This window comes from Erinaceus europaeus, chromosome 14 (genome assembly GCF_950295315.1).
Source record: "Erinaceus europaeus chromosome 14, mEriEur2.1, whole genome shotgun sequence".
NCBI classification, from domain to species: domain Eukaryota; kingdom Metazoa; phylum Chordata; class Mammalia; order Eulipotyphla; family Erinaceidae; genus Erinaceus; species Erinaceus europaeus.
In genome coordinates, this window is record NC_080175.1 from 41,294,665 (window position 1) to 41,438,843 (window position 144,179).

Consider the following 144,179-nt stretch of genomic DNA (forward strand, 5'->3'; position numbering starts at 1 on the left):
AGAAAAGTTTTTAAAATGACAACAAAAGTCTCCTCTAAATCATAGAGGCTTAATGATTCATACAAAACATTCCTTTAGGCTAAAATGGCTCTTTAAGAGTAACTATCCTTTTCTTTTTTAATTTTGCCACCAAGTTAAAAGGTTTATGATGGGGGGGTCAGGCAGTGACACACCCCTTTGAATGCACATGTTATCATGCACCAGGACCTGGGTTGAAGCCCCCAGCCTTCACCTGCAAGGGAAAAGCAACATGAGTTGGTGAGACAGGGCTGCAGGTATCTTTCTCCCTCCCAATTTCCCCATTCCCTCTCTCCAATAAATAATAAACATAAAATTAGAAAAGTTATTTTTAAAAAGGTTTAGAGGCTGGGGTGGTGGTGCCCCTCGTTGAGCACACATATCACCATGCTCAAGGACCCAAGTTTGAGCACCTGGTCCTCACCTGTAGTGGGAAAGCTTCACAAGTGAAATAGTGAAATAGTGAAACAGTGCTGTGGGTGTCTAGTTCCCTCTTAATCTCCCCCCACCCTCCCCTCTCAATTTCTCTGTCTCTACCCATTTTTTTTTTAAGTTTCATGATGGGAAAATATCTTTATCTTTACTCAGTGTTTTGCCTTCTGAAGGGCTGATTCCTATTTTCAGCTGCAGTAGCTGTGGAACAGGAAAAGGATCTATGCTTTCTACTTGTGTTACAGAAACCACATAAAAGCATGTTGTTGACAGATAGGGAATGGTCCCTGTGAATGATATATAAGAACTGAACATATTTGGACACACTTGGGGCATTTGGAATAGTTAAAAATGTGAAATATGGATTCACAGTAGCATCTGCAATTTGGTGTCTAAAAAAGCTTTAAGATATAAAGAAGAATAAATTGTTTAATAATCAAGAACCTAAAGGTGAGAATATAGAGGATGAAATTTGAGGATTCAATTTTGGAAAAAAAAAACTAGTAGGCTTATTTTGGGGCATGTTCTGTTGTACCTGGAGCACTATTTTAGGTATAGTCCAAGGGGCCCATGACTTTACTGATTTTTAACTGAGCCCGACAGCTAACAAACATGCAGGTGGACCAAAGGTATTGTCTAGGGAGATGGTGTCAGAGTTGGATGGGATACAGAACTCTTGTAGTGGGAACTGTGTGGAATTGTACTCCTCTTATCCCAGGGCCTTGTTGATCTTTTTAATTTTTATTTTATAAATAAGTTTTAAAAAAGAAATTTAAAAAATGTGAAATATGTAGGGTTCCACTGAATGGCAAAGGTCAAAGGCAACACAGCTACAATGCAAATGTCACAGCCTTCCCACCTGGACCTTTCGTGATGCTGCTAGTTCTTTAATGAAGCCTGATTTACTGAGGAGGTCAGAAAGGAAATAGAAGGTGACAGTCAAAAATACAGTTTTTATCTATTTATAAAGAGACAGAGAAGTGGGGGGCAGGCTACTGCACAAACCTTCCATCAATGCAGTGAGGCCAGAGTTGAACCTAGATCATGCACATAGCAAATCAGTACTCTAAGCAAGTTACTTTGCCAGCCACCTCCAAAATATGATATTGAAAATCTTTATCCATATAATTTTTCCAAAGGTTTTTTTCCCTCCTTTCTTTTTCCTATAATTCTTAAGATGGAACTAAAGGTATCTTTTTTTTGCCTCCAGGGTTATTGCCAGGGCTTGGTGCCTGCACCACAAATCCACTCCTCCTGGAGACCATTTTTTCCCCTTTTGTTGCCCTTGTTGTTTTATCATTATTGTGGTTATTATTATTGTTGTTGTCGCTGTCGTTGGACAGGACAGAGAGAAATGGAGAGAGGAGAGGAAGACAGAGAAGGGGAGAGAAAGATAGACACCTGCAGATATGCTTCACCGCCTGTGAAGTGACTCCCCTGCAGGTGGGAAGCCGGGGGCTCGAACCAGCATCCTTAGGCCAGTCCTTGCGCTTAACCCTCTGCACTACCGCCCGACTCCCTGATTGTTTTTTTTAATTAAGGTGCAGGTGACATATTAGTTTTGGGCAAACGGCATAACAATTTGAAAATTGTCTATATTATTAAATGATTATATCAAGGATTCTTTGACAAAATGATTAACTTGAGGGCTAGCCAGTGACAGTCAGTGGGGATGGGGGCTCAACCCCAGGTCCTTGTGTTTGGTTATATTAGTATACTCATGTATACTGACTGACTGACCCTGAGTAAATCATTTTAAAAAGAATCTCCAGCGTAGCCATTTAATAATGCACACAAACAGCTAACTGAGCTCCCTTTCCCATGTCCTTCTTGTGCTGCTCTCCTCCTCCTGGGGCTAGACTTCCAGTCAGCTGCCAGAGGAGCAGTGAGCCTGGCTGGAACCTTCTGGAACTGAGAAAGAGGAGGCCAGTGGATCCTTGTGGGGGTGAAGACTGTCCCAAGATCCTGACCCCCCCACCTTGCTCCCCAGAGACAGAGCCACCTCCCAGGCCTATTACACCCCTTGACCCTCCCCTCAGCTCTGGGGCAGATGTGTGAATCCTCAGCACCACATTGTAGGTTTGCCTCCACTGTTACACCTTCAGGAGCTCCAGAGCCCCCACAGAACATTCCACAATGATTGATAGCCTTTGTCAGACAGCAATCTGGGTGCTGTGTTGAGTCTTTGTTGCACACCCATACCTGATACCTGCATGAGGACTGCACTTCAACTCTACAGTTCTTTCATTTTTGACATGCAAAGGCTTCACACAATCAATTACATTTGCCATGTTTTTTCAGCTTTTGGATTTCTAGAATGTACAGATGAACTTGCCATGACTTGGCTACACATGTTGATAATAAGCCTGGCAGTCATTCCTGTGTCCAGTGGAGATACAATTATAGAATCCAGAACTGCCACTTTCTGCACACCATAAAGAATTGGTCTATACTCCTAGAGGAGGAGAAATGGTAGGGGAAGATGACCACAAGGCTCTGAACCCCAATTCCATCAGGACCTGGAGGGGAAAAAAAGAAGGACATTTGGAAGTAGTAACTGGTGTATGTATGACTTAGAAAGGAAGAGAAGGCAGGACCAAAGAAAAACAATGGAGATATGTATGTACAGAAATTTTCTATAACTAATATTTCTAGTTATAGAAATAATAGTCAGCCCATACCTGTGACCTTGGGAGAACTACTGCAGTTTCCAGTGGAGAGGGGATGGGGACACAGAACGCTGGTGGTAGGAACTGTGTGAAATTATACCCTTTATGGAAGTGCCCCCAGCCCCTGGACCTCAGGGTCCCAGAGGTACCCAGCCAGCCTGGCCCCTGCCCCTATGAGTCATACCCAGCTCCCTGGGGCCTGCCCACCCCATCCCCCAACCCCCACATTACAGACTATCCTCCCCATGGGAAGACATTGCCTAAGGGATGGGGGGCGCTGCTCTGTCTGGGGTTCAAGTGCCAGCTCTAGTGGGCCAGGCCTGGGTGGTGCAGGGGTGCCCATGGGTACCTTGGCTGGAGCCCTGGTAGGTGCAGGCTTTGCCTCCCCTCAGTGGTGCCTTTCTGCCAGCAGGCTGAGCGAGTGAGGCAATGGGAGTACTGGCTGTTGCAGAACATTGAGGAGGCCACCCAGCATGAGCTCACCATCGAGGAATCCCAGTGAGCACCAGGCCCTGTCTGTCCATCCCATCCATTCATCTGTCTGTAAACCCTACACCCCCTTCCCAGGTTTGTCCTACTTCTGGCACTGACCAAGTCCCCTTCCAGGATCAATGAGGATCTTGTCACTCAGATCCAGTCTGCCCCCAGGTGACCCTCGGGGATGCAGGCTGATTGGATGAGGAGTGAGTGAGGTCTGTAAGTCTCTGAGCACATTACCTGCCCTCGCCTCCCCTGCACTGCACAGGGATCTATAGCTGCTGTAACCAGCGCTCTGGGTGCTGCATTTCCCTGTGTATGCACCCAGGCTTTCTGTACCTCTGTGTGGACTGCTTCAACTCTGTTTTTTGTTTGTTTGTTTGTTTGTTTTTTGACACATAAAGGTTTTCATCTTAACACAATCCCATTTGCCACACGTTTTCCCATTTCAGCTTTCTGGAATGTATAGAGGACCTGCCATAACTAGGTCACACACGGATGACCTAGTTATGGCAGGATGTGTTGAGAATAAACATAGCCTGAGTCCAGTTTGCACGTCTTTTGCATCTGCTGAGTCACTTGCTCCACATGCAAAGAGGATCCTCCTCCCTGGCCTGACCGGCAGTGTCTGCTTTCTCCATGAACCTGGCTGCTGCATCCAGGTTCGCTGCTGGGCGCCCCGTGGGATTATGCAGGCAGAGGACCACAGTTTCACAAGATGCCTTAAAACCTGAGGCCGGGCAGTGGTGCACTTGGTTGAATGCACATATTACAGTGTGCAAGGACCCAGGTTCAAGCCCCCAGTCCCTACATGCAGGCAGGACGTTTCACAAATGGTGAAGCATAACTGCAGGTACCTTTCTGTCTCCTTTAATCTCTCTCTCTCTCTCTCTCTCTCTCTCCCTTTCCCCTTCTCCCCCTCTCCTCCAGGTTATTGGATCCATGCTGCACTATAAACCCATTGCTCCTGGTGGCCATTTCCCATCCTTTTTATTGGATAGGAAAGAGAAAAATTGAGAGGAGAGAGGGGGAGAAAGACATCTGCAGACCTGCTTCACTGCTTGTGAAGTGACCCCACCCCCACCCCCACCTCCCGTAGGTGGGGAGCCGCGGCTCCAACAGGGATCCTTGCTCTGGTCCTTGCTCTTCTAACTATGTCCACCACCACCAAGCCCCCTCCCTCCTCTATCTTCCCCTGCCCTCTCAACTTCTCTCTGTCTCTCTCCAAAGTTAATGTAAAAAAGATGCCTTAAGACTCAAGAGAACAAAATCTATTTCTGAATGTGGGTTCTCTCTGGCACCTTCACGTCCAGATTTGAGCTTCCACATCCAGGGCGTTAAAGTGAATCCTGACTCTGCTGTGTGAGTCTGATTCCTTCTTTCTGCTGATGCTGAGACATGAAGGCCCTTTGGAGAGGCTCATCTCTCCAGAGCCATCTGCTCTGTGCTTTCTGTGGTCGGGGATAAAAGGACTTGAGGAGTAGCTGGGGGAAGGGGCTGTTGGTGAGCACCCTGCTCACAGGATCCTGTGACATCAAGAGGGAAGTCTCTGCGGAAAGGGGAGAATAGAACACCAACTTTCAGAGGTCACAGTTTTAATCCCCGGCACTACCACAAGCCAGAATTGATCAGTGCTCTGTATTCTGGTATCTCATAAGAAATAAACTGGGGGGGGCAGGCAGTGGCATACCCAGTAGATGATACACATTACCATGCACAGGGACCTGAGTTCAAGGCCCCAGTCTCCACCTGCAGGAGCAAAGTTTTACGAGTGGTGAAGCAGAGCTGCAGATGTCTTTCTCCCTAGCTCTCCATCCCCTTTCAATTTCTGTCTCAACAGAAGCAAAACAAAAATCTTAAACAGAAGATTGGAGCTAGGCAGTGGCACACACATAATAATGCACAAGAACCCAGGTTCAAGCCCCCAGGTCTCACATGCAGGGGGGATGCTTCTTGAGTGGTGAAGCAGTGCTACAAGTCTCTCCCTTCCCCTTCCCTTTCAGTTCTTCTCCATCTCTAAAACTAAAATATTAACAGGAAGATAGGGCCAAGCAGTGGCACACTCAGCTAAGTGCACAAATTACCATGCACAAGGACCTGGGTTTATGCCCCTGCACCCCACCTGCAGGAGAGACACTTCAAAAATGGTAAAGCAGGTCTTCAGGCATCTCTATCTCTCCCTCTCCTCTGAATTTCTCTCTGCCCTGTCCTATAAAGCAGAAAAGAAAAAAGAAAAACAAAAATGGCCTCTGGAAGTGGTGGATTCATAGTGCTGGCACAAAACCCTAGCCCTGGTGGCCATAAAGAAAAAAATGAGGAGGAGGAAGAGGAGGAGGAGAAAGAGAAGAAAAATAATACTGTGGCGACTATAGCCATTTAGATAGGCTGAAAGTTGTCATGGTTGAAGGAAATACCAGGGAAAGAATATCAGGATGCTCCCTACTGAGTGGTCGAGGATAGGTAAGTTGAGGTATGTGGGTAGTATCAAGCCCACTAGGGAGGTTGACTTGGCTTTTCCAAGGCTATTCATGTCCCCACTCCCAGGCCTTGCTGTTAACAGCCCAGCTCTGTTAAGCTGCCCCAGTGCAGCTGAAGGCGGGATTGGCTGGACTACTACTGTCGGAAGGCACAGGATGCTGAGGGGACATAGCTGAGGAGTGGGGTGGGCAGGACATTGCCTGAGGTCCTGTTAAAGGTGGAATCTGCCATAGCTGGGGTTGGCACCCAGCTCAGGGCTAGGAAAACTCTCCCTAGATCACAGGGGCACACATCACTGGGTCGTATGGAATGCGCTCTCCAGACATAAGGTGAAACTTGGACTGGGTATAGCATATTGCATCACAACAAAGGACACTGGGGAAGGAGGGAGAGGGATAGGATGAAGGAACACTGAGGTCATGGTATGTCTCCTAGATACCAATCAAGGGGAGATGAAAATCTGTGCCTATGTTAAAGACTAGATTATAGGAGCCCATATAGTGGGGAACCAGGTTAAGTACATGCATTTCCATGCACAAGGATACGGGTTTTACTCCCCATTCCCTACCTTTAGTCTTGCAGTATCCACTCAAGATAGTGTTTTAGAGTCAATGCAGTTGATTCTTTTCTCTCCCATCTACTTCATGTGGTTAGGTTACTCCTTACCTACAGTTACAGTTAATCTGTATCTGGATTTCATTTAGTGGCTGTATGTCTATTCTGGTTAGTCTTGATTGTTTATGTTGGGAATAAGTCAAAGGCTTATGAAATACTGTGTGGAAAAAATAGAGCATGACAGACTATTATAATACAATAACAAATGAATAAAATTTATTTAGAAAGAAAAGAAAAATGCTCTCCCCGTGCACCTGAGGCCATGCCCTGCTCTTCTGTGGCCTCTACCCAGAGATGCCTATCTCTGTCTGCCCCACTGGGCCAGAACCCCAGGCCCCTTCACCTGCAAGATCGGTAGGGGTGTACAGCAGATGAGCAGACTGAGCCTCAATGTTCATTTTGGATGTTTTTCTGATTCTTCTATGAAAGATGGAAACAGCAGGTCAATGCCCAATGACAGATGAGTAACTAAGAACGTGGTGCTATTTATCAGTATACACAGTGAAATACTCAGCTGTGAAGGTGAAGAAGTCATCTCCTTTGCCTTATCGTGGATGGAACTTGAAGACAATGTAGAGATAATCAGGAGAGGCAAATATACTGTAGGATCTCACTCACAGGTGGAACAAGGAAGGGGTGAGGGGTGGTGGGTGGCTGGGTGAGTGGTGGTGCACCTGATTGAGTGCACAAGTTACCATGTGTAAAGACCTGGGTTCAGGCCCCTGGCCCCCACCTGCAGGCGGGAAGCTTCACAATCAGTGAATCAGTGCAGCAGGTGCCTATCTTTCTCTCCCCCCTCTCTGTCTTCTCCTCCTTTCTCAATTTCTCTCTGTCCTATCTGACAACCATAATACTAACAACAATAACAATAACAGAAAGGATAAACAAAAGGGAAAAAAATAGCCTCCAGAAGCAGTGGATTCGTAGTGCAGGCACCTTACCCCAGCAATAACCCTGGAGGCAAAAATAAATAAATAAACGAATAAATAAATACAAAACATTTTAAAAAGCAAAACTTGGACTGGGTGTGGTGTATTGCACCAAAGCAGAGGACTCTGGGGAAAAAGGAGACGACAGTGGGGTCCTAGTGCAAGATGGTGAGAGTGTTTTGCAGACACCTATTGTGGGGAGATGAGAAATTGTGCCCATATGTCAACAATGACTATAACCCATTAACTCCCCAACAAAGTGATTTGGGGAAAAACAAACAAACAAAAAACAGGACAGCAGACTTGTTTTCCAGGGAGAAACTAGTTGTGGGATTTGGCAACAAATACATGTCACCCCTCAAGAATCTCTCATTTGGAGCAAAACTCGACTCACAGTTTGTACATTTACTGACCCTAGTCACTGAGGTGATGTGCTTTTTCTTAAACCCGTGCCAGGGTCTGAGAAAAGATAGGACAACATTAGGCAAGGAAACAGGAAAGAATGTCTTTAAAACCTCCTTGAGGGAGTCCGGCAGTAGCGCAGCGGGTTAAACGCACATGGCACAAAGTTCATGGACCAGCATAAGGATCCTGGTTCGAGCCCCCAGCTCCCCACCTGCAGGGGAGTCACTTCACAGGTGGTGAAGCAGGTCTGCAGGTGTCTATCTTTCTCTCCACCTCTCTGTCTTCCCTTCCTCTCTCCATTTCTCTTTGATCTATCCAACAATGACAACATCAATAACTACAACAATAAAAAACAAGGGCAACAAAAGGGAATAAATAAATATTTAAAAAATATTTTTAAAAAACCTCCCTGAAACACCCCTTTATTCTTCCTCCAATTAAAATAGATGCCAAGTTTAGTCAAGCAATTTTTCTCTTTTATTTTTGTCAAGATTCCAGAAAGTATAGTGCAAACACTCAGTAGAAAAGTTGCAATTAAGAAACATACATTCACATTGAACAGCTCAGTCCATTCGCTTATAATTTTTTTCTTTAAAAAATAAAAATTGCACACATTATGCAACGATGCCTCTCCATCTGGACAATCTGAGAAGACTGGAAGAAGGTACGCCACAGTGTTCAGATGACGTAGAAATAGACCCGTATCAAGTGTACAAATCTATTGGGAGAAGTGACCCTGCTGACATAGAAGCCGTTGTCCTTCGGACACTGTCATCCCCGTGCTCATCTCTTTGAGAAATATCCTTAGAGAAGAATTGTGTGTGGGCGTGGGTGGGTGTGTAGGTGTGTAGGGGGCTTCCTGCTCCCCACTTCTGCACACCAACCAAGGAGGGACAGAGTTAGATGGAGCTGCACACAGTAGGGCTTAGGAATTTGCCTTCAGTGAGAACTAACTTGACCCTCAGGGGCTGTCATAACCAGAGTGCCATCTCTGCTTGTGCAATCAGTGTGAATGAGAGCGAGATGGGGGAGGGTGGTACACGGGGCTCAGACTCTAGGCTGCCCCAGTCTTGGGGTTACTCTGCAGCCATCCAGAAGGTGACCCAGGGCAGGCCTGGGTCTGTCCCCATGCACCTGCTGTGTGCTTTTGAACCCCCCAATGAAGAGTTACACAACAGGGATTTCATAGTGTGAGACCCCAGGTGCAGATGGGTTGAGCATCAGCTTCCTGTGGGCAAGTGGAGGGGCGTGTCTGGGGGCCTCCTGGAACAGGGCCAGCCCCCCCCCCAAGGTTTGTGCTTCATGCCCAGGGCCCAGGGTTTGGGGTATAGGGGTGGTTTTCTGGTGGGAGGCAAGAAACAAGCTGTAGTTGTGACAGTTGGCTGGTCAGCTGCCCACTCAAAGCCCCAGAGGCAGCTCTCTGAACAGCCACTCTCACAGGCCTTCTGCTCATATCCATTACACCCTCAGCTGTGAGTCACAACCTCTTCTGTCTCCACACCAGTTCTCAACTAAGTGGCTACAAGTTATTTCAGAAACCAATGCATTTGCAAGCCAGCCGCCCAGTCCTGCAAGACCGCACGCCTACCAGCTGCTCACTGGCCAGTCAGAATTCCTCTTCTGGTACCTAAATACTTCTGCTGAAATCTCCTGGCAATGTCCTCTCCTCCACAGGAAGGAAAACCCCCCTCCACCCCCACAGCCCAGTAACCTCACCGGGAATGGTAGATTCATAGTGGCATTAAAGGGAAAAAGTCGATGGGTGCCAGCCAGCCAGAGAGCAGTGGCTGGCCTCACCTTGGAGGACACACTGAAAGTAGACAGGCACAAAAGGGACCTCTGAAAACTGTGTCTGGAATGACTATCCTCACTGGATGTTGGGGCAGACAGCGGCCTCTCTGCAAGTGTTCTGAGCCCCAAGAAGGCTCCCCAGCCCATTGAGAGTCTCTGCTCTCCAAGGCCATGCTCTCCCCTCCCACAGCATGGCCCAGACACTGAAGCTAAGGTATGTGCAGGGGAAGGCCCAGCTTACAAATACCCACTCTCTTCTAGGCAGCTAGACAGAGCCCCTCCCTCCCAGATTCCCCCACTGACTTCATGCAGACTCAGACCTGAACAAAACCCCAAAAGCCAGCCTGCAAACAATGGAAACCGGTTTCATGCTTTAATGCTGCTGGACTGCTCTGACATTCATTCTAGACAGACCTTCTCACTGGTGGTGATAATGCTCAGTGACTGAAGGGAGGAGGAGGCAACTCCTGGATAGTTTCACTCATGGAGTTGGTGTAAGTAGCCAAACTCTCAAACTCTAACTTTGTGAGAGCTATGGAAGTTATGGGTGGAGGGGTACACAACTGTGGTGGTGGGTGTGGAAGCATGTCCCTGTGATCTTACAAGCTTGTAAACCATTACTAAATCACTAATACATGTTTTCAAAAAAAATTAAAAAGCTGACTTTCGAAGGCCGGGCAATGACATAACCAGTTCAGAGTACATATTACCAAGTGCAAGAACCAGAGTTCAAGCCCCCACCTGCAGGGGGGACACCTCTTGAGTGGTGAAGCAAATCTGCAGGTGTCTATCTTTCTCTGTCCCTCTCTGTCTTACCCTCCCCTCTCAATTTCTCTCTGTCCTATCCAATAAAAAATAGAAAGGAAAAAAAATGGCCACTGGGAGCGGTGGATTCATAGTGCTGGTACAATAATCCTAGTGGCAGTAAAATAATAAAAAGGCTGACTTTCTAGTTCTGTGGCATTTGGAGATGGAGACCCAGGGACCACATGGACCACCACCCCAACCCCCCAGGGGTGAAGGCAGCTGTGTCTGCCCTGCCCTTTGCTCTCAAGGTCAGGACTTGCGAGGGGAATGGAGCCTGGGCACTCAGCGAGGGTTCCCCAGATCCCCCAGGGGACAGCCACCTAACTATATCCCAGGTCCACTGTTGTGCTTCTATGAACCCATCTCCACCCCCCAAAACAAACAAGCAGCTATTATTTTGCCAATAACGCACAGGCATCTAGTCCCAAACAGAAATGCAGCCTCTGCAGGGCGAATGGCTGCTTTGATTTTAAAAAACTTAGAGCTATTTGATCAGTAAACATAAAAACCATGGATGTCTAGATGGTGTCACCCCCACAGTCTTGGGCTCAAGAGCCCCTGAACTCAAGGGGGCTGGAAAGGTGGTGACTTTCAGAGAGCGGGGAGCTGAAAACTCCCTCAGTCTCCTCCCCTTGATTTCCTGAAAGTGGGGTCTCAGGGCCTCCCCAAAGTCTATGGCTGAGGCCCACATCAGGCAAATGACCCATAAAGAAGTTGGGATCGGTGATAGCACATCTGATTGAGCCCACACATTACAACATGAAGGACTGGGGTTCAAGTCTCCAGTCCCTACCTGCAGGGGAAGCTTCATGACCAGTGAAGTAGGAATGCAGGTATCTCTATCTTCCCTTTCCTTCTCAAGTTCCTGTCTCTATCCAAATAAGATATTAAAAAAGAGAGGAGAACCCAAATTGCAGGCCTTCCCATGCACTCTGGTGCCACCCTCTGCACCCCCTTATGCTGTACCATGTGGCCTTCTGCCTCTCAAGACAGTTCAGAATGGGTCAGAGAGGCCTGCAGGCACACCCACACCACCCACAAAGCAGGCTGAGGCCCTCACCTGGACATGTACTGCTCAGAGGGAGGCTTGCTGTATAAAGCAGAGCCCATTGGAAACCTCTGGAAGGTACATCCTGTATTTTTGACCTCTTGCAGGGGGATCCTCATGAGCTGGTTTCTGGGGAGCGACCCAACATTCTGGAGGATTATGGGGGGGCTCAGGCTTGGCCCAGCTGCAGCCTATGGGCTTGACTGGGGTGGGACGAAGTCTCAGCCAACCTGACCCAGGTGGGGACTCTAATGATTATAATGGGAGCCAGGCGAGGGGGTGTGGCCTTTGCTCCAGGCACAAATGGTGCACCAGTCTTGGTAATGCCTATCCATCTTCTCTTCACTCCTTTGCAATTCAATCTGGAGGCCTGAGTCCACACCAGCCCCAGCTGACCCTCCAGATAAACCTGGTCCTGGCTGCCCTGGGCCCTCTTTCACGGCCCCGAGTTGGCTCCTGCCTCCGATTTAAGCCCAACTCTGGTCTAAGGACCCAGGAAGGCATATAAGCAAAGCCACTAAAAACTGTCTACCAAGAATGTCACTTAAAAAAAAGCTATAAGGGGCCAGGCATGGTGCACCTGGTTGAATAAACACATTACCATGCACCTGGGTTCAAGCCCTTGCTCCCCAACTGCAGGGGAAGCTTCACAAGCTGTGAAGCAGGTCTGCAGGTGTCTCTCTTTCTCCCTCTCTACCTTCCTGACCCTCTCGATTTCTTTCTGTCCTATCAAATAAAATAAAAAGGAAAAAATAGGTGTAATGGCTGGCAGGGGCAGTGGATTCAACACGTAGGCACTGAGCCCTAGTGATAATAACCCTGGTGGGGAAAAAAAAATCTAGTTTACTTGCTGCAGAACCTAGAGCCTTAACTGAAACGAGCACAAGGCTGTCGACACCAAGCTTTAACATTTAAAGTGAACTGTGTGTGGGTGGGTGGGTGGGGTGGGGGGTTGTGCCTGGACACTGGGACACTACTGTCCTATCAAGTCCCACATTGGTCTCTCACCAAAACCAAACACTTTGAAACCACTAACTCTAAGGAGATGGACCTTGCTTTCTTTTTAAATTAAAAGTGACTGCCTAGTCTGGCTGCTCAGATTCCAGGCTCAATATGTATGTAGCCCACAGTTTAATACATTTGAGTATTAGCAGGTGTGTAACCCACCTGGAGACAGTTGCCATCAGGTGCACATGTGAGTGTAGGCACCTCCTGACCTGTGCTGGGAGAGGCACACAGGTGTGCTCTCATGCTGGGTGGCCAGTCCACATGGACCAGCAGAATCCCCTGACTCAGCACCCCAGGGGGGGTGCCAAATAGCTGAGGCGTCAAGAAAACAGAGGTCTGGCAGGCCAACTCACCCTGCATTCCCAGAGAAGACACCTGTGCTAGCTCGGCATGGTTCTAGGGACACCCATGTGGCTTCTGGAGGCATGGAGGCAGGGGCAAGTCACAATGTCTTTGATGGCTGGCTGGACACTGTCCACACTCCCCACATCAGCCAGTCGAATACCCGCACATACAGGAGCTTCCTGATGGGACGGAGACGGTTCACCTCAAGCCAGTACAACACCCCACACAGCATCCTCCATGTGGCTAAGATGGAGTCACAAGAGTCACAGTTGGGCACAGACTGTGTCCTTCCATCCTCCCTCAGGGGTTGCTGAATGCTTTCCATGCCCAGGTGTGGGTAGCAAGCCCCCACAAAGTGAAAAGCCCTGAACTGGGTCTGTAGAGAGGCCCTAAGAATCTCAGCTGCCTGCCTCTGTCCCCCCAAAAGTGTCAGTCACGTTGGGCAAACTGTATACATGGCTTGTGTTGGAACTCCCAGCATGCTTTGGGCCAGAGGTCTCTGGAGTCTGGAGGCAGAGTTATTGCTTCTAGTGACAGAAGGTCTCTGGAGGCTCTGGTGGCTTTGGAGAAGCTTGGGACAAGCCCCAAGTTGCCAGGTCAGTGCTGTAGAGGGGGTGGTGACCATAGTGCAGGACAAGGAAGAGGCAGGGTGGACTGGCCCAGGGTCAGAGTTCATGAGAACAAACATTTGGAAATTGAGGGGCTGCATCCTATCTACTGAGGTCGAGTGTACTACAAGGCATGCGAGGATGGGTCCCAGAGGGAGACAAGGGGTCATTCCAAAGAATCATAGCTTTGTCAAGCAGGGGCTGGGAGGCCTTAGGAAAATCACATAGGTGGGTAAAGTGTGCCATTGACAAGGGGAAGCATGGAGAGGGATTCCTTTTTTGTTTTTTGGTAGGACTGGACAGGTAGTACCTGTAACCAGTGCACTATTTACACAGCATCTTAAATTTAAAAATTTCAGAGAGAATCATACCCAGAAGAAGGCCCTAACATTTGTACATGTGGGGCACTGTACAAGATTTCAAAATAAATAAGGCAATAACAGACAGTCCGATCATAAAGAAAAAGGAAGTCATTTGCCAGACCCCCACGGAGCGGACATTATGGCTGAGTGGCTCCGGGACCGCAGGGGTGGGGGGCAGTGGGGGTCAGGACTGCTGATGATGGAGGAGATGCGGTGGCTCATAGAAGCTTCTAGAAGCCTCACTGCTGCTTCTGTAAAACAGTCAAGTGCCCAATGGCTTCCCTGCTGCCCATACTAGGCCTCGGGGGTGAGGCTCTGCTCAGAGTGAGCAGGGGCAGCAGCCCGTGGCCCTGAGGTACCATTCCTGCTGGCTTCCACCCAGAGGCGTAAGCCTGGCCTGCCTGGAACCCTGGGTCAGTGCTGAACCTGGTGCCACATAGGCCTGGCTCTTGCTGGGGTGCCTCCTGACACCCTGGCATCAGCTTGGCCACCTCTACAGGGTTCCTGATCACTTGGCAGACACCCAGCGCATCCAGGGATGGCCTCCTGGTTGTGCCTATGCTTCTGTCTCCCAACAGGGTGTCCCCCTCCTCAAGGTGTGGCCACACAGTATGGGGCAGTGCACTATCCTGTCCATCCTACCTGCCCCGCCCTATGTGGACACTTGAAGCAGAGACCAATTGCAGGTACACCCAGGGGACAGAACCAAGAACGAGCAGGGGCCACACAGGCGCGAGGCCCTTGAAATGACTAGGTGTTCCCCCAGAGGCTGAGCCCTTCCCCAGAGAGCAAGGTTGTGATGGGGCTCAGCATAGTGGATGTGTCTGGAACAGCAGGGGGCTGCCTCTCTGTTGTCTGTGTCCTAAGACCTGTGTTGCCCACAAGTGACCAGAGGGCTGACCACTGACCATGCTGGTGCTGCCCTACATTGAGATCCAAAATGCGTGCAGAGGTGTCACTCAGAGCGGTGGCCAGCTGGCCATCACCCTTCGGCTGTGAGGTCTCCTCTGGACAATCCCATTCCATGCCTCCCATTCCTCCCACCCCTCAACCCCTGCTTTCAAACTGCCCTTGGCCTACAGTGGAGAACTAGTCTCTGTTTGCCTCCTCTAATGACTTCTGGGGCTTCCTTCAGTCACACCCTTCCTTGAGGCCCTGCCCCCCCAGTGCCTCCAGCACACCCTTGGTCTCTGCCCTGACCAGAGAGATACATGTGAGAGATGCCCAGCTCAGAGAGCTGTGGACAGTCCCTCCCCACAAATTGGAGCAGGGACACTGGGACTCATGACTGTACAGGAGCTCCACAATGTCACACAACTCCTCCTAAGAGTGACTCCTACCAGAGTGACACCTTCCACTAATAAGCTCTCCCTTGGCCAGAAGAGTCAGTGGTCCTCAGACTCAGCCAATATGGGCACCCAGGACAGAAGGCAGGAGGAGATGGGCTGACCCCTTTTTCCCCCTTGGGCAGCCTGGCCAGGGGGGCAGAGAAAAGATTGGGTGGAAGCCAGGACACCCAGGGGGTCAGGTGAGTGCTCAGGCTGCACTTAATACTTGGAGATGTGGCTTCAAGGTCATTCCCTAGTCCCCAGCCCCAGGAATTCCAGAAGATGGACTTCTGGCTCAGATCAACTCCTCTTTTGCTGGAGAGACAGTAGTCACCTTCAGCCACACCATGGTGACAGGGACAGCTTATCATGCCTATCCAACACCGTCCACAGCAAGGCCAGCTCTGAGTTCCTGGGGGCTGCTGTCCCAGGCCTCTGGTGTGACTTCCAGGCACTTCCTCACTGGAAGCTAAGGAGGTGCTGACACCCCGAGCTGAATTGGCTCATCAGGCAGCTTGGCGTGCCCTGGGCTCCGGCAAAAGCCTTGTGGACACAAGGGTGCAAATGGGTGTTCTCCTCCCCCAAATCACCCCCAACCATGTCTGGACAGAGCCCTCACCCAGCCCAGCTGCCAGCCCCCTCCCCTGCTCTGTCGGTCTAGCTGTCCCTGCAGGAGCCCCCAGAGCTCCCCCAAGCATGCATGTCCTCTGCCCCCAGCAAGGCCTCCACTAAGCCTCCTTCCCAGCTGTTCCAGGAGGTGGGTGCTGGGTGGGGGGCCCAGAGGTGACCCCGGAGCCCTGCAGAGACCCCAGGTCAGCTCTGATGGGGAGACCAGCCACAGGAGACCCAGGGGGATGACCTGTGGGCAGTCTGTTGTGGAAGCCAGCTCTGCCATAAGGGTAGAGTTTGCGCCCTGAGTTCAGGGACCTGGTCTGGGAGCCACTGCCATCAGTCCTGCCCTCCAGGAAGTAGGTGAGCATCTCGCCTTTGCCCTTGACGCTGACTCTGCCGCGGCACACGAAGCTGTAGGTGCCCCGGTGCAGCAGTCGGTGGACCTCCTCTGTCACCTGCAGGCAGAGGAAAGGAGGGAGGGGGCGGTTGTCACCATACAAGAAAGGAGGAAAAGCCACTGTGGAGACATTCTAGTCAGAACCTGCTATCATTGAAATGGAACTCCAAGGCCAGTTGGTGGTACATCTGGTTGAGTACACATGCTACAATGTGCAAGGACCCAGGTTCAAGCCCCCGGCCCCCACCTGCAGGGGGAAAGCTTTGCAAGTGGTGAAGCAGTGCTATAGGTCCCCCCCCCCCTTTCTGTCTCTCTCCCCCGCTTCCCTCTCAATTTCGGGCTGTCTCTATCCAATAAATAAAAATAAAAATATAATAAAATTTAAAAATAAATAAATAAATAAAATGGAACTCCAGACTGCATCAGTTATGATCTATTATTGGTGAGAAAAGAACTTCAGTTTAAGGCTGGGGGTACAGATTGGCCTGCCAATGCCCATGTCCTGTGGAGAAGCAATTACAGAAGCCAGAACTCCCACCTTCTGCACACCATAAGGAATTCTGGTCCATATTCCCATAGGGAAAGAAATGTTAGGGGAAGATGACCAGAGGACTCTGAAGTCCAACTCCATCAGGACTCAGAGAGGAGAATAAAAAGGGTGGGTGGGGGGAGGACACTCAGAAGTAGTAGGTATGACTTAGAAAGGATGAAAAGGCAGGACCATAGGAAAAATGGGACATGTATGTGTGTGTGTGTGTGTGTGTGTGTGTGTACACACACACACATAGACACACCTTGGGAGAACTACTGCAGTTTCCAGTGGAAGGAATGGAGACACAAAACTTTGATCGTGGGAACAGTGTGGAATTTTACCCGTTATCTTATAATTTTGTAAGTCAGTATTAAATCGCTAATAGAAAAATTTTAAAAAGAACTTTAATTTGGGGGTCGGGCGGTGGCGCAGTGGGTTAAGCGCACGTGGTGCAAAGCGCAGGGACCGGCGTAAGGATCCCGGTTCGAGCCTCCGGCTCCCCACTTGCAGGGGAGTCGCTTCACAGGCGGTGAAGCAGGTCTGCAGGTGTCTATCTTCCCCCCCCTCTGTCTTCCCCTCCTCTCTCCATTTCTCTCTGTTCTATCCAACAATAAAGCAATGTCAACAATGGCAATAATAAGCGCAAGGAGGCTGCAACAACTAGGGCAACAAAAAGGGGGAAAAATGGCCTCCAGGAGCGGTGGATTCATGGTGCAGGCACCGAGCCCAGCAATAACCCTGGAGGAAAAAAAAAAAAGAACTTTAGTTTATATCTAATAGAGGCAAAAAAGAAAAGAGGAGTTCTAATTTGAATTTTAATTGTTTTATATTATTTATTAGGTCGGACAGAGAAAAACTGAGAGGGGAGAGGAGTTAGGAAGGGAGATAGAAAGAGACGCCTGCAGCACTGTGAAGCTTTCCCCCTGCAGGTGTAGAGCAGGGGCTCAAACCTGTGTCTTTGCACATTGTAACGTGTGCTCAAAGGATGCATCACCACCTGGCCACCTTAACTACTTTATTGGATTTGTTGGATATGGAAGTATAGCCCTGTCATCTTATAATTTTGTAAATCTTTATAAAGTCACTAATGAAATTTTAAAAAATAATAAGGCTTTTGACAAGCTGACAAGATGGCAAGAGACAGTGAACACCCTTACATTTAAGGCAAAACTTACCAGTCAGTTTCTAACCATTCTGCACATCAAAAGATAAGGCACCACACCTGGCCACTGACTAGAGATCTGCCCCCTGTCAGCAGGGGTGCTACTGACACTTCCCTCTACCCAGCTTTCCACAGACCCAGTTTTCTCTGAAATAGACAGCCAGAACATCCTGCCTAGCAGAAGGCAGCTGGATCTCTCCCTGCTGACAGGCCTCCCAGTCTCACCTGGGAGGCATATGGCTCCTTTTTGCTGTCCACCCTACCCTTTTTTGGTGACTATTTCTTAACTTGTTTGTTTCAATAAATTTTATAAAACTTTTGCAATTATCTCAGACTCTCTCCCTGGTCCCCTTTGCATCAGTGACCAGAAAAAGGCGAAATATGTCTTCAGGTGGAACTGGACTCCAGGCCCAAGCTCTCTGCACTCCAGTAACCCAGGAGTTTACTAGGACTAACAAGTACTAGTTCAGCGTGGGGCAGGGGGAAGTGGCAGCAAGCATGTTAGCTTTCCTCCGGCTTTTTCCCTGTCTCCAGGATGTGGCTCTGAGACTCCCTCCACAAACCCCGGTGATTTTAGATATAAAGACTCTTCCCATCTGAAGTGCAGGCTCAAGATCCTTAAGGTGTTTCTAGCAGCCCTCCTCAATACCACGCCAGCAGGCTTGATGTGACTCATGTCAGCCTGGCTGGAACTCAGTCCCTGCCTCCCCCACAGTAAGTGCCCTCAAGCCTGGTCCTGGTCTGGCATTATGTCTCATTGTTGCTCCTGAAACACCTGGCAGGGCAGGAAAGACAGCATAATGGTTACGCAAACAGTCTCTCATGCTCGAGGCTCTAAAGCCTCAGGTTCAATCCGCTGCACCACCATAAGCCAGAGCTAAAGAAAAAAAAAAAAAAAAAGCCGCAAGCTCTGTTAGCAAGCTCTCTCTCTCCATATATATGTATTAAATAGAGACAGGGGCTGGCTGCTGGTGCATCCAGTAGAGTTCACAAACACACTCAATGCTCAAGAACCCAGGTTTAAGCCCCTGGTCCTCAGCTGCAGACAGGAAGCTTCATAAGTAATGAAGCAGGTCTGCAGGTGTCTATTTCTCTCTCCACTTCCATCTCCCTCTTGCCTCTCAATTTCTATCTCTATTGAAAATAATAAATAAATAAATAAATAAATAAAGTCAGAGAAAGTGAAAGGTGAAAGAGGCCACAGCACCAAAGCTTCCTTCAATGCCGTGGGGGCCAGGTTTGAACCTGGATCTTGTACCTGGCAAAGCAGCAGAGCTATTTTGCAGCCCAGCAAGTGCCCCTTGGGGACATAAAGGGGGAAGATGGTGAGAGGTGAGTCCTGATGTCTGGGGCTGGGAACCTGTGCTGAGCAGCACACACTGAGGGCTAGGTGGGGCCTTTGCCCGCCCCTCCTCTGCCTCCCCACCTGCACCTGAGTCTCGGGGCCCCTGAGGTGCACTGACCTGGATTCTACCCTGGACCCCTGTGCTGTCCATGCGGCTGGCCACATTGACCGTGTTGCCCCAGATGTCGTACTGCGGTCTGCGAGCACCAATCACTCCGGCCACCACGGGGCCCACGTTGATTCCTGGAAGGCAGTAGGATATGGGCGTGTAGCTTGGGCGTGGCTCCGTAGGCAAAGGCTGTTCCAGTGAGATCCAGCACCCTTGGACCCACTGAGTACCATGCCCCTCACCAAAGCAGGGGTCCCACAGTAGGGGTGGCGGTGTCCAGCTTCTGCCTGCACCCTGCCTGCTGAACTGTGGCAACTAGGAAGGCAATCCTGACCCTTAATATGACCCCAGGATAAATCCACCCAGGAAACAGGTGGGGCAGTGGAGCTCCCAGCAGAGTGCATGCCTTAACATGTGCAAGGACCTGGGTTCAAACCCCTGGTTTCCATCTGCAGTGGGGGAGCTTCACAAATTGGTGAAGCAGGTCTCTAGTCCCCCCCACACACCTTTCCTCCTTTCCTCTTAATTTCTGTCTGTACAAAAACAAATACAGGTTACCTATATACACACACACACACACACACACACACACACACACACACGTCCCTGGTTCTCACCTGCAAGGTGGTGGTGGTGGGGAATTTCTACAAGCAGCAAGTGTTTCACTTTCTCCCTATCATTCACTCTCTGTCAATAAGGAGAGAGAGAGAGAGAGAGAGAGAGAGAGAGAGAGAGAGAGAAGAGGGAAGAGAAAGAAAAGACTGGCCACTGAGAATGGTAGAGCAGTACAGATATAGAGCTCCAGAGATAACTCTAGCTGCAAAAACAAACAAACAAAACAGAAGTCTAACAAGGACTGGCAAGATAGCTCCCCTGAGTAGTGTGCCTGCTTTGCCCTATCCACTACCCAGATATAAACTGGGCCCCCACTACATGAGGAAACTTTGCTACTGTGCTGTCTGTATCTGACTGTCTCTATAAACTGAAGAAGTCAGCTCAGAATAGTAAAAGTCTGATGATGATGGTGGTGGTAATGATGAAATAAGTGGAAGGCTGGGTGTTCAGTCTGCAGAGCCTCTGCTGCATGTTCCAGAAGGAACAGGAGTGGCTCCTGATTCCCTAAGACAACCACATGCCTTTCAAGGTGTGGAGCCCAGGCAGACTGGGCTGATTCAGAAAGTTCTCAAAGGAGCAAGAAGTTCCTTCTCCCTATGTGGGCTGAGGCTCACACAGGCCTAGAACCACCCACAGGGCCTGGTGCCCCCAAACCCCTCCTGAATCTGCAGGAGCTTTCTGGCTCGGGTTGCCCTCCCTGTAACTTGCCATTCAGTACCCATGCTTGGATCTTCTACACTCAGTCAAGGGGGGTCAGATGTGTCTGCCATGGACCCAGTCAGCCCCCCAGGGCCTGGGTAGTGGGGTGTGGGCATGGTGTGGGGGAAGAGAGCAAAGAGGCAGGACTGAGTGGTGTGAGGGGCCAGAGATATGGCTCAGTGGGTAAAGCACTTGTTGCCATGTGTGCAACCCAAGTTCAAATCCTGATACCCCATGGGAGTATCTGAGGACTGAAGGGTAGGGGGTGGCAGGAGCTCCAGTGCGATGCTATCTCTCCTTTTCTCTATCTCCAGGTAAAAGAGGCCTAAGAGTGGTGAAATCACTCATGCTCAAAACCCTGGCTCTACAAACTGACTGGTTGATTGACTGATTGGGTAGTGTGAGCTTAGAAGAGCTCTAGCCCAAGCAAGGTGGACATGGAAGAAAAGTATCAAAGTGGGAACTTTCCAGATGGCTGTTGAAACAGAGAGAGACCACACCACCACCAACAACAACAACCTGGACACCCCAACCCACTTAGAGGATACTGACCCAGCCTGCCAGGTGGGAGGACCTAGGCATGAGTATCCAGGCCTCACAGAGCTGGTCATCCAGACAGGGAGTCCGGCACTGGCAGCATGAGGAACGGCCTTTCTCACCAGCAAGCCTGCAGACCTGTCTCCTGTCATGTCCACACCTCTGCTATCCCAAGCCTGGGGTGCTATGCCAGGGACTCACCCACACGGAGTACGAAGTCATTGTAAGACTGGTAGTTGATCTCGTCCAGGACGTCAAACATGTCGATGGCGAAGTCGGCCAGCGTACTGAGGTGGGTGGAGATGCACTTCTTAGCCTGTGTGAGGACAGGGGGCGGTCACTCTGTGCAGAGGGTGCAAGGGTGGGGAGGTTAAGGACCCCCACAGGAGACCAGCCTGGAAACCCTAGGGGAGCCTGAGCCCACACCCACAATATGGACACCTCCCTCCCCACTTCCTAGTGTATGTGCATTGCCGTATTCTACACTATGGGACTGATGGGGGGGTGTACTCCCCAAAGTTCCTGGTTCCTGAGGGCAGAGAATGAACCCACCCAGAGGCCAGTCTGTCTGAGCCCAGACCACTTCCTCCTACAGACAAGAAGCCTGCAGGCCACCTGGGAGAGGACTCATATCCAAAACATCCAAAGATATATTTTTCCTTTTATCAAAGAAGGGGTTTGCAAAGTTCTTATCCCATTCTAGGGAGTTATTTTTACTATGATTTCTATCTCTGAGCAGAATTTTTAAAAAATTATGAATTGTGTCATTAGTGTTCTATCTAAAAAATTTAGCAAAAAGTCCAATGTCACCTAGATTTGTTTTATAATTCCCATCTTATCCTTTAGAAGTTTTGTGAAGTTGCATTTCAAAGTTAGTTCTATAATTTGAGTTGATTTTTGTGAAGCATACAATCAGAACTGTGCATGAAACCAGAACCATTTATTGAAACAGTTGTTTTTGTGTCCCACTGCACTGCCTTTGTTCCTTTGTCAGACAGAGATCATCTGACCATACTGATGTGGCTCAATTTCTGGACTTTCCAGTCTGTTCCATTGATAGAATCAACCGTTGCCTCTGCCACACTGACCTGATTCTGGTAGCTTTCTACTAAGTCTTGAAGTCAGGTAGAGTTCTCCACCTTTATCCTATTGAAGTTGCATTGTGTTAACTTTACTCTGTGACTTTTCCCTCTTTGTGTCAACTTGGGATCGGTTAGTCATTATCACAAAACAACCTTCTGGAATCTAGACTGGGATTGCATTGCATCTCCAGATCAAATTAGGAATAACTAATATTTTAACAATATTTAATCTTCCTGTAGAGGAACATTGCATTTCTTCCCATTTATTTAGATCATCTTTTAAAAAAAGTTTATTTATTCCCTTTTGTTGCCCTTTTTGTTTTACTGTTATAGTTTTGTTGTCATTGTTGGATAGAACAGAGAAATGGAGAGAGGAGGGGAAGACAGAGAGGGGGAGAGAAAGATAGACACCTGCAGACCTGCTTCATTGCTTGTGAAGCAACTCCCCTACAGGTGGGGAGCCGGGGGCTTGAACCGGGATCCTTACGTGGGTCCTTCCGCTTTGCACCACGTATGCTTAACCTTTTGCACTACCGCCCGACTCCCTATTTAGATCATCTTTAATTTCTTTTATCAGAATTTTATGGCTTCCTCATAGAGATATTATATATTTTGTTAAGCCAATGCCTAGTATTTATTTTAGATAGGGACAGAGAGAGAGGCAGACACCATAGCATTGATGTTTCATTGACTGTGTGTGTGGTAGGGGGCTGGCTTGAATCTTGGTCCTGCACATGGCAAAGCTTGCACTTGCCTAATGAGCTATGTCAGCAGTCCAGTAATTATGATATTCTCAGAATCCACTTGCTGAGAGCTGACTCCTATTTGTTTATCTTATCTCCTACAATCTTTCTGTAGGACATTTGTAGTTCTAGGAGTCTTTTAAAAAATGGATTCTTTTAAGTATTCTACAAAGACCATCATGTCATCTGTAATGAAAGATAGAGTTGTTTTTTTTTTTTAAATCTTCCTTATCAGTCTGTATGCCTTTTATTTCTTTTTCTCATCTTAGTGATTGAGGACTTCCAGTATGAATGGTGACGGGACCTTGCTGTCTTGTTCTTAACACAATCCTTGATTTAAGGGGGGAGGCAGATATTTCTCTTTTATGCCAGTCCACAGGGATTTTGTAGATGTTCTGTTATTACTATTGGGGGGATTAATGGTTTATAGTCAACAGTAAATACAGTTGTTGGTACATGTGTAAAATTTCTCAGTTTTCTTTAAAGCACGCTCACGCCCAGCTTAGGTCCTCCTCCACCATCCTGCACCAGGACCTGAAAGCCCCCAGCCTCACCCCCACAACCTCACCACCCAACCACCACAAACCCACCCCAGTCCCCCCATCCCATTCCTACAGTCTGCTGAGGTTTGTTGTTGTTGTCTTTTAATTAGAAATGGGTACTGGCAGGTGCAAAATTATCTTTCTAAATCAATTGAGATAATCATTATTTCTCCTCTTTCCTCTGCTAATATGGTGTCTTTTGTTTAATTGGTTTTGAAATCCTGAACCAGCCTTGCAGATATGGAATAAATATGACTGTTTTGTGGTATATAATTATTTTCATGCGCTGCTGTACTTATTCAACTGGCTCATATTTGTTGTACGCTAATGCATTTACATTCATGAAAACACTGACTTAATTCTTTGATGTTCATTGGTTTAATAGAAATGGCTGTGCTTTTATTTACATTATTAATAATTAATGTTTCCCCCCTCTCTCTTTTTTCTTCACTCACATAGCTAGATGCCACAAATTTCATCGATCTTTTCAGAGTGCCAGTTTTTGGTTTCATTTTATCGTTTTCAGTTTCACTGCTTTGCGCTCTAGTTTTTTTGTTTGTTTGTTTGGCTTTGCTTTCTGTTTATGTTGCTCTTCTTTCTCTAGCTTTACAGGTTGGAAATTTAGGTCATTGGTTTTGAATCATTCTTTCCTAGTTTGTGAAAACTATGATACAAAGATTTTAAAATTTTTATTATCTTTATTTATTTGATAGAGACAGCCATATATGGAGAGGGAAGGGAGAGACAGAGAGGAAGAGAGAAAGGAAGACACCTGCAGCACTGCTTCACCACTTGCAAAGCTTTCCCCCTGCAGGTGGGAAACGGGGGCTTGAACCCAGGTCCTTGTGCATTGTATCATGTGTGCTCAACCAGGTGCATCATCACCTGCCACCTACCCCATACAAAGATCTTAAAGTGTGGATTTGTTCCACCCCACACATCTTGATGAGTCAGTGATTTAATATTGATTTACAAAATTATAAGATAACAGGGGTACCACTTCATACCATTGGAGTTCTGTGTCCCCATCCCCCTCCAATGGAAACTGCAATAGATCTTCCCAGGTAATAGATATGGGTAGGCTATCTATATTGTCCATTTTTCATTACTTCTATGGTCCTGCCTTCACTTCCTTTCTAAGTTTCCCCTACACCTACTACTATTTTAGAGTGTCTTTCCTTTTCCCTCTTCTCTCTCTGATAAGAGAAACAGTGCCTGGCTTCCTCTGGTGTTTTCCAGATTCTCTTCCCTTCTGTTTTGGTATAAAAAAGGGGGATTCTAGGATGCATTGGATTGACCTTCCCGTGGTGCATCCCGTGAGTACCCATTCATTGGGGAAACTGACGATCCTTCCTAGCCGACTGAATCCACATGGATCCCAGTCACTTTCAAAGCCAGCAACAAGCAGCTCCTGACAGCTTTCAATCTGACGCTGTTGACTGGCTATGGAAGAAGGGCAAACGCTAGAAGAAGAAGGGGGATTCTCAACAAGGGCAACAAAAGGGAATAAATAAATAAAATAAATATTAAAAAAATATTAAAATAAAATAAATATTTAAAAAAAGGGGGATTCTGGAGGGCCAAGAGGTGGTGCACCTGGTTAGGTGCACAAACTACAATGCACAAGGATCAGAGTTCAAGTCCCTGGTCCTCACCTGCAGGGAGGGAAGCTTCACAAGTGGTGAAGTAGAGCTGCAGGTGTCTCCCTTTCTATCTCCACTCCCCTCTCAATTTCTCTGTCTCTATCCAATAATAAATAAATTAAATAATTAATTAATTAAAATAAAATAAAATAAAATAAGATAAAATAAAATGGATTCCTGGTGACAAACATTCTGGGTCCCGGTGGAATTGAGGTTCAGAGCTACCTGGTAAGAACATGTGTTACATCGTTTCTGTTCCTCTATTCTTGTTTAGACGTGTTCATGCCCCCATTGTTACGTCTTGGCAAATGCGCTATGTGAGTTTCAGCAGAAATGTTCTCTGCTGGTGATGATGGTTTTGTGTATCGATGCCAATTACACTCACTTGATTTATGATGGTTCGATCGATGATGGTTCAGTTTGATTACCTTTACTGCCTTTAGGCTCACTGAGCCTACAGATTCCTGTTAGAGGGGTACTAAAGACATCTCATAAGAGTAGGTTGACTGGCTGGGGAGATAGTACAGTAAACAGCAATGATCTTTCATACCTGAGGCTCTAAGGTCTAAGGTTCAATCCCCAGCACAACCATAAGCCAGAGCTGAACAAGGGCTCTGGTGGAAAATGACATTAAGTTGGGAGCAAAAACATTTTGCAAACACCTATCACCAGAAATTGGGAAATTGTACCCATGGGTCAACAACTGTATTGTAACCCATTAACCCTCCACCCCTAGTAAATGATCAAAGAAAGAAAAAGTGCATTCTCTTGTTTCTCTGTGAAACTCAGGTATTTTAACACTCTGTTAAATGAAGAAATCTTAAAGCTTGCAGTTCTTTTTTTATTATTATCTTTATTTATTTATTGGATAAAGTCAGCCAGAAATTGAGAGAAGTAGGAGAGATAGAAAGGGAGAGAGAAGAGGGAGAGACAGAGAGACACCTGCAGATGTGCCTAACCACTTGCAAAGCTTTCCCTCTGCAGGTGGGGACTGGGGGCTCAGACCCGGGTCCTTGTGCATTGTAACATGTATGCTCAACAAGGTGTGCCACCACCCAGCCCCCAAAAGCTTGCAGTTCTTGGAGAGCTACCTTTTTAAAATAATTTGCTCATTGCTTCTGATCATTTTCCTTGTTCTGAACTTTGCTTTATCTGAAGTTCATCTTTGCTAATGCTAACACTGGGTCTATTTAAACTCTCTTCAAGACAGTGAGTCATTATCTACTGTATTTATCATAGTTTTCTACTCACTGCATTATTTCCCCCCTTTTTTTAGTAGAGAAAATCTGAGGACTTCATTCCCAGTTCTGCACTGAGAGGGAGGAATTCTCACTGGAGCTGGGCCTGCAGATCTAGGTGGTCCCATGGGGATGTGGGGCTGGAAGGGGGGGAGGCAAGGACAGGGGCTAGGGCTGGTGGAAGCCCCTAGGAGATATCCTCTGTGGTGACTTTCCATGAGCCATTGTGTCCCAGAGATCCCATTAACAACACAAAGGACAAACAGAGACTAAAGCTGAGACCCTGCCAGGGTCCCAGAACAGTTGGGACTAAGCCAATCCAGTCCCCAAGCAGGCAGTAACTCACCTTGATCCCGGCCATGGGCGCCAGGCCCACAGCAGCCATGTAGGTGCTGCCGATGGTCTTGATCTTCTCCAGGTCCTTGTAAAAATCTTTGTCCATCAGCTTTGTTTAAAACACAAAACTGTTAAAGGTTACATAACATTTCAGACAAGTCACCGGGGCACTAAGACTCCTGGAGAGTTGCCACTGAGCACTTTCTAGAAAGCAAGGCCTTCCATGGGTGCTTGACTAGGTCTGCAGTCAGACAGAGCAGCGCAGATCTGGGGACAGGGTAGGGGGATAGGGGGTTCCAGGGGAAGTGCGTATTTCAAAGAAGAGGACAGACCTGGGGTGTTGACATGGCCCACCTGGTTGAGTGCACATGTTACTACCATGCACAAGGACCTATGTTCCAGTCCCCTCTCCCCACCAGCAAGGGGGAAGCTTCAGGAGCAGTGAAGCAGGTCTTCAGCTATCTCTCTCCCTCTCTATCTCTCTTCCTCCCCTCTCAATTTCTCTGCCCTATCAAATAAAAACAGGGGTGGGGGGAGTCTAAAGCAGTGGATTCACTGTGCAGGCACCAAGCACCAGCAATAACCCTGGTGACAATTAAACAAAAAGGAGGAGGAGGAGGAAAAAGAAGAGACAGAGGGGCAGAAGGAGGAATAGAATGAAGAACAGGAAGAAGAGAAAGAGGAGGAATAGCACAGAACAGATTGTGCCCAGACCTTGCAGGTTGAGAGTCACCAGAGAAGAGAACAGGGTCCTCCCAGGTTCATTCCCCAGTATGACCATCAGCCAGAACTGAGCATGGCACTGGGAGAATAAATAGGTAAATAAATAGATACAAAACACACAGGTTCATGGCGGGGGACCCCCAAGCTTCATGTGACAGCTCCCAGGATGCCTTTTTCTCACATTACCCTGATCCCATTCCAGGGCAGACTGGAATCTCCTTGCCTGCCCTTTAGGTGAGTCTGAGCAGCCCTGGTGCCTCCAAAGACAAGGACAGGGCCAGCACCCGGCTTGCAGCACTCAGTGCCCACCCAGGCTCCCTCTCCCCTGACCTGAGAGGGCAAGGGCTCCTCTAGGCACGGCTTAGCCCTCAGGGCTTAGCAGGGACACACATGCTATGCTTTCTCCCCTACTGCTCAGGAGAAGTGTTGGCCCGCTGGGCCCCTGGGAACATAGAAGGGTGGCCCCTGGCTCCAAGCCGGACAGGTCTGCCCCTAGGTGGGGTCCAGGCGGCCCTTACCTCATCGAAGTCCGCGATAATCTCATTGAGCAACCGCAGGCATTCCACACCCATGTTGTTGCCATCCAGCTCGATGTAGAAGTCGTTGAAGTTGGGGATGGAGGCGAACATGACACCCACCTGCGAGTATGACTGGTAGTAGAGGTCCTGAGGGGTCAAAGGTCAAGGGATCAGCACCCTATACACGTGGCCAGAGTACCCAGTCATTGCAGGGAGGTCCCAGGACCCCCCAACCCCAGGTTAGGGGCAAGGTGGGTCTGAGCTCAGGTGCAGAGTGAGGGCAAGAGAGGCAGCAGGGAAGGATGAATGGGATGAGGGTAACATGAGAAAAAGGCATCCTGCCAGCTGTCACATGAAGCTTGGGTTCCCCCCGAATGAACCTGTGTGTTTTGTATCTATTTATTTACCTATTTATTCTCCCAGTTCCCTGATCAGTTCTGGCTGATGGTCAGACTTGGGTTTGAACCTGGGGCTTCAGAGCCTTAGACACCAATTTCTTATTTATTTATTTATTTATTTATTTATTTATTATTGGATGGTACAGAGAGAAGCTGAGAGGGAAGGTGGAAGTAGAGGAGAGAAAGAGAGACACAGCACTGCTTCACCACTTGTAAAGCTTTCCCCCTGCAGGTGGGGATGAGGACTTGAATCTGGGTCATTGAGCTTGGTAACACAGAGCTCAACTGGGTGTCACCTCTTGGCCCCAACAAAAGAATCTTTTAACCATTACATAACCATTACACTATTTCCCCAGCCTGAGCCACCACTACTACTACCACTACCAGTGCTTCTACTACTACTACTACCACTACTATTTTAATGTGGGGATTTTAGTAATCTGGGGAGGAGAAAGAGGAGAGGGAGTGGGCTGGGGGGAGGCCTTGGGGTGCTGGTGCATGATGGTTTGTTAACTAACTTGTTTATTTATTTATCTTTTCCACCAGGACTATCTCTGGGGCTCAGTGCCCACACTACAAATTCACTGCTTCCAGTGGCCATTTTTCCTTTGTTTTTATTTTATTAGGTAAGACAGAGAAATTGAGATGAAAGGAAAGACAGAGAGGGAGAGAAACCTTCAGCCCTGCTTTACCTCATGTGAAGCTTCCCCCCCTGCAGGTGAGGAACAGGGGCTCAACCCCAGGTCTTGGTGCATGGTAACATGTGCACTCAACCAGGTGTACCAAGCCCAGGCCTCTGGGATAGTTTATTTTTGAAGTGGCATTTGACCATCCTGCTCTGTGCTGATGGTGGTGCCATGACTTTACCCAACAGGCAGGTCCTGCAGCCAGGAAGCTCCAAGAAGCCACTGGACACTGAATCCATTCTCCTTTCTCACCCAGGTGGGGGTGCCAGGCTCTCTCAAGGAATCCAAGGAGGAGCCCAGTAATCTCAAGGGTCCAGCCCCTGGCCACACCCACTGAGGGCTGAGGGTGCCTCTCACCTGCAGAACCCACCCCTCCTCCCCCAGCTTAGCCCCTGGCAGTGCCCAGGGGGTTGGGGGGGGGTCGTACTCACCATGTTGCGGGGGTTAGACATGAGGAAGTGCTGGGCCACATGGGCGGGCAGCAGGTTGAAGAGGATGCGCTTGTTGTCCAGCTTCACGCGCTCCATGTCGTCCCTCTCCTCCTCTGCCTGGGGAGGAGGCCCATCAGTGGCTTCCCAGTCCAGCCACTCTGTCTCCCCCCATGATAGATGAACCCCCTGTGCACTGTCCCCCCACATGTAGGCCCCTATCTATGGTCATCCAGTTTCAGCAAAAACACAGATCAGTCAGCTTAGCCAGAAGACACCCCCATTCTTTAATCTGCTCACCACCATAGGAGACTTGAATCCTCCTCATTCTCCTCCCTCTCGCCCTCCCTCAGGCAAGAAACAGCACCCAGAACTGCCCTCCACCAGCATCCTGTCAGTTCAATCCTGTTAGCCACAAAGCTAGCTCCTCCTCCACTACAAATCTCCATCCACTGTCCCTTCCCTTCCTGGGTCATAAGCTCCGGCTTTGCTGTTGTTTATCTGGAGATCCCCATACCTATCCTGGGGGGATCTGAATAACACCTGTCTTACTGTGCTTTAATGAGTCCGGGCTTATTCTTCTTCCACACACACACATTTTTTTAAGGTAAATATATTCCTCATATTCTTTTTTATCTTTATTTATTTGATAGAGACAGCCAGAAATCGAGGGAAAGGGAAGATAGAGACAGAGAGACACCTGTGGATCTGCTTCACCACTTGCATAGCTTTCCTTCTGCAAGTGGGGACTGACTGGGGGCTTGAACCTGGGTCCTTGTGCAGTGTAATGTGTGTGCTCAACCAGGTACACCACCACCCAGCCCCCACACAGGTCTTTGTAATCACGCCAACTAATCCCCTGATGTACCACTGATCTGCCTGTCTTCTCTCCCTCATCATCTAGGGGCCAGGGTAGCAATCCAGGGTCAAGAGAACCCACACATTTCCCAGCAAGAGGGGAAGAGTGGTGGTACACATGGATAAATGTCCATGTTACCATGCACAAGGACCTGGGTTCAAACCCCTGGTCCCCAACTGCAGGGGGCAGGCTTCATGAGCAGTGAAGCAGTGCTGCAGGTGTCTGTCTCTCACTTTCTCCCTCTTTATCTCCCTCTCTCAAGTCCTATTGAATGGAATAAACTTTCTAAAAATAATAATGGGCAATGGGAAGGGGGAGTCATCCTCATTTCTAGGGTCTTATCTTGGCCACTTCTTAGAGACCAGACGCTGCCAGTAGCTCTTTCTGAGGTTTGCAACTCCCCCTGCCCCACTCCACACAAACACACATGAGGTCACTGGCCTGAGAGCAGTCTCTCCTGTGCCCAATGCACTCATGGGCACTGCACCTGCTAACCCGACCCCCATGCCCTCAGACCTAAAAGGTGCCAGGCACTTGGTTAGTTACTCATTCTGGGACAAAGTCCACCTCCTACAAGGTACAAAGCTAGCAGAATGTTTCTATATGTGAAGCAGCATGATGAGTCATCAAACCTGAATGTGGTAATAACCCGTGGGGGGTCTCTGGCCTGCCCACTGAGAGTCACTTCTGCAAGGTAGCCAGCCTGAGGCGTGTGTCACTTGGTGGCCAGGTGACATGCTCTATAAAATAGGTAGGTATACATGGGACCAGGTGGTGGCACACCTGATTGAGCACACACATTAACTCCCTGATCCCCAACTGCAGGGAGGAAGCTTCATGAGCAGTGAATCAGGGCTGCAGATGTCTCTCTTTTTGTTCCCCTATTTCCCCTTCTCTCTCAATTTCTCTGTTTCTATCCAATAATAAATCAATATATAACATATTTTTAAAAAATATATAGACAACCAATTTCAGAGTCATTATTCCTATGTATAAAATAATCCATTAAAAATTTGGGTGAGAACATAATTGAATGGCTACCTGTGTATAAGAGTTGGGAAACTGAGAACATAGGAACTAAATGAATTCTTTGCTGAAGTGATTGACAGTTTGGGAGAAAAATTCAAACAAAATCACAGGTTGTGATGAAATTTGTGTTCACTGAGAAAGATTTAACAGATTTGAACATCAGAGGAAAGGATGTCAGGACTGCAGGGTGAATGCCATGGTCTCTAAAATGGAAGAGGAGGGTGGAGCAAGGCTTAAGAAAAAAAAGAAGGAAGAAGAAGGAGGAGGAGGAGGAGAAGAAACTTTGTGAAAAATGTCAGACTCCGTTACAAAAGTGACTACAGAAGTAATGGGAATATGAGAAGAGAGAAAGAAAGGAACTAATGTCTGAAAAAAAAAAAGCCAAATCCGAGAAACAGAGTACACATACTTAAAAAGTAGAAAGAACACCCAACTTCTTGAACCCCAAAATGATCTGCACTGAAATACATCATCATAAAATTACCAAAGGAAAACATTGATGCTACAAAAGAAAAAAAATAATAAAGATAGCACTATCTAGTCCTCATCACACTGCTCAGAATAAATGCTACAGGCTAGAAGAGCATGGGATGACATATTCCAAGTGCTAAAAGCCAAGAAATGCCAGCCACAAATATTGTATCCTGCAATACAATGGGGACATAGGCTTTCTCATACATAAAAAAACCAGTGAAGTTTGACACCTGCCTTACAAGAATTAGAGAAAGGAGTTCCACAAGACAAGAAGAAATGAAAGAAAACAACACCCTGCATAAAATGAGACATAGTAAAACAGAAACAACAGGAATGTGACAACAATGAAAGGGGAGGAAGAAATTACTATAATCAGTACGATCAAGACAGTTACCCAAGTATATGCAGTAAGTTGAATATAAACCTCATGGTAAATACAGGACAAAATATGGAGCAGAGTCATAAAATAAAAGCATGTAAAAATAGAAAGTCACCAAGGAAAATCATTCAGATGAAAAGATAAATAGAAGTGGGAGAGGGGGAATAAGAGAAATAGAAAATAACAAAACAACAGAAAACAGAATGGCAAAAGTAAGGTATATTTAGCAATGATCACCCTAAATATGAATGGTCTGAACTTATGACAAAAGACATAGAATGACTCAATGAATTAAAACAAAACAAAATAAAAGTGGGGGTGGCACACCTAATGGAGTACACATGCAACTATGCACACAGACCTGGATTCAAGTCCCCAGCCCCCACCTGCAGAGGGGAAAGCTCCACAAATGGTGAAGCAGTGCTGCAGGCATCTCTCTGTCTCTCCCCCTTGCTATCTTCCCCTCCCCTCCCAATTTCTGTCTCTACCCAAATAAATAAATTCAATAAAATAGGAAAATAAAAACAGGATTCATCTATACTATCTATATGAGAAACTCACATCCAATACAAACATAAGCATGGGTTCAAAATGAATGAATGGAGCAAGGTCTTCCAGGCCAGTAATACAGAGAAAAGAGCAGAAACTGCTATTCTCATCTCAGAGAAAACAGACTTCAGTAAAAAATAATAATAATAATAATAATAATAATAATAATGACAGAAGCACCTAAACACGCAAAACAAGTACCAACTGGCTTCAAGAAATACATCTATTATTATAATAGTAGGGAATCTTAACACATCGCTTACAGCAAGAGACAGATCATCTGGATCAAAAAAGAAAATCAACAAAAAGCAGTAGACTTAGATAAAGAGATGAAAGCAATGGATATACACAGAAAACTTCCATTCCCAAGGAAACAAACAAACACACGTTCTTCTCAAATGTACACAGAACATTCTTTGACCCAGGAACCGAGGCTGTGTTCACTATGAATGACCTGGGGGGAAGTGCTGACCTCATTTTATCTAGAAGTGACTTTTCCTCCTCTGTCCTGCAGTGACATTTGGGAGAGTCAGATTGCCACTGTCAGCTCTTTCTTTAAACATTGGGAAAGTGTGTTTGTCAATTTCCAGAACACTCACTACAAGTAGACCACATCATGTTTCATAGTTAAGGTTGTCCAGAGAAACTCACAGGACACAAGCAGAGATACGGGAAAATAGCTATGATGAGAGGATCATCTATTATTTATTAGCAGGTGATTATGGAGGTGAAAGAGTCTGTTATTTACTGTTTTCAAGCTGGAAGCCCTAGAGTTGCAGTGGCCAACTCAGCTAGAACCCAAACGCAGAGAAGTGGGAGCACTGAGGACAGAGAATGGAAGTCCCAGAGCTCAGCAGCTGGGCAGAAAAAAGTATTGAATTTCTCCTCCCCCTTTTTGTTTTATTAAGCCCTCAACAGACTAGCAGAGGTCTCCCCACATTGGGGAGTGCAAACTGTTTTACTGAGTCCATCTGTTGAAATGGTAATTTCCTCCAGAATATTTGGCCAACTATCTGAGCACTATGTGGTCTAGCTAAACTGACACATAAAACAAACCATCACAGATGCCAGCTTTCAAAACTCCACTGAACTTTCCTGTGTGTCTTCCTGGGTGTGTGCACCCTTTGTTGGAGGATATCAGATTTTGAGACCTGCCCATTTCTGGTAAAGCCCAGAATAATAGAAGTTTTTGCACAGCACAGAACTCTGAGGATGAAGGCTTAGGTTAGAAGGATGTGTCCAGGGGGAGTCGGGCTGTAGCGCAGCGGGTTAAGCGCAGGTGGCGCAAAGCACAAGGACCGGCATAAGGATCCCGGTTTGAACCCCGGCTCCCCACCTGCAGGGGAGTAGCTTCACAGGCGGTGAAGCAGGTCTGCAGGTGTCTATCTTTCTCTCCTCCTCTCTGTCTTCCCCTCCTCTCTCCATTTCTCTCTGTCCTATCCAACAACGACGACAACAATAATAACTACAACAATAAAACAACAAGGGCAACAAAAGGGAATAAATAAATAAAATAAAATATTAAAAAAAAAGTTTAAAAAAAAAAAAGGATGTGTCCTAATCTTGGGGCTAAGTTTTGCACATTGCATTTCTTTGATATTTCAGCCTCACTGATAGTAAGGTACTCTGGGAGATATGTTGCAGGGACATGACATAGTTAGATCACACAGCTGCTTCCCTGCAAAGGCAACAAGGCTGGAGGTGTAGGTAGGACCAGACACCCATGCAGAGAAGACCCTGCTCATGATACTAAAACCCCAACAATCTTCACTGACTAGCTTCCTGCATCCCAGGGACCAAGTGGGCCATACAAGTCCATCTATTAGAAGAATAACACCACTGCTCACTCACCACCACATAAAAAGAACTGACATGTATCACTTCTGACTAGGACCCTCTTCCCCAGCTCGGGCCACAGTGGTTGAGGACACATGTGTCCACCAGCCATGCCCAAGACAGCCTCACCATGTGTCTCTCACTGACCCACAGCGGGGAGGACATTTCAAATCTCTTTTCCAGATCTCTGAGTCCTGATGACTGATATTCCAGGGTGCCTGTTACAGTGGCACAACCTCATGTATCCTTATAGTGCTGGGCTTGTAGAGCAGTCCTGAACAGCTAAGCTGGGGCTTTCCCACCATCTTTCTCCCTTTCCCTCCTTGCATGATGTCCCACATGAGCGTCGTGCAGGAAGGAGACACAGCCTACTACAAGCCTCCCCTTAGCCCTGAAACTCTCAGGAGGTGTGCAGCCACTGCGCACGCTTCACCATTGTCTGCACTGAGGCTATACAACATGGAAGTGTTCACAGACTAGTCTGGAAGCTTTCCCTCAGATATCACTATCTCAAGAGCATTTGACAAGCTAGTCTGACCTCTGTAGTGATGAATGGATTCATCTATGTCAGCAGCTAGGGCAGTGGATACCTCACGGAGACGGAGCATTTGCCCCTTCCCGTCAGCCTAATCCAGCTTCACATCCTTGAATGAGGATGTCCACAATGACCCCAGCAAGCTTGGCCATGGCTCTGGAGTGGGAAACTCTCCCAGAACAGGGTGTTCACCAAGGGCACAGGCCTCCCGTCCACACATGCCCAGGCTCTCTCCCATGAGCTGTTGCCAAGCTGGCTGCCCCCTGCCCTGTGCTTGCAAAGGCTTGTGTTTAAAACAGAATTCCTGAGGCCAGGTGGTGTTGCAGCTAGTAAAAACACATGTTACTATACACAAGAGTCCAGGTGCAAGTTCTAGGTCCCTACCTGCAGGGATGAGGAGGAGATTCACAAGCAGTGGAACAGTGCTGCAGGGGTCTTCTCTCTCTCTCCCTCTCTCTCTCTCTCTCTCTCTCTCTCTCTCTCCCAAAGAAAGGGGGGCAACTGGGAGCAGTAGAGCTATGTAGGCACTAAGTCCAAGTGACAACCCTGATAACAAAATAATAATAATAATAGAGAGGGCTGGGTGGTGGCACATCTGGCACTGCACACAAGATAGCATGCACAAGAACCTGGGTTCAAGCCCCCACACCCCACTTGCAGGGGAGAAACTTCATGAGCAGTGAAGCAGCACAGCAAATGTCTCACTTTCTCCCTCTCCCCTCTCAAGTTGTTTCTGTCTCTATCAAAAATAAATAAATAAAAATGAATTATTTTTTTAAAATAATAAAAATACAGGATTCCTTTCCAGTTTACCTTGTTCAGTTTAGTCTATCTCCCCAGCCTGCCAGGTCCCTGCCACCTGCCCTTGCAAACCACAGGGCCATGGTCACAGCAGCAAATGATGATGTGGAGAGAAGAGGAGGCATCATGCAGGAGAGGGCCTGGGTCCCCAGGGTGGGGCACCTGAGGATATTACTCCACCCTACCTGCTCCTCCAGCCTCGGCACAGGATGATATGCTGTGATGAATGTGATGGACAGACTGTGTCCGGGGTCATTCCGGATCAGGCCTGCACTCCTCTCTGACCCCTCAGCCCTTCTGTCTGTCCTGCCAATCCCACCACTAACAATTCTCCACACCCCCATCCTGTCCATTCCAGCCTGATCCATGTGCATTCCTGACTGTTCAGAGTTACAGGCAGAGTGACAACACCTTTCCAAGTCAGCATGTGTTCCAGTGAGTCACATTTCTGGCATGTGCATCTTACATCTGTACACCACGAGGGAAAGTCTGCTCTTGCAGTTCTTGAAGAAGTCAAGGAATTAAAAGGGTTGTCCCTGTCTTTCATTAACTGACAGAGTAAATGCTCATAAGCTTTATTTGTATAGGTGTGTGTATGTGAGAGGGAGAGGGAGAGGGAGAGGGACAGAGACTGTTTGCATGTGTCAGGGGTTCTCTATGGAGTCAGCACCTAGTTGCTTCCCAATCTCCAGGGAGCAAGGCATACAGATCCAGGCATACTTCCTCCTGGCTCACAGCACCTGGGACACATGAGGACAGCACCTGTCACAGGGCCTGGAGCCAATGTGCCAGGGAGTATGTAGGATGCCCCAAGACTGCCCACAGTCATTCTAGTCTAGAATAAATACTCAGGCTGGGGAGACAGCATAATGGGTCTGCAAAAGACTCATTCCTGAGACTCTGAGGTCCCAGATCAATCCCCAGCACCACCATAAGCCAAAGCTGAGCAGGACTCTCACCTCCCTAATATATATATATATATGTTTAAAAATAGAATAAATACTCCTCTGTTCCTCTCTGGGTGTGGCTAAAGGCTATATTACATAGGAATAAAGTGTTGCCAATTAACTCACAGGAATATTTTTTTTAAAAAAGGCATACACTAGAATTCAAGAATATTAAGGACCCAGAAATTAAGGTTCAAGACATCTAAGTCACCAGATTCAAAGAAGCAGAAAACTCCAACACACACTAAAAAGAGTGATCAGTGTGGACATTCAAGGATATAGAGGATGAGATTGCTGAGACAAGACTAAAACAATTACTACAAAAGTATTCCAGATATGCCAGGGGCTGGAGGCAACGTTAGGGACTGGATGTCAGGTTCTGGAAGGGTAGGGACAATGGCCGGCTGCCCAGGTCAGATGGGAAAGTTACTGAGGTTGCATAACTCCAGGCTTGGAAAAAAGCAGGCCCACTCATGGAAAAGATACCCTACCTCTAAAGGAACAGAACAACAGAGAGGACGCCCTGACCCACAGCAACGCTTGAGCAAGTCTTAGCTGTGAGCCAGGCTGAGGCCAAGGGGAACTTACATGGCCGGAACTGACCACACATGACAACAGAGCCTAGAGACCATGGCAGTAGCCCCTGGCACAGGACCAGACCAGTCCAAATAGGCAGACTCAGCTAACCCATCAAGTCAGACTTTGGGAGGATAGATACAGGGGTCTGCAGGATGCCCCATAAGGGTTGGCAGAGAAGACTATAGTTCTCTATCTTGAATGTGCCCATTTCCCATTCTCTCAAGAAGTACACTCCACTCCCCAACTCCCTATGCCTCCCTCTCTCTGTAAATTTTGTGAAGCCAGGAAGTTCTGTTTCTGAGACTGCCTACTTTCTGTCCTGGAAGTGTACAGCCTTTCTGAGCCTTTGCTTTCTCAAGCCATTCTCTTCCACCTGAGCATGTGCTTATTCTCTCTCTCTCTCTCTCTCTCTCTCTCTACACACACACACACACACACACACACACACACACACACACACATTTCTGCAAGGAAGTCCTTTTTGCCCACTGGCACTGTGTCACTCCTGAACCCATTCCTGAGGACTGCCCTGTCCACCAAGGAGACCTCCAGCAACAGAAACATTTTAGGTAGAAGATACGAAAAAGAGGGGACATGGTGGTGTATCTGGTTAATTAAGTGCACACACTACAGTGTGCAAGGACCCGGGTTCAAGCCCCTAGTTCCCACCTATAGGGGCAGGGAAGGTTTTATGAGTGGTGAAACAGGGTTGTTTAGTGTCTCTCTGTCTTTCTCCCTCTCTTTCTCTTTTTTTATCTTTATTTATTTATTTATTGGATAGAGACAGCCAGAAATCAAAAGGGAAGGGGGTAATAGTGAGGGAGAGAGGGAGAAAGACACCTGCAACACTGCTTCACCACTCACAAAGCTTTTCCCCTGAAGGTGAGAACCAGGGACTTGTGTATATACACACACTTGAGATCAAGCTGAACAAGAGAAAAGATAAGTATGGTACACCTCTCCCTGTCTATCTCCCCCTCTCCCTTCTCAAGATCTCTCTGTCCTATCTAATAAAAAATAAAGGAAAAAAAGGAAGGAAGGAAGGAAGGAAGGAAGGAAGGAAGGGAGGGAGGGAGGGAGAAAGAAAGATCCACCAGGAGCACTGGGCTCACTATGTAGGCATCAAGCCCCAGCAATAACTCTGGCAGCATTAAAAGAACAAGAAGATGCCAACCGGACTTCCCTGGGCAGACTACCCCACCAATGTGTCCCGGAGCCCTGCTTCCCCAGAGCCCCGCCCCAGTAGAGAAAGGGAGAGACAGGCTGAGAGTATGGATTGATCTGTCAACACCCATCTTCAGCAAGAAAGCAATTACAGAAGCCAGACCTTCTACCTTCTGCACCCCATAATGACCCTGCATCCATACTCTCAGAGGGATAAAGAATAAGAAAGCTATTAGGGGAGGGAATGGGATACAGAGTTCTGGTGGTGGGAATTGTGTGGAGTTGTACCCCTCTTATCCTATGTTTTTTGTCAGTGTTTCCTTTTTATAAATAAAAATTTTAAAAAAACCAAAAAGAATAGTTGATTTTGATTTTGTTCTGTTTTTAAATTTATTATTATTATTATTTTACTAGGGCACAGAGAAATTGAGAGGGAGGGAGAGACAGAGGAAGAAAGAAGAAGATTGAGACCTGCAGCAGATGGGGACCCGGGGCTTGAACACAGGTCCTTGTGCATAGTAATATGTACAGTCAACTGGATGGGCCACCACCTAGACCCAATAAGCAGATTTTGAAGACAGGACTGGAATAAATGTAAAAACTGAATGGCACAATAAAACAACAAAAACAGAGCACTGGCAATGTGTGAAAACTACAAGAGGCCTAGTATGTGTATAAGTGAAAGGCAGAGAGAGTGATAAAAGTACCAAAAGAAACAATGGATACCTTTTCCAAATTTACTAATAACTCTAAACTCCATTGAGGAAGGTCAACACAACTCAGAAAAATAAGTGAGAAAAGCCACATTAGTGTCCATCATTAATAAACCAGTCAGAACCAGTGTTTAAGAGAAAAATCTTTTAAAAGTCACTAGAGGTTCATAAAGTACATATCATTAACAGAAGGACAAAAATAAAGATGACAGGAGACATAATGGTAGGAAATGATGCAAGAGAGAGGGTGGGCCACCTTTGAACTATTAGCATGAAAAATCAACTTAGAATCCTATCTATTCCCAAAATACACTTCCAATCATAAAGGCAAACCAAAAACTTTTGGGATAAAGTTGAAAGACTTGAGCACCACCTGCTGCTGGCTGAGGCCTTAGGGGCCAAGGACCCAAGGCTTGCTTGGCTTGAGAAGCAGCAGACCTCTAAGAAATGCCAAGGCACAGCCTTTCAGAAAGAAAAGAAGAACAGACAGAAACACGAATCTGAACAGAAGAGAAAGCCCCAGGTCTCATCATGATGCAAGTGGATGACAACATTCCTTTTTCTTACAAAACATATTTAAAATGCCATGTAGACATCAAAAGGTGCAGACTGTCGGCTCGACAGAAAGTCCTGGGGTATGACAAACAGCACGGTGTTGACGATTAGTAATAATATTCTATTGCACATTTGAAAGCTACCAGCACAGTAGATCTCAAAACTTCTCAGTACATAAAATGTTTGTTGAAGTTCTGACGGTGATGGACATTAACCAGACTTACTGTGATGGCCCTTCACAGTCTATATACATAGTGAATCATTATATTGTACATCTGAAACTATCTGTACAATGTCACAACGCCTCAATCACAAAGGAAATGGACGAATTTTTACTAGTCAAGGGCTACAGAGAGGGTAAGAGTCTCCTGTAGGAGATGTTCACTGGGAAGCAAGCTGCTTTGTGACAATGGAAATTGAAGTTGCCATGATGGTGATCTCCTCTCCTGAGCTCAGTTGTCCTACAGCACAAGTGTCTTCATAGCAGCAGGTGAGGAGGCTGAGGAAGAGTTCCTGGGAGAGAGCAGCCCATCTGTTGTGTATCCCTTCCAGGCACGAGCCTGGTCTCAGTAAATAAGTAAGACCCAAAGTCTCTGACTTGGCCAGTTAATTTTGCAATAGCTCTCAGCAGGTGCTCTGGATCTCTGTGACCCATTTACACACACACACACAAACACACACACACACACACACACACACACACGGCAGGAACATGGGGCAAAGTGCAGGAGGCGTGTTTTGCCAGGTCTGTGAGCAGGCAGGGTACTGCCTCTTGGTTTCTGTGGAGAAGTTGGCTCATGTGTTCTGTGCTGGCGGCCTCCCCCATGACATACAAAGCTGCTCTCTTGAGTTGGATTTCCTGGAAAGCTCCCTTCAGGGGACTGCAGGAGGCCCCAGGGGAGGGAGTCATATTAAGTAGCATTAAAATGGGCACCAAGGCCCAGAATAGCCCCTGCAGCCCAGCCAGAGGACAATGTTCCCCCAAGGTCCCAGCAGGAAAGGCCCACAGCCAGAGCCTCCCCCAGGCCCTGGCTACTAGGCTTAGCCCAAGCCCATCTGTCTAACTCTGCATAAGTGTCCATAACTAGGAGACCCCAGAAGGGTCAGGTGATTGCTAGGTAACATGTTTAGTTCATGGCCAATCGGATAGGTTCTTGGCCAGCAGCTCAAGTTCAGAGGCTGCTCTCTGCCACCTGAGTGGCTCTGACCACTGCTAGCTACCGGGCCTCCCCTGCAGCTTGCTCCACCACTCACCACCCTGGGGCCAGCAGGAGCTGGGAGAGCCAGCTGCACCCTCCAGCTCAGCTCCTGCACGATGGCCCTGTAACCATGGCCGAGGTGACTAATCCTGTCCTTCCCGGTCCTGTGGAATCCTGGGTACCACACCAACATGGGTTACCCAAAATGCCTGCCCAGAGAGAGTTCAAGTGGCATTGGCAGTCTTTAAGTCACCTTAGCACACAGGCCTGAGACGAATGCCACCTACCCTGCAGTGTCCTGGGCTGATGGCCAACAGTGGCTGAACTCATGGGACCACGTCTAAGACACTCATCTGAAAACAGAGAGGGGACCCTGCCATCATGGCTGTGGACAGGTGGCCAACCCTGTCATGGGGCAGAGGAGACCCTGGGCAGTGAACTCTCTCTTGGTTCTGGGATCCCTCAACAGCAAGCCTGGTTGATACCCTTCACACAGTCACCTTCTGGCCTAGAGGCTCAGCTGCAGTGCCTTCTCCTATGAGCCTGTCCTCTGCTCTCACAGACAGCTCCTGGTCCTCCCACAACCACATCTCCAGCCAAGAAGTACACAGCAGTACTGCTCTGTCTGCATTTGGTCTCTAACACATGATGGCCGTGGCAGCCCAAGGCCCTCCTGGAGTGTAATGGAGCCACATGCTCCACTAGCCTGCAGTGGGCCGGGCATTCCTATGCTGTCCAGACAGCCTGGCCCAGAGAGCCCTGCCTCACTGGCACCTGCCCTGCCCAGGCCCACCTCAGAGACTTGAGTACCACCTGCTGCTGGCTGAGGCCTTAGGGTCTGAGGACCCAAGACTTGTTTGGCTTGAGGAGCAGCAGAAGCAAGCTGCCCAGGCAACAGTAAAAACCTGAATGCCAGGGCCTGGCATCCCATAGGCCTGGGCACAGGTGTGCCCGCCAGGGCCTGGGTCACACAATTGTGCACGAGGCAAACCTTCCATGTCATTGCCCCCCTCCCTCACTCCCAGCCAGACTCCCACCCCCAGTCAGGGCCCAAGAACACAGTCCACTCTATAGTGGGGTCCTCCTATTTCTGTGCTCAAAAGTTTTCAGAATACTTGTTATAAACAAAGACATGAGGTGCTGGGCAGTGGCACACTCAGTCAAGCACACATAGTACTAAGTGCAAAGATCCAGGTTCAAGCCCACGGCTGCCCACCTACAGGGGGGTCACATCACAAGCAGTGAAGCTGGTGTGCCAGTGTCTGTCTTTCTCTCTTCCTCTCTATCTCCTCTTCCTGTCTCAATTTCTGTCTGTCCTATCCAATAAAATGGACAAAATGGCCACCAGGAGCGGTGGATTCATAGTGCTGGCATTAAGACCCAGCGATAACCCTGGAGGCAAAAATAAATAAAATGAAATATAAAAAATAAAATAAAATAAAGTAAACAAAGACCCAGTTGGAGGCTAAGTTCATTCACTGAGCAGGACACACGTGTTGCTATACATCAGGCCTGGATTGTAGTCCCAGCACCCCATAGAAGGTGCCATGCCACTGGAGGAAGTTCTGGTACTGTGGCATATCTCTCTCTCTCTCCCCTCCTTTCCTTTATCTAGAACCCTGCTCCACTCTGGCTAATAGTGGTACAGAGGATTGAACCTGAAACCCTGTAGCCTGAGGCATGAGAATCTTTTTGCATCACCATGAATACTGTCAGCCCTCCCCCCAAAATTTACTTATTTATAAGAACTAGTGAGTTTTGCTCGTTTTCCAGAGCACATCTTAGCTCTGGCTGATGGTGATGCTGGGGACTGAATGTGGGACCTTGGACCCTCAAACATGATAGTCTTTTTGCAAAACCTATGCTGTCTCCCCAGCCCTACCTCACATTCTATGTGAATGCAAAAGCAGCCCAGTGTGGTGGTATAGCACATGTGAGAGGTCCTTACTCAATGCAAATTAAAAGGGCAGAACAAAGACCCCCAGCAGACAACTGCTGACCCACAAAATCTAGGGTTACCCCGTGAGAGAGGCAACAGGTGGCAGACTAGCCACCATGCTCTGAGTGTCAGACAGGGAAGGGGTGTCCCTCCTTGTCCCCAGAGGTGCCCACCAGCCCCTTCCCCGGCTAATGCCGGCTTCCCAGGCCCCCTGTGCCCCACAAACACCCACAAAGAAAGCAGAAAGGCCCCGCCTTGCCTGCACAGCCCAGAGGAAGTCCAGCCGCAGCCTGATGTCCACCTGGCGGGCGTGTAGGGCCAGAGAGCAGGAGAACAGCAGGATGGCCGCGATGGGCTCAAAGCTGCTCCCAGAGCCATGGCTGCCCCTGCGGAGAGATGAGGACCAGCACCCAATGGGTGACTGGGCTAGGTCTCTGGCCCCTCCATAGTCCCCCCAGATGCCTGGAAGTCCCCATGTGATCCACCCTAACAGTGGGCACCTACCCGAGGGCCTGCGTGTAGCCGCTGAGCTCCAGGACCAGGATGTGGGTGATGGTCAGCACGAAGAGCAGGATCATCTTGGGCAGGGAGGAGACCCGCAGGAAGATGGCGAGGGGCAGGGTGCCCACCAGGCCGCACAGCAGGGCATGGGGTGCTGACTCGCAGGGCATGGTGGGCAGCACCGGCTTCCTGACGCCAGATGCCAGCACCACCAAGGACCCGTTGGGACTGGAGCCCCAAGCCCAGGGTAGGCACCCCACCTGGGGGGGGTTGGGGGGAGACAAGGGAAATATGGGGAAAAGACCCAAAGCCCCAACTGCTGGCTTTCTAGCCAGAGCAGGCAGATACACTTCCACCCACCATGCCCCCAAATGCCACCTGCAGGGCCACCTGCAGGGCCACCTGCTCACAATCCCTGCCCCCACTCAGCCTCTACAAGGCTCCTCACTGCCAGCCAGCAGAGCAAGGGCCCAGGGTTGAGCTGGGAGATGAATCCCTCCCTTCCCCCCTTCTTCAGTTCCTCCTTTCTGCCCTCCCTCTTTCCATCCCTTCCTTCCCTCCCTCGATCCTATCTTCTTTCACTCCTCCCTCCCTCTTTCCACTCCTTCCTCCTTCCACTTCTCTCCCTCCCTTCTTCCATTCTCCATTTTTCCACTCCTCTCCTCCTCCTTCCATCCCTCCCTCTCTCCACTCCTTCCTCTTTCCACTTCTCTCCCTCCTTCCATCCCTCCCTCTTTCCACTCCTCCTTTCCATCCTTCCCTCCTTCCATTACTCTCTCCTTCCATCCCTCCCTTCCACTCCTCTCTCCCTCCATGATCTACTTTTCTCTCCCTCCTTCAACTCTTCCCTTCCTCCTTCCACTTCTGCCTGCCCCCCCCCCAACAAAGCTCCTCATTGCCAGCTAGCAGAGCAAGGACTCCAGGACTGAGCTGGGAGATGAATCCCTCCTCCCTCCCTCTCTCCTTTCATCCCTTCCTCCCTCCCACTCTCCCTAGGTTCCCTAGTACAACTCCAATCCCAGCATCCTCCCTGGTCCCATGATGCAAACAAGGGAATTAACTTCTCCAGAGAGAAGCTAAGGGCTAACTTCTCAAGCTGAGGAAGAAGGCAGCTGGAAACAGCCTTCCCTCTCCCCTCAGCATAGACTTCCTGCTAAAAGTAATCAACCTGACCCTGGCCAGTGAACCCTCTAACCCACCTGTTAGAAGGGTCTGTAAGAAAATAAAATGTAGGGAGTCGGGCAGTGGCGCAGCGGGTTAAGCGCAGGTGGCGCAAAACGCAAGGACCGGCGTAAGGATCCTGGTTCGAGCCCCCGGCTCCCCACCTGCAAGGGAGTCGCTTCACAGGTGGTGAAGCAGGTCTGCAGGTGTCTATCTTTCTCTCCCCCTCTCTGTCTTCCCCTCCTCTCTCCATTTCTCTCTGTCCTAGCCAACAACAATGACATCAATAACCACAACAATGTTAAACAATAAGGGCAACAAAAAGGGAAAAATAAATAAATATAAAAAAAATAAAATAAAATGTACTTTCTTTATGTAGAGAATACAAAAAGAACTGTTACTCATGTTGCTGTGAGTTACTATGGGTAAGCTGCTATCTGTACAAAAGGACAAGCCCCACTATAGTCGGGGCTCAGTTCTTTGAGTACAAACCTGCTGAGTCAAAATGCCGGCTTTACACAGATGCTGCTTCCTGGGTTAAAGCCTGAGAACCCCATAATGCCAGTGGACCTCAAATCCCATTACTCCCGCCCCAGCTTCTGTCTCCCTGATCCACCCACTAGGAAAGGGCAGGTCCCTCACTGGAAGATAGGTCCCCTAAGCTGGCTTTCCGGGCACCCCAGCCAGTCTCTGTTACCCTGTGTCCCCCTTTCCTCTTCCTGGGTGACCTGCAGGTTCCTGCTCTTGACACCCAACCAGGGTGCGAGCTACCTACCACACAGCCTTGGGCCACAGAGTAGATCAAGAGCACAATGAAAACGCACAGGACAGTTCGGATCTGAATCGTCAGGCAGCCTGGAAAACACTGGAGGAGAAAGAAAGGGTTGCTTTTAATGCTTTTTCTCTTATTGGCTGTTTTCTGGTTCCAAGTTCTTATGCATGAGCCTTATGCACTGCTCCTGGACTGATTTTTTTCACTTGTTTTTAATGCTCGATAGAACAGGAGAGTGAAAGAGAAGGAGAGACATCACAGCACCACTCCACCTAATGCCATTCACAATGTTCCCAGGAGGTGTGGTGGCTCAAACCCAAGTCCTCGAGCATCGGAAGGTATGTGCTCCACCAGATGAATTTTTATTATGAATAGAAAGAAGATCAAGAAAGAGAACTAGAGGAGCCAGCTGGTGGTGCACACACCATAGCACCTAAGAAGTCAGGTTCAAGACCCCACTCATCACTTGCAGTGGGAGCGCTTCATAAGTGGTGAAGCACTGTTGCTCAATGTCTGGCTATATCCAAATAAATATTTTATATATATCACGAGAGCATCACTCCAAAACATTCGAAGTTGGGGATCAAACTCAGGACATCATGCCTGCAAGTCCAGCATATTAGCCATTGTGTCACCTCCTGGGCTGCTAAGACTTTATCTTTGAAAAGTCTTTTGAGGGAGCCGGGTGGTGGCACACAGGGTTAAGTGCAAGAGCCTGCACAGGATCTGGTTCAAGCCCTCTGCTCCCCACCTGCGGGGGGTGGGGGGGAGGTCACTGCACAAGCAGTGAAGCAGGTTTGCAAGTATCTCTCTATGTCCTTCCCTATATTCCTCTCCCTTCTCAATTTTTCTCTGTCCTATCCAAAAAAAAAAAAAAAAAAAAAAATTAAAATGACCCCAGGAGCAACAGAATCATGGTAAAGGCACAGAGCCCAGCAATAATCCTGGAGGCAAATAAATAAATAAATAAATAAATAAATAAATAAATAAATAAAAGTGTCTTGTTAGAAAGTTAGCTCATGTTCACAGTAAAGACCCAACTACACAAATTGTAAAGGGACTGCAGAACAGCTGGTTTCAACCAGTCTTCTTCCACATACATTCCCTGCTGCTTCAGATATTTAGTCTCTAGGCAGAAACAAACAAACAAAACAAAACAGCAACAACAAAAGTTAAAGAAAAGAAGAAGTGAATGTTTTAAATAGAACAACCAATCCTCCCTGAGATCCCTGCATTGTGACTTTGATTAACATCAAAATCAACCAAGTAAAGAAGACATTTTCCTTCTGTCTCAGTAGCAGTAAAAATTCTTTTATTTGTGTCCTCTCTCATAAGTTTCAGCCAAGTTGTACTGTTTTCTTCTGACATATTTTAACATCACTGAAAATTTGGTTCTATTTGCTGTAATTACACTTTGCAGTCTCCAAAAAATGTTTTGTTTTGTTTTTGCAGACAAATATCAGAAGTTTTTTAAGACTCATGTACCTGGGCTCAGACAGCAGATCATCCAGTAGAATGCTTGTTTCATCATGTACCTCACCAGGGCTGTGACACACACACACACACACACACACACACACACACACACATACACACACACACACACACGACTGTAAGCCCCCCTTGAGAGAACGGTGGAAGGGGGTCCTGGAAGAGAGGATGTGCCTTGACCACGTGGGCATAACCCAGGGCCAGCCCCCTACTTCACTGATGACACTAGAGGATGCTCAAGGGACCCATTCCATGAGAGAAAGGATATACAGACGTCTTCTGTCTACTGCTGCTTCCTGGACTCTGGGTGACTGAATGGTCACCAGGAGGGAGGCCTTTGGGTTGTTTTTGTACTTTTATAGACAGAAAGGAAGAGAGAAAGAGAGAGAGAGAGAGACCCCGAGACCACAGCACCAAACAAACCTTCCTTCAGTGTGGCAGGGCTGGGCTCAAACCTGGGCCACCTGAGGTCCTTTTGACAGAGATGCCAGGACAGCACCCTGCCTGCTCTGGCTGTGTTCAGGACCTGGCTGGGACAGCCCAGAAAAACAGCTCCTGGTGCCATCAGCTAATGCTAGCCCCTGATGGAGGGATTCTGATGGCCGTGACACTAAATTCCTGATCATACAAATGTGTTTGATTAGATGAACAGGAGAGTTTTATGTTTTTCTAGAAGACTAAAGACAGGTGATCCCAAGGGCAGCACAGAGCTGCAGCTTGGCTGATAGGAGAAGCAGGAGCACACACATGAGGGTTGCCTTTAAAAAAAAAATTTGATTTATTTTTTTAACTTTATTTTATTGGATAGCAAAGAGAGAAATTTAGCGTGAAGAGGCAGGTAGAGAGGGAGACACACACCTGCAGACCTGCTCACTACTTGTAAAGCTTCCCCCCTGTTGGTCTGCTTCTAAATTCTGCTGCTAAGACCCCTTCTGTTTCACTGGTTTAATCCCCCCTGCTTAACACTGTATTCTACTTACATAACCACTGATAATTAAGCACCACCCTGCCTCCGGGGCATTGTTTTAATCCTCACTGTTTTGCATGCTTTTTCCTTCTCCCCACCCCTTATCCTATGTACATCCTCTTCAGACCTGACTCTTCTGCCTCAGGATATATAAGGACAGGATTGTGATTAGAGATAGCTTAGATTGTGCTGCATTCCACATGAATAAAGACTGAACTGCATACCACTCAGCTATGAGTCCCTGGTTATCTCTCTCTCCCACCCACAAAGCTAGCCCGGCACCCCCCTGCAAGTGGGGGCCAAGGCCTTAAATCCATGTCATTGTGCACTATGTGCACTTAATCAGGTGCACCACCACCAGGCCCCATCTGGCCGTCTTGTTAAAGTTTACATTATTATTATTGTCGTTATTATTATTATTTGCCATCAGGTACCTGCATGATTCCACTACCCCCAGAAGCAATTTTTTTTCTATCAATCAATAGAGGGGGGACCAGGCAGTGGCGCACCTGGTTGAGTGCACACATTACTACTCACAAGGATCCGGGTTAAGCCCCCAGTCCCCATCTGCAGGGGGGAAGCTTCACAAGTGGTGAAGCAGGTCTGTAGGTCTCTCTCTCTCTCTCTCTATTCCCTTTCCCTCTCAGTTTCTCTCTGTCCTATAATATTAAATGAAGAAAGTTAAAACATAAGAAAACAGATAGGAAGAGAAAAGTAGAAGGAAACAGAGAGAGGAGAGACATCACAGCACTGTTCCACCACTCAGGAAGCTTCCCCCTTACAAGCACTCCCATGTGGTGGCTCTGGGCTCAAACCCAGATCCTCTCACATGGTAATGTGTGTGGTCTGCTGGATGAGCCACCTGCCCAACCCCACCTGCCATCATGTAACTGGTGTAGCACTTATCTGTGATCTTCCAGGAGCAGTGAATCTCTCCACATGTGTCTTCTCTCTCCCTCTCTCTCTCTTCCTCTCTTCCCCTCCCACACACACATAGATGAAAAGCAGCAGCAAAAGGTGTCTCTATGCATCTACAAGCCTGCTGTTTAGACATGAAAGAGGCCAGTACCCCCAGTGAACTTTGAACTATCAGCACACCCTCACAGCATGCTGTCAAGACAACCACAAGTGGTCTCAGGTCACTGACTCAGGAGGGGACCCTGCTGTCCCAGGAGGGAGTGTGGGTGGCTAAGGAGCCAGGCTCAGAAAAGCTGCTCACAGAGTGAGCCTAGCAGGACAATGGACTCCAATGGCATGGCAGGGCAGCAAGTGTACAAGAGGCCTGCACTCTACCTAGCATGAGGACAAGGAGCTACTCTTAACAGGGACACCCACAGGCCAAGGTGCCTGGGTCAACCTGAATGTAGGGTAACCCGCCGCACCTGAACATATGGCTGGGGAGTCCAGGGGGTTGAAACAAACCAAACAATTCCTGGACCACAGCCACCCCACATTCCACTTGCTGCTGCCAGACACCTGGCTAGACAGGTGGGGGCCAGGGACTTGAACCTGGGTCCTTATCCACTGCAAAACGTGTGCACTTAACCAGGCGTGCCACCACCTGGCCACCTTCTTTTCTTTTCCTTTCTTTTTCCTCTTCTCATCTCTTCTTTTCTTTTCTCCTCTCCTCTCCTCTTTTCTTTTCCTTTTCTTTTCTCTTCTTTCCAAGACAAGAGACAGAAAGGCAGAGAGAGAGAGTGAGGAAGAAAGAGAAAGAGAGACCACAGCACCAAAGCTTCCTCCAATTCAGTTGGGTCAGGCTCGAACCTGGGTCATGCACAAGGCAAAGCAGCACACTGCCCAAGTGAGCTAAATTTCTCCAGCCCTCTTTGCTCTCCTTAATGTGCCACTGCTTTTGCTGGCACCTCTGAACAGGTGATTTCACAGGACCCTACACACACCCCAGCCAGTAGCAGTGCAGCCTCTGCTTCTGTGAGAATACTGTCTGCCTGCAGTTTGCAGCCCCCTATATAAGCTATATAGGATACAGAATTCTTTGAGCACAAGCTCTTCCTGAGGCCTGTTAATCAAATTCCTCCTTGCTGACTCCATCAGCTGGCTCTGAGTCTTGATCCACAAGAAAAACACAGATTTAATTTAGGCAAAGTTAGAAAATTCTCCCCAGGAATTCACAGGGGAGTATGGACTGGGCTGGACATTGGCAAGAACTCAAAGGGGGCCCATAGTCGTTAGACCCTGCCCCTGGCACATGAGGGGAAACTGCAGGCTTCCAGCTCTGTGTCTTCTTCAAGGATGCACAGCCTGGAACCCCTGCAGGCAGCTGGGGAGATGGCCCTGAGGTGGGGCCCTGAGGTGGGGCTATGCAGGGAACACTGTTCTCTCCCCTCAGGCCACCCCCTGCCTAGACAGCAGGAGAGAAGGGAAGGAACCTCTGCAGATCCTAAGCCGGGAAGACACATGGGGCACAGCAGATGGGCCTCAGGTCCCAGCAGGAAACTGGAGGGAGGAAGCTCAGTGGAAGGCCCAGGGCCAGGCCAGGGAGTGGAGCTTGAGCAGGGTTTGAGCACAGTGCACACTAGCATGGGGACCAGGGAGTTCTGGCAGGCATGGAGCCCCAGACAGCCAAGTGCATTCCTGACTTGCAGAGGCCCAGAGATCTCACTCCCTAACCTCACAACTCCTCCTCCCAGCCCAGCCAGGGTTGTCCCTTGCCTGCCACACCCCCCACCCCACCCTATGGCCTTGCAGATTTCCCCTCAGCCTGGGGCCTGGCATCCAGCTCTGCCCCTGTCCAGGTCTCCACTCTGACCCCTGAGCCTCTCTCCTCCCTGGCCTGCAAGCTCTGAGTGCTTCTCTCGTTTGCCCTATACCCACTTCCCTCTAGAAGTGGCAGGGCCAGAGGGCTAGACCTCTGTGCCCCCTAAAATCATTTGCTTTTAGGCCAGGTGGTGTTATACCTGGTTGAACACACACATTACCATGTGCAAAGACCCAGGTTCATGTCCCTGGTATAACCTGCAGGGGAGGGAGTTTTATGAGTGGTGGAGCAGGTCTCTATCTCTCTGTCTCTTTCCCTCTTTCTCTCCTTCTTTGTTTTACTCTGTCTCTATCAGAAAATGAAGAAGGCGGGGGGAATGGCCAAGGGGAGTAGTGCAGTCACTGTGTGGGCACCGAGCCCCAGTGATAACCCTGATGGCAAAAAAAAAAAAAAGTCACATATTTAGAAAGAGGCTCAAACGCAGAGGGGAGAATATGCTTCCACAGCAACCCTACCCTGCAAAAGGCTCTGTGCGTGTGGGCCAGGTGCCGGTGCCTCAGGTAACCTGGCTGCTCAGTCTAATGTCACCACAAGAAACCTTGGGCTCTGTGTCCAGCCTCGGGCTGAGGCCTGTCCAGAGAAGGAGACTAGGCCCACTGCCAGCAGCCCACTGGCTCTTCTGGGTCAGACTGAGGGGAGTTCTACAGAGAGAACATCTAAGTGTGGCTCCTGTCCCTGGGACCCCTCCATCTTCTCAGACGCTGTTCAGCCTTTGCAAAGCTCTGCTCTCAAGGCAGACACCACAGGCCCCAGAGATGAGCATCCATTTGTCCTGCCTTTGCCCACCAGGAAATAGGGTAGAGAGAGCAGCTTTGTTTGAGGTGGAAAACTGCTGAGCTGACCAAGCCAGGTGCCTCTCAGCCTGTGAAAGGCTGCTGGTAAATCTGAGAGTCAAGTGCGTGAAGCGGGGTATTTCCAAGAGGGACTGCATGTCAGAGGTGGCCAGGAGGAAAGAAGGTGGGGTTGGGGGAAAGGTGAAGGCTGAGCAGGATGAGGAAAGAGTGCAGGACTGGGGGCCATGGAGGCCTCCCCAGGGCCAGGGCACAGCAGCCTTTAACCTCATTCCACCCCCTCCCTCACTGTATGCTCATTCAGTCAACCCCAGTCACCTGTCCCTAAGCCCATGCGTGCACTCCGAGGTCTTCAAACAGTGCAGGACAAGCACTGTGCTCAGTGCACTCCTGCTAGGAAGACAGTTCTTTCTACTGAGCTTCCTTGGTACTGAGGCTTTACCCACGAGGTGCCAGGACTCGAACCTGGGTTGTGTGCATAACAAGTCTGATGCCCTTCCTAGTGGGTTATCTTTCAGCCCTACAGGAAGGGGACTAGTTGACAAGGAAGATGAAAATTCAGAGAGGACCAGAGCCCTACCCCACTAGGGAAAGACAGAAACAGGCTGGGGGTATGGATCAACCTGCCAACGCCCATGTCCAGCAGAGAAACAATTACAGAAGCCAGACCTCCCATTTTCTACATCCCATAAAGAATTTTAGTCCATACTTCCAGGGGGGAGAAATGTTAGGGAAAGATAACAAGAGGGCTCTGAAGTACAACTCACTCCATCAGGACCCAGAGACAGAAGAGAGAAAAAGGAACCACATTCAGAAGTAGCAATAGGTGTAGGTGTGACTTAGAACAGAAGAAAAGGAAGAACAATAAAAGAAACTGGGCAAATATATAAATATACAAATAATAGTCAACCCACATCTGTGACCTTGGGAGAACTATTGCAATTTCCCATGGAGGGAATGGAGACACAAAACTCTGGTAGTGGGAAAGGTGTGGAGTTATACCCATTACCATAACATTTTGTAAATTAATATTAAATAATAAAAAAGCATTTTAAAAAGGGAATTTATAGAGGAGTTTGATCCTGTGTCCCCCAAATTGGATTGAAAGGAGAAAGTCCACTGAGTCAAGTCAGGAGGTGTGAGAGCATCAGAGACAAAAACTCCTGAGGGGGCAGGGGATGGACTGCCTCCACCCCCACTCCCAACTGTCCTGGAAAGAAGGTGGGCAGAGGCCATGTACACACCTGTGCAGGTGATTGGCAGGCACAGGAAAGAGTGGCCCCATGTCCGCATGCACCTGTCCAGGTGATATATGGGTCTAAGACACACACACACACACACACACACACACACACACACACACACACACACACACACACATACCTGGACGCGGGCGATGTGCAGGTATAAGACGCAGGCCCCCAGGAAGCAGAGGCAGAACACCAGCAGAAGCAGGAGGGGTATACTCCTGGGGACAAAGGACAGTGGTCACTGTGGGCAGGGGCTGGGCAAGTTGTGCCTGGGAGGAGTCTGGGTGTCCAACCTTCATCCCCATGGTTCCCAGGAAGCTGCAGCAGGTATCTGGGGGACTTGCCCACATGGGGGTCCTTCCTTTACCTGCCCCCACTTCCACTTGCCCTCCAGACTGTCTAGGGAGGGGTTTCTAGAAAAAGCTCAGGGGCCCACACAAGGATCCCAGTTCTAGCGCCCAACTCCCCACCTACAGAGAGGTTACTTTACAAGCAGTGAAGCAGGTCTGTAGGTGTCTCTGTGTTTCTCTCTCTATCTCCCCCTCCCTTCTCAATTTCTCTCTGTCCTATCCAATAAAAATGAAAAATGGCCTCCAGGAACAATGGATTTATAGTGTGGCACTGAGGCAAAAAAAAAAAAAAAGCTCAAGATATGGCATCTGGGGAGTCCCAGGGTGTATAGGTCCAGAAAGGGTCACCTGGGGGGGCAGGTGTACAAGTCTAGATAGGGCCACTTGAGGGGGGGCAGATGTACAAATCCAGATAGTCAATTCAAGTGGTCCCCAGGTGTACAGAGTGTCTGAGAATGGGGTGGTTTCCACGTGATTCTGGAAACTCATAGGACAGTAACTGCTGGAGGGAGGTGATTAGGAAAGTGACAACTAGAAGGAAAATGGGAGATTTCCCAGCATCTTTGCAAAAAAAAAAAAAAAAAAAAAAAAAAAACACCCTGCAGCAGCTGGCAAACTTGATGGCTGAATGTTATTGAAATCACTACATCTTTCTTCCTTTTCAGAAAGCACTTTTTTTCCCCACTACAACTTTTTCTTTCTACCAAAGCACTGCCAGCTCTAGCTTCTGGGGGTGCTGGGGACTGAACCTGGGACCTTTGGTGCCTCAGGTGAGCAATCTACCAGAATATAATTAAGGAAGTCCTTCTGCAAAGAGAAACGGAAAAACCCAGCACTCCTAGGTATCCACCCAAAGGATGCAGGCACCCTTGTGTTCAGAGTTGCACCATTTACAGCTGCCAGAACATGGGAGCAACTGGAAGACACAACAGCAGATGACTGGAGAAACCATCCAGGAGACATCTATTCAGTAGAATACTACTCTGCGATGAAAAAGCAGGCCACTGCCTCCTTCAGGACAGAGTGAGTGAGTGGAACTGGAAGACACTCTGCCCAGCGAAATAAAAGATGAAAGATAACTACTAGCCAGTTTTGCTTCTGGATGAGTTACAGACCACTGAGACAAATGAACCTGCAAACTAAGTCCATATTCTCTTAGACTTGATGAGAAACCCAGTGGTTCCAGGAAGGAAGGTAAGGCATAGGGTGTGCATGGGAGTGGTGCAGTAATTACACACATACATACCCTTAAAACTATGTTTTTTGTAAACCACTGGCAGATGACTAATTATGAAAATGATTGAACACACTGAGAACTGAGAATTGACTGTGGCCACCCACTGACCCACCCACCACCCTCTGGCTACTCAGTGAGTGAAGGAGGGGCACAAAGGTGGAGAGTCCCCCCAAAGGTAGCCATGATGGGACGCCTGGACCTCACAGACATCTGCTGGCCTCACTTGGCCAAGGACAGATGCCACACTTACTGTGGGATGACCAGAAGGTAGATGAAGCCAAACAAGGCGGCCAGGATGAGGGCCAGCACAACAGCAGTGGTGAAGTACTCGTCCTGAAGTTGGTGGTACTGTGGACACAGAAGCCCAGGGTCAGTGACCCAGCTATGGAGACAACAGGTCTTCTGTCCCCAAGGGCCCAGGATGCGGAGCACCATCATGATGCCCATAAGAACAGGGTTCAACCATTACCCACTAGGGAAAGCTAGAAATAGGTGGAGGTATGGGTCTACTTGCCAACACCCATGTCCAGTGGAGAAGCAATTACAAAAGCCAGGATTCCCACCTTCTGTACCCCAAAAAGAATTTTGGTCCATAATCCCAGAGGGGGAGAAATGTTAAAGGAAGATGATCAGATGGCTTTGAACTCCAATTCCACCAGGATCCAGAGAGAGAATAGGAAAAAGGGCATCTGGAAGCAGTAAGAGGTGTGGGTGTGGTTTAGAAAGGAAAAGAAGGCAGGACCATAAAAAATGGGCAAATATATAGATAGTTATAGAAATAGTAATCAGCCCATATCTGTGACCTTGGGAGAACCACTGCAGTTCCCAATGGAGGGAATGGGGACACAGAACACTGGTTGATGGTGGGAACGATGTGGAATTATACCCATTATCTTGTAATTTTGTAAAACAATATTAAATCACTAATAAGACAAGGGGGGGGTTGCAGAACAGGGTTTGAGCTCATATGTCAGGGGGCAGGGGCCCTGTGCCCTGGCCTCCCAGCCCGGACATCTACCTTGCGTTCCCGCTCGGCCTGCTTGTACTTCAGGGTGAAGAAGTTCAGGTCGGCCATCTCTAGCTCAGGCTGGCGGGCTTCCAGGAGGCGGCCAATGTACCTGTTGACACGTGTGCCAGGGGTGGTGTAGACAAGGTTTGTCGAGAAAGACGAGCGGTTTCTGAGCTTTTCAGAGGCTGTTCTCAATGCCCTCCGCTGTAGCAGTCACAGAGGGAAAGGAATATGGTTATACTCTCCACCAACTCAAGTGGAGAGAGCTCTAGGGGCTGGCAGGTGACACTTGGCAAAGAGCACAGGTCACCCTGCAGAAGGACCTGGGATCAAGTCCACAGTCCCCATCTTTAGGGGGGAATCTTCACAAGTGGTAGAGTAGGGTTGCAGGTATCTCTCCTCAATGCTTCTCTCTCTCTCTCTCCCTCTCCCCCCTCCATCTCTCTGTCTCCCACCTTCTAACCAAAAAAAAAAAAAGTTGCCAGGAATGATGGGGTTATACAGGCAACAAATCCCCCAGCAATAACCTTGATTACAATGAATGAATGAATGAATGAATGAATGAATGAATAAATGAAATAAAAGAGGTCACAGTCCCACATGTGTGTGAGTGGTGGTGGTGGGGAGTATATACTCAGTTTGCAGCTCAAAACAGTGAAAGAAACAGACTCTCTGAAGACACCAGTGAAACTGGCAAACCTTCAGAAGTATGACAAAGAAAGCAGGGGCCGGGCAGCGGCACACCCAGTTAGGCAAACATATTACAGTGGGCAAGGACCCAGGTTCAAGTTCCTGCTCCCCACCTACAGGAGTTCGCTTCACAAGTGATGAAGCAGGTCTGCATATGCCTTTCTGTTTCTCTCCCTCTCTACCTCCCTCTCCTCTCTCAGTTCTGTCCTATCTAATAAATTTAGGAAGAAACAACATCAAAAAAAAAAAAAAAGGAAAAGGAAAAATGGCCACTAGGAGCAGAGAATTCATAGTCCTGGCACTAAGCCCCAGCGATAACCTTGGTGGCAGAGAGGGAGAACTAACAAATTCAGAAAGACATCTAAGTTCACCACAGAGCCCACATGCATCAAAAGGACCAGAAGGGGATGTGGAGAACAATGAACACTATAGGCCGGGCCTGACAACGCCAATCACTGCTTGTTTCCCAAGGAGAGGACCACAACTTCCCCAGTGCAAACTACAACTACAATAGCCCTGTACTCACTAAGGCGTTCTCTTTTGTCACCACTGCTTCTGTATGACCTTTTTCAGGTAGAAAGACACAAGACAGAGAGACTCAGAAGAGTGGAAGAAACACCATGACACCAAAGCTTCCCCTAGTGTGATGGGGGCCAGGCTAGAACCTGGGTCATGCAAGGCAAGCACACTATCCAGGTGAGCCGCGTTGCCAGCCCTGCTAAGGCATCTGCAGTCAAGTGCTCTACCACTGAGCTATTGAGGGTGTTCCTGAGGGAGTGGTCTGGATGAACTCACATGAGAGTTCAAGTTGCACCAAACATTAGGAGAATGGACATCTGTCCTATACAATCTCTTCTGGAGGCTGCGAGAGGCAACAAGGGTTCCTGGTTTTCTTTCCCATCAGTGTTGTGCTGATATCAAAACCAAAGGGAGGAGGAAAAAAACTGGGACAGGAACAGGGACCCCTTGGTGGTAACAGGAATGTCCTGTATCTGCTGGCCACACAGCTCTACTGTGTGATGACACAGAATATGACATCCAATGTCCCCAGCCTCCCAGAGCTAGAACAGTCACAGAAGATGCAAGGACAGTGATGGGGCCACTTCCTGGGGCTCATCCTGGACCCCAGTCTGAAGCAGATAAGCAGAAAAACTCATTAAAAGTGCTTAGGAGGAGAGCTGGGTTCTCTATCATGGCTGATACATGGAGAGACAAGCCTGGGCCAGTGAGTGGTGCACCTACTTGAGCTTACACATTGCCATGTGCAAGGATCCTGGTTCAATCCCCTGCTTCCCACCTTTAGGAGGGAAGCTTCACGAATGGTGAAACAGGTCTGCAAGTTTCTCTATCTCAGTGTCTCTCTCTTTCCTCTCTCTCTCTGTCTCTCTCTCTTCCCTCTCCTTTCCATTTCTCTGTTCTATCAAGTAAAAGGAAAACAAAGAAAGAAAAACTTAAGGAAAAAAAGATAAAAGGTCAGGCAGTAGGGCAGTGGGTTAAATGCACATGGCACAAAGCACAGGGACCCGGTTTGAGCCCCCAGCCCTCCACCTTCAGGGGGGTTGCTTCACAAGTAGTGAAGCAGGTCTGCAGGTATCTATCTTTCACTCCCCCTCTCTGTCCTTCCCTTCTCTCTTGATTTCTCTCTGTCCTATCCAACAACAACAGCAATAACAACAACAACAATAACAAGGGCAACAAAATGGAAAAAATGTCCTCCAGGAGCAGTGGATTTGTAGTGCAGGCACCAAACCCCAGTGATAACCCTGGAGGCAAAAATAAAATAATATAAAATAAAATAAAATAAAATAAAATAAAATAGAGGGCTGGAAAGATAACATAATGATTATACAAATAGACTCTAAGGCCTTAGACTCCAGGGTACCAGGTTCTATTCTCCACACCACCATAAGCCAGAGTTATATAGTACTCTGGAAGAGAGAGACATATGGAGAGAGAGAGAGAGAGAGAGAGAGACTGACTCTGACCACCTCTGGGGTACAATCTGCAGGCTACTGCTCCTTCCTAGGTCTTCTGACGTCCTCTCCCACACTCCATGCACCACAGACATTCCACCTCCTCATGTGATGAGGGACATCCAGATTCCTGGAATCCTGACTTAGGACCCCCAACCCCACCTCACAGATGAATGTCAAGGCAGCACCCAGCACCCTGGGAAGTGCAGGCTGTGTTCTGGCCTCTCCCACAAAGCAGCCATCATCTGGACTTGTCCACTGGGTCTGTCCACCTGAACTGGGAGCAGTGGGCCTGGCTGGCACTGCCCCCAGCATCCTGGCTGAGTCTGGGCTCCTGGCTTCTCTGAAGCAGCCCAAGGAGCTCTCTTTGTTCTGTCCTCCCCTAGAGTTTCCACACCTGGTGCATTATGCCTACCTCTGGGTCAAGCATCAAGCTAGGTGTAGAGGAATGGGTTTTAACATTCAGAGATTCAAGGCCAGAAACTGGTGCACCTGGTTGAGCACATATGTACTCACATATGTACAAGGACCCAGGTTCAAGCCCCCACTCCCAACCTGCAGGGGGAAGCTTCACAAGTGGTACAGTAGGTCTGCAGGTGTCTCTCTGTCTATCTCCCTCTCTATCTCACTGTCCCCTCTCAATTTCCCTCTGTCCTATCAGATAAAAACAGAAAGAAAAAAAAAAAAAAAAGAAAAAATGGCCTCCAGAAGTGGTGGATTTGTAGTACTGACATGAAGCCCCAATGCTAACCCTGGTGGCAATAAAAGTCAATAAATAAGATAAACAAGAGATGCAAGTTCCTTACAGAAGAGTATCCAGATCTCTGTCTCTCCCTGAGGCTTTCTGCTCTATGGAGTATGACCAGAAATGTGTCCATTGCTTCTAAATTGTGAGGCACCTTGTAGCTACAGTGCCTCTCCTTCTCTTTCCTTCTGCATCTCAGTCTCTGTATCTGAAAAAAGTCAGCCTAAAGCACTGACACCCACTGATGACCAGAAAAGGCTGTTAAATGCCAAAGGACCACTGTAGGATCCTGTAATATTGTTCCTTCCCTGAGCAGAGTGTTGAAGTTCCAAATAATGCTTCATAAATACCATCCTGGCTCCACCCTTCCAGAACCTCAGACCATGCTTCAGCCTGTTCTGTGGGGGCAGGGGGGGATCACCTCTGCAGGTCTCACCCTGAGAGGGACAGATTAGGGACTAGACAGGTCTGTCTGGGAGTCTGGATCAACCAGGTAACAGTCCATATCTCATCAGGAAGTAGATCTAGAAGATCAAAACTCCCTCCTTCAGTACTTCAACCTCCCTCAGTACTTCAAAAGGAATTTTGGTTCATGCTCCTTAAGAGGGATAAATGTTGAAGTGAGAGAAAGCATAGGGAGAGCCTGGGAGCACAGACCTCTTGTTGTACCGTGTTTGCACACATGAGATATGGGAACTGGGGCACAAGGATATGTATTGTCCACATGGGAAGCAGGAACCTGAGCACAAAAGGTGTACACTGTGAGAGAAACCTGGCGCTACCAGCGAGCCAACAGGAGGCTAGCCCAAGTGTGATATGTGTAGAGTATAAGGGAATGACTCTCATGTGGAGAGGCTTTTTTGCCTTTTGGGGGAATCTTGCAAGGCCCCTGCATCCTTGTCCTTGAGCTGTATCTTCCCCCTAACTTTACTTCTATACAATATCTACCTCATAACTTAATAAAGGATGATTGGTAACTACAAACCTATCATAATTTTTATTTTATTTTATTTATTAAGGAATTAATGTTTTACATTCGACAGTAAATACAATAGTTTATACATGCATAAATAACATTTCACAGTTATCCATATAAAAATACAACCCGCATTAGGTCCTCTGTCATCCTTTTTGGAACTGTAGTCCCCACGCTCCCACCCACCCCAGAGTCTTTTACTTTGGTGCAACATGCCAACTCCAGTTCATGTTCTACTTGTGTTTTCTTTTCTGATCTTGTTTTTCAACTTCTGCCTGAGAGTGAGATCATCCCATATTCATCCTTCTGTTTCTGACTTATTTCACTCAACACGATTTTTTCAAGGTCCATCCAAGATTGGCTGAAAACGGTGAAGTCACCATTTTTTATAGCTGAGTAGTATTCCATTGTGTATATATACCACAACTTGTTCAGCCACTCATCTGTTGTTGGACACCTAGGTTACTTCCAGGTTTTGGCTATTACAAATTGTGCTACTAATAACATATAGAAATGACAGTTTTAAAATCCCATCCCTGGCTTCAAAACAAAAATGCAGAGTGAGGTAAGAATGACCCCAGGGTAGACAAGACAATGGGGAGAATTTCCCCCAGTAGTGACAGGTGAGGAAAGCTGGCCTGGGGCCTGGGTGGAGTCAGCAAACACCCAGGGACAAGAATTTGGCAACAGCAGTCAAAACTGAAAATACATCCACTTTACCAAGAAGCTGCCCCGACCCCGGGTGTCCTGCTAAAGATCCCAAGGATGATGACAGAGAATGAGCTCATCACACACACATGACTAAACTAAAAAGCTGCGTGGTGGCACACTTGGTTGAGCACACATGTTACAATGTGCAAGGACTTGGCTTCCAACCCCTAGTCCCCACCTGCACAGGAAAGTTTTGTGAGTGGTGAAGCAGGTGTGCATGTCTTTCTCCTTATCTCTCCCTTCCCTCTCAATGTCTAGCTGTCTGTTTTCAACAAATACATAAACATAATTAAAAAAAGTTTAAGTCATCTTGGAGCAGTAGAGCCCTGGTAATGACAGAATAAATAAAATTGAAAAAATAAACATACTTGAGTATCTTTAGATATGAAAAGAAGGATAGAAGCAGCCTTGAAGGGAAGGGAAAAGGAAAAGGAAGCTTCTGGGGCACATTTCACCAGTGGGCAAATGCAGTGTGGGAGGCTGTGGAAAGAATGTGTACAAGGGAATACAACACCTTGGTTACTCTCCCCATCATATAAACTATTTGTCTTTTACAATGATGTACTAATCGGTAAAATAAATTAGCATTTTCTCTCCTTTTCTATATCTTGGATGTGTTGGAGGGCAGCTTAGGGAAAGCAGCACCTTCTCCCTGCAACCAGCAAGAATCCAGGAGAAAGCCCAAAGGCATTAGAAAAAGAATTAGAGGGCGTCAGACAGTAGCGCAGCTCGTTAAGCGCACATGGCGCAAAAAGCAAGGACAGGCGGAAGGATCCTGATTCGAGACCCCGGCTCCCCACCTGCAAGGGAAGTCACCTCACAGGCAGTGAAACAGATCTGCAGGTGTCTATCTTTCTCTCCCCCTCTCTATCTTCCTCTCCTCTCTCCATTTCTCTCTGTCCTATCCAACAACGATGACATCAGCAACAACAACAATAACTACAACAATAAAACAACTAAGGGCAACAAACAGGAAATAAATATTTAAAGAAAAAGAATTAGAGTAGGAGGAGGAAGAGGAAGAGCAGGAGGAAGAAGGTGCCAGAAGCCCTGTGTGTCTGCATATCCTGCCCCAGCACTCACCTGATTACAGAGGCCACAACATGCAGACAGAGGCAGATGTGACACATGGAGACAAAGGCTGAAGCACATCCCCTGTGGACCCTGCCTTTCTCTGAAAGGAACTATAAAGCTGGGAAGACCACCAGGAAGCTCAGGCCTTCATCTCTCTATCTTGGGGAGGAGGGGTGTCTATATGCCTACATGGCTTGCACTTCTCCTTCTGTCTTTGCTTTCTCCCAACAAATGCTCAAATTCTCCCTGAAACATGACTGTCTCTCTGCGATTCTTCCATGTAGGAGTCAGTCTAAAACCCCACTCTCTCCTCTCTGTCTTCCCTTCCTCTCTCCATTTCTCTGTGTCCTATCCAACAACAACGGCATCAATAACAACAATAAAATTAAATATTTATATGAAGCAAGGAAGGAAAGGAAAGGGAAATGCAGCGTGAAGTCTGTACAAGGTGGGGAGTATTATAGCAGAGCAAAGGACTCTGGACAAGTGTTGGGGGGGGGTGGGATGATGTCAGGTGTCCAGTGCCTGATAGTGAGGATGGTCAGGTTGGTGTGCAGACACCTAAGATAAGAAACTGTATCCATGTGTCAACAATCAGTATATTTCCTTACTGTGTCCATTAGATATAAAAGAAAAGGGGGAGATGCTGTGCAGATGTCTCCCCAAGGCCCTGCCACCCTACACAGAGCATTATGGTACTTTCAGGGCTTTCCCCCAACCAATCCTGTCCTGACAAGTCACTCCGGGGTCTTGACCTAAAAGTCTGCCTACTCCCCCTCCCCTCACTCGCACTGTCTTGCCTGGTGGTGAGGTAGCAGGACACAGCCATTTTTCTGGCTGGCTCCACATGGCCTGAACCACCCATCTGACCCAACAATAAAGATCTGTGTTCCCTCTGCACTTGGATTCTCTCTCCATCGGACCCCGCCGCCACCCCAAGCAACAAACAACTAAACTGAAGTCATTATCCCCCCTCCAAAAAAAAATGAGGGGAAGATGGTAGAGGAGGAGGAGAGGAAGAGAAGGAGGCAGAGAAAGAAGAAGAGGAGGGAAAAAGGGTGAGACGAAGAGAAGAGGAGGAGGCAGAAAAAGAAAAGTAAGGTAGGAGAAAAGAGAAAGAATTAGAGGAGGAGGAAGAAAAAGGAGGAGGAAATGTTGGTCTGCTTCTAAATTCTGCTTCTAAGACCCCTTCTGTTTCATTGGTTTAATCCCCCCTGCTTAACACTGTATTCTATTTACATAACTACTGTTAATTAAGTAGCACCCTGCCTCCAGGGCATTGGTTTAGTCCTCACTATTTTGCATGCTTTTTCCTTCTCCCCACCCCCTACCCTAAGTACATCCTCTTCGGACCTGACTCTTCCGCCTCAGGATAGAGAAGGACAAGATTGTGATTAGAGATAGCTTAGGTTGTGCTGCGTTCCACCTGAATAAAGACTGAACTGCGTACCACTCAGCCATGAGTCCCTGGTCGTCTCTCTCTCCTGCCCGCGAAGCTAGCACGACAAGGAAAAGAGGAAGAGAAGGAAGAGGAGGAGGAAGATGAAGAGAAGGAGCAGAAGGAGAAGGAAGGTGCCCTGGTGTGGCTGGGCTGGAAGGCAGTTCTCCACCTGCTGTCACAGGGGCTGTCACTTGGCCAGCCACCTGCCTCATCACCCAGAGACCCTATTCACTGGATTCCACCTTACAAAAATAATTGTGACACACATTCACTTTTATAAGCACACAGGCTGGGAATTACTTACTTGAAGGGTAAAATGCAATCATGACATAAATGTGAACATTGGCTGAGTGTGGAAAAGGTCTCTCCTGAGGCAGGAAATTCATACAATAATGGAAAGGCCATTTTAAGGACTATTTAATAATATAAGAAATGTTATTGGGCTGCAGAGAAAGCTCTCCATGCCTGGTGTGGGACCTAGGCTTGAGCCCTAACTCCATCTGGGAGATGCTATGGCACTGGAGGAAGCTCTGGGGCTGTGGTGGTGTCTCCCCCTTTCTGTCTCATTACCTGAATGAAAAGGCAGCACAGAATCAGTGAAGAGTGTCTGTGTGTGTGTGTGTGTGTGTGTGTGTGTGTGTGTGTGTGTGTGTGTCTGTCCCTGGTTCCACAAAAAACAAATAAATAGAAGGAAGGAAAAGAAAAATGAATGCCTATTATATATTAGTAATTGAAAAGGAAACACCAAGTAATCCAAGTGTTTGTCTTCCAGATGGTGCTAGGGGTCATGTGTGGGTGACAGGGACACTTGGGAGGGTGGCCTGAGTGACAGTGCACAGAGCAGGCCAGGAAGACATTCCTGAGCTCACATCATCCACTTTGAGATGAAACTGGCATCTGCAGTCTTTTGCTTGTCCCTCCCCAGGACCCACAGGTGACAAGTGACAGGCGCATGCAGGTGGCCCAGGGTGTCCTCCAGGACAGATTGAGCTCAGCTGGGGATCCGCGCTACCACCATCCAGGTCTCGGCGCTGGGTCTATGGGATTTATCCAGAGTGTCTCCTAAATGAGTTACTTGGCCTCAGGCCACCTTCCCACCTGGGTCCCAGTGTCCTCTGGTCCTCAGATTTTGGGGTGCAGGCACGCAGAGTGAGGAACGGCTACTAAGTGGTGGTGGACATGAACAAGGCCTGGGCCTCTGGCTGGGTCTCTGGCTCCTCAGGTTCCCAGAATCACATCCACACACCTGCCTCTGCTCCACCAGGAAGAGCATCCCCCATGTTGCTTCTGCCTTTTCCTTTCTGATCACAGTCACCATTTAGTATGGAAGATACAGGGAACTGCCACAAGGCTAGCATTATCTGATAGGGAGAAGGAAAAGGAAGCACACCCGGAAGTTGTAACAGGTGTGGGTGACTTAAAAGGAAGTGAAGGCAGGACCTGGACTTTAGAAGTGAATAAAATTGGGCACCAGCTTCCACATGGAGGCAGCCATCTTTGCCTGAATGGCTTACATGCTTCTCTGGTGAATGCCTTTTCATTTTCCTGATTTAAAGGTCAAAATATTGAAGGGGAAGCCCTATGAGCAATATTTAGATAGAGTTGGGAGACGAAATTTTTTTTTTGCCTCCAATGTTATCACTGGGGCTCAGTGCCTGCACTACAAATCCACTTCTTCTGGTTGCCATCTTTTCCCATTGTTATTGTTGTTGTTACTGTTATTGTTGTTGCTGTTGTTGTTGTTGGATAGGACAGAGAGAAATCGAGAGAGGAGGGGAAGACAGAGAAGGAGAAAGATAAACACCTGCAGACCTGTTTCACTGCTTGCAAAGCCACCCCCCCCCCATTCACAGGTGGGGATCCAGGGACTCAAAATGGGATCCTTGTGCTTGTCCTTGTGCTTCGCGCTATGTGAGCTTAGCCTGGTGTGCTACTGCCAATCCCACAAAAAACCTTTAACAATCAAATAAAAATCACTAATTTGAGTCTTATATATAAAAAAAAAGTCATGAGACATGTACTCAGTGAACTACTACTCAGCAGTTAAAATAGACTGTGTCCTGTGGGAGTAAGTGGACGGGACTGGTTATGATTATGATTAGTGAAGTAAGAAAGGAAGTGAAGGACAACTACAGGGTGACCTCACTTATTATATATATAGTAAGTGTATATCATATACTGTATTATACATATATGTACTATATTAATTAGAAATTCTTTTTGATCTCTGTAGTTCTGTCTCCAGCCTCCAGGCATGTTTGGGTAAATCGGGGTAAACACAGATAATGGGTCAAAAGGCCCTGCAGGATACCCCTGAACTGTGCCTCCTTGGTCAGGATTAGCAGTGTAAACACAGAATCTGACATAACCACTAGAATTGGAGATAACAAGCCTGCTATAGAGTAGTTTACATCCTAGGAGAGAAATGATTCAGTTATGTGTTCCATTAAAATGCTGGGTGGTGGTGTACCTGGGTGAGCACACGTTACAATGTGCAAGGACCCAGGTTCAAGTTCCCAGCCCCACCTGCAGGAGGGAAAGCTTTGCAAGTGTGACATAAGGCTACAGATATTGCTGTCTCTCTCCCTCTCTATCTCCCCCTTCCCTCTCAATTTCTGGCTCTCTTTATCCAATAAATAAATAGAGATAATAAAAAAGAAACTTAAAAATGCTTACGTACGCCCTTAAGATGTTTATACTTGGCATAGCTATATGCGCACATACCCAATAAATAGATGTAGGGAACAGCCCACACATGACATATGGCAGAAGCTCACTGCGAGATGTATACCATGTACCCACCACTCCAGACCTCTTCTGTCTCCCCACCAACAACGTATTGAAATAATTCCATTTTTTTAATCTGGAGATGCATAAGAGCCCCAGATCCTGGCAGTGATGAAACAAAAGGTGAGGGACTGAACTAACTGACTTGCACTGGAGGATCACGCTGGACATAGCCTTGTTGCCCTACCTTGTCATCCTCACACGTCATGACATTGGAGAAGGGGATCTCAGCCTTGAACATCTTCCGACAGTGCATGAGCTGTACCAACAGGTAGCAGACCGTCTTGAACTTCATCCTCTTGGCTGGCTTTATGTCCGAGAGAATCAGCCCTGGAAATATCTGTGCAGATATGGGGCAAAGAGAACTCGTGAGGAGGCAGGCAAGGCATGCTCTGTGGCCAGGCCCATGCATATGATGAGGAAAGGGTGGCCAGGTACCTGCTGAGGCAGTGCTCACCGGGCATTGGGGGAAAGGTGGCGAGCAGCACCTGCATTCTGGTGCCAAAAGGCACCTCTCCCTGGCCTCTGCTAGCCAGAGATCTGTGGCCAAAAGCTGGGGCTGGGTAGAGAGCAGTCTGGGGGGTATTGGGCCAGGGAAAGACTCCAGAAGTCTGAATATCCCCTGGCTGAGCCAGCACTTGATGAGTGAATATCACCCCCTCATCCAATCACCCTGGGGACTCCCTGGCAACCTCTCCCTTCTGCCTTCTCTGATCCTACAAACTTCCTCCACTCTTCAAAATATCCCTCTGCTGACTCAGGTCCAAGCTCCTGGCCCCCACCTACAAGGGGGAAGCATTAAGAGCAGTGAAGCAGGGCTGCAGGTCTCCACATCGCTCTCCCTCTCCTTTCAATATCTCTCTATCTTATCAACTAAAAAGGTGGGGATGGCCACCAGAAATAGTACCAAACCCCAGCAATAACCCTGGTGGCAATAAAAAATTAAAAGTTAAGAATAAAACATCCCTCTGCCTTTCACCTCTTCTTTCTCCTTCTCATCAGCCAACTTCTTCAAAGAGGCTATTCACTAAATTCACCTTGCCACCCACTCAAATGTCTGTGCTTAACACTGTCTCCATCAAGGCCAGGGACCACATCTACTCAGGCACAGAGGCTCTTGACCTGCCCAGACCTCCCAGCCCCACCCCAACTCCCACATTCCCTGGGTGACCCCAGGTGGCCACAAGCCACCCCATAACCCCACCCCATGTGCACAGTACCCTTTACTCTATAGTGCACCTTCAGTCCAAGCACTTCAGGGGGTTCTCAACATAACTTTTTTGAGAGACAGTGAAGGCTCAGGAAGGATGGCTAGGGAGACAGCATGATGGTTCTACAAAAAGACTTTCATGTCTGAGGTACCAAAGGTTCCAGGTTCAGTCCCCAGCACCACCATAAACCAGAGTTGAGCAGTGCTCTGATATAAAAAAAAGGAGAAGGAGGAGGGAGAGGAAGAGGAGGAGAAAAAGAAGAAGAAAAATGAGAAGAGGACGAGGAATAAGAAGAGGAAGAAAGGGAGGAGGAATGAGAAGGAGTAGGAGGAGAGATGATGAAGAAGGAGAAGAGGAGGAATGAGGAGAAGATGAAGAAGGAGCAGGAGGAGGAGGAGGAGGAGAAGAAGAAGAAAGGCAGACAAAGAAGGCCCCTTCGCAGGAGTGCTCTAGGTCAGGATACCTCCTTGAGGATACCTTCAGTCTATGCAGAACTCAGAGCTGGAGAAGCAGTGGACAAAAGGGAGACCAGGAACCACCATCTGTAAGAGGCTTTGCATAAACAACCAAACCTGAGGGTCACATGCCTACCTTTCGCCGATGTGATGGCACAATAAAAAAGGTCTCAATGTTATGCGTCTTCAAAAAACTGTTCCTCTCATGCCCATGACCTGGCTCCACCTCGTAGTCACCATTCAAACATGTCAGGGTGCTCTTGGTGATATGAACCTTCCTACAATAGGCAGAGATGTAAATGGAGCCATGAGCTCATTGTACCCAGCACTAGGTAGGGCCACAGGGTGGGAGGGGCCCCAAAGAGGGAGGGAATCATGTCTCCCAAGGAAGTTTCTGGGGCAGGGAGGGAAAGCCTTCACAGTCAGCAAAACTGGGCAGGCAACACAAGCATGAGCATTCACTGACATACTGCAGCCCACAGTCTCCACTCCTTCCTCCCCTTTGTCCCTCCCTCTCTTCCACAAGGGTCAGCGCTGAGAGCAGAATATTCCAGGTATTGGAAAGGGACAGGGGCACAGGAATAGGTGAGCACATACAAGGGTTCTGTGCCTAACTTTTAACCATAGAACAGGTTCATTTTCTTTCTTCTTCTTCTTTTATTTTGGGGGGGGTAGAGGGAACTGGAGGCACATGCATGTATAATTTCACTATTCTTTTTTTTTCCAGAGATAGAGATAGGAGCACCAGAGCTCCCCCCACACACACCCCATCCCAATCCCTGCCATGCCATACATATGGCCCAGATTTGGCCCTGACTTATGAATGTTTTGTTTTTTCTCTAGAGAACTGCACAACTCTGATTTATGGTGATGCATGGGGATTGAACCTGTGGTCTCAAAGCTTCAGGCATGAGAGTCTGTTTGCATAACAATTATGCTATCACCACCACCTTGTAAATCAATTTGAAGGAAAAAATGAGACCAAGAGGCAACTGTAATAAGAGAGCACTAGAAGATGTGCAGAGGCCAAGGAGAGAGGCACCACAGTTCTCAAAGGTACTCTGCAGGACTCGAAAGCTGCAGCGCTTTCTATTAGCAAGTTCAAGGGGAGAAAGAAAATGAAATAGGGGCAGGTGATGGCATGCCTGGTTAAGTGCATGTATCACTATGCATAAGGGCTCAGGCCCAGGTAGAAGGCCCCAGTCCCCACCTGCAGGGGGATATTTCTCAAGTGCTGAAGCAGGGCTACAGATGTCTCTTTGTTTTCCCTCTCTCTCCCCATTCTCCTCTCAATTTCTCTCTTTTCTATCAAATATAATAAAGTTTGAAAAAAAGAAAAGAAAAAATGAAAGAAAGAAAAGAAGAAGAGAAAGAAAACTCTGCATTGTCTGAAAAAGAGGATAGAAAAGAAAGGAAAAGGGCAGGGAACAAAAGGAATACACTGAAATGGGGTTCAGCACCCAGGACAGCTCCCAGCACCATCTGACAGCTCTGCATTTGGTCCCCTCTGGTATTGGTTTTCTACATGGGATGGGGGTCCACAGAAGCTCCGAGTGGCACAGTCCCCCACGTTGGCAGGGGACAGGCTGGCTCCCGCCCCCTTACCCTGGCAGGCCAGCGGCTTCCATGACGTTGGCCAGGGTCACGTCGTTGGACCACACGTCGTACTGCCACTTGCGCAGCCCCAGGACACCGCAGAGGACCCTGCCCGTGTGCAGCCCCACACGCATGTTCAGGTCCACCTCGGTGGCCTCGGCCACGGACCTGCGACAAATAGGAGCAGGGGTGTGTGGGGGGCGAGTGGCGGCTGTCCACACCCCCAAGGCCACATCCCCAAGGTTGTCCATGCCCCCAATGTTATTCGTACCCTCAGAGTCACGCCCCAAGGCTGTCCATGCCCTCAGGGTCATGCCCTATACTTGCCACGCCCCCAATTCCGGTCACACCCATACTGGCCACGCCCTCAAGTTTGTCCACGCCCCCATAGTTGGCCATGTCCCCTTGGCTGTCCAGGGCCATACCACAAGGATGTCCACACCCTCAGGGTCACGCCCCCACAGCTATTCATGCCCTCAAAGCCGCTTACACCTGGCTGTGTGGTGCCAGACTAGTACTCTGGACCTCACTGCCTAGGTGTTGAGCCACATCCCCCCACCTCTCTCCCTGAACCCTGTCCAACTCATACTGTGACCACGCCACCCTCTGCCTCTCACCAAGGCAGCCCCCAGGGGAGCATGAGTCCAGGACCTGCCCCCCCATGTCCTTTTCACTGGGTCAGAGGACACTCAAACCACCAGAGAACCAGGGACACCTGACAGTTAAGTTCTGACACCCACCCCAGGGAGGTTACTCTTGGCCCCTAGCTCTGTGACTGAAGAGAGGGTTCTGTGGTTCTCAACACCTGTGAGCAGGTTTCTCAGAATAGAGACTGTCTCTCAGCCCGCTGAGGGGAAAACAGAGACCTAGGGATGCTGAAATCAGGTCCAGCCCACAATGGGCCTCAGGCCAGCTGTGAGTGGCTTGAGCCCAGAAAGGGAAACAGGGCAGCCTGAGTCCACGAGGCCTTCACCTAAGACACCTGCAATCACGTGACCATGGGGTGGAGACTGCCTCCCAGGAGCTTGTGCAGCAATGGGTGAGGTTTACAGGCTGTTTGGCTCCCAGCGCCACCACAGCCTTGTATGGGATCACATGCAGAAGCCCCACGGGACCCACAGAGGTGTCCCATGGGGTTTCCCCAACTCCCTAATGGCCACACTACAGGGAGAAGTAGGAGATTCCATGCACCTGCAGCCCCTTGTCAAGGCCACTGTGAGGCCTTCTGATATTTCCCTCTATTTTCTACTTTTCCCCAAATAGGGACGGATGGTTCAATATCATCCACAGTCAATATAATCCACTGTATCAACAAAAAAGATAAAAATCACAGGGCCCTAGCAATTCAAGCTGGAGGTGTTTGACAAGATCCAGCATCCACACGTGAAAAAGACCCTCCCAAAATAGGGAGTAGAAGGACAAGTCCTCTACTTTTCCCCAAGGGAAAGGGCTATCTTAATTAAAAATGGAAAGAGAAAAGGAAAAAAAAAAAGGCTAATGGGTATCACTTAGGAAACAGTATCCTCCTCCAACATGTGCTCCAGAGGCCAGAGCAGCAGCAAGGCTGAGCAGGAGGGCGGGGAGGCAGGGGGCAGCCCCAACCCATCACTCTGTGCTTTTCACCTCCACAGCCTCCATCTGCCCATGCAGATGGGGGACATAAGGCAGGAGGAGAGAGATGGCACATGCCATCTCATTAAGATGTGTTAATTGGTACAGTGGGGGGGGGTGGGCAGTGGTGCACAAGGACCTTGGTTAAAGCCCCCACCACAACCCCTGCAAGAGGAAGCTTCACAAGTGGTGAAGCAGAGCTACATATGTCTTTCTCCTTCTCCCTCTTTATCTCCCCCTTCTCTCTCAAGTTCTGTCTATCCAAAATAACTAAATATTTTAAAGAAACTTTTAAAAGCAATGGTACTGTGTGGACAGAGGCTGTATAGCTTGGTGACATACACTGTGAGCTGGGGCCAGAGTGTGACGAGATCCATTATAGAACACGATGCAGTGTGACATCCAATGACAGGTGCTCCATGTGAAGCATGATACATAATTGGCAGGTGACATGTATGATACAATGTGAAGTGAGAAAACGTGACACCTGATATGTGATGTGTATATATTATACAATGTATGTGATACGAAGTATCACCAATGATGTGAAATATAATGTGTAATACTATGTGACAAATGACCACTGAGACAGAGAAGGCATTCCACAGAGTGATATGGCATCTCTATGTCACAGACAGTGACTGTGCTATCAGATCCAATCTGACAACTTCTGAGCAAGCAGACACGATTCTGTCACATTTCTGAGCCTTCTCCAAGCCAGGCTCCTCCTGTCCTGGGTCTGACCAGCTTCTCCTCCTCATTGGATTCCAGGCTCTAGAGCACAGGCAGCAGCTGAAAAGGCCCCAGGGGCTTCTCTGTCCCATACCCAGACCTCTGGCAGACCAGCCTCTGTGGGCTCAGCTGTGGGCTCCAGACATCAGAGCCAGTCCTGAGCATGCTGAGCCAGGCCCCTCTGGGGAACAAGGCAGCAGCCTAAGTACACTCCTGAAGTCCAGTGGTTACTGATGACAGACATCTGAGGCCGCTTCACCAGTCAGCCTGTGAGTCTGCTGTGTCTCCACATCCACAGTCTCTCCTCATGTTCTCCTTTGTGGCCCTCTGCCCCACCTTCCCCAGACCATTCTGGCACTATTTTTCACCCCTGGGGGTCAAGGGACACCAGTGCTTGTGACCCCATCTGACTGAGACAGTCTCTCTACACTTTTTTTTAATTTAGGCCCTTAAAATATGTTCTTAATTTTCTTATGAACATTTTAAAAGCATTTCAGGGGTCAGGGAGATAGTAGAGTGACTTAAGCAATGGACTTTCATGCCTGAGGCTTGGGTTCAAACCCCAGGACCAACATAAACCAGAACTGAGCTCTGGTGAATGAATGAATGAGTGAATGATTGGATTTCATTAGGGGACACAAAATGAGGACTAACTGCTAATGAGTATAGATTTACCTCTGGGGGTAAAGTGCTCTAAAATTCATTTGTGGTAATGCACAATCCTAAGAAGAAAATAACAAAAAAACTTATAACCATGAAATGAGGAAAAGATATATGTGAAAATATGTCAAGTTGTTTAATTAAGTTCTAGCTCCTTCTCCTGGCTATTATATTACTGTATGTTACTGGTGTGCTGATACACTGCCCATAATTTTACAATCCACATCAAAAAGGTTTTATAGTAAAGAAGCCCTTTATTATATAGTTAAATGAATTCAGGCATGAGAATATCAAATATATGAAATTACTTAGAAGCCAAGGATGACGGAGTATCGAACCCTTAACACACCAACAAACAAATCAAAAGGTGATATAGACTGAACATGATGATTTCTCCCATGATGATTTCTCCAGACTTTGAAAAACACTCCTGACATAGCATGCCACACCCAGCACCAAAACTCAGTGCTTTCACCCTCCCAAAGGTAAACTGTCTTTGAAAGGATGCCACATCGACCTGTTTGCCTCAGCTCACGCCTTCCACAACCAGACTCATGTCTGTTAGTGTCCCAGAGAGGACTGGACTGGGATGAGGACATTGCAGCAAGCACCCCATGTTCCAACACCTCCAGCCTGCACCTCCTCCACGGGGAGCACCTGAGCCAGTCACACCCAGCCACACCCAGCCTGATCCTGCCCAGGTGCAGCCCAAGGCAGCCCAACTCCCAAGCAGCCCCTGGTGTCTTAGCTGACTCAGCCACAAGTGTGACTTCTCTGTGTGTGCATACAGCAGGGCCTCATGCAGCCACCACCTCAATGCTGAGCTGCTTTACAACCCAGGTAGAGACAAAGAGAGAAAGAGACAGAGACCAAAGACTAGAGCTTCCTCTAATGCCTGCATGGTACCCCCTTCCAATTTCTGGGCCCCAACTAGGACTGCATGCATCACAAAGAATGTATCCTACCTGGTGACACATTCATGTCATTTCTTGGGGAGTGGGCAGTGGCACACCCAGTGTAACACACATTTCCATCTGCAAGGACCCGGGTTCGAGCCCCAGCTCACCACTTGTGGGGGGGGGTGGGACTTCACAAGCAATGTAGCAAGTCATCAGATGTCTCTCCTCTCTCTGTCTCCCCCTTCCCTCTCAATTTCTCTCTTTGCTATCAAATAAAAAGGGAAAAGGAAAAAAATGGCCTCCAGGAGTGGCAGATTCATTGTGCCAGCACTGAGCCCAGCAATAACCCTGGTGGCAATAAAAAATGAATAAATAAAATTTTGAAATGTCACTACTCAGCTATTAAGAATGACAAATTTGTGGTCCAGGAGGTGGCACAGTGGATTAAGCATTGGACACTCAGGCATGAGGTCCTGAGTTCAATCCCTGGCAGCAGTACCAGAGTGATGTCTGATATCCTTTCTCTCCCCCCCCCCCATCTTTCTCTCTCTCTCCTCCTATCTTTCTCATTAATAAATAAAGTATTTTAAAAAATTATGAATTTACCTTCTTCACCTCATCTTGGATGGAGCTGGAAGAAATCATGTTAAGTGAAATGAGCCAGAAAAAGACGGATGGATATGGGGTGATCCCACTCATGGTCAGAAGTTGAGAAATAATAACAGAAGAAACACAGAGCAGAGATTGGACTGGCTTTAATGTACTGTACCAAAGTAAAGGTCCTTTGTACCACAATAGGAGGGCCTAGGTTGTGGCTGAAAGTGTTTTTCAGAAAATGGAAATTTTACACATTTACCAACCACTGTATTTACTGTTGACCATAAACTATTAATCCCTACCAATAACAATTTTAAAAAAGAGAATTAAATTTAAAAAAATCATCGTTTTGCCTGTCTTAATGCCCACCTGGCTGCATCAGGAGCCACAGTACCAAATCATCTCAACCCTGCCAAACACCATAGAGGTAGAAGCAACCCGGGGGGGGGGGGGGGGGCTCCTCCCTGCATGCTGGTCATGTGCAGCAGCTCCCTGCAGGTACAGGTGATCCCACGTCACTCACGTGATGGTGTCAATCATGTCCAGGCCCATCTCCACGCAGCAGTGGGCATGGTCAGCTTTGGGCTGCGTGAGGCCTGACACGCAGTAGTAGCAGTCGCCCAGGATCTTGATGCGGCGGCAGTGGTTCTCCTGGGGGGGGGGGGGGGGAGGGGAGCGTGACCTATATCACATGACAGGCTCCCAGCTGAGGGCTCTGCAGGGTGAGCCAGCAGCATAGCTCTGATGTGCCTGTGCCCTCACATCTGCCCTTGGTGCCCCCCTCACTCCTGGGAAATGCCTGCCAACCTCAAAGATCCCCTTCCCCACAAGGTCAGGAGGGTGCCCAGGTCCAGTGCCAGCTGCTTTCCCAAAGTGGCCGGCAGTGGCCTCCTGGCCAGCGTGGGGACCCCCTGTAACAGCCCTTCTGGAAGATGTAGGGCTGGGGATCTGAGTGTCCCTGTGGCTTGGAGACTCATCTGAGGGATGTGAGAGCAGTTCTCCCTGAAAGAACCCCATTCTTGGGGGGCTGGGCAGACAGAGGCACACCCTGTAGAGCACACACATTACAGTGCTCAAGGGGCTGGGTTCAAGGTCCTGGCCCCCACATGCAAGGAGGAAGTTTCTTGAGCAGTGAAGCAGGTCTGCAGGGTGTCTCTATTTCCCCTCTCCTCTCAATTACTCTCTGCTTGTATAAAATAGAAAGGAAAAAAAAAAGGCATCTGTGAGCAGTGGACTCATTATGCAGGCAATGAGTCCAAATGATAACCCTAAGGACTAAATAAGTAGATACATGTTCTGCTCCTGGGCCTGAGCCTGCAGAGTATGCCTATATGGCACCTGACACCTCAGAGGGTCCCCTCTGGCACGCATACACCCGTAAGAATGCTGGTACCACCCATGGTGCTAACCTCCCGTTCAGGAGGACCTTCTGATTATGGGAGTGGCTGCCAGCTTCGTTTCAAGAAAAACATTACAGCAGCAGTTCTAGCACGTTCCAATTTCAACACCCCACTGCACTTCTAAAATAATTAACACACACACACACACACACACACACACCTACCTCTCGTGTAAGTGGGTTATGGCTATAGGCACTTAAAACAAATCAGTTACAACTGCCTGCATTGCCTGGTGGCAAGAGACAAGAGGGTCTGGAAAGACCAAGGACCCAGCAGGACAGCTCTGGGGAGCCCCTGTGGTAGGACAGGTACGGGGGGGGGGGGCGGGAAGCGTGGGGTGACTCAGTCTGCACACACACACACCTGCCCTGAATGCATTCAGACCCTAACTGGCCAGTTCACGATAGCTTTGAAGGTGAGCTATTGGGCTACTGAAGGGGGAAAAATACAGGAAACAGGTTTTTTGTTTGTTTGTTTTTTGTTTTTTATTGCCACCAGGGTAATGGCTGAGGCTTGGTGCCTGTACTACGAATACACCACTCCCAGTGGTCCTTTCTCCTTTTTAATTTTTTAAATATTTATTTATCCCTTTTGGTTGCCCTTGTTTTATTGTTGTTGTTATTGATGCCATTGTTGTTGGATAGGACAGAGAGAAATGGAGAGAGGAGGGGAAGACAGAGAGAGAAAACTAGACACCTGCAGACCTGCTTCACCGATTGTGAAGTGACTCCCCTGCAGGTGGCAAGCTGGAGGTTTGAACCAGGATCCTTACGTCAGTCCTTGAACTTTGTACCACCTGCACTTAACCCACTGCACTACCACCTGACCCCCCCTTTTTAATTTTTTTATTATTTTATTTATTGAATAGAGGCAGAGAGAAATCCAGAGGGAAGTGGGAGATCATGAGGGAAAGAGGAAGAGAGAGACAACTGCAGCCCTGGTATACCCCTCATGAAGATTTCCCCTTGGAGGTGGGGACACGGGGGTTGAACCTGGATCCTTGGGCATTGTAACATATGCACTCAACCAGGTGGCCCACCACCTGCCCCCTCTTTTTGTCCTTTTCTTTTTTTCTCCATTTGATAGAGGACAGAGAGAAATTGAGAGGGACCTGGGAAATAGCTCGGGAGACAGGGAGAGAGAGAGAAAGAGAGATCGAGTGAGAGAGACCTACAGCACTGCTTCACCTCATGAAGCTTTCCCCCTACCGGTGGGGGCCAAAGACTTAAACGTGGATCCTTGCCATTGGTCATGTGTGCACTTAACTGGTGCATGCTACCACTGGACCCTCAGAAAATGATTTTTCCAAGCATTTGTGTCTACTGCTATGGCTGCATCTATCAACTGCTATGTCCACATGAAACTGAAAAGAAGACCTTGGGTGATCAGAAAACATGCTTTTTCCACTTTGATTGTGACCCACCCACCATCCCTGCAATGTCTTCTTTCATGGAGCCAGCTGAGCCAGCCCCTACAACGGACACTGGAGATGAGCGAGTAGATGGGGCAGAGGAGGGAGGGCCCTATGTCTGGAGCTAGGCAAATGAGAGAGAGTGTCCAATGCCTCCCCCAGCCTTGGCCTTGCAGCTGGGTCAACCAGGGACACTGGGCAGGCGAAGGCTCTCCAGTACCTGGCAGGCGGGAAGAAGCCTACAGAAGGCTGCTGCTCCAGAAATAAATGCATGCAGGGGTGTAGAGGGATTCCCCCACAGGGGCAGAGAGGTGTGACAACACAGATGAGCCTATGGGGACAGGCAGCCTCTGCAAGTGGCTCCCCATTCAGGGTTTGCATTCTGGGGCTGAGCCAAGGGAACACATTAAATATCCAATGAAAAGCATGCATCAAAAGCAAAATGAGGGCTGGGGAGAAAGCATGACAGTTCTGCAAAAAGACTCATGCCTGAGGCTGAGGTCCCAGGTTCAATCCCTAGCACCACCATAAGCCAGAGATGAGCATGACTCTGGTTTGTATCTATCGACATTTCCCTCTATATATCTCTCACTAAAAAAAAAAAAGCCAAAAAGGGGGCCAGGCAATAGTGCACCCAGTTTAGTGCACATGTTACCAAGCACAAGGACCTGGGTTCAGCTCCTGCTCCCCACCTGCAAAAGGGAAGCTTCATGAGCTGTGTCAATCATTTTCTCTCCTCCTCTATCTCCCCTCCCTTCTCAACTTCTCACTGTCCTATCCAATTAAAAAAAAATAGCTGCCAGGAGCAGTGGATTCATAGTACCAGCACCAAGCCCCAGAGATAACTCTGGAGGAAAAAAGAAAGAATGAAAAAAAGAAAGGAAAGAAGGAAGGAAGGAAAGTGTTATCTTTAAAAAAAAAAAAAAGCAAGATGAACCCAATCTGCTTTCAGATGGGGACATGACAGGTACACAGAGAAGATGAGGAGGAGGAGAGGAAGAGAAGGGGGAGAAGGAGGAGGGGAAAGGCAGAGAGAAAGGAGGAGTGATGGGAGGAGTGAGGGGGCAGGAGGAAAAGGGGAGGAGAAGGAGGGAAAGGAGTTGGGGAGGAGAGGGAGGTAGAGTTGGGGGAGAAAGAAGTGGGGGAGGGAGAAAGTGAGAAAGAAAGGAAAAGGGGAGGAGAAGGAGGAGGGGAGGGGGAAAAGCAGCAGCCCAGGGCTCATACAGAGCAGGGTTTCTGGCTGTGCCCAGCAAAGGAAGAAGGGAAGGATCAAGGGCTGAACATGTGTGCAGCAAACCTGCTCTACATCTTGGCGGGCAGCTCTGTTACTTTGAAAATAAAAGGCTGAACACTACAAAAGCAATGTTCCGTTCCAATCAGAAGGCTCTCCAGCATCTAAGCAGAGACAGGGGCATCGACATCAAAGCAGGGACTGTCTGGAGAACTGGAAATTATTGACCCACAATTTGTTCTTCTTGTTCCGAAGGAAAAAAGAAAAGAAATCCCCACCTCTGTCTCCCGTCAACTCTCAGAACCAAAATACAGGGCAGGCACAAGATGGGAACCACTTCCCTCTGGAAAAAGGTTCAGAGGGACTGAGGGGCAAGGCAGGGATGTCCTGCTGTCCCTGAAAGAAGGCTCAGGGTGATGGCTGAGCTCGACAGAAGTAGGCACAATCCAAACAGAAACCTAAGCTCTGAAAAAAAGGAGCAGGGCAGACTAAGAAACACTGATATGTAAATAGATGCCTTGATGCTAACATTGTCCCCCAAAGAGTCAGGTAAGAAGATGCCCCTAGACCACCCCTATAGAGGTTCTGTGTTCTAAAAATCCATGATGAGAGGGAATCAGAAAGAATTCAGAAAAATTTGCAGCTCCGGGGATTTACAGTAACCTACACAATTCCTTGTTCCTGGTTCAAAAACAAAACACACTATGCCCTGACCCTGGATGAATGTTTAACTGCAATAACGGCTCATACTGCTTCTGGAACCTGAGACTAGCTTGGCTTGCTTCCACTTTACTAAACTGTATATAAGTGATGTTCAACCCTGCTTCAGGGCCAGAGTTGTCAGAGTGATCTGAACTTTTAATCCACAAGAATAAACTTCTTTCTCTGCCACCTCAGCACCAGTCTTTTTTGATTTTCAGCAGATTTCCCTAACAATGACTAAAACCTCCAGGAGTTAGTGTGTTTTTGAGGATAACCATGAATGAAGATATTCTTCTGTTAAAGAACTGCAAGTTAATCAATGCAAAAGAAATGAACTTGCCAGCATCACTGAGACCCAGATCCAGCAGTGTGGGGGGAGAGACACCAGCAGGGGTGGGTGGTGGGTGGCTGGGTAGAAGCTGAGGAGGTATCTTTGCTCCTGAGAAGGGTCCCTAACACCACTCAGCAAAGTCAGGTCCTTAGCCAGCTCCCCAGAAGGTCTGCAGTTTAGGGCATGCATAAGGACCAGGGTTCAAAGCACCAGCTACCACATTGGGAGCACCAAGCATGGGGGAAACTTCACAAGTGGTGGAGCAAGGCTGTGGTGTCCCTCCTCTCTCTGTCACTCCCTCTGTCATATATATATATATATATATATATATATATATATATGTGTGTGTGTGTGTGTATATATATATACACATATACATATATATATCATATATTATACATATATGTGATATTGATATATACATAGCATGTCAAAAAAGTCCTAATATATTTTTGGATAGAGATACATAGAAAAACACATCATGTTTTTTCCAACAACCCAACAAACATATTCAAATATAAACATTCATATATATATATATATATATATATATATATATATATATATGAATTTTCCAGTAACACTGGAATTGAGCAGATATGAAGCCTCAGTGAAATCTAGAGGTAAAAAGAAATGTGTGTGTGTTTACATTTTTAACAACAGAAAATATTTTAAAAAGGCATTTATTTTATTTGAATATAAGGGGGAGGGCAACCCCCTGCTCAGCTCTGGCTGATGTTGGTGCTGGAGATTGAACCTGGGACCTCAGAGTCTCAGGCATGAGACTCTGTTTGCAGAAAAACTATGCTGTTTCCCCTGCCTAAGGCCAGGAACCATAATGCAGCCACAGTGCAGAGTGCCATGAGCATCGGTCTTGTTTTCTGTGAGAAGCTGTCAAACAGGACACCTTTCTGGCAGGGACGGATGACCTGACCCCTCCACAAACTGGCTAATTACCAGAGGCAGTTAAAAACAAAACAAAACAAAAAACCCTCTTTCTATTCCCACTACTTCCTCTGAGGCTCCCACACTGCTGATAATGCCCCCTAGTCACCACAGCAGGGGGGTTACCCCACATCCCAGAACCCCATGGACCAGACTTCCCAGCCCCCTCCTGCCAAGGAAACTTGAATAAACCCTGGGCTCCTGCGCAGCCTATGAGTACCCTCCCCTCTAGTGACACACAAGAGGGGACATACACAGAAACACACACCACCTTCCCGTCAGACCACGTGTACACTCTGGTCTCCTTTGAGGCATGACCCCCCCAGCTCCTCCCTTTTGTCTGGAATGAGTTTCCCTCATGGAAAAGTCACCCCTATTCCCCAGTCATCCTAGGACACAGTCCTCCCATGGGGACAGCAAGTCACAGCCAGCTCCCAGCAGCCATAGCTGCTGAATGAATGAGTGAGGGTGGGAGGACTCTAGGGAGCTGCTCCAGGGAACCTGCATGCTAATGAGAGCACACCAGCATCCCAGGCCTGTGCTGGCTTCTCAAGAGACAATATTTATTCCTTGCTAATCAAGGAGTAATTAAGGAAGCCCAGTATAGATGATAAGGCAAGGTTCAGACAGGGCAGGGAGGTGGCTCAGCAGAAAGGTGCAGGCCTTGCAGGCAGGAGGCCCTGGGTTCAAGTCCTGACACCACACAAAATAGTCAGACAGTGGTCCTGTGGATTCCTCTCAAAGGGGCCTGGGCGGTGGTGCACCTGGTTGAGTACATGTATTACCTGTGCAAGGACCTGGGTTCTACTCCCTGCTCCCCATGTGCAGGGGGCACACTTCACGAGCGGTGAAGCAGTGCTGCAGGTGTCTCTCTCCCTCCTTTTCTCTCCCTTCTCTCTCAATTTCTCTCTGCCCTATTAAATAAAAATATAAATAAAGAAAGAATGAAAGGTAATTGGGGAGGTGGCACAGTGGAGGGAGTCTTGAACTCTCAGACATTAAGTCCTGAGGTCAATCTCCAGTGGCACATGTACATGTATCATGTATCACAGAATGATGTCTGGTTCTTTCTCTCACTCTCTCTTCCTATCCCTCTCATTACTAAATAAAACATATTTTTTTTAAAAAAGAAGAAAGAATAAATGAAAGAAAGAGAGAAAGGGAGAGGAAGGAAGTAAAAATGGCTGCTGATAGCAGTGGATTCACAGTGGAAGCACTGAGCTCTAGTGATAATCCTGGTGCCAATAACAAGAAAGGAAGGAAGGAAGAGAAGAAGGGAGAAAGAGAAGAAGGGAGGGAGGGAGGGAGGGAGGGAGGAGTTAAAAGAATATCCAGACATCACTTTAGTCAATATGGGGGGCATAAACCTGGGGCATCACAAAAAGATGGTTAGGGAGCTTTTTTACACATTAGAAAACTAAGGCAGCAGGAGATGTGAAAAGTCCACAGAGTCCCTGAAGCTGCCCAGTGAGTGCAGGCTCCTGAGTGCAGTCCAGGGCCATATCCAGAATGAGGACAGAGGAGAGCAAGTGAGGAGACATGAGGCTCTAAGAGGCTGGATGAATGTCGGGCTCAGAGGGGAGAGCACAGGCCTGGTATCAACTTCCATAGAAATGTTGACAAGCAATGCCCTCACTAGTACAGGTCACAGCAAAGTCTTCTTTCAGTGATCAAAGGTCAAACAAAACAGACTGCCCTGAGTATTTGTCCTGACATCCAGTCACAGGACTCTGACATGGACACCATACTGCCCTGTCCCCAGAATCCCAACAGGACACTCAGTACCTCTTGCCCAAGAGGTACTGAGCCCATATTGGCTTCCACAAACCATGAAGGTTGAGTGTGCCCACGTGTGGGGAACAACTCAGGCTACAGAAGATGCTATCAGAGACTCATGGACCTTTGGGAGCCCTTGGAGCCAGACAGGAAGTGCCGCCATGTTTGCCCACCCCACACTACATTCCCAGGATCAGTGTGAATTCACCACTTGGCCTCAGAGCACTTCCCTGCACTGTCCTGAGGTGAGTGTGTCCCATCTTGTGCCAGGTGATGGCCACCCTGGGGCTGAGGATGTAATGCAATGCAAGGAGAGCTTCTGAGAAATGGCCCCTGGAAGGAAGCCTGGGGTTCTGGTCAGGACTGAGGACTGTGCTCTCCCCCAGCTGTCCTCCATTACCAGTAGAGTCAAAAGGGTTATTGCTGGAGCTCAGAGCCTGCACAATGAAACCACTGCTCCAGTGGACACTTTTTCGTCCTTTTTCCTTTCTTTTATTTGATAGGACAGAAAGGAATTAGGAAGAGAGGGCAGACAAAAGCTGGGACACAGGCTCATCCCCACAAGAGGACTCTAGACCCCACCCCGCAGCCTCCTGAAACTGGAGGGGGGGGTGTCTGCTCACCCCCAAGTAGGCTCCTTTCCAGCTTTAAAAAAATCTGGTCCAGTAAAGGGGCTGTGTCCCCCCTGTACGTGGCCTTGGAGCAGAACTCAGCCCCAAGCAGGTGTTTCTCCATCCGTTCAAAGCACCTACCTACCTCCCCAAATACACATGAGCATCAAAGCAAACACAAAACAAGAAAGGATTCACTAAATGGAGAAAGGTCAACAGCCCTCTTCCTGCTGGCTGAGGATGGTCAGAATGAACCCAGCAAGGCTGCAAGGTGAAGGCAAACATGCCCGGTGTTTACCCAACTGCCAGCAGCCTTCCCGCAGAAGACGTGTTTGGACTGCAGCCCTGCAATTCTGCAAGCCTGCTCTCGTGGGGTCACTGTGTCCTCTGCACCCCACACATGGGCACAAGGTAAGCACTAGTGAGGAGAGTGGGACTATGTGCTCCTCAAAAAAGAGATCTCCCAGAACAGAGTTAAAGAATTATAATAGCACATTAGAAGATGCAAAATGCTATCAGTGCACAAAGCAGCAAGGAGAGAAAGAAGTAGAGGAGAAGGAATGAGGGAGGAATACAGCCAGTAAAGCACACATATTACCACGTGCAAGGATGCAGGCTCAAGTCTCTGCTCCCCACCTGCGGGGGGAAGCTTCATGAGTGATAAAGCAGGGATGCAGGTGTCTCTCTGTCTCTCTGTTATCTCTATCCCTTTCTTCATCTCAATCCCTCTCTTTCCTATCAAACAAAAGAAAGAAACAAAAAGGAAAAAGGAAGGAAAAGTGGCCACCCAGAGCGGTGAATTCACTGTGCAAGGACTGAGCCCCAGCGATGACCCTGGTGGCAAAGGAGGAGGAGGAATGTGGGAGCTGGATAGATAGCTCACCAGGTAATGTGCATGCCTCCTCTCACACAACTTGGGCTCAAGGATATAAAATAATTTCTTCAAAATCATTTCTTCACGGTGAAAGAGCTAACTCATCCAGAAGACTGAGCAGCTCTCCATGTTTACAAATCTAGTCATAGCTGGAAAGTACACAAAGCTCAACATAGGAAGATCTCTACCTATCTGGGAGAACTCCTACTCCTCTTTCAAAAAGTGAGAAAATGAATAGCAGGTGTCAGGAGAGACACAGAAGACATGAATGACCCTGTCAAACAATTGGCATGATGGGCAATTAGTGCACATAATGCAACAGAAGTCTTTTTCTTGCCCAGCGGGGCTACACTAGAGCTTCACCCCTTGGGATCCCACATCATCTCCCTTCACAGATGGGATCTCAGGGGCCCCTTCTCCAGCACAAACTGGAAATCCGAAAGTCACCAACTGAAATGTAAACCCAAAAGTTCCAGAACTTTGAGAAGAAAATGCAGACTATCTGTGCAGGCTGGATGAATGATTTCCTGGTTAGGGCAGCCATTAACAGGACAATCCGCAGAAGGAGAAAGATCTCTGGACTTCAGGAAGGCAGCAAAGGTCTGCTTGGCACTCAACATGGCTAAGAAAATGGACTAATAGACCAGAGCTGATGAGGGAAGACCTGCCACTCGATGTGGTGATGAGAGGGAGACCACAGCCAGCTAGGAGCGGTGTGGCTCAGGAGAATGGGGCACCCTTCTGCACCAGACAAAACCAGCACTGTCCCTCTCAACCACAGAGTCCTCCAGTCAGGAGCCTGGGTCTCCCACTGGGTGGAGGACTGTCCACACAGCATACGCTCTGCTCTTCTTCCACACATATGCCAAAAGCCAGAGTCTGCAGCATCCCTGCCCAGGCATGCAGGTGCAGAGAGTTCTTCTCAACACTTGGCTACAGCCTGGCCAAGGGTCCCCACTCCTTCACTGGAGGTGGGAGTGGCAGTCCTTCCTGCCAGGCCCTTACCTGGCACCACCTCTGGCACAAGCGCTAACCAGACAGAATATGTCACCCCCTTCCTCTCCCTCATCTTTCTACTGGGGCCCCACTGTACCCACTGGGTAACATTGGAAGGAGGTGAACTCAGGGATGGGTGGTGGCTCACCTGATAAAGCAGACATGCTACCATGCACAAGGACCCAGGTTCAAGCCCCTGTTCCTACCTGCACGGGGGAACATGAGTTTCGTGAGTGATGGAACAGTACTAAAGATGTGTCTCCTCTCTGCCTCTCTGTAGGCACACAACGCAGTCAGTCAAGTCCCTATACACACCCTCCTATCAAACAAGAAAAAAAAGTCGCCACGAGGAGAGGTGGAGCCCAGAAATAATGTTAGTGGCAAAAAGAAAAGAAAAAAAAAGAAGAGATGAACTTGATGCCATGTCCTTGGGTCCCCTGAGTCCTTGCAGGGCCAGGCAGGCAGTGTTGGGGTGTAGGGAGTTGCTGGTGATGACACTGCCTGGCACAGATGGATGCTGTTAGTCAACCTGGCCGGGCTGGAGCTCTGCAGGACTAAGACGAGACCTGCCCATCCATACTCAGCATAAGGCCCCAGAATGTGGTTTCAGCAAGGGCCCTGGGGCCGGGAGACCCCACCACCTGTTCCCAATGGGAAGGGTTCAAGTCTTGGAGGCAACAAGCCCATAGGGGGGCCCAGGGATGAGCAGAGCACAGCAGCACAGAGCCACTCTTCAGCGTCGGGGAGGACCAGCACTGTGTGCCCAGGGGTCTGGAGCAGTGGCCTTGATGATCAGGCACCCTGTGGGAGCCGGGGGCGGGGCTGGGAGTAGGCATTCCTTACACAGCACAGAGGATCAGGTCCAGGGAAGGGAAGTGGAGAGTGAGGCTGAGGGGGGACACTGCAGCCTCCAGGCCCTCTAGTCTCCGTTGTGGACCCACCCAACCCCCCACACCCACAGCCCCCCAGAAGGTTGTTGGGTGAGGCGGGGACATAGAACACTGCTACACTCACCGTGGCCAGCTCATCAAACTTGCCGAAGAGCTCGTTGAGGAGTTTGACCAGCTCCTGGGCAGTGCACTGTGAGGCCAGGCCCGTGAAGCCCACGATGTCAGCAAAGAGGATGCTGGGGAGAGAGGGGACAGGCTGCTTCCTTCACAGACACACAGCCCCTGGCCCCCCAGACAAACCACAAGCCAAGTCAAGTCACCTCAGGATGAACCCCCACACATACCACCATGGCTGTGAGGACATCCCACCATCCACCTCCCAGGTGAGTGGACCCAGCAGAGAAGTCTGGTCACAGAGGAGTAAATGCAGGAGCATCAGAGTTCTGGCGAGCCTTCCCACAATATGGGGTGGGGTCAGCTGCCCCCACTGACCACTACAGAGTCTACTCAATGCCGTCTATATATACAGTGTCCCCTAAACAATGGAACAGCTTGACCCTAGGGTGCCCTGCACCCTGGATCATAGTTAGTGCCTTGTGGACAGAAATAAAATACTTTTAAGACATGAATGGTTAGGGGGGCAGGCAGTGGAGCACCTGGTTGAGCACATATGTCACCATGTGCAAGGACACCAGTTCAAGCCCCCAGTCCCCACCTGCAGGGGGGCAGCTACATAAGCAGGTGTCTTTCTCCCTCTTTTCTATCAATTTTATGTCTCATCCAAAATAAATAAATATATTTCTTTTAAATAAGGGCTAAAGATACAGCGTAATGGTTTTGCAACAGACGTCCATGCCTGAAACTCTTGAGGTCCCCAGTTCAATCCCCAGCACCACTGTCAGCTAAAATTGAGCAGAGGTAATCTGCCTCCGCCCCCACCCCTGTATCTCATTCCTTAAATAAATTATATATATGGATGGTCAGGTCAGAAATATAGCTCATCAGGTAGGGGCATGTGCCTTGCCAGGCTCAAGCTTCAAAACCACATGGGAGACTCCAAGGAGCTAGGGGAGCCTCAGGGGGCACATCTTCCCTCCCTATCTCTCTACCTACATGAGAAAGTCAGCCCAGGAATGGTGAAATTATCCAGCTCCATAGGAAAGGACAAAACAAGGTGGTGGCCCTCCCCCAAGCAGGTCTTCCATCCTGACACAGGTCACAGGGCAGTGGAGGGAGGGGCAGCCAGAGCCTCAGTGGAGGGCGTTGCCTCATATGGGGGCCACTACTCAGGCTCAGCAATGCTGTGTCCACCTGCAGCCCAGATAGCCTCCTGGACACCTCAGCATCCAAAGTCTTCAGCTGCAAGGAGTGGTAGGGTACGGTAGGACTGAGATCATGCAGTGTGACACACAGCCCCTCTGAGCCCTCCCTGGGGGCTGGGTATCTCTAATGAGGCCACCCAGCACCCCAAGACCCCGCTCAGAAGGGAGGAGGGGGAGGTGAGCAGGACACAGTCAGGCCAAGGGTCTCCTCCTCTGAACCCCTTGAGAGAGGTGGGTGACCTGGTATATAGCCCCCAAGTCCTCCCTGAGAAAGCATCCCTCCCTCAGGGAGACCCCAGGGTGGGCTCTGCCATGTGTACCCCAAAGCCCCTTTAGCTATGAGGTTTGGGGCAAACCATGCATTAGAGAAAGAAATAAGGGGTTCAAGAGACTTCAAAAGGAGTCACAGCATTTTTTGTTTCAGTTGTGTGGTTTCTAGACTCCTGACGCCACAGTGTAGCTCCCATCAGCACTTGCTGTCATGCCTGATACCAGAAGGCGGGAGTCATGTCATAAGCAAAAATAAATAAATAAATAAAAATAAATTGGGAGTCCCCTCCATGACCCTCATGACAGGCAGGGAGAGGAGATCCACAGGCAGAACGTGCGGATACACATAGACAGAGACTGGTGCCTGCATCTAGGGCAGGAAGCCCCCCCCCCCCAACCCCAGGAGGCCCTCAGCCATCCCTAAGCAGAGCTGCTGTGTCATCTCAGGATAAGCCCAAGTCCTGGGGTGATCCCACCTTCAGGGCAGCACACCCCAGGGGCTGGCAAGGGACTCAAGGTCCCAGGGCAGCTAGTGGAAAGCAGGGGGCTATGATTTTGTGTTATGAATGAATGAGAACAGGTGACTAGAATACTAGAAGTGTCCCTGCCTCATGCTACAGAGCAGGGGGGGGGGGAAACTGTAAGAGTGAGAGGATGGGAGGGTCTTGGTACACGATGGTGGAAATGGAGGGGAGGGGGGCCAGGTGGTGGCACACCCAGTTAAACACATGTATTGCGATGCTTGAGGGCACTAGTTTGAGTCCCAGCTCCCACACCTACAGAGGAGAAGCTTTAGAAGCAGTGAAGCAGGTCTGCAGGTATCTATCTCTCTCCCTCCCTGTTCCCCTTCCCCTCTCAATTCCTCTCTGTCCACCAGACACACCTCACATTGTCATGCCGCTGAATGTAGATCTTGTGGAAGATCCTCTCTGGAGGTTTCAAGAAGTCCTCCTTCATCTCCATGGCGACATTCCGGGGCAGCAGGCTCATGAGCAGCCGCTCCTGGTAGAGACAGGTCCTCGTGAGTCAGGGGCTCCTCCCTGGGGGTCCTCCACACCCACCTCAGGATGGGCCTGGAGAGCTGGTGTGGACTGCAGGCCCATCCTCAGGGGCCTCGGTGCTCGTTCCCTGGATACCCCTGTGTCTGTCCTTACAGTTTTTTTTTTCTATTAGCATCACTTCACTGAGGCACAGAGACACACATACAGAGAAAGAAAGAGAAGAGACTCCAGAGCCCTGCTCAGCTCTGGCTCATGATAGTGCCAGGGATTGAACCTGGACCTCAGGCATGGGAGTCTGGGGTGCTATGCCGTGCTACCTACCTTCCTCCAACTCCTTGAGTCCTTGTGGCCCTTTTCTTTCTTTGCTTTTTTTCTTATATTTAATTTCCACCAGGGTTATTGTAGGTGCTCAGTGCCAGCACTACAAATCCACCACCCCCAATGGCCATTTTTTCCTTTCATTCATTTATTTTTTTAATTTTATTTGATAGGACAGAGAGTGGAGGGGGAGGCAGGGAAGGAGGGAGGATGGGTGGCGGCACACCCTACAAAGTACACATCACAATGCACAAGGACCCAGGTTGGAGCCCTCACCACACCTGCAGGGGGATGCTTCACAAGTGGTGAAGCAGGTCTGCAGGTGTTTCTTTCTCTCTCCTTCTATCCTGTCAAATAAAATATGAAGAAAAGGAAAAAAGGAAAAAATGGTCACCAGGAGCAATGGATTTGGATCTGTAGTGCTGGCACTGTGCCACAGTGATAATCCTGGTGGAGAAAAGACAGAGAGAGATACAGAGAGGTACAGAAAGACACCTGCAGCCTTGCTCCACCGTTTGTGATGCTTCCCCACTGCCAGTGGCAAACAGAGGCTCAAGCCTAGGTCCTTATGCCTGATAATGTGTTAACTCAATTGGGTGCACCACTGCCTGGCCCAAGAGGTTCTTTTCTTGATCAGCCTTCCACACTGGTCTCCCACCTCAGGCCTGTCCCTCCGCAGGAAACTCACTCCCCAAGGGCTGATCACTGGCTGTGCCCTCAAACACCCAGCTGCCCACAGGCCCATGCCTGCTCCCTGCCCCCACACCTGCCCTCCTGCCCAATGTGGTGCCAAGAAGAATTCTGAGGTAGCCTAGAACATCCAAGACAAACAGGGTCCCCTTACCTTATAGGGGCCCAGGGGGCTTCGGGGACAATGCAGCTGTTGATCCTGGCTGCATCTACCTGAGCATGGACCAGAACGTTGTTTTTTCCCAAGGGTGAAACTGATGTCTGGGCTTTTTAAGAGAAGCCACCTCCCCTCTAGGGATTCCTGTGTCCTTCCTGACCTTGGTCTCCTCACTTAGACTCTGCCTGACTGACAGTCTGAGCCCTCCCACTCTGCTGGATGGGACACAGAGGACAGAGCCCAGATCCCGGTGAATGAGGACCCTCACAGGGCAGACAGGAAGGGGAAGCAACAGAGGCACAGTCCAGCTCCCCTAGGACCTCCTCACTACAGGCTGCTCAAGCAGGAGCCAGACAGGCATGTGACACCCTCCACCCAACCCCAAGGTGGACAGGAACAGCTCTGGGGCTCACAAGACCACTTCTGCTGTGTGTTGTGGGGAGCCCCAATCCTGTGTGACATCCTAAGATGTCCAACTGGAGCATGAGTGGGGACAGCAGTCCTGGGAGTCCATCGGACCTTGGAGGCCTGGGTAGGGGGTGGAGTGCAGGCCCCCAGCAACCCCCCCCCCCAAGTCTCTGCTGTGGCCTGAGGGATGCCTGGCATCATGCTGAGGGCTGCCTGGGGGAGGCACACATGTGGTTCCCAGCTGTGTGAATGTGTGGGAGGGAGAGACAGAACAGAGGAAGAGACACAGCCATGTGTGGGCCTGAGACTGCATGACATTAGAAAGAAGATCCTCTGAGATGTGGTCAGAGGCACAGACGCTCAGAGGGTGAGTCTCAAGGCACAAGGACGGACCCCACTGCAATGGACAGGGGTGCTGTGGACTCTGGTAGGGAGGGTGAGAGGCTCTGGGGATGAAGCCTGAGCCACGGGGACAGCAGGTGCCACAGGGACAGCAGGTGCCACCTGTAGGCAGCCACCTGTACTGCAGGTGGAGGGGCCATGGGTGGGGATTCACTGGTTGGGGAACTAGCTAGTTCAGCACCACTAGCTAGTTGATTAGCAACACAGACAACTCTAGAAGTTTCTGGAATCTCAGGCAGCCAGACAGCAGAAAAGGCTACCCCAGGAGAAGACCCTGAGGACAAGGTGTGCAGCTCTGTTCTCTCCCAGCTGCTGGGTCCTGGGGCTACCCAGGCAGGCAAGGGGTTCAGTGAGTCAGCGACCCACATGGAGGAATCAGGGAGCAGGAGAGTGGGGTGTCCCAAGACATGGCCTGGAAGCCTCCTCACTCAGGGAAGGTCATCGAATAGTCACAGCTCCATCACCATGGACGGAGGCAATGTCCCCTCTCTGCTCAGGGGTGTTGGGAGAAGTGAAAGGAACGGAGGCACCAGGGCTCCACAGGGCTAAGGAGCTCCCCAAGTACCCAAATTTCAATCCTTCACTAACTCCCTTGCCCCCTTTTATTTAAAAAAGGGGGGATATTCATTAATTCATTCATTCATTGGAGAGAATGAGAAAGCAAGAAGCCACATCACTGCTCAGATTGGGCAAATGGCACTGCCAGGGGTTGTACTTGTGGCTCCTGAGTTCAAAGACAGGCAAGCTCTGTGCTCTGACAGGCTGAGCTATCTCTACAGCCTCCCCCTACCCTCCTTCAGCCTCCACACACCCACAGAAAGGTGCCTTAGCCTCATGTCAAGCATGTGAGCCTGCCCTTTCCCAGTTCCCACCTCACAACTCCCCCACCACCCACCTTTTTCATCTTCTACCACAGCCCTCCCTGCCTACCCAGGAACCCATTCTCCCTCCCTTAACTGTGCCCTCTCCCCCCAGCTCAGCTGCCCTACTGTTCTGGGTTGAGGAGGAAAAGCTTAGCCAGGCAGTGGTCTGGGGCTGCAGCAGAGAGGGAGAGACACTAGACCTCCAAGACCTTAGAGGTAATGGGGGAGCGCACCCAGGGATCCTAAGTGTCAAGTTCACAGGGCAGGGAGAAGGGTCTTGTGTGCCCAGGTACATGGTCCCCAGTACAGCAGGATGGGGGTGGAGGATGGCTACAGCATAGTCGGCTACTGCCCCACACACACACACACTGCCACTGCCCCATGTCTCTACCGCAGCCCCACAGTCAAGGCCCTGATCTCATCTGGGCACTTGGCAGCCTGAGTGAATGAATAGCAGTGTCCAGACTCCTGCACAACTAACTGTGGCCAAGGAGATGGGGTGGGGGGGTGTCATATGGAAGTTTCTAGAATATCCCTCTAAAGACAACTGGCTCTTTTCCCTTCCTCCCTGATATTCACAGGGATACAGCTGGAGGATAAAGGTCACTGGTTGACCATTTAACTAGAGTGGAAGGGGTGTGAAGCTTTCAAGTACCAGATCTGCCATGTCAGCCATAACTAGCCTGTGTCTGAGAGCAAAAGGGCTGTGTGACTTATAGAAGCCATTGTCATATGAAATCCCCCATGGCAGACTGCATTTCCAGTGTCCATGAGCAACACATAGGAACAACCAACATGAAAAGCACGTGATGTTTTTCCATAAGGAGCAGAGCAGACCTCTGACAAGAACGGATGCCCCTATCTGATTAAAATAAAACACAGCAAAGAGCTAGGGACAGAGAATGCTGCCGACATCATGAAGATAAGATGTGAAATCTGCATTATTCTCAAACCCAGCGGCAGTAAACATTAACATCAGGAGCAGATGGCATCGCCCATAAATCCCAACTAGAAAAACAAGATAAAAAGCCAGAAATCAGAGAGACAAACACGTGGCTATGAATCATACAGAGAATCCCAGAGCGGGAGGACTCCTGGCAAGAGGGAGGACTTTTGTTCACCTCCTCCAGGGAATACAACAAAATTAAATCAAAGAGGGCAACGATCCACACAAAAACCATTTTGAACTCTGCGTGGGTAGTCTCCATAACAAGGGACAAAGAGACAGTGTCCAGGCAGAGGAGAAACAGAGGTGCCCAGTCCAGGAGAGGGACACCTCGACATGGCAACCAGCTATAATCATGATTTCTAAGGTCCAGATCATTCCTTGGAGAAGCAGGGTTAAAGTTTGCACCAAACCCTGGCAACCTGGATCCTGAAATCCCACTCTTACCGTCTCATCCTAAATGAGTCAGAGGGGCATAAATGGGAGTCAGATTTTCTACGTTTCACTCTGTCTGCTAAAATGTCAGCAACTGCAGCAACAGGATGTGACCAGTTGTACCCTGCAAAAAGGCTGTATACAAAGAGATCTATCTACTCAGGGAGAAATTATATTAATCAAAATTAAAATTCTGCCCACAGAACACAGAAAGGCAGGCTAAGTAAGTCAGAGGAACAAAAACAGAGTGAATGAATAGAAAGCAAACACTAAAATAAGATTACACTTTTAAGCTACACCACAGCAATAATTACATATAATATATATGGTGGAAATAAACAAGTTAAAAACACAAAGATTGACAGGGTAGATAAAACAAACAAAAATGACCTCACTACATGATTTCATCAAGAAACTCAATTAAAACAGAACATAAGCAGATTGTAAGGAAAAGGATAGGGGAAAAAAAAGTCATGAAGCATTGATCAATGCAGGAGTGGCTATTAACAAATAAACTAATCCTCAAAGGGTCAAAAATTACAAGAAGAGGAGGGGATTGCAATAATGAAAAAAATGGTCAATTCACCAAGAAGACACAGCAGTCTTAAATGTGTGTGTGTGTGTGTGTGTGTGTGTGTGTGTGTGTGTGTGTGTGTGTGTGTGTATCCCAACAAGAGTTTTAAAATGTGGAATTCAAAAATGATAGGGCTAAAGACACACATAAGTAAAGCTAAAATTATGGTTGAAGACTTGAGAACTCCATGTCAATGACAGAAACACTTGCAATTCAGAAGAACTCAAGAATACTCTCAAACAACAATAGCTAATCGGCATTGATAGAACAGTGCACTTAATAAATGCAGAGTACACATTCTTTTCAAGCATCCACAGGACATGGTCATAAACCAGGTCATTAAATAAACCTTAACATTTCAAAGAATATTCAAATAATAGACTACATTCTATGGCAATATGAGCTCAAAAAGTTAAATATAAACTAAAAACTATTAGCAGGAAATAATATAAAATACCAAGAAGTTAAACAAAATGTTTATTTTTTAAGTCTTTCTTTTTTATTATTCTATAGAGACAGAGAGAATTTAAACAGGGGGAGATAGAGAGGAAAGGAGACAGGAGTGGTGGTGTATTTGATTAAGTGTACTTATCATGCAAAAGGACCAGGGTTTGAGCCCCCAGTCCCCACCTGTAGGGTGAATGCTTCACATGTTGTGAAGCATTGTTGCAGGTGCCTCTCTCAGTCTCTCTCTTCCTCTCCACTTCTTTTTTTTTCTATCGAGTAAAATAAACAAATTCGAGAGAGAGAGAGAGAGACCTGCAGACCTGATTTACAACTCACAAAGCTTTCCCCTACAGGTGGAGACCAGGGTCCTGAACCTGGGTCCCTGTGCACTGTAATGTGTGTGCTCAATCAGATGCACACCTACCTGCCTTAAGCAAAATATTTATTTAAAAAAAATCCATGAATCCAAAGGATATCCCAAAAGAAAAAAAATTACATGGAGCTGGATGAAACTGATCACATAACTTATCAAGGTTAAGTTCTGGTATACAGCATGGCAACTAGAATTAATATTGATGTAACATATGTCTATGCTTTTACTTTATTGACTCTACATTGGTTTGCAATATTACAAAAATTTTAGAGATGTTTTCACACCTGCATCTATTAGTATAAGACTCAGAACACCCTGAAGCCTAGCTACACTGCTGAGGGGACCAGCAAGCACACAAGTACCAAGACCTGCTGTGTCCATCTGCCCGCCTTTCTGAACCTCTGGCATCCTTGCTCTGTCTTCTCTGGCACTGAGAGCTTCCAGAAGCTTCTGTCCTACATATGAATAGGCCACAATCAGGTTTTCCTAGGGAGTTTGGTCGTGACTCACCTATAAGACCCTCTGAGCTTGGGGATAGCTTTGGGGGGTGCCTCCCATAACTGGGTCCATCTGTCTCGTGATCAGGGTGCTCAGGCTTCCTCTTTCCTGTCTTGACACTTCTCTGGGCCAGCGTCCATGTTATCTAAGCTTTGAAGCACGAGGCAGAAGATGGCTCAGAGTCTTCTCCCACACGCTATTTTTAGCCCCCTTTCTCTGCAGCCACATACTCCCGGCCCTGATGCTCCCCATTCCTGTACCCTTCTTCTCCCTCATCAGTCTGGCAAAGGCCTTTCTGCTTCAAAGATGCAACTTTGGACTTTTTTTTGTTCTGAGAAAAAGCCCTACTGAAAGACCTTTCGAAGTCCTTTGGAATCTTTGAGTTCGTTATTTTTTAATCCAGAACTTCTTCCTCTGCCCATGTGAGCATGTTAGGAGGGGAGGAAGTAGGGTACAGTCAGTCTGGGGCTTATTCTGGCCGTGGGACACCACGGTCACCATTCTGTGATCAGCCACCTGGTCTTGTTGTCCTTCCCATCATTTGATCTCTTCAAGCCAGCCCCAATTTTCAGATTAAAACATAATCATAAAATAAAAGCAGAACTTAGTTCTTAAGATCTGCTTCCTGATGATACAGAGGCCTGGAGCTTATCCAGGAGACAGTCCACTACTCAGAAAGGGTATCTGAATCAACCTTATTTTCTGCAAGACTCTGCAGAAAGGCACAACGCTGGGCCTGGGTTTTGTTCTAAGTTGCTAGAGAAGCAGACCCAAACCCCATTCCAAGAAACCAGTGCAGGAGCTGCTGACAACTTAGGCAGCGTTTGCAAAGTGCAGCAGAGAACCTTCTAGAAGCATAGGGAGTATCCGATGAAGCAGGCAGGCCCCCTGCCCAGCCTTCTCTGGCAGCTCCTCAGGTTTCTGAGAAGGAGGGGAAGGCATTCTGATAATGGGGGGCAAAAGGGAGTGTTTTTAGTGATGGTCAGGGCAGTCAGGCAAAGTCTGCAGGAAGAGGGCACTTAGCTGCCAAAGTGATTCTTTCTTTTTCCTTTCTTTCTTTCTTTCTTTCCTTCTTTCTTTTTTTTCTTCTCTTATTTATTTCTTTTCTTTTTTCTTATTAGTGATTTACAAAATTACAAGACAACAGGGGTACAGTTCCACATCATTCCCACCACCAGAGTTCTGTGTCCCCATTCCCTTCACTGGAAACTGCAGGGCTAATATATATGGCTCATTTTTCTACTACATTCCTGCCTTTCTTCCTTTCTAAGTCACACCTACACCTATTACTATTTCCCAGTGTCCTTTTTTTCTCTTTTCTCTTAGGGTCCTGATGGAATTGGAGTTCGAGCCCTCTGGTCATCTTCCCCTAAAATTCCTCCCCCTCTGGGAGCATGTATCAAAATTCTTTTTGGGGAGCAGGAGGTGCAAGGTGTGGCTTCTGTAATTGCTTCTCCGCTGGACATGGGCTTTGGCAGGCCAATCCATGCCCTCAGCCTGTTTCTGTCTTTCCTTAGTTAGGTAGAGCTCTGAAGAGGTGAGGTTCCAGGGTCTTTTTATTTGCCACCAGGGTTATCACTGGGGCTCAGGGCCTGAGCTACAAAGGGCCATCACTCCTGGTGGTCCTTTTTTATTTTTTTCCTTTAATTTTTTCTAATTTTTATTATATATGACAGAGGGAAACTGAGAGAAGAGAGGGAGATAGAGGAATAGATAGACCTGCAGCCCTGCTTCACCACTTGCGAAGCAACCCCCCCCCACACACACACACAGGTAATGAGCGGGGCTCTAACCAGATGTGCCATGATTCTTCTTTCTCTTCAAACAACCTTCACAACCAGCCAAACAGCTCACCTGGATAGCATGCAGCTTTGCCATGTGCAGGGCCCATGTTTGAGCCCACTCCCCAACACACTGGAAGAAGCTTCAGCTCTGCAGTCTCTCTCACTGTCTCTCTGCCTCTGTCTCTAAATAAATAAATAAATCAAATTAACATTTAAAAATGAAATAAAACTACTTACATGCAACCACAAGACTCAGTTCCAAATAATATAAGAGGAGGAGGTTTGCTCCAGAACATTGCAATTAATATTGCAAAAATGGCCAAAATCAGAAGTGGTTGGCACAAGATACCCAGGGCACTTCCTTTATTTTTTTTTCTTTCTTATTTTCTTACTTTCTTTTTTCTTTTTAAATGAGAGAGCCATACAGTGAATACAGAGAGAGAGAGAGAGAGAGAGAGAGAGAGAGAGACCGAGCAGAGCTTTGATCAGCTCTGGCAGATGGTGGTGCTGGGGATTAGAACAGGGACCTCGAAGCCTCAGGATGAGTCTTTTGCAGAACTATTATGCCATGCCCCCAACCCCAAGGATACCTCCTATATTGGGCGGGGGGAGGGGCAGGAGGGAGAGGGGAGTGGCCACACACAATGCATGAACTTGAGACAGTCAGAGATCCCTGGGGTCTGAGGTCAAGCCCCCTATTCCCCCTCCCATGTTGCTGCCCAGGACTCAGGAGCAGTGGCAGCATCCCACCACTTCCATCAGCTGACTCCCAGTCCAGAACCAGCATCTGGGGTAGACAAGGCCATCTGGTGTTGGAAATCTGCCTTTCAGACTGGGGGTCCAGCTGGCAGTGGTGGCCACACTGAAGCAGGCCTGCACTGTGGGCACAGCCCTGCACTAGAGGACCTGGGAGGTGGGGGAGCCTCTCAAGAGAAACACCTGCTTTCTGCACTGCCTTGCAGAACCCCAAGCCAAAGTTCTACGGGGGAGACAGGCACCACAAGAAGAGAGAAGAGAGAGCTTGGGAGACAGCCTTGTATGGTTCTCCTGACTAAGGATTTATGGTCCAGGTTCAATCCCAAGCACCAACATAAGCCAGAACTGAGCAGTGCTCTGGTCTCTGTGTTTTTCTCTCTGTATATCTTTTTCATCAAAATAACAAAATATCTGGGGTCAGGTGGTAGTGCAGCGGGTTAAGCATACATGGAGTGAAGTGCAAGCACTGGCACAAGGATCCCAGTTCGAGTCCCTGGCTCCCCACCTGCAGGGGAGTCACTTCACAAGCAGTGAAACAGTTCTGCAGGTACCTGTCTTTCTCTCCCACTCTCTGTCTTCCCCTCCTCTCTTGATTTCTCTCAGTTCTACCAAACAACAACATCAATAACAACAATAATAACCACAACAACGATAAAACAAGGGCAACAAAAAGGGAAAAAATAGCCTGCAAGAGCAGTGGATTCGTGGTGCAGGCACCAAGCCCCAGCAGTAACCGTGGAGGCTATATATATATTTAAAATAGTTAGAAGAAGAAGAGGAGGACAGAACAGTATTTCCAAGCTCCCAGAGCACCTGCCAGCCCTGCTTGGTTCTCTCCTCTGCATGGAGCACCCCCCCACACACACTGCCTGTGAGAGGTGCTTCTGACCAGCTCTCTCTTCAGCAAGCAGGGGGCCCAGCACAGATGGGGTGCAGAGTGCAGAGCTAACCCCCTCTCCAGCACCTCAGACTCCCCACCATGGCCTAGCATCCCATCCATCCTCCTCCCTCAAGCTCAGGGAGGACAATATCCTCAGCTCCTCTCATCCCGACCCTGAAGCAGGTTGGTGGGGTCCACCTGCTGAAACACAGCTGTTACTCCAGAGGTGGACACCCCGGCACCCTTCATCGGAACCAGGAGGAGAGTGAGTTCCCCTAAGTCACCTCCCAGAAATGAGGTACAACCACCCACATCCCCTTACAACACTGAGTACCACCTTTATAGAAGGCTCAAGAACCACCATTCAACTATATAATTTGCTAACCAAATTTAAGCATAAAAACCCAGGGGCCTGTCCTCAGCTCCCCCTCAACTATAACTGGGGGACACAGGAGGTCTGGTGACAGCTCCTGTGGTTCTCACACTAGCACAGGGGTGCATGGTTCAGCTGCCTAGGGACTCATTGCCTCCCTGGACTACCAGGTGTCCAGGCAAGGTGTGATGACCCTGCACTTGAGAACTACCCGAGAGATGATCACCCCCTGTTTAAACTATTCTGAGTTTAAACAGGTGGCAGTGGGGGCAAGGAATGAACCCCAGTATGGCTCCAGAGCCACTCAGACAGCTCTCCTGGGACATGGCTGCAGGCTGGACAGAGAAGGTGCAGCCAGGCCAGTTCCCTGGCTTGGTTGGGGGGCACTCAGGAACCCACACTCTCTGATCCCCACTAGTCTGAGACACTGGAGGCCAGAGGCAAAACCACAAAGAAAAATGAGGGATAGGTTTCAAAATATAGGAGAGGGGCCAGGTGGTGGCACACCTGGTCAAGTGCACATTACCATGTGCAAGGACCCAGGTTCAAGCCCCCATACCCACCTGCAGGGGGAAAGCTTTGAGAGTGGTGAAGCAGTGCTCCAGGTGTCTCTCTTGTCTCTCTTTATCTCCCTTCCTTCTCAATCTCTTGCTTTCCAATAAATAAATAAAGGTAATTTAAAATATATATAGATATACACACAGATATAAATACATACATATACATACACACAGACACACACACACACACACACATATATGAATGGATTCTGAGACGATGCAAAAAGAGAACAGGCTTGGGTGAGCACATGGTCCCTGCGGAGGAGACCAGGGCCCCTCTCTATGGGGAGTGGCTGGGGAGAACCACAAGGACCCTCAGAGCAGAGCCTCAGACACAGACATGTCGGACAGAAGCAAGACAAGCATAGTGAGTGGTCTGAATAGGCAGGAGCTGCTCTCCTCCTAGCAGGGGAGAGGGAGAAAAAGGGGGAGGGAGAACGAAGGAAAGAGGAAGGGAGGGAGAACAGAAACACTGGCTTCACCAGGACTGACCTGCATCAGAACCCAACCCCAGCTCATCCACCCCAGGTGAGCAGGCCCAGGAATCTGAATTTCTGACAGACTCCTAATGACGCCAGTACAGCATGGCCCGAGACCCGGCTCTGAGAACCACTACTGCCCAGAGTTGAATGGAGGTGTGTCTGGCCTGAAAGGGGTAAAGAAGCACAGACTTCTGGGAAAATGCCCACTTCTGCTGCTGGTAGGTGCTGTGCATCAGAGGAAGCTCTGGTGTTGTGGTATCTTTCCCGCTCTCTCCCTCTCCCATCTCTCCACCTACAGAAGCCCAGCCTGAGCCAGATGCCTGCTAGGAAGGGTTAGGGTCAGGGTTCTCCCTGTGAGAGGCCTCTCCTGGCCCCTCAGCCCATCCTCAGATGCTCCCACACAGCAGCAGGGTAGAGACCAACGCAGGGAAGTACAAGCCCAGGCATGCAGCCTGGCTCCAGAGGAACCTGTGGGCTGGGGACCGGGACAGCCAAGAAAGGCCTATGGGGACAGGGCTCCTGTGACAGTCACCATCATGGGGCCAGCCACCCCACACCACACCTCTGGGATACCACTGTACTGGGGAGTGGCCTCACATAGCCCAGGCCCTGTTCAGGGTCCCCCAGGCCAAAACCTGCCTCATCCCCCATGTCCTACACCATTCCAGGTCAGCCAAGTCCAGCTGCATCGAGGTGGACACATCAAAAAATTGCATAAGTCTCCCCAAGGTTGCTTGTGAACCTCAAGATCTGGGCCTTATCTGTTCTCTAGCAGCCTGCTCCCTACACTTGGGCCTTGCAGAGCAGTACCCCAACTCCCTGGGGCTAACCTCCTCCAGCCCACATGCAGCATAAGCCACCAGATAAGCAGGAGGCATGCATGGCAGTGCCCAGGCAGACCTCAGGTCTAGCATGCGTGTCCCTGGCTCCCCTGTCTGCAGAGTAGGCCTCTGTTCTGTGCTCCTGACCCTCAGCTCAGTTCTCCCCACAGCCCAGAAGCCCCTGCACTGACCTGCTTCTCGTTCTCGTCCTCCAGCCTCAGCCGGTCCTCAATGCAGACACGGGCTTGCAGGAATGCCTTCCTCTGGGAGCGCTCAGCCAGGATTCTCACAAACACCCCGTACATGTTCACTCCCACAAAGAGCAGGGCGTTGGCACCAAGCTGGGAGGGAGATAGCAATGCAGAGCACTAGGTGTGAGGGCCCAGCATAGCCCTGCACACATTACCATACACAAAGACAGAGGTTCAAGTCCCCATTCCCCCCCCACAGGAGGGAAACTTCACAAGTAGTGCTTGTGATGAAGTAGTGCTGTGATGAAGTAGATGAAGTAGTGCAGGTATGTGTCTCTCTCGTATGAGGAGGAGACACTAGGAATCTACCTGTTGGTGAGACTAGAGTGCACACATTACTATATGAGCAGATCCAGGTTCAAGTCCCAGAACCCCACCTGCAGGAAAAAGTTACATGAACTGCAAAGCAGAGCTGCCAGTTATCTCTCCTCCTCTCTACCTTTCTCTGTCCCACACACTCTATTTAAAAAAAATAGGCAGTTGATAATGGTGGAATCCTGCAGATACCAAGCCCCAAAATAACCCTGGTGGCAATAAATAAATAAATAAATAAATAAATAAATAAATAAATAAAACAAAAACAAAAACAAGTGATGACAGGAGACAGAGGGAAAGCCAGGTACCCTGACCATTCCTGTGGGGCCTGCACATCAAACTGTGGCCCTGGTGACCTTCAAGCTGACCTGCCTCACACTATGCCTGAGGCAGATGGGGGCAATGCACCCTGGGGCCCTCCTGCTCTGCCACTTGGCGGGGTGGCAGCCCCGGTGGCCAGGACAATGCTCTCTGTGCTCAGGAGACCATCTACTGAGCAGGCCTTGTCTGCATCTGCAGGTGGTGAGGAGCTCCAGGAGCAGCAGCTGGGGAACAATATCCCTCAGCCCAGCGTGTCAACACTGACATGCACTGGGAGAGTGTTGGCAACCCCACCCCTACGCCCCCTCAAGGTATGAGCACCAAGTTGGTGAGCTGCCCCTCCCTACAGGCACAGTCATCCCTGGCTCCCACCTGCCCCTCCCTGGCCTGAAAGTCTGGACACACAGCATATATATGACAGACAGACCATCATCTTCCAGGAGGTGAGGGAGGCACTGAGCCCTCCTGGGATGTCCTCCATGTTGGGACCCCCACATGCTCTGACCTGTGCTGCTTCTAGCCATCACTCTTGTTGGATACACAGCTGAACAGAGCTTCAAACATCCACCCAGTCATCTATCTACCCACCCACAGATCCATCTGTAATCATCCATCCATCATTCTAGTCATCTTTCCATCCTCTGACCATCTATGTACCCATCACTTACCCACTCATTTTATCACTCCATCATCATCTATCCAATATCTACCCACCCATCCAGCATCCATCCATCATTCTAGTCATCTCTCCATCCATTCTTCCATCTGTGTATACATACATCCACTCATCTATCTTTCCACCCACTGATCCACATACCAAGGCACCCATCTATCCATCCATCATTGTTTCCATCCATTCATCTATTCATCTACTGCTTTATCCCTCATCCATGCATCCATTCTATCTCTCCATCCATCTACCTATCCATCTCTCTATCTACCCACATATTCACCTCCAACTCACTTAAACCCAACTTGAGATGGGCTTTGAACATGTTTCTCCCCCAGGCTGGGTTGGATGGTCCTCCTGCCTGTGGATGGGTCAACCGGCTTCAAGAGTCCCAGGGACCTCGTGCGTCAGTGAAGATGACAATGGAACAGGAAGGACACAGGGTTTCCGGAAGGCATAAGAAACATGGAGAATGGGCATGGGCTCTGAGTCAGAGCAGTGCATGTGATTCACCCAGCTCCACATCACCTGTCACATCTGCTCAGATAAGACCCCAGGGCCCTCTGTGCTTCCTGTGTGGGTCTCACACCAGCACTGCCTCACTTCCCAGAGCTTCCAGCACCTTTCAAAGGGACAGTGACTACATGGAGAAAGGCCAGTGGTCTCTGGCGGGGGTGGCTGTAGCCTCTCCAGGGCTGACCACAGCTCACACAGCTGCTGAGTCGAACATGGATCATGACACCTGCAGAAAAGCAGCCTCAGCATTAGCACACAGCCCCATGCAGCTCGGCTTCATGGAACAGAAAGCTCACCTGGCAGACAGGCCCGTCCTGCTGCTGTCAGCTCCACAGAGACCTGATGGGGACACAGAGACTAGGGCACAGCCAGGGCAGAGGGAGAGGCACTCAGGTCTATAAATGTGTAGCCAGGAGGGCTGAGAGCTCAAAGCAGCCCCCACCCTGTGTCAAGGAAGGGGTACATGGGGGTAAGCAGAGAGCTACCTACAGACAGGTACACAGGGTGACTGGCCTCTGTTTCTGGGGCTCCTCTAGATGACCAGAGAGTGTGGAGTGTGTGTGTGTGTGTGTGTGTGTGTGTGTGTGTGTGTGTGTGTGTGTGTTGGGGTAGGGGGGGCTGGCATGGCACAGAGGACCCAGCTGTCTACCTGGAGCTCTGGTCACTCCAGGCTTGGAGGACAGCCAGCCATGAGGGTATGAAGCTGAACTCTAAGAGGATCCAAGGGACATGACCTAAAGAGCAGGACGGGCTCTGACTGGTGAGGGGAGGCCGGTCCTGCATCCAGTAGTGACCAAGATGCTAGGGGATAGGCCAGGGAACACAGGGCTTCCCAGGCAGCCATGCAGGGGAGTCAGGAGCCCCCTGCAGATTATACCAATTCTGGGTTCAGGGAGTCAGCAGAGCAAGGGTCCTGAGGTGAGGGGGTGTCACCAGGCCAGGGGGAGGCCTGGCCCCTTGAGAAGGACTATCCCTGTGTGGGCTCAAGAAATACCTGCTGACATTTTCCTGGAGCCCTTTTGTGGCTCTGTTCGACGTACCAGCCCCATCCACAACATCCAGGAGACCCTGGCCCAGCCTGGACAGATCATGCTGGCAAAGCCTGGTCTACCCTCAGCCTCACTCTCTGGCTGCAGTCTCAGTGCCAGAATGGGCTCAGGGCTGAGCCAGGCTCCGCAGCTGCCCCTTCCCAGCCCCTGGTCCCCACTCTCAAAGCTACAGTGTCCTGACCAGAGCCCAGCATGCTAGTTCCTGCCCTACACATACCTATGGGTGGGCACCCTGCTCCCTCTTCACCTCCCATCATATGAGCATGTGGAGTGCCCACCATGACCAATGCTTCCTGCAATAGCCACCCATGGAACCTAGCAGCAGCGCCCCAGCCTCGAGGAACAGCACAAGAGGATGCAGGGTGGTGGTCAGGGGCTCAGTTCACACTGTTTGCTGCCAGGACACCTGCTACCCATGGAGAAGCAAGACTGTGGCCAAGTCTGGATGGGGATGGGGAAACTGCACCCTTACAAACACACACTACAAAGGCAGGGAGAGAGCATCATGGTTCTGCAAACAGAAACTGATGCCTGAGTCTCCAAAGTCCAGGTTCAATCTCTAGCAGCACCATAAGCCAGAGCTGATGAATGCTCTGGAACAAAAGAAAAAGAAACAAGGGACTTCTGGAGGTGTGGCTATGGAGTAGGAGCCTTACAGACTAGTCTCCTGTGAAACTAGAAAGAACAACGAAAAATCACCTGAAAACTCAACACAATACAACCAGGATTTCTTCATAAACTCACTAAGTCACAGCCACCAACTTGCAGATACTACTATGATTACATCTTGACTTCCCTGGGCAGCTGACCTCAACAATGTGTCCTGGAATCCACCTCTCCAGAGCCCTACCCCACTAGGGAAAGACAGAAACAGGCTGGGGGTATGAGTCCACTTGCCATGCCCATATCTAGTGGAGAAGCAATGACAGAAGACAGAGAACTCCCACCTTCTGCACCCCACAAAGAATTTTGGTCCATACTCACAGAGAGGCAGAAATGTTATGGGAAGATGACCAGAGGATTCTGAAACCCAATTCCATCAGGACCCAGAGAGAGAAAAAGAAAAAAGGAAGGATATTCAGAAGTAGCAGTAGGTCTAGTTGCTACTTAGAAAGGAAGAGAAGGCAGGACCATAGGGAAAAAATGGCAAATATATATAGTTACAGAAATAACAGTCAACCCGTATCTATACTCTTGGGAGAACCACTGTAGTTTCCAGTGGAGGGAATGGGGACACAGAACTCTGATGGAGGGAACTGTACAGAATTAGACAGACCCCTGTTATCACATAATTTTGTGAATCAATATTAAATTACTAATAAAAATTTTTTAAAAGTAAAAGAAGCTAATAAATAAATGAGACTAGACATTCCTTAATGAAAAGAGAGAGAAAGAATATACACACTGCAGGAGAAGCCCACAGAGTAGATGGTGAGGGGCTTGAGAGCAAGCGTCCTAGGGAGCAGGTGCAGGTTGGCTGAGGCTGTCTGAAGGCTGCCCCTGGGAACCATGGGGATGAGAGGGATGCCCTATCACTCACCCCTGAGCACCTGTGGGCTCAGCCCAGCTGCAAGCTCTCATGTGGAAGCACAGCCAGTAGTTTCAGGTGTCTGAGACCTCTCTGCGATATAAAAGGTCTCCACATAGTAAAAGTTATAAAAAACCCCAGGAAACGTAGACAGACATTCTGCTAAGCATCCCAGGCGAGAACAGCGTGGTCCAAGCTGGCACAGGGCCTGCAGGCTGGGAGCGAGGGCAATTGATTGGATTATACACCCATTTGGCAGCTGCTTTGAAGGCAACTGTCCATTAGTTTCTGTTAAGGGAAAAATCTTTCTATGCAGAAAGTGAAGAGTGCAGAAACAGAAGAGGGTCGGGGAAGATAGCATAATGGGTCTGTGAAAGGCTTGTGTGTCCCTGAGTCTCTGAGGTCCCAGGTTCAATCCCCAGCACCACCATCATCCAGAGCTGAGCAGACATCTGGTCTTTCTCTGTGTATCTTCTTCTCTCTCTCTCTTGTCAAAATAAAATAAATATTGAAAAAAAAAGAGTTCACATCGCATACACATACCTGTTCATAATGTGTTTATGCACTGTTAAAAACACAGTCACTAAAGCATATTGTGACATGAAACTGCAAGTAACAATACAATTATTATTTCCTAGATAAAATAAAGAGGGTAGTTATGCAAAGAGACTCTCATGCCTGAGGCTCCAAAGTCCCAGGTTCAATCTCCTGCACTACCACCAGCCAGAGATGAGCAGTGCTCAGAGCCCCACCCTACTAGGGAAAGAGAGAGACAGACTGGGAGCATGGATCGACCAGTCAACGCCCATGTTCAGTGGGGAAGCAATTACAGAAGCCAGACCTTCCACCCTCTGCAACCCACAATGACCCTGGATCCGTACTCCCAGATAGAGAATGGGAAGGCTATCAGGGGAGGGGGTAGGATGTGGAGATCGGGTTATGGGAATTGTGCGGAACTGTACCCCTCTTATTCTATGGTTTTGTTAATGTCTCCTTTCTTAAATAAAAAATAAATTTAAAAAAATAATAAATAAATAAAATAGATAGCAGGAGCGAAAGAAAAAATGGTCACCAGGAATAATTACATTGAGCAGACATAGAGCCCCAGAGATAGCCCTGGTGGCAATAAACAAACAAACAAAAAACTACTACTCAAAAAAAAAAAGATATTGGGGGCTGGGGAGAATGCATAATGGTTCTGAAAAGACTTTTGTGCCTGAGGCCCTGAGATCTCAGGTTCAACATCCAGGACCATCATCAGCCAGAGCTGAGCAGTAGGAGGAAGGGAGGGAGGGAGGAGAAGGAGGGGAGGAGAGGGTCAGGGACAGGACAGGGCAGGGCAGGAACAGACCCACTGCCAACACACTCCTATGCAGAGTCCCCAGGGGTTATCAGTGATCACCCAGCTTGGTGACCCACACCTCTCAGAGGCCTTTCCTATAAAGTGGTTCCTGCCCAGCACCTACTCAGCCTATCCCTCACCTCCCACGGGCTTTGACAGTGGGCAACTGGCTCAAGCCATCAGTGAGGAAGGAAAACCCCATGTCCACCCATCATTCCACCCCTTAGAGAAGCGAAAACAAAGCAATGCAGCCATCTCACCAATGAGTTAGCAAGTAAAAAAGGGGGTGTCCCCAGACTTCTGTGATGGGCAGACAGCAGATCAAGACCTAGACAGCAGAAGGGACTCCTGTCACCCTCAGACACAGGGTTCTGGAAGGACCCAAGCAGAAATAGGAGTTGTGGCTATGGGACTGCAGGGGGCCTCCTAGCTGACAGCCCTGTGTGAGAACACCCACAGCCACCATGTCTCTATATCCACACCTATGGTATCCTGGACAGTGTCCCACCCACCATGGTGACTGGATGCCTAGGTTCTATCCCCGTCCCCAACTGTGTGTACACACACACACACACACACACACACACACATACACACACACACTCATGGGCACAGGCAAAACACGTGCCCATCAGACCCCATGTTCCACTCTGTCTCCTCTGCTCTGACCCTCTGAAATAGGCTGCCCAACCCCCCACCCCCCGGTCCCAAGGCACATCAAGGTCACCTCACATTAAGAACTCAAATTGGTGCCAGGTGGTGATGCACCCAGTGGAGTGCACACATTACCATGCTCAAGGGTCAAAGTTCAAGCCCCTGGTCCCCACCTGTGGGGAGGAGGAGGGAAACTTTATGTGCTGTAGAACAGTGCTGCAGGTGTCTCTGCTTCTCTGTCTCTCTCTGCCGCTCCTTCTGTCTCTCCTCCTCTATCAAAAAAAGAAAAAAGTGGTTGCCTAAGTCCCAGTAGCCCAAGGGACACCTCAGCACTGTAGTGACTCTCTGTGTGTGTGTCTCCCTCTCCCTCCCTCTCTCTCCTTCTCTTCCTCTCTCCCTTTCTGAAAAAGCAGCCCAGGAGCAGTGGAATCATATGCATGAAGTAGCAGATTCAAAAAAAAAAAAAAAAGAAAGAAATAAAGACTAATTCTCTCATGTGGAAATTAGACAAAGGCACAAAAGGCTACTGTCAGATTGGGATAGAAAGGCCCCCGATCCCCACCCCAGAGAAGCATCCTTCATCCCCACATCTGAGCAGGGAGCAACTGAGGCCCCCCAGGCCCCAGTCAGCCATCCTCTGTAGCTGTGCCAAGCAGGTGAGCCCCACTACTGCCCCCGACAGCACCTGGTGAGCCCCACTGCTAGGAGCAAGCTGGCTCCCCACTCTGCCCACTCCTACCCATGCTTTCTCAAGCCGGTACCACCTTAGAGCCTGAGTGTCCACTTTAGCAAAGGAGGCTTCTTGCTGGAGCATAATTGCAGTCACATGCCACATGCCACATGCCACATCAAAACTAGGAGCTATCTGCAGAGGGACAGGCCACTGTAAATACATGGGACACAGAATGCAGGCACGGGAGTCCCATTACCCCTCTGTCCCCGTGCTCCTGCCTCCCTCACCTGGACCTGGGCCAAGGGGCCTATCCACACAACGGAATAAGACACAAAAGGGAGCTGGATAAGTAACTGAGTGTGTGTGGATGTGAGAGACAGCGAGAGAGAGAGAGAGAGAGAGAGAGAGAGAGGGAGTGTGTGTGTGTGTATCTACAAGCAGAACATAACTTTGTGCTTGTGGACAAATGATCTGGGTGTGTCTACATGAGTGTGTGTGTGTGTGTGTGCGCGCGTGTGCACGCACACACGCACACGTGAGTCTGTGAAATAGGGTGTATCTGGGAAAGCGTGTACTGTGTGTGCACATGAGCACACTCCCTGGTATATCTGTGAGTTATATCACTGTGTGCGTGCAAATGGAGTGTGTGTGCACACATGCATGTGTGTGAAAGAAAGAGGAAGCTTGGGGAATGGGCAGTGGCGCACCCAGCTGAGTGCATATGTGCAAGGGCCCACATTTGAGTCCCCTGCACCCTATCTGCAGTGGGGGAACATCTAGTGCAGTAAAGCAAGTCTGTAGGTGTCTCTTTGTCTCTCTCCCTTTCTCCCCCTTCCCTTTTTATTTGACTTCTCTTTGTGTCTATCCAATAAATAAATTAAAAGAGAGAGGAGAAGGAGGAGGCTGTATGTACCTCATATCCTCAAACGCGACACAGCCAGCTCTTAAGGGAGCCTCTCTCTCTCTCTCTCTCTCTCTCTCTCTCTCCCTCTATCCATCTATCTATCTATCTCTCAATATTTATTCATTAGATAGAGACAAAGAGAAATCAAGAGGAGAGGGGGAGGGACAGAGAGAGAAAGAAAGAGAGGAAGGCAAACCTGAAGCCCTCCTTCACTCGTGAAGTGTCTCCCCTGCAGGTGGGGAGCAAGGGCTTGAACTCTAGTCCTTGCACAAGTTAACATGTGCACTCAACCAGGTGCACCACAGCCCAGCCCCTTCAGGGGCCTTCTCCACCTGCCTGGCTCAGCCCCAGTGTGAGCTTCGGAACCTGCATGGGTGGGAAAAGGGGTCACCCTCAGGGTAGCCCTCTGCCTTGAGCCTGTGTGAACAGTCTCCTCAAGGTCAATGCCACCCTTGGGCTGTGACCTCCCAGCCACAACGGGATGTCCCCTGCCAACTCAGGGATGAAAGGCGCCAGAGGACATTGTCTGGAAGGACTGCCGAGCACCAGCCTCTGTGGGGCTCAGCCACACCCCCAGCCTTAATGGAGACCAAACATAGTCACACACAGTAGGCAGGCTAGAAACAGTGGGTGAATAGGGGGATGGGGTGAAGGGTGGACCAGAGTGCTATCAGCAGATGCACCTGCTCCAACAGAACCACAGAAACAACCTGAGGGAAACTGAGGCATGGGGGCATGTCCCCACAGCTGGGACAGGACCCCACCTCCATGCAAGCCCCTTGCTTCCTGAATGGGCCAAGGGTCTGAGGGCTCCCAGTTTGCAAGAACACAGCTTCCCTTTGGCCCTGGGGACCCCCAATCAGAAGCCTGCTTACACTCCTCCTCTGCTTGTCTTTGAGGGTATCACCACACCACAGGCATCACTTTCAGGTGGTCAGCAAGCCCCTGGGCTCCCAGAGCTGCCCTCCAGCCCACTGAGTGGCGAGCCCCCCCTACACACACACAGAGCTCCTGTAGCCCAGCACACATGGGGAACCCTTCCACCAGGCCCAATAGAGCCCCTCTGCCTCCCATACATTTCCACAGGAGGACCCTGTCCCCAGGATGTCCCCAAAGTTACATGTGCTCCTGCCCTGCCTTCGATCAGAGCACAGACCTTGTGCCCCGTCCCCAGCTCCAAGCTTGGTGTCCAGATGTGCAGCACAGAACATTCTATAGGAGCACAAGAGCCTGTGCAGCCGCAGAAGCTGCCCAGTCCCCCTCCCCCCTCTACTGCACCCCATCTACCTGCAAATGGGCCTCACCCCAAGTGGACAGCCAGGGCCCTGGGGGAGAAGAGGAAATCTGGGGCCACACAGCAGCCCAGAGAGGCTGATGAGGTATGGGTGCTATTTCTAGGAAATCAAATGGCCCTTATGGGATACCTGCTGGACAAGGACTTAGATGTCACAGTGGGCTCCAGCCAGGACATGGGCCAAGGTGCAGCAGGACAGCCAGGCTGCCCTGGGGCTGAGAGCTGCCTCCTGAGCAGTGTGGACTAGCCAGAGCAGGACCTGAGGTGGCCTGCTGGCTCAGCTGTGCAGCTGTCACAAGTTTAGTCCCTCTCTGGGGACACCTGCCCCAGCCCATGAGGAGTCAGCCAGGGAGGGGGCCAAGGAGCAGCTGAGTAGATGAGTAGAGGGCACCCCCAGGGTGGGAAAGGGACCAGCATTCCTGGCATGGCCAGTGGAGGAGGGCTCAGGTGGGGGCAGGCCCTGGGAAGAGGGAGGAGGCTCAAGGAGGAGGATCTTGGAGGAGAGAGGAGGCTCAGGAAGGAGGGAAAAAGTTCTGGGAGGAGGGAGGAGGCTCGGGAAGAAGGAGAAGGTTCTGAGAGGAAGGAGGAGGCTTGGAAAGGAGGGAGAGGCCCAGAACAGAGCAGCATCAGTAGCCCAGGAGCAGGGTGGAGGAAGGGCAGCAAGCTAGGGGAGGGGTAGCAAAGGAATCTGGCTGAGGGAGTGAGGAAGGAAGGTGAGAGAGGCCAGAAAGAAAGGGGGGATGGGGAAGGGCCCAGCTGGGAAAGTGGCTGGACTAGGATGTGGGGAGCAAGAAGTGGAGGGGAGAGGTAGTCCTTGAAGACACCCCACTGCCTGGAAGGGGGTGTGTGACACCATGATGGCATAAAGGCGTGGTCAGGGCCCACCTGGACCCCACTGGGAAGAGCCATGTCTCAGGGAAGCCAGAGCTGCCTCAAGGCCCTCCCACCAAGCTCCCCAGTCTCTGCAGGGGTGGGTAAGGGGGTCCCCACAGCCCCACTCCTCCTTTACACCCCCATCACTGCCACTACCATCATCCTCCATCGGGGCTACCAAACTGAAAATATACATTCCACACACTGCCCCAGATCCTAGCTATGTACCCCCAGAACATCAATATCAGTCACCCTAGCACCCTCTCCCCCAGCAGGAAGCAGGCAGTTGGGGCCTGAGGAATGAAGCCATCCATGGGGAGGCTGCCTTGAACCAGCAAGGGCAGGGCCAAGGGCTCCTGAGGGTGGGGGTGGGTACCCTCCTCCCCCATCATCACCCCCAGGCAGCAACTGTTCCCCAAGCACAAGCTAGCTGGCTCCCACACCAGATCTCCCCATCCTGTCTCTATTTCCACCCCTCCCAGCCCCCAAGCTGGTGTCCTCCAAGTTGTAAACACCCCCTAAACTTTTCTAAGGCAGTACCACAATGAGGAAGTCCAGGTCACAAGCCTTAAATTTTCTCTTGCCTAGGCCCCCTCCCTAGGCTACCTACAGCCCTCACCCCTGCACACACACCTCCATCATGTCCCCATAACCCTCTCAGGTGCTCACAGGTACGATGCACCCAGCTCTGACACCTGGCTTGGCTGAATGAAAGAAGTTCCCACGCATAGTTCAGGTTCAGTCAATGGGCAAGGCAGAGGGAACCCACACTGGTCAGCAATTTTGGGGTGTGAATAAGCATCGTTTGCCCTGCAGGACAGGAGCAGCAATAGGCACACCTTCTCTAAAGAGGGTGGAACACTGCCCCCCCCAGATTTTGTCTGTGAGGTTACTCCCACACCCCGCTTTCTGTGGGCTCTCCCCCACTTCCTTGTGCCTGGGTTCTATATAACCCCCAAACACATTCACTGGACCCTTAGTCCTGCACCCCAGGGAGGTATAGAACATGGCAAGAAACCCCAAGTCTCCCTGGGAAGCCTACACATAACCTGGGGCCCCTTCTCCAGAGCAAGCTCTCCCAGCATCTCCTGTATTGGCTGCCTCTGGGCTGCCTCTGAGGGGTCTTCAGGGCATCTCCCCACACCCAGCAAGCCTTCTGCCTGCCCCCTCCCCCAATTCCAGCTGAGGAAGCCACACAACAGACAGGATGGCAGGTGGCCGGAAAGCAGGGCCAGGGACAGTGCTGCAGCAGAAACCCGGGGCCATCTTCCCGCTCAGGCACCAAAGGCAGAGAGCTCATTGGGGCGGGTTTCACAGACTCCCAGAATTTTCCAATTAGGAGGGAGAACCCCTGGGGCGATGTCTCTGGGCACTGGCATCTGCTTGTGTCCTTGCCACCTGGCCCGTATTTGGACTGGAACCTGAGCTTCCCAGGAGGATGTCACTGCTCAGCTGGGAAGTGGCAGAAGCTTGTGAATCTGTGCTTTCTCCAAGAGGAGGATGCTGCATTCTGCAGCTCTGCAGGGGAGCCTGGTACATTTTACAGAGAGATGGGCGCTGGGTGGGGCTCAGTGAAGGGAGTCCCACTATGCTAGAGAGGGTGGTGACGACAGAGGGGCCCACATGTCTGCTCTGTAGAAATCCATGTTCCCAGGTGGGCACCGCCCCCTCCCCACAATAACCAGGCTGGGAAGAGGAGGTTCTCTCTGCCCCTCCCCCATCCTCACATTGTTTTTGGGTTTGTTTTTTTTTTGCTTCCCTTGGGATCCTTGCTGCCACTACGAATCCACCACGTCCAGAGGTCATTTTTTCCTTTTTTTTTATTTTATTTTTATTTTATTCACTAGGACAGAGAAATTGAGCCGGCAAGAGGATATAGAGAGGGATAGAGATACTTGCAGACCTGCTTCTCCACTTATGAAACATCCCCATTGCTGGTGTGGAGCGGGAGCTTGAACCCGGGTCCTTGAGCATAATACTACGTGCTTTTAATCGGGTGCACCATCGCCCGGTCCCCTCATACTCTTCTCTCTTTCACTCACTCCCTTCATTCTCTAATGGCAGTGGTGTGAGACTACAGAGAAACGTCATTTTTTTAAAAAGGAAGGCATAGTCTCTCCTGCTGAGCCCCTGGTGTGCCAAGCTCAGCATGGCTTCAATGGAGAGCTTGTCCTGACCACAGGGGTCTGGCTCTGAAGACCAAATGCATGGCAGGGTTGAAGGGGGTGGCAGAGAGGAGCCTCCTAGGGAGACAGGGTTCCCACAGGAGGAGGGAGGTCCCCATTTCTCCTCACTCCTCCTGGAGGCAGGCAGCCCTCTGGACCTTTTCCCTGGCCCCCCAGCCTTTATCTCTCCTTGCAAATCTCACCCCACATCCTTCCTCTCTCTCCCCACCCCCCTCTGAGTCCTCCTCCTTCCCCCCAGACCTTAGCACAGACTTTCTCTGGGACCCCAAAATGCAGGTCCAGGCACTGACCTGCACTGTGTGTCCTGTGGCCCAGTGACCAGGCACTGTCGTAGGGAATCCTGTCTGGGTGCACCCCCTCTGCTCTCTGTAGTCTCCATCTGGAGGGAAGTCCCCCCAGTTTTCCCCATCTGATTCACACACACATACACACACACACACACACACACACACACACACCAGTCATTCTTCCCCCAAGAACTCCTGTTCTGTTCTGCCTTCCTCACCTCACCTTCTTGGGCTGCCCCCACCCCACGTGACTCCAACCCCCTCCCACCAAACCCAGCAAAAAGCAGAAGCTGCATCCTCCTTGCAGGGGGCTCCAAGCTCCAGACTGAAGGGGGGGTGCAGACACCCGCCCACAGCCTCCAAGGTGCTGAGCAGACAGCATCTTGGGGCGCTAGTGGTGGTGTCCTTGTCCTGACCACGTTCTTCTCTGCCCACTGGGAAGAAAGGGCAGCAATGACAAAGTTCAAGTGCAGCAAGTCCCAGAGGGGTCACAGCAGGCACACAGTCCAGGACTCTGGAGGACCAGTCTTTTGGATCCCAGACAACTTTGGGGTGCCAAAGCAGGGTCTGTCTCCTCCCCACCTCCAGGCTGGAAAATTCAAGGAGCCCCTGGCCAGCTTTCCAAGCCTGTGCTTCGCATCTGGCTAGGCTTCTGGCTCCCCACACCCACTTTCTGTACCTCCTGCGTGGGGGCGACCCAGGGGCGCCCCAGCTGTCTGACCTTGGGCCAGCCCAGGCCGTGCCCACGCGGGTCTCCTGGGTGTCCACTCCACACCCATGGGCGCTCTATACATTGCAAGCAGAGCAATGCTCACCCCGGCAGCCTAAGTGACCTTGAACGCCCCCCCCCCAGGTGCTCAGTTTCCCCACGGGCCCAGCAGGTGGGAGCGCACCTGGCACCTCCGCCCTCCCCGGCCCCCAGAAGGAAAAGGAGCAGCACACAGCGACACTCACCGTCCTCCAGAGCCGAGGCCACTTGGCCGGGACCAGGGTGGCGGTAACCAGCAGGTGCGAGGCGGCCACCACCAGCCCGAAGCCGACCGCCAGCAGGCTGCGCACAGGCAGCAGCGCGTAGGACACGAAGGTGACCAGCAGGAGCTGCCACACGCCCTGCTCAGCGGCCGGGCCGGCAGCCGCCCCGGCCCGGGACCCCGCGGGTCCGCCAAGCGCCAACGGGCAGCACAGCAGTGCGAAAGTGAGGCTGAAGAGCAGCGCCAGTTGGCCGAGCTGCTGCAGCTGCGGAGCCCGCAGCGAGCGCACGTTGGTGAGCACTAGCAGCGCCAGGAAGAGCACGAAGTGCACGGGGTGCGAGCCCCGCGCCAGGCCGCCCGCGGGCCCCGGCGCGCCCAGCAGCTCGCCCAGCGCCAACGCGCCCGCCAGCAGGCTCAGCACCGCCAGCGCCCTGAGCGCGGCCGCCTGCTCCAACCGCAGCGCATAGCCCCGGAACAGCGCCTCCAGCTCGGGGCTGGCGAACTCGGCAGCGCACGCCCGCAGCCCGCGCCCCGCCGCCCGGCCCGCGCCCCCCGACTCGCCCGCCTCGCCCGCCTCGCCCGCCTCGCCGCCGCCCGGGCCGCGCGGCGCCCCCGCCATCTCAGCGCCATGCAGGGCCGCGGCCCCCTCGCCGGCCGGGGCGCCGGGAGCGGCGGCGGCGGCGGCGGCGAGTGGGGGCGCCGGCACCCGCGCGCGCTCCCTGCCAGCCGGTCCCTCCCGCCAGCCCGCCGCGCCTGCGCACTGCGCCGCCGCCGAGCCCTGAGCGCGCCTCCAGCTCCGCGCCCCCCAGCTCCAGCTCCACGTGGCTGCGAGGCCTGGTCACCCTGCTCAGCCCTGCCAGCCTCAGTTTCCCGCCCTGACAGAATAGCCTAACTAGCCTTGGAGGGAGTGTAAGAATACTGAAATAGGGCTAGGAGACAACGAGATGGTTCTGCAAAAGATCCTTATGGCTGAGGCTCTGAGGTCCCTTGTTCAAGCCCTGTACCACCATTTCCCAGAGCTGAGCAAGGCTCTGGTTAATTAAAATATAGTAGAGGCACGGGGGAGACAGCACAATGGTTGTGCAAAGAGATTCTCATGCTTGAGGCTCTGAGGTCCCAGGTTAAGCCCACTGCATCACCCTAAGCCAGAGCGAACAGCTGAGCAGTGCTCTCGACTCTATGTATTCTTCTGTCTCCCATTAAAATAAATGACATATTTTATAAATAAATAATAAAAGTTCTGAAATTCTGAAGCTGGATCCCCCAGGAGGGGGTGGTGAATGCAATCTTGCCCATGTGTCCCCTCCTTTTTCTCCCCACCCTGCACACTTACCACTAAAACCCCCAGGCTCTCAGTTCACCTACCCCACTATCCAGAACCAACTTCCAAAGAGGTGGACAGGAGATGCCCACGGGCCTCAGGGACCAGAAGATAGAACAGTATCAGCCTGTAGCTGGAACCCCACTCCACCCTACCCAGCCCCTTCAGGTCACAGACTGTGGGTGGGTCCTGCCTTGGGCACCTCCAGACCCTGGCCATGACAGGGAAGCTGGGACAAAAGAGAGGTTGGGAGGTACCTACTAGCTGAGTGCCCCCACCCCAAGCCTGGGAATAGGGGTGCAGAGACTTGTACACCTGAAGTAGGCCATGCCTCTTGGGAGCCAAGGAGCCAGGTCACTGTGCTGAGGAGGTCTCTGGGGACAGAAGCACAAGGCTGTGGCCACAGGCCTGGGCTGGAAGGGAAAGGGGATGGGCTGCAGACAGCCCAGGAAGTGGGGGCAGTAGGGGGAAGCTGCTAGAAGGATGACCTGTCCCAGGAAGAAGCATGTGGACACAGCTGTACACAGCTGCACTCAGGTCTCACTGCTTGCTCTCACATGGTCCAAGAGGACTTTTTTGGGGGGGTTGGGGCAGGAGGGTTCTTCAAGTGTATTATCTCTTTGGTACTCACAGTGGCCCCTGGGGAAGGTGCCTCTGTCCCCATCCCTGCAGAAGAACCCCAGGTAAGTGGCTGACTTGAAAGGACACAACAGTAGGACTTTATTAGAACTCCTGCCTCTCCTCTCCCTTCACCGCCCTGCTGTGTCTCATTCATCCTCTGCAAGTCCTATCAGGAACTGGGAGTCCTAGGAAATGGTCAGGAGCAGAGAACTAGCCCTTCTGCAGGAGGCTCTTCCCCAACCCATACCCAGATGCCTAGGTTGAATCAGGGTGACCCAGCCTTCTGTCTGCTACCGAGGTGCCCTGGGGATTCCAGATTCTGGACTGAGTCACTGTCACACCCACCCATACCCCTCCCTGGGCATTTGACCCATGTCTCAACTTTCTCAAATTAGTCCTTGTTTTTGTATAGATCCCACATGATCATGTATTGGCCCGGATGGTTTTAACCTAGTGATCCCTAGTCTTTATCCAGGACCAGGGGATGTTTCTACTCTGTGTCACCCACAGCTAACATTAACTTATATTTATCAACCACCAGTTACTCACGCCCCCCCCCCAATCCTGGAACAACTCTCTGTGCAGTCTCTGCAGCCCCCATTGAAGTTCATTCTCACCAACTCTTAATCTGGTCATTTGTTCCTTAGTCTCCTCTCTCTAGGAACTGGAGGCCTCTGGAGGGCAGCCAGTGCCAGGGAGATCCCAGCCCTATGTGTGACTTATTGGGCAAAGTGCCATCATCCATCATCTCCTCTCCTGCCTGTCCCTTAATGGTACTCAAGGCTGCTGAACTCTCCAAGCATTGAGTAGTGCCTGCTTTGGCGAGATGTTATGGTGTATTCCCATGTCATGAATTATAGCCCAACATTGATTTAACTACATAAGAATGAAAGAAGTAGGACCACATGGCCTGGGCACAAAGTTTCCAGGTGAACTGTGCCCTCTGGCCACATGTATGCTCTCAAAGCTTCACTCAGCTAGCAAATTTAATAGGCAGGGTCAGGTCCAACCACTCTCTGAAGAGCCTGCCTGGAATGGTGTGTATCGGGATGGAGATGGCCTTAGCAGGTGCTTGTCTCTCTTGACCCGTTACCACACATGCTCTCTCTAATATGCAATGTGCAGTGTGAGGTACCTGGAAGGTGTTTTTCATGCCCACCATCGCCTTTACTCTTCTTTTTTTCTTTCTATTTTATTTGACAGAACAGAAAGAAATTGGGAGTGGAGGAAGAGATAGAGAGGAAGAGAGAGAGAGATGCCTGTATCCCTGCTTCCTTGCTAATGATGCTTCCCCCTTGCATATAGGGAGTGGGGGCTCAAACCCAGATCCTTGTGGATGGCAATGTGTGCACTCCACTGGGTGTGATACTGCCCAGCTCTATGGCATCAACTTCTCAGGACCTTCCAGAGTCAAAAGGATGTGAAGACCCAGAGCCTTCTAATTCTAGCCGCCCAGTGCCAACCTGGAAGCAAGTTGTTCTGGCCTGTGGCATGCAACTGTCCCCAGAACTGTCTGTGGTTCTTCTGGTGACCTGACTGTAAGCAAACATCTTCTAACCAAGGGACATGGCGCCTCTGAGACACAGTGAAGTTTGCACCCTGTGCTCTCCATAGGTGCCATCAGCTGAATTTTGCTTCCCATCTCTCAAATTCACACACTAAAGTCCCAACCCTCCCTCAGTAGCTTGGAAAAGGATCTGAAATGGAAAAGTCTCTAAAGACTGGCTAATCTGAAAACTAGGGGCCGGTTTAGGTGACGCTTTGCAGTCCTAGCCCCGTGTGACTAGAGTCTGTGAAAAGAAGAAATTTGGACCCAAACCAAGGAGCTGGCAGAAGTCAGGAAAGAGGCCTGGAAGAGGTGGTCCTGCACACCTTCCAGGGTGTGTGACCTGCCCTACACCTGGACTTCCAACCTCCAGGACTGAGAGAGACAACACTCTTCTGGTTGCGTAAGTGGCTGGTGTCACTCTGTTACAGTGGCGCTGGCAAGCTAGTGAGAGGCTTCTACTGGATGACTGTCTCTGTGATAGGGAGGAGCTATAAGAGTATAGGGGCTGTTTGCATCACAACAGGTAGTTCCTCACATTGGGGGAGTGCTGTCTCCCCATCAGAGGTGAACAGGTGGAAGGACCCCACTGTCAGGCAAATTGTGCCCTGATGTTTGGGAAGGACACAAACTTTAGCACTGATGTTTGTCACAACTTTGGCCTCTTGTCCCCCTGGTGGATGAGTCATCCTCTCCCTACTTGTGAGACCAGCAGCAGCTCTTGGAACCCTGCTGGGCCCACTCTGACTGCTTATCATTTACATATCTCTTCAGGATCACAACCACAGAGGGCCCTGGCTCTCAGCTCACTATATTGGGGTTGTCCCATGGCACACCCGGTTGAGCATACATGTTACAGCACACAAGGACCCAGGTTCAAGGCCCAGTCCCCACCTGCAGGAGGGAAGCTTCATGAACAGTGAAGCAGGGGTCAATTTATCTATCTTTCCCTTCTCTCTCAATCTGTGTCTTATTAAATAAGAAAGAAAGAAAGAAAGAAAGAGAGAGAAGGAGATAGAGAGAGAAGAGAGAGAGAGAGAGAAAGAAAGGAAAGAAAAAAAGAAAGAAAAGAAAGAAAGAAAGAAAGAAAGAAAGAAAGAAAGAAAGAAAGAAAGAAAATCAACCTATGAACTCTCCTTTATCATAGGAGATGGGAGCAAAGGAGGCATGGCCTGGGCCCTGCCTGGAGTGCCCACAGGGGATACCATATGGTGTTACAGATAAGAATTCGAGCCCAGGGCACCATGCGGTGGTATACCCAGTTAAGTGCACATATTACTAAATGCAAGGACCCGGGTTGGAGTCCCCACTCCCCACCTACAGAAGTGACATTTCAAGAGCAGTGAAATAGATCTGCAGGTGTCTATCTTTCTTCCCCTCTCTCTATCTCCCCCTCCTCTCTCAACTTCTCTCTGTCCTATCAAATAAAATTAGAAAGAAAGAAAAAAGGAGGGGGGAGTGGCTGCCAAGCTGTGGTGGATTCATAGTGTCAGCACCTAGCCCCAGTGATATCCCTGGTGGGGCGTCAGGGAGGAGGAGGAGGGGGACAATAACAATACAGCGCCTGAGTTGCATTGCCCCACCACCCAGATCTGTGACTTGGAGCAAGATTCTCAGCCTTTCTGTGAATTGGCACAGTTGCAGCTCCCTAGGCCACAGGGGTCCTGAGAGAAGAAGCACCCCAAGGCAGCATCTGCACTTGTGATCAGCACAAAATGAATCCAGATCTTCCTACTGTAAGCCAGTGTTATGTATACACAGTGTTATGTGCCCACAGGAGCGGGCAAGGTCATCCCAACATTTCAAGAAAAAGGCAAGAATCAAAAGCATGTTAGCCACAGACTACAGAAGTCATGGACACCTCTAAGGTTCTGTCACAGGAGGGCCACTGGCTTCCTCTTACCTTACCTAAGCTTTGGCTCCCAACAAGCACTCTTAGCATGTTTCCGGTGGGTATTTTGAGCTAAAATATCGCTGCCATGTGGTTTGTAGGAAATGAGCCAGCAAGTGGATTGTCTGAACCTTGTGGGACTGCAGAACGGCCAGGAATAATGTCTCCTAGGCCTGGTTTCATCAGAGCCACTTACAGGTAAGTAACCAAATGCCAGACTCGAATTGCCTTAAAGATGGAGAGACTGGAAGCCAACTGACATGTACCAGGGCCATTATCCTTAGGAGGTCTGGCTGCTGTGTGTCCCTGATATAGCTGAACTCATTCCCCAAGCCAAGCTTGGTCATTTCCTGGTGGACTTATTTGGGATGTGTTTGGCTCATGGAGGATTTTGTTGTTGTTGTTGTTTTAGTGGGAGAGATACACAAAAAGAAAGAAAGAGAACAGAGCCCTGCTTAGCTCTGGCTCATGGTAGTGCTAAGGACTGACCCTGGGACCTCAGAGCCTCATGCATGGAAGTTTTCTGTAGTCCCTGCCTTCCCCCCACTTTTTTTTTGTAAGGTTTACTTATTTGAGAAAGAGAAAGACAGAGGGGGGAAGAAAAAGAAGTCAGTGAACACACCGCTACATGCGGGGGTTGAATTGGGAACATCAGACAACTACCAGATGGTTTCACTCATATATGGAATCTAGAAACCACCTGGTAGTTGTCTTTCAACTCTTATTTTGCTAAGCATCATCACTTCCAGTTCTAGCCATTTTATCCCAAATAACAAATACCTTTTTTTTTTTTTTTTTTTTACTGCAGAGTAGTATTTCAAATCACCAGCCTGAGTTGCTTTTTTTCACCAGAAACCAGATTGGGTTTGAGCCACACTCTCTGGCAGAAGCCTGAGACCCACAGCACCTCCCCCTAAGGGGTCTGACCAAGGCATTACAACCCCTACCCCAACCCCATGGATCAATCCAGGTATTGCTAATGCTGTTTGCTTCACTCCAGAATTATGTCCCAGATGGCTGAACTTCAGAACAGGGGTGCTAGAGCCCAAGCAGCCAAAGGAGTGGGTGGTAGGCCAGTGGGCAGAAGATACATGCAGCCCCCCCACCAGATCTACAAAGCAGGAGTCACTCAAGCCTACACACACCACTGTCCCCACACCAGACAGGATGGGACAGGATGGAGGCAGGGGGCTCCAAGAGCCTGCTTTGCCCTGCCCCCACATGTCAGTGCCTCCACAGCCCAGATGCCCTCAGCTAGCAGCAGGTCTGGCTGGGAGAAGCAGATTACAGTGACAGCCACTTTCCACAGGCAGCTCTTGTCACTTAACACTCAGCACTGTGCCATATTCTAGCCCATGGGACAGGGCACACCAGCCCAGTAGTCACACCTGTGAACACGTTATCAGAGCTGCCATGAGTTCTCCAAAGAAAGGGACAGCAGGAGGATGGGCAGTGGTACATCAGGTAGAGTACTTATGTTACCAGGCTTGAGGACCCATCTTTAAGCCCCCAGTCCCCATCTGCAGTGTGTGGAGGTGGGAGAAGCTTCATAAGCATTGGAGCAGGGCTACAGGTATCTCTCTCTCTCTCTCTCTCTCTCTCTCTCCCTCTCTCTCCCTCTCTTTCTCTCTCCCTCTCTCTCCCTCTCTCCCTCCCCTTCTATCTTCCCATTCTGTCAATTTCTGTCTGTTTCCATGAACAAATTAAAGAAAGAGAAAGATGTGACAGGTGTGTATGCACTTGGGCCATAGGAAAGACAGGGGTGAGGGACCAAAAGCCCTAGCACACCTACACAGCCCCAGCCCACCCCACCCCACTCCCTGCTCTGGGCTATGTTGGTCTACCTGTGAAAGGCTGTGTGGTTTCCAGCAGACTGGACAGAGGCTTGGGGCAGGACTTGAAGACAGGTGGGTGGGGATGCCTTTTCCCCCACCACACATCTGTGTCCCCATGGTTTCTGTCATCCTGGTGGGTCAAGTGGCCAGTAGAGATAGCACAATGGTTATGTAAGAGTCTTTCATCCCTGAGGTTCCTAGGTCCCAGGTTCAATGTGCAGCCCCAACATAAACCAAACTGAACTGTGCTCTAGTAAAAATTTTAAATAAATAAAAGGAAGAGAAGAAGAAGAAGAAGAAGAAAAGAAGAAGAAGAAGAAGAGGGAGGAGGAGGAAGAGGAGGAGGAGGAATAAATAAAAGGAAGAGAAGAAGGAGGAGGAAGAGAAGGAGAAGGAGGAGAAGGAGAAGAAGAAGTGGAAGAAGAAGAGGAAGAAGAAGAAAAGGAAGAAGAAGAAGAAGAAGAAGAAGAAGAAGAAGAAAGAAGAAGAAGAAGAAGAAGAAGAAGAAGAAGAAGAAGAAGAAGAAGAAGAAGAAGAAGAAGAAGAAGAAGAAGAAGAAGTAGTAGTCCAGGAGGCCTGGCCCAGGCCCTGCTAGCTGACACACCCATTCTGCTTTCCAAAAGTCTCTTCTCCATGTCCCCAGCCACCTCTTCCCCAGGAAGCCACCACTTTAACTGCCATCTCCAAGCTCTGTCCATCCACATTTCTTCCCATAAAATTCTAAAGCAACATCATTCCTTGCAAGTACTCTTGGATGTTTTCCAAAAGAAGAGAACTTTCTTTCCACAGGCCCAGGAGCCTGACTCTGTCATCCTAGAGCTCCTTTGGGCCTATATCAGTCCTGGGTGGAGGTGGGGGCTGCCAGCCCCTGGTTCCCAGGGTCTGTCCTGACAGGTGTCTCTCCCTAGAGGAAACAGCTGGTCTTCAGGAATAGGGCCCCTGAGTAGGCTCCCTGAACTGCTGGCTCTACCTGCCCCCCAGTAGTCCCCATGGGGCAGTCTTCTCTGTTTGTTCTTGCACCACTGGTGGTGCCAGCAGCACATCGAGGACATAGCTGTGACTCAGGAGCTCCCTCAGATGCCTCTAGATGGGTCTCCTCCCTCTCTCTCTCTCTCTCTCTCTCTCTCTCTCTCTCTCTCACACACACACACACACACACACCAAGGAGGTCTCAGGAAAAACACCCTGAGTTCAGGTCTGCTGCTGGCTGGGTAGACAGGGCAGTGGTGTCAATGTCATCAGAAGCAGTGTCTCTGCTGCTCATGAGTCCAACCAAGCTGGGAAACTGAGATGAGGGAGGACCTTCCCACCCAGAGTCGAGGCCATTGAGCTCTGACCATCTCCACACCTATACTCCTACAGTAGGGAGGAGGCAGAACCTTCCAGAATAGACTGCTCGGAGTTTGTTTCATAGATGGCTGAGAAATAAGAGACAGGAGAAATCACGGTGACAGGGAGAAGAATCCAGGGCAGCTGTGTTCTCTCTCCACTATGTCTTTCTCCCTGATTTTATTTTTATTTTATTTTATTTTATTTATTTTATTTTATATATTTATTGTGCTACCAGAGTTACTGCTGGGTCTCAGTGCTATCATACAAATCCACCACTCCCAGCAGCCATTTTTCCTGATTTTCTTTCTTTTCTTCTTTCTATTTTATTTGATAAGACAGAAAGAAATTAAGGGGGGGAGACTCCAACAGCCCTGCAGACCTGCTTGACCACTTGTGAAACTTCTCCTCTGCACGTGAGGAACTGGGGCTCCCACCCAGGTCTTTGCACTTAGTAATATGTGTGCTTAACTGAGTGCACCAGCATCCTGCCTATATATATAAATATATATATATATATTTTAATTTTTTAACTGCTCCATTCTGGCTGATGGTGGTACAGAGGATTGAACCTGGCACCTCAGAGCCTCAGGAAGGACCATCATTTTGCAAAACCATTATGCTGTCTCCCCAACCATATTTCATTATTGATTTATCATGTATTTATTTATTGCAGACCAAGGACTTTGTGTGTGATTGTAGTTCCCTGTACCATACATAGATCCAAAAACGGACACACAGAGAGAGAGAGAGAGAGAGAGAGAGAGAGAGAGAGAGAGAGAGAGAGGAGGGAGAGGGAGAGGGAGAGGGAGAGGGAGAGGGAGAAAGATTACAGCACCAGGGTTTCCTCTAGTGCCATGGTACTTCCCATGTGGTGCTAGGGTTCAAACCTGGGCCTGACACATGCCTCCTCTAGTCCCCACCTTACCCCCAACACCCTTTTTTAAAAACTGCTTTGGGGCCAGGTGGTCATGCACCCAGTTGAGTGCACATATTACCATGTATAAGAATGTGGGTTCAAGTGCATGTTCCCTACCCTGCAAGGTGGAAACTTCACAAGTGATAAGACTGATCTTCAGGTGTATGTGTGTGTCTCTCTCACTGTCTATCTCCCCATCTCCATCCCAATTTCCCTCTTTCCTATCAAATAGCTAACTAAATAAATAACTTTATTTGGGAAATAATGACTCACAAGACAGTCACATCCATGGATACACTTTTTTGTCTCCTGATGATGGGTATCTGCACACCACTCCCAGCACCAACTGAAGTCCTTCTCCACTCTCCTCCATCCCCCTGCACTGGGTCCTTAGTGCCTTCCCACCCACTACTGCCTCCCTTTGCTCTGCTACATTAGACCACAGCCAGTTCAAGTTTCACCCTGGGTTTCCTCTTTCTATTATTGATTCATCCATTTTTGAAAATTTATTTCTTTATTTACTTACTCTGGACAGGCAAAGAAAAATTGAGAGAGGAGACGGAGAAAGGGAGAGAGAAAGAGAGACACCTGAAGCCCTGCTTCACCACTTGGGAAGCTTCCACCGTGCAGGTGAGGACCAGGGCTTGAACCTAGGTCCTTGCACATTGTGACATGTGTGCTTTACCTGGTGCACCACTGCCAGTCCCCGTCCTTATTACTTAAGCTCTTCCTATGAGTGAGGCTGCCAAATATCTGTCCTTCCCTGTCTTTCTCCTTAATCTTCCTCCTTGCACAGGCTTGGTACTCTATCCTGCTATCCGTGAGTCCCCAGGCTAGCTGGCCTCGTGGGCAAGATGGACTACAGAAACACATGTGTCCACACCAAATACTGGCTGAGCCCCTGCCCACCAGCCACTCCCCGACTCCTGGTCACTTAATGAGCAGCCACAAGACACCCCACACACACACCCAGGAAGGTGCCTGGGAGCCCCCACCCTGCCTGCAAGGACTCAGAGTCCAAGAGGAACAGGACAGGGACACCAGGAGGCCAGCACCTGATCAGCTCAGCTCAGGGTCCCCTCCCCAGGGCTGTAGGAAGCCAAGTCCCCAGACTGAACAAGTACAAGGACAAGGGCAGGATTCCCCAATGGCCTCAAGTCACTGACAGTTCATGAACTAAGGGTGTGAGCACTAAGGGTCCCTGGAGGCCACAGCAGGACACCGGTGACAGGAGTCCAGCATACTCAGCGCTTCCTCAAGATTGCACTGTTGGGACTCAGCTATTTATAGTGGCACGGTGGGGGGGGGGCTGAGCAGGCTTGCAGGAAAGATCTGTGGAAGCCCCCCCTCACCTGGGGAAGGTGGGGGGGCAGCTGATGCTGGCAGCCTCCTCCCCAAAGGCTCCTGGAGAATATTGAACATCAGGCCTGGCAGGGAGAGCCGTGTGACAGGCAGGGGAAGCTTCAGCAGGAGGATTTGTGCTAAAAATAGCTCAGCTGGCTTGTGGGTAGAGAATTTGACCCAATTAGAGATTACCAGTTTCAGGAATTACTGGAAAAGAAATCTCATTAAACAGGTTAAATATAGGAGCCAGGGCGAAGGCAGCAGGGACCACATAGGATTCAGAGGAAAGCCCAGACTCCAGGAGGTGTGTAGAGGGAAGAGGATGGGCCTCAAGTCACAGCAAGACACCAGGGCCACCAGAGACAGGCATGTGGAGGGCAGAGGGTGGGGGCTGGCAGGCATTCTCTCATCCACTTCATTCCCCGCCCCTTGCTGTGCCCTGGGTTCCTGCCTTCCTCATAGGAAGGGAAGAGGTGGGGCTCAGTTTTGGGTCACACTGGGTATCAGGGTCAGCACTAAGCAAATCCCCCCCACACCACCCACTGAGCTTCCTGTCTCCAGGCACCACATCCCATCAGTCACCAAGTCTTATCCCAGGATTCATCCCATAGGGCCTCCCCCAGCCTCTGGGGACTTCTTCCAGGTCTCCACAACACCTGCTGGCCCTCCAGAGGCTGTTTCTCCTCCCCACATACACCCAGGGATAAATGCCTGAATGTCTCTGTTGAGGGGGAGGGGAGCAGCTCCCCAGTCCCCTCCATGGGGCTCTAGACTGACTTCTACATGGAAGACTCACAAGAGAGCCAGTTGTGTTTTATAGAGCATCTATTGGGAGAAAGTAAGGATAGAGAAGGAGAAGAAAGTACCAGCCATGCAGGCATGTAGCCCACCAAGAAAGATAGAGAAAGAGAGAGAGAGAGAGAGAGAGAGAGAGAGAGAGAGATGATGATGATGATGCTGATGATGATGATGATGATGACGACGACGACGATGATGATGAAGAAGGACTCAGGCCCCCTGGTCTTCCCAGCTTTCTAGTCTCTTCTGGGAAAAGGCAGGTCCCTTAGGGATGTGCTTCAGCCTTTGTCTCCAGGAGTCACATCTGCTTCCATCTGCATGTGTGGCCTCTGCAGTCAGGTGAGGAGGGGAGTGCTGGGGCAGGATATGCAGCCACACTACACACTGGGCTTCTGGCCCTGTCTCTGGCTTCCTGCAGGATGTGTGTGTGTGGTGGGAGTGCTGCTTTCCCTAAGATGCCCTCCAAGAGATCCAATAAAACAGATCAAGACGGGGGGAGAGGATAAAATATATATTACATGAGAGAGGGAGAAAGAGTCAGAGAGAGGAGAGACACCATAGCACTATTCCACAACTCATGAAACATCCCTCATATGGGTGTTCCCATGTGGGGGCCAGGACTGGAACCCAGGTCCTTGCACATAGGAAAGTGTGCTTATTCCAGTGAGCCATCAACCTGCCCCCCACCACTTACATTATTTTAAAGAGATAGAAAGACAAAAATGCAGTGAATGAGACAACAGCACCAAAGCTTCCTTCATTGTGGTTGGGGATGGGCACACACATGGCACAGCAGCACACTATCCAGGTGAGTATTGGAATCTTTATCTGCTCCTTGTTGCCCTCCTCCCTCTGTGGATAGCCCCCTTTCCAAGCCTGCCCCTGCCTTCTGGGGCCTCTGCCAGAAGCCTCCTGGCTGAAGCAGGAAGAAGTGGATACCCAGAGTACTGGAGCTGGTCAGACACATCTTGGGGCACAAAGTGTATTTATTTTGTTTATTTATTTTTATTAGTGATTTATTATTGATTTGCAAAAATTGTAAGATAGTAGGGGTATAATTCCATACAGTTCCGACCACCAGAGTTCTGTGTGAAGGGGATCTTCACTGAAAACAGCAGTGGTTCTCCCAAAATCACAGATATGAGCTGATTCTATAACTATCTGTATCTATGCATATATACATATTTCCCCACTTTTTTCAACAGTCCTGCATTCACTTCCTTTCTAAGTCAGCCCTGTACCTATTACTATTTCCACGTGTCTTTCCTTTTTTTTCCTCTTCTCTCTCAGATAAGAGAAACTGTGCCTGGCTTCCTCTGGTGTTTTCCAAATTTGATTCCCTTCCAGTGATGGTATAAAAACAAGATTCCTGGTGGCAAACTCTTCAGGTCCTGGTGGAATGGAGGTTCAGAGCCCTCTGGTTACTTGCTCTAACATTTACCACTCTGGGAGTATGGGCCAAAATTCTTTATGGTATACAGAAGGTGGGAGTTCTGGCTTCTGTAATTGTTTCTCCATTGGGCATAGGTATTGCAGGCGGATCCATACCCCCAGCCTGTTTCTATCTTTCCCTAGTGGAGTAGACAAAGCGATGTTTGTCAGACACCAGGAAAGGTATGAACTGTGGCTTCATGCCAGCCCTCTCAGTCCTCGAGGCAGCAAGGACAGCCTAGTGTCCCCTGACCTGTCTGCTGAGCTTTGTCATTGAGAGGGGCCTAAGCCCAGCCAGGGCTACTTGCTCACATCTGGACAGTCTCTGGGCTCTCAGCTGGCCATCAGCCCAGTCCTGAGCCCATGCAGGATGGAGCTGGAGAGACACAGAGCCCTGTGTCCCTTGGATAAGAGGCAATCAGTGTCATTTTCATCGGGCTGACTTCACGGGTAGGTAACAGACGACCAGGGACACATGGCTGAGCTGAGAATGCAGTTTAATCTTTATTCACGAATGGGCAAGCAGTCCAACCACCTAATCACCACACAACGCACTCCTCCATCTCTCTCCTCCGGCCACAGCATCAGGAATTCAGCAAGTATGTAGGATAGGGGTGGGGAGAAGGAAAAAGCGCGAAATTAGCAAGGGCTAAACCAAATCTCCCAGAGGCAGGGGGAGTGAGACCAAACCAATATAACAGAATGACCATGTAAATAGACCACAATGTCAAGCAATGTAACAGAAGGGATCCCAGAAGCAGAACTAGAAGCATACCAACAAATCAGGGAAGGTCACAACAAAGGGAACACAGAACAGTCTCAGCATCTAGTGTTAAAGGACCAATTCAGGGTTCTCCATCAAAGGAGGAAAGACCCCCCACAACGATCCTCCCCCATCCTTCTCCTTCAGTGTCTGCCTGTGTCACTGCAGAGCATAAGGCAAGCCCAGAACTTTTGGCTACCTGGAACCTCAGAATGGGACCTTGTTTGACTGGGGAGGCCACATAGTGGTTCTGAAAAATTACTTTCAAGCCTGAGGCTCCAAGGTCCCAGGTCCAATCCCCAGCACCACCAGAAGCCAGAGCTAGGCAGTGCTCTGGTACAAGAGGGAAAAATAATAATAGTAATAATGAAACCTTGTTTGAATATAAAGTTTTTGCAGATGCATTTTGTTAAGGATGTTAGAATGTTGTTATACTACATTTAGGAATGACCCTGAATTCAGTGACTGGAGACCTTATAAGAGGAGAGAACACACAAGTAAGATAGAGGTAGGTGCACCCTCAGGTCTAGGTACCTTAAAGATGGCCAGCACCCCCCAAACCTGGGAGAAGTGGGAAGCTTCCTCTAGAAGCTTTGAGGGAGAAGAGTCCTATGGAGATTTTAATTTCAAACATCTGGCTTAGAGTGAGAGGGTAAATTTCTACTGTAGGATGTGGCCTGGGTGGGATGTGGTGCCTGAGGCCCTCAGTTTGAACCCCAGCACATGTGCCAAAGTGATTCTGATTCTCAATCTCTCTTCGCTCATGAATAAATCTTTTTTTCTTTTGTTTTATTTTTCTTATATTTGATAGGACTGAGAGAAATTGAGAGGGGTGGGAGGTAAAGAGAGAGAGAAAGAAAGATACCTGCAGACCTGATTCACCACGTGTGAAGCTTTTCCCCTACTGCCCTCCCCACAAGTGGGGACTAGGGACTTGAACTGGGCCCTTGCACATGGTAGGTAGCATATGCATTCAGCAAAGTAGGCCACTTCCCAACCCTCCATAAACAAATCTTTTTAAACGTTTCTGTTATAGGGCCAGCAAGATAATTCACCTGCTTTGCCATGCATGAGACCAGGTTGTTCCAATCCAGCCCCTGACACATTGTGGGGAAGATTCAGTACTATGTTTTTCCCTCCCTCCCCTTGTCTCTGTCTCTCGCTGAAGAAATTGGCCTAGAGGGGTGTAGCCCCAGCAAAGACAGAAAGGAAGATAAAAAGAAAAAGAAAAATTCTATTGTGAGAAAAGCAACCAGTTTATAGTGACTTTTTTTTTTCCTGACCCAGCTTAGGAGACTATAGTTGCCTTATTTTTTTTAAGATTTTTTAAAATGTTTATTTATTTATTTATTCCCTTTTGTTGCCCTTGTTGTTTTATTATTGTAGTTATTATTGTTGTTGTCATTGTTGGATAGGACAGAAAGAAATGGAGAGAGGAAGGGAAAACAGAGAGGTGGAGAGAAAGACACCTGCAGACCTGCTTCACCATCTGTGAAGTGACTCCCCTGTAGGTGGGGAGCTGGGGGCTTGAACCGGGATCCTTACGCCGGTCCTTGTGCTTTGTGCCACCTGCGCTTAACCTGCTAGGCCACTGCTCGACTCCTCTGTGGCCTTATTAAAAGGAAAATTTCTTTTGATCCTCCATCCTACGAAGGTCTTTCTCTAGACATGTAGACTTCTATGCCAGGGAAGCACAGGCAAACATTGTCTGTGTTGTAATAATACCCCTGTGGCAGGACACATTGTAAGCAGGGGGGGGGGCATCAGCTACCATGTTTTGAGCTCCTGGTGATTAAGTCCTAGCTCTGCCCACTGGGGCCTGGCTGGAAGTGACCATAGGCCAACATCCTGGTAAAATGGGGTCCGTGTACAACTTCAGCTGTGAGGCACTGTTTTTGAAAGTGAGAGCTGAGAGACCAACAGGTAAGCCTTTTCTCTCTCCTCAGACAGACACTTCTCCCACTGCTTCACAGCTGGTGCTCAGCTCAATAGGGGATGTGCTTCATTACTGCTTGATAATTGGATTTGGCAGGAGGAAACTGAGTTAGAACTCAACGAAGTCATCATGGAGGAAAGGATCAAAATTCCCAGGAATTGCCACTGTACATACCTCCAGGAAAAAGGTCAAATCTGGATGTTAGAGAGGATGCTTCCTTCTGTGTCAGGACCTAAAGGTCACTGATGAGGGCACAGAGAGGTCTGACACCTGCCTCCCTGAGCACCCACACACCTGTGAGTGCACCTACAGACACCTATGCCCAGAGCGAGCTGAAATAGGACCATAGGTTTGCTAGACTGATGTCTGTTAGCAGTTCCATCAGCATTATCTGTGCAAAGAGGATGGAGAGATTTGTTTCTCACATTATCTTCCCTTTCCCTTACTCACTGTTTTTTTAAGTATTTTTTTTATTAATTTAATTTGGATAGAGACAGAGAGAAATTGAGAAGGAAGGGAGAGAGAAAGAGACACCTGAAGCACTGCTTCACTGCTTATGAAGATTCCCTTTTGCAAATGGGAAGCGGGAGCTTGAACCTTGATCTTTGCACATCACAATGTGGGCACTCAACTGGGTGCACCACTGTTGGAGGAAGGGAGAGGCTAACTAGGGCCTTCACCAGCTACCTCCCTTGTGTGTCTGTCACAGGGCCTCTTGAAAGAATTGCAAGATAGACTCAGGAACAGTATGCAGGCTCCAAATTCCAATATTAAAGTTATGAAATAGAAATTGTGCAGAAGTGAAATTAAAGTGAATAGAAAGTTCCGGAGAGAGGGTCCCTGAGGGCTTGGAGAAGTTTCAAAAGGGCCCTCTTCTTAAACCCTGTTCATGTCACACCTGGGCCAGCTTCCCATTGGCCTACCGAGATTGTCAGGTGTGGTTCCCTCACCCAAACTCCTCCCACTGTGTGCAAAGGCCTCATTTGTGCTCAAGCTCCCTCTTCCCCTGTGTGCAGTATCCTTGCACTTTAGTTCCCCTTTTCTGTGGTGCAACAAAGTGTTTATTTTTCCAGGCTCTCCCTGTCTATTCTCTGACCTCAATACCACCACCCAAACCCGTCATCGGTTTCTAAGTTTTCTGACTCCACGTTTTTTATGGCAGGCTGCAGACTACATGCAAGGTCGTTGCAAGGCCAGGTGCTTGCTTAGGTGAGGTCACAGGCCATGTAGGTACCGGAGGCTACATGCTGAGAGGCGGGCAAGTTGTATAGTCTGCATGCAGGGATCTCTCTGGCTCTGACCCTAAGAATGTATCACCCTTTCTTGCTTTGTTGCAATAGCTCTCACTGTTGGAACCATAAGTTTTTTTTTTCATTTTTATTTATGTATTTTTTAAAATATTTTATTTGTTTTACCAGAGCACTGCTCAGCTCTGGCTTATGGTGGTGTGAGGGGATTGAACCTGGGACTTCAGAGCCTCAGGCCTGAACATTTTTTGCCTAACTATAATGCTATCTCCCTCACCCTCATTTTTTAAATATTCAGTATAAATGCTCAGAAAAGGATACATGCTTATCTTGGTGTTTCATTCCCTGAGAGGCCTAAACCAGGAAGCAAGTTCATCTAACTTATAAGCTAATAAGATAAATGGCCACCCTCAATTATCTAATCTCAGGTCAGAAGACAGAGATCCAGTCTATCAGTAACTAAATAACTAAGGAATGAGTGAGCATGTGTTAAAAACTGCTTTTCTGTTTCTAGGCACTGGACTAGATTCTAACTCCAGAAGTACTCAGCCAACAACGGGGGATCTGGAGGAGGGCTTTGCATTAGGGCACAAAGGTTGAGTATTGTCACAAGTACATGTACACTAACATGTCCAATACAGATTGGGCTGGTGCTGAATTCTGCAGAATCAAATAAATGTCTCACTTCCTTCCTTTCTTCAAGTTTCCAGGGTCCATTCTTGGAGTGGAGGGTTAATTTATTTCTAACACTGTGAACACACCTGCACACCTCCTGGGGGATGCACTTTGATTTTGGCATGAGTTAATTGGGGGACAGGGGGTTCACTTTGTGAACACCCTCAGTGCCCAATCCTGGCCAGCCAGGCTCTACATCTGACCTCTTCTGGACTGAGTGCTCTACCTGTTCAAGGGTGCTCCCTGCCAGACACCTTTCTCTTATCAATCTTGTTTTTAAGATTTATGTATTTCGGTGGTTAAGCAGTGGCTCCAGGACCTGGGTTCAAGCCCCTCCTACCCCACCTACGCCACTCCCCATATACAGGGGGATGCTTCACAAGCAATAAAGTGGGTCTGCAGGTGTCTGGCTTTCTTCCTATCTCCCTCTCCCTTCTCTGTTCCTCTCTATCCTGTCAAATAAAATAAAAATAAAAATGGCCACCAGGCATGGTGGATTCATAGTGTTTGCAAGGAGGCCCAGAGATAACTCTGGTGGGGAAAAGGTCAATCTGGAGTAATAAAGCCCAGGAAATGACAAAAAAAGTTATATATTTTTTAAAAGTCCGTGTATTTATTACTGAGAGAGAAGAGGAGGAGAAAAAGAATGAGTTAGAGCATCAGTCTGGCACATGTGATGCTGGGGATCCAACTCAGAACTTAATGCTTGAGAGACCAATGTTTTACACACCTCCCAGTTCACCTCTTACCAATATTTCTACCCAGTCCAAGAGACAGAAAATACACGCACAAAAGAAGGAGGAGAAGGAGGAAGAGGATAATTAAAAGATATATTGGTGAATTAAAAGGTGGCCAAAGAAGGAAAAATCTGTCAAAGCAGTAAGAAATTTACCCTCTACTAGCACTGGTTAAAGGTAAATAAAAAAAAAAAAAAAAAGGAAGGAGAAGTAACACCTGTGCTGATGTTCCAACAAAAGGAAAACAGAATAAGGTCTTTGCCTCAAGTGCCCTGTGAGCTCTATTCAGAGTGTTCTAAAAATGTCCAGAAAGACTCAGGTATAACAGGGCTAAGTATAAGAAAGCCAGGTGGCAATGTATCATTACAGTGCACAAGGATCCAGGTTCAAGTCCCACCTGCAAGGAGAAAACTTCATGAGTGGTGAAGCAGGGATGCAGGTATCTTTCTGTCTTTTTCCCTCTCTAACTCACTCTCCCCTCTCAATTTCTCTCTGCACTATCCAACTTAAAAAAAAAAGTACAAAAAAACTTAACCCCAAAATATGAATGGGTTCCCATGAAAGAGAAGGAAAGAAAGAAAGGAAGAGATGAATAGGCACACAGACTAATGGAACAGCACTAAACCCCCAACACCTATGGACATCTAATGTTTGATAAAGGGGCCCAAAATATTAAATGAAAGAAGGAGGCTCTCTTCAATAAATAGTGCTGGGAAAACTGGATTGAAACATGCAGAAGACTGAAGTTGAACCACCTTATCTCACCAGAAACAAAAAATCAACTCCAAATGGATCAAGGACCTGGATGTTAGAACAGAAACTAACAAATACTTAGAGGAAAACATTGGTGAAACACTTTCCCATCTAAACCTCAAGAACATTTTGATGATACAAACCCAATTACAAGGAAGACTAAAGCAGAAACAAATCAATGGGACTACATCAAATTGAAAGGCTTCTGCACAGCCAAAGAAACTATCACACAAACAAAGAGACCCCTCACAGAATGGGAGAAGATCTTCACATGTCATACATCAGAAAAGAGACTAATACCTAAAATATACAAAGAGCTCAGCAAACTTAGCAACAAAAAGGTAAATGACCCCATCCAAAACTGGGCAAAGGATATAAACTGAACATTCACTAGAGAAGAGATCCAAAAGGCTAACCGATGCTGGAGGGGCTGTGGGGAGAAAGGAACCCGTCTGCACTGCTGCTGGGAATGTAAATTGGTCCAACCTCTGTGGAGAGCAGTCTGGAGAACTCTCACAAGGCCAGACATGGACCTTCCATATGACCCAGTAATTCCTCTCCTGGGGATATACCCCAAGGACTCCATAACACCCAACCCAAAAGATATGTGTACACTTATGTTCATAGCAGCACAATTAGTGATAGCTAAAACCTGGAAGAAATCCAGGTGCCCAACAAGAGATGAGTGGCTGAGAAAGCTGTGGTATATATACACAATGGAATACTACACAGCTATTAAGAGCAATGAAACCACCTTCTCTGACCTATCTTTCATGGAGCTAGAAGGAATTATGTTAAATGAGATAAGTCAGAAAGATAAAGACAAGTATGGGATGATCCCACTCATCAACAGAAGTTGAGAAGGAAGAACAGAAAGGGAAACTCAAAGCAGGTTTTGACTGAATTTGGAGTAGGGCACCAAAGTAAAAACCCTGGGTTGAGAGTGAAGGTGGATATTCGGCATCATGGGGCAAGGAGGATGGGATGGGACAGTCTTTTGGTGGTGGGAATGATGTTTATGTACAGTCCTATTAATTTGTAGTCATATAAATCACTATTTAATTAATATGAGAGGGGAAAATTGATTGAATGTCTCAAACTTTTTAATGCACAGACCATAGGCTGAGTCTTTGATATGTTGACTCTCTCAAAAGCCTAGACCAGGGAGAATGGAAGCAACCAGTGGCACAGCTATATACAAATAATGTCAAAGGACATGAATTATGGTGATGTTGTGTATGATACAGCAAATCCTAACAAAGGGATTTTTCAAAGTTAACCCAATTGCCAAATAATGTGATTATAGCAATAACTATTATCTTCTTAAGCCCAAAGACAGCAGAAACCTCCCACTTCCTCTACAGAGCCTATACTTCCCCAGTCCTGGAACCTCTAGAGTGGGGCTCACTTTCCTGCATGTTTCTCTCAGTTCATGCCAAATGATAACACATCTGCTGATCCCAACCTAATCAATGCAATGAATACCACCTTGGTATACTTCACTTCAGACTATGTCCAGAGACATCAAGCATGGAATGTCAACCCTTCAGCCTCATCACTCGGGTGAGACCTTTCTTTTCATAGGATTCTCTAATTCCATTCCAGGTGGTTCACTTTCTAACAAAGTTACAAAACATAGATATAGACCAGGTCCTATGAGATAGGGCATATGTTCACATGCATCCATAAATGAGGGCAAAATATATACCTGGAAGCAAAAGTACACAATAGTCTGCAGTGAGTCAGTATGAAATTCATAACAAAATAGTGTCTACTTAGACTTAGTTAGACACCCTCCTCACTGGCGCAAGCTGCTTGACACGGTACCAGCTTCGCAGGAAGTTCAGCACGGCTGGACTCTCCAGGCCAAACTGAAACCATCTCGCCTATTGCCATTATTAAGCTCTGTGTGGTCTTACTAATATTTACCTATGGCCAGGCTCAGAGCCTGACCAAATGACAAAAATAATGACAAAACCTGCACTGCACTCTGTAAGATTGAACATAATGGAACAAGCAATATCAGTAATGCAGAATTTTTCAGGAGGTCCCAATAGGAAAAAATGTTTTCCCCTTTATCAACACCACTTCCTTTAGTATTTCCCCTAAAATATAGAAAAAGATTGGTGGTTCCCACAGTGGAGGGGCCACCTTACATAAATAAATGGAAAGTTATGGTACCTGCCTAGATACAATGGACCTTTTAATCTACCATCCACCACTATACTCCCACTTCCTTATGGAGGAATAGTACACAAGAACCTAGGTCACACAGTGAGAATAAACAGAGGATGGATTCTAGCTAGAGAGTTTAACTTGGAAAAAAATAAAACAAAACTCCTTGATCAAACAATGGAACAGATTTTGTGAAAAAAATGGGCTACTCAATTTGTTTAAGGCCCCTAGAAACATAACAAGCTTGAAATTTCTATAAACCATTGTCTTCTGATGCACAGGGCCAAGAGAATGGCATAAAAGGTAGAATATTAATCTTAATAGGACATTTGCCTAGCACACAGGTACAGGAAAAACAAAAGACATAGAAACGGTGATGTGATCTTTAGGGCAGAAAGTGCCCCTGGGATGTAAATGTTCCACAAAGCAGGAGGTGTTCCCTACCTGTGCTGTTCTTACTTGGTGATTTTTGTTTCAATAATCAAAGCCTTGGTGATTTTTGTTTTAATAATCAATACCTTGGTGATTTTTGTTTTAATAATCAATACCTTGGTGATTTTTGTTTGAATGATCTAAGCCTTATGAGACTATAAAAATAAAGTTCTGCTTAAGTAAGACAGAGATGTCTGCTTGAGCTTGATTCAGCGTCAACTCACTCATCTCTCATCCTTCATTCTCGCCGACACCCCTCCTCCTTCAGGCTGACCCTAATAACCTTCTGAGGCTGGCCCCCAGCACCTCACCTATTTCCTATTATACTTCTGTCACTCACTCCCAAGCTATCCTTATCAAAGCAAGGACTACAAAAGCTGAATAAGGGGGAGTTGGGCTGTAGCGCAGCGGGTTAAGTACAGGTGGCACAAAGCACAAGGACCGGCATAAGGATCCCGGTTCGAACCCCGGCTCCCCACCTGCAGGGAAGTCGCTTCACAGGCGGTGAAGCAGGTCTGCAGGTGTCTATCTTTCTCTCCTCCTCTCTGTCTTCCCCTCCTCTCTCCATTTCTCTCTGTCCTATGCAACAATGACAACAACAATAATAACTACAACAATAAAACAACAAGGGCAACAAAAGGGAATAAATAAATAAAATAAATATTAAAAAAAAAGAAACAAAAGCTGAATAAGTGCAAGAGACTGGCATACTTTAACAATGACTCTTTAGTCACTATCAGGCCACAACGTCAGCTGGGGCCTTATTTGGGGAGTTCTGAGATTCCCAAACAGACATAATGGACCTAGACCTTGAATAAATCCCTCTCTCCATTGTTACCAGTCATCTCTATCAGGAACAACTCAATAGACCCCCTCCATGGGCTCCCACAGGACCTTGCCCTCAACTTGGATCAACAACAGCAGAGAATTTTCCATTTTCTGAAGGGAGGCTGGACAACATACTCTGTGTCACACCTGAGGAAGATGGGTCCTGATATTGGGGCCTACTCATGACCACAGAATGTGAACTCAGTTCTACAGGGATGCAGAGGTCACATAGGCTCCTAAGCTGAATATAGGTCCCAGAATTTATCAAATTGGTGAGGTTTATAGTCAACAATATTTATACACCTTTCCCATATTTTTGGGAGCTACTCTCTTCCTGATCCAGCTTTCTGGTCCTTTTTCCAGCCATGACATCATCTCTGCAGACAATAACTTGGATCCACCTGCATATCAGATTTCAGGCTGCGGGGGGGGGGGGGGGAGAAAACTAGTATAGCCACAGGACCTTTGGAATATAACTAAAATATATATGCCTACTAGCTATCTACAAAATGGAGACCCCCCAACCCCTCCCCCAACTCTTCATCTGCACTACTCCAGCCTTTAGGTTCATGATTAGTCAACAATTTGTTTGACTTTATATGTTAACTCTCTTTTCAGCCACCACGTTCCAGATGCTAGCATGATGCCAACCAGACTTACCTGGACAGACAACCCCACCAATGTGTCCTGGAGCTCTGATTCCCCAGAACTGTGCCTTACTAGGGAAAGAGAGAGAGACAGGCTGGGAGTATGGATTGACCTGTCAATGCCCATGTTCAGCAGGGAAGCAATTACAGAAGCCAGACCTTCTACCTTTTGCATCCCACAATGATCTTGGGTCCATACTTCCAGAGGGTTAAAGAGTAGGAAAGCTGTCAGGGAAGGGGAGGAGTTACAGAGTTCTGGTGGTGGGAATTGTGTGTAGTTGTACCCCTCTTATCCTATGGTTTTGTCAATGTTTCCTTTTTATAAATAAATTAAAATTAAATTAAAAAAGAAAGGAAGGGAGATGGAAAGAAAGAAAGAAGGAAAAAAGAGAAAGAAGAAAGAAAGAAAGAAGGAAAGAAAGAAAGAAAGAAAGAAAGAAAGAAAGAAAGAAAGAAAGAAAGAAAGAAAGAGAAAGAAAGAAAGAATGTATGTTAGGGCTAGGCAATGGCACACCTGGTTAAGTGCATACATTAATGTTTAAGCTCTGGGTCCCTGCCTACAGAAGGAAAGTTTCTCGAGTGGTGAAGGTGTCTCTCTGTCTCTTTCAAGTCTCTTTCCCTCTCTCTGCCTCTCCCTTTTCTCTCTGTCTCTATCAAGTAAATAAATTATATATATGTAAGAAAGAAAGAAAGAAAGAAAGAAAGAAAGAAAGAAAGAAAGAAAGAAAGGGGAAAAAAAGGAAGGAAGCTAAGTCATAGGTGTGTGGGGGGGTGGAGATAGCATGTTTATGCAAAGAGACTCTCATCCCTAGGCTCCAAGGCCCTATGTTCAAACCTCCACACCACCATAAGCCAGAGCTTCACAGTACACTGGCAAAAGAAAAGGAAAAATAAATAAATAAATAAATAGGGAAAAAAACTTAATAAATCAATAGAACACAGTTGGCATTTTCCCTTAAAAAAAAAAAAAAGTGATTCTGATGATTCATCCCATCTGTGGAAACAGGGTGACTCCAGCATGTGGATATGCTGGAAGAGACCCTCAAGAATGCCCAAGAGATTAGGATGATATGACTATGTCACCCCAACTATCAACTGCAGAAGGGAAGGCTGACCCCACCTGGGTGTCAGAATTGCTAAGATGCCAGATGACTTAATTTTCTTTTTTAATCTTATTATTAGTGTTGTTATTGTTGCTGTTTTTATTGTCACCAGCATTTTGCCACTCTGTGCTGACTTATAGCTAGAAAGAGAGAGAGAAGCAGAGAGAAGTCTTCATCACAACACTGAGGCTTCCTCCAGTGCAAAGCAGAACTTGAAACTGGATGATGCTCACGGCAAAGTCAACACGCTATCCAGGAGAGCCGTTTTGCTAGCCTGACTTGATTTTCTTCCTTTTTTAATAAGAGAATCACTCTGGCACCTGCAATGCCAGGGTTTGAACTTGGGACCTCAAACTTAAAAGCCCAACACTTTAGCCACAGCATCACCTCCCAGGAAACACCAGTCCGATGCTTTTAAGAATGTTAAATAAAATATCACCACTTCATGGAGACAAAAGAAGGGTATGTTTTTTGATCGGAGGGTTGGTGCTAGAGCACACAAGAGGCAAGGCCTAGCTAGATACTGAGAGTTCTGACTGAGCCCTTTGCCTTGCCCCAAGGGTAGGTTTCTACTTACAAGGAGTTTGCAATCAGAACTATTCTCCTGGGAGGAGAAATTTACATTCAATTACCATTTAAAGCAGCTAAGCAGTTGTTTGTATGCATATGGTAATTTCTACCATGCAGGTAAAACAATAGATACATATTTTCATCCCTACATAGTTGTCTCTGCAGCAGAATCCATAGGCAGTGAAGCAGGTCTGCAGGTGTCTATCTTTCTCTCCCCCTCTCTGTCTTCCCCTCCTCTCTCCATTTCTCTCTGTTCTATCCAATGATAACATCAATAAGAACAATAATAACTACAACAACAATAAAAAACAACATGGGCAACAAAAGGGAATGAATAAATAAATAAATAAATATTTTTTTTAAAAGAAAAGAAATAATAGTCAATCCACATCTGTGGCCCTGGGAGAACCACTGCAGTTTCTGATGGAGGGAATGGAGACACGGAACTCTGGTGGTGGGAACAGTGTAGAATTATACCCCTGTCATCTTATAATTTTCTAAATCAATAATTTTTAAAGACCCCAATTATTTTAACCAGAATTAAAATATTATAATAAAAGTATTAAAGTTAGAGTTCAGCTCAGGTTAATGATGGTGCAGGAGTGTTACGTTTATTTTTAACATCTATTGAGGGACAGGAGGTACCTGGAGGGTACTATTCAGAAAATGGGAGTGGTGACAGGTGTGGCTTGGAAAGGTGGAGGCAGGGCTGGGGTGTTAAAAGGTAGGCCTGTAGGTGTGGCTGCTGCTCTTTTCTGTCTAGGTCATCATCAAACAACTCTGTTTCTCTCTCTCCCCTGTCTCTCTCTCTCTCTCTTGTTCTAATGTGTGAATGTTCTCATTTTCCTGAAAAAAATTTAAAATTCCTGAAAATAATGAATGCTCTCTCCTCACTTCTTTGTTGAGATAACACGTGATGAATTATTATTTTTTTTTTCCTCCAGGGTTATTGCTGGAGCTCAGCGCCTGCACCACAAATTCATTGCTCCTGGAGGCTATTTTTCCCCTTTTGTTGCCCCCCCCTTTTACTGCTGTTGTGGTTACTATTATTGTTGTTGTTCTTGTTGGACAGGTCAGAGAAATGGAAAGAGGAGGGGAAGACAGAGAGGGAGAAAGAAAGATAGACTCCTGCAGACCTGCTTCACCGATTGTGAAGCGACACCCCTCCCCCCCCCCCCGCAGGTGGGGAGCCGGGGCTCGAACCAGGGTCCTGACGCCAATCCTTGTACTTTGTGCCATGTGCACTAAACTGCTGAGCCACCACCTGGCCACCCATGATATGATTTTTAAATGTTAGGGAAACCAGCGTTGGCCCCTTTCCCCCAAAACATATCTACTCTGCTGTGTTTAAACTGTTATGAATTCAAGTGTATCCCTCCCACCTCATGCTGAAATCCTAATCCTCAGAACCTTGTAAGTGATCTTATTTAAAAATAGGGCTGTCATACATGTAGTGAATGGAGGCAAGGTCACAGTGGAGCAGGGTGGACACTAATGCAATAGGGGACATGTGGACTCACCACAGTGAGATGAGAAGGTGATGCTACCTTTGGACAAGTGGCCCCTAGTAGCTGAAAAGCAGCCTGGAATAGATTCTCTCACTCAAGCTCTGGAGGAGCCAGCCCTGTGGGCACCTTAACCCCAGAATCCCAGACTCCGAAGGTGTTGTTGAAGGACAGTTTAGGGAAAGCAGCACCCTCCCCCTGCACCCTGCAGGAAGACAGGAGAAAGCTCAGAGGCTGGACCAGAAGCCCAGTGTGTCTGCATATCTTGCCCCAGTACTCCCTCCTCAGCTGACTTCAGAGACCATAACATGCAGATGGAGGCAGATGTGACACCTGGAGACAAAAACTGAAGCATATCCCCTGACGGCCCCCACCCTTCCCCAGAAGGGACTAGAAATCTGGGAAACCAGTAGGCTGGGGACTTCATGTCTGATTGACTATTATTTCTTTTCTTTTTTAAATATTTATTTATTTATTTTCCCTTTTGTTGCCCATGTTGTAGTCATTATTGTTGTTATTGATGTCATCATTGTTGGATAGAACAGAGAGAAATGGAGAGAGGAGGGGAAGACAGAGAGGGGGAGAGAAAGATAGACACCTGCAGACCTGCTTCACTACCTATGAAGCGACTCCCCTGCAGGTGGGGAGCTGGGGCTCAAACTGGGATCCTTACTCAGGTCCTTGCACTTGGTGCCACATGAGCTTAACCCACTGCATACTGCCCTATCCCCGACTATTATTTTTATAAGTATCTATCTATCTATCTATCTATCTATCCATCCATCTATCTATATCTATCTATATATACTCTTTTTTTTTTTCTAAGTCACACCTATACCTGTTACTAGTTTTGAATTTCCCTCCTTTTTTCCTCTTCTCTCTCCTGGTCTTGATGGAATTGGAGTTAAGAACCCTCTGATCATCTTCCTCTAACATTTCTCCCCTTCTGGGAATATGAAACAAAACTCTTCTTGGGATGCAGAAGGTAGAAGATCTGGCTTCTGTAATTGCTTTGCCATTGGACATGGGGACTGTCAGGTCAATCCAAACCTGTGTGTGGGTCTTTTATATGTCTCTTTAACTCCATATAATCATCATGTTGAGGGAGAGAAGGCTCCACTCATAAATGGGAGTGGATGCAGGTGTAAGTGGGGCCTTTGGCTTTAAAAGTGGTGAAACTTTGAGGGTACACTCCCTCTCTCTCTCCCAGGACCACCATGTGAGCTATATGTAAGTCAGTTTTCAGTTCCCTTTCTTTCTCCTTTTATCTCTGTTTCTCTCTTTCCTAACATGTTTTTGCATCCAATAAAGTTTAAATTACCTGGATAATCATGCTCTCTTTCAGTTCTTTGGTGGGAAAAGGCATGGCAAACTCTCAGAAAGGGGGACAGATGTTGCCCTCTGCCCCTTTATTCCTTTAACAATCACCCAAATCAGATATTGAGCCAGAGCAATAGTTCACCAGGTCGGGTCTGTGCTTGCCATGCACATGGGCCACATTCCAGCCCTGGCTTCACATGGGAGGTGCTATGGCCCCAGAGGAAGCTCTGATGTTGTGGTGTCTCAGTTTCCCTCTGTCTCTCTGTCTTTCTCTCTTTCTCTCTCTCTCAGACAGTATCTGAATGAAAATATGACTCAATGCAGTAAGGTCCCAGCTCTGGAAAAAATAAAATAAAAAGATAGTGAAAACTATGGCATAAAATTAGAAGGCTTTTAATTTTATCCCATACCCCCACTGAGGGAGAAATATTAGGGGAAGATGACCAGAGGCTTCTGAACTCAAACTCCATCGGGACCCAGAGAGACAAGAGGCAAAAAGGAAAGGTATTTGGAAGTAGTAACAGGTGTGACCAGAGGAGAAGGCAGGACCATATGAGGGGTAAAAAAAGGCAGATATATTTATAAATATAGACAGACAGTTATAGAAATAATAGTCAACCCATATCTGTGGCCTTGGGAGAACTACTGTAGCTTTCAGTGGAGGGAATGGGGACACAGAGCTCTGGTGGTGGGAATGGTGTGGAATAATACCCCTGTTATCTTATAATTTTGTAAATCACTAATAAAATAAAAAAATCATTAAACGTTACATATTTGTCTACATAAAAAAAAAAAAAGAAAGAAGAAGGCTTTTGCCAGGCTGACAAGGCCAATAAAATCTCCAAGGCTTAGGATATTTGCAAATGCAGACACTAGCAGTCAACTTCTGAATATCAAAAGAAAAAAGGATTCTACACTTTGCAACTGAATAGGAGACCATTGAATAGAACAGAAAACTCCCCCTGTCTCCTGGGTAGCTACAGACACAACAAAGACATAAAAAGATAGTGGCATAAAATTAGAAGGCTACTTTCCCCCAGACCCAATTTTCAAGGAAAGGTATATATAACCAGTGCATTTCTGCCTAGCAAGTAAGGCAAAATATATCTTTAGTGAGCACACCAGAAGCTCTCTCTTATTTCTGCCCAAAGGAACTGCAATCTTAGCACCATTTCAGCAGAGTCCTGTGTGCCCCCACCTCCCTCCCCAGTCTCTGGCCTTTTCTAATCCAGTGTCCACTGGAGTCTTTGTTCTTGTGGCTGAAAGCAGAAGAAATGCCAAAGCTGTCAGAGAAGGCCCAGCCTGGTCTCGCTGAGGCCCTGCTCCAATGTTCATCTTCATTCAAGGGACATCTGGGTTAACAGAGGAGACAGATTCCCTCACTGGTCCCCCAGAGCTAAGATCTCTGGTTAGATCCCACCCCCAACCCACCCTGTCCACACAAAACTGCCTCCCTGCTTCCATGAGACATATGCAGACCTTAGCCCCCACACCACCTCCACCCAGCTGCCTCAGGAAGGGGAGTGAACATATTCCCATTTATCCTGGAGGGTTTGCTTACCAAGCTGGTACTCCCCCCTTGTCACTTTATTACTTTTTCCCCATCTGTTCATTCTGGAATCAATCTGTTTCACAGATCTTCACACCTAGATTGTCAGAAACACAGGACACAACTCAGAAGCTGTCACAAGTCGCTGGTATGGTCGTCTTTCTGCTCAGCTGGGGCCAACAGACCTCGAAGGACACATCTGGTTCTCGAAAAAATGTCTCACACTCAGTATGGACAGAAACTGAAGTCCCCAAGTTACTCCTGAAAATGTGCTTTTCTTTCCTTTTTTCTCTTTTCTTTCTTTTTAATTTTTTCTTTTATCTTTATGGTGGGGTAATGGTTTACAGTCAATAGTAAAATATAGTAGTTTGTACGTATTTAACATTTCTCAGTTTTCCACATAACAATCTAACCCCCTCTAGGTCCTCCTCCATCATTATGTTCCAGGAACTGAACCCTCCCTCCTAAGAGAGTCTTTTACTTTGGTACAATATACCACTTAATTTTTTCATTAGTGATTTAATATTGATTTACAAAGTTACAAGATAATGGGTATATCCACACCATTCCCACCACCAGAGTTCTATGTCCCTACTTCCTCCATTGGTTTCATGCAATAATTCTCTCAAGGTCACAGGTATGGGTTGACTTTATGTCTATAACTATCTATATATCTCTATCTCTTTTTTTTTTTTGCCCATTTTTTTTCTACAGTCTGGTCTTGCCTTCACTTCCTTTCTAAGTCACACACCTACACCTATTATTACTTCTGAGTGTCTTTTTTTTTTTTTCCTTTTCTCTCTCAGATAAGACAAACAGTGCTTGACTTCTGGGATTTCCCAGATTTGCTTCCTTTTCAGAGATTTGCTTTTTTCCTTTCTTTTTCTTTGATTCTTCCTCTTCCTTTTCTTTGGTTTTAGCTTGGTAAATTATTCCTTCATCAACCCTGTCACCCAAGAAAATCTCTTAGAAATTATGGTAAATGCTTCTTTTTGCCTGTCTTCAATCTTAAACCTATTTACTTATCTTCTTACTTTACTCTGTACCAACTTTTTCATAAAGGGAAAGTCAGAGACAGAGGGAGAGAGAGAAGACACCAGGGCACCACAGCTTCTCCTCAGTGCATCAGGGATGTGCTCCAGCCTGGAGCTATCTGACCAGCCCACTGCACCTGTTAACACAAAGGCCAGAAACCCTCAGCATCTCTCCCCATCTATCCAGTGCTGCCTGGGCCACTCCCTCTGATGAGAAACTAGCCTTCTCACTTCCTCCCTCCCAACCCCAATCTCTCTCTCTGTGAGTCACTCTAGCTTGTCATCAAGTTGAGTTTTCTAAAATGGAAATATGAGTGTGTCTCTTCATGTTGAACACTGCCCAGAACCTCTCTATAACCTCTGGGTATTGAGAACAGACTTGAAAATCCAAAGACAAACCCACACTTTTTTTTTCAACAATAAACCCATGAGAAAAGAGCCAAGACTAATTCTCTCTTGAACATCACTCCACCCCCACAAACACCCAGACCTAAAGCTTCAAGGCTGCTCAGTGGAGACTCTGAGTGATTCTAAAATGACCTCCTAATGTGTCCCCCAAGCAGACTCGAACCCAGCACATTGGGATAGGAAGAAACATTTTCAGCAAATGCTAACTTGTAAGAAAGTTCCTCCCCAGTCTGGCTGAAGCCATCTTTTGGCCCCAGCCCCAACTTCTACTCAGCTGTGAAATATAAAATATCCTTGACTATGAGGAAGTGTTGGGAAGTTGTGAGGATGTGGTTGAGCTTGGCAGGGTTTGACCTGAGGAATGTGTCTATCCTATCAGTCTCTCTCTCTACTGAGAGGTTGAGCAAGGAGG

At 48.7% G+C, this 144,179-nt stretch overlaps 1 protein-coding gene across 3 annotated transcripts; it reads right to left on the reverse strand.

The window, feature by feature from the left end:
* Positions 1 to 14,622: 14,622 nt before the first annotated feature.
* Positions 14,623 to 113,721, reverse strand: ADCY1 (adenylate cyclase 1). 3 transcript variants are annotated; one of them, XM_007536398.3, is made up of 20 exons: positions 113,034 to 113,721; positions 99,408 to 99,557; positions 87,332 to 87,450; positions 84,981 to 85,092; positions 74,213 to 74,340; positions 69,200 to 69,358; positions 67,731 to 67,872; positions 66,116 to 66,268; positions 55,541 to 55,735; positions 54,773 to 54,870; positions 53,069 to 53,153; positions 45,661 to 45,750; positions 43,728 to 43,984; positions 43,483 to 43,609; positions 29,669 to 29,785; positions 28,154 to 28,300; positions 26,923 to 27,021; positions 21,530 to 21,644; positions 19,487 to 19,611; positions 14,623 to 16,387 (listed from the first exon to the last, which is right to left on the reverse strand). In XM_007536398.3, the coding sequence occupies exons 1-20, from the start codon at positions 113,667 to 113,669 to the stop codon at positions 16,049 to 16,051; spliced, it is 3,393 nt and encodes a 1,130-aa protein (XP_007536460.2). In that variant the 5' UTR covers positions 113,670 to 113,721; the 3' UTR covers positions 14,623 to 16,048. The 3 variants fall into 3 exon arrangements, with proteins under 3 accessions (XP_007536460.2, XP_060027553.1, XP_060027554.1); XM_060171570.1 differs by lacking the exon at positions 99,408 to 99,557; XM_060171571.1 differs by lacking the exons at positions 14,623 to 16,387; positions 19,487 to 19,611 and having other exon boundaries at positions 26,923 to 27,040.
* Between the last annotated feature and the right edge of the window lie 30,458 nt (positions 113,722 to 144,179).

Excerpts from the sequence above, each read along its gene's own strand:
- ADCY1 (XM_007536398.3), bottom strand. The coding sequence starts at position 113,669 with ATGGCGGGGGCGCCGCGCGGCCCGGGCGGCGGCGAGGCGGGCGAGGCG. Across the intron at positions 55,736-66,115 it reads TGACGTGTGAGGATGACAAG|CGGAGGGCATTGAGAACAGC; the intron begins GTAGGGCAACAA and ends TGACTGCTACAG. Across the intron at positions 54,871-55,540 it reads AGGCCGAGCGGGAACGCAAG|TACCACCAACTTCAGGACGA; the intron begins GTAGATGTCCGG and ends CTGTGTCCACAG.